We start from the raw sequence: 130,702 nt of genomic DNA on the forward strand, positions 1-130,702 counted from the left end.
AGGTCTTGGGGCTGTATTTGAAACTAATTTTTGCATGCTGATTGGCTGTTGGGAGAGAGGGGAACCCAGCTAGGGGTGGGGCCTGAGCCCTTGAAATAGGGAAGGGAGCTAGTGGGATTTGTTCAGTTCAGCTCTTCAGCAGTCTGGGGGTGTTGGTGGATGGGGTTTGGAGGGAGGTAGAGTGGCCAGAAGTGCACGATACTGGCTCAGATGCTACACCTTTGTGCCTTTGTCTGAGCTGGGCTTCTGGCCACAGCCACCGACAGAAGCTCTGCCTCACAGTCTTCCCCCATTCTTTTCCTGTAGTGGACTGAACGGTACTCTCGCAGACTCAGGAGCCTAAGACGCCCAGCTGTTGCTGTCTCTACTACCCCTTCCAGTGACCAGCCCAGGGTATGTGATTTCTTCCCTATTTCTGCTTGAACTCAGTTTCAGCTTCCACAGGTACCTGGAGTGCTTTAGTAGCAAAAGCTGACAGTTATGCCTGTGGAGACCCTGTCCACAGCGGGCAGCCTGAAGGAAGTAGCACCTGGGGCACCCTGTGCCTCTAGCATGCCCTTCCGCATCCTTACCAAGGGGCCCAGCTACTTCCGACGCCAGGGTGAAGGCAATGTCCGGAAACCGAGTGCTGTGGAGAGACTGGAGGCAGACAAGGCGAAATATGTGAAGAGCTTGCGGGTGGCCAGCACCCGCCAGGAGCCTATAAAGCCTCTACTCTTGAAGCAACCCCTCTTCAGCCCTGGGGTTCGTAGAGCAATGTTGACACCCAATCGTCGGATCCCAGGTGCGGGCAGCCGCCGGGCAGAGGCTTGTGGGGCCCGGGCCTCCCTCAACATGGATGTCCTCAGCAATCTCATTAACTTGTGTGACAGCCCTGCACCCCTGCCTGATGGCCCTCCTCCAGAACGCAAGTGGAAGGCAGGGCCCTCACCTGGCCTGGGTCGGATGTCCCTGGGAGATGGGAAGCGAATGAGCCCTGCCACTGAAGGTTCCCTTTCTACTCCTCTTCGACCCCCCAGCATAGCAGCAGTGCGCAGGGTGGATGTCCGGCCCACCAGGGAGCCCCAAATCAGGGCCATGCCCAGCTCACCTGCCAGCCCTTGCTCTAACCTGGGCACCTCACCAGGTCCCAGTCCCCAAGAGGGTCCTCGACGTCTTACCCACCTGCACCGCTCCAAGTCAGACCTGAGTGACCGCTTCTCCAGGGCCACAGCTGACCTCGAACGCTTCTTTAACTACTGTGGCCTGGACCCAGAGGAAGCCCGTGGCCTGGGTGTGGAGCACTTTGCCAGGGCCAGCTCGGACATAGTCTCGGTTAAATTCCACAGTGTCAGCACCAGCAGCTCAGAGGGCACTCGCTCCCAGCGCAGTGAGGCCACTGCCGAGGACAGGGCCAGAGAGCGAACCCCTTATGGTGTCTCTGTCATTGAGCGAAATGCCCGTGTCATTAAGTGGTTGTATGGGCTGCGGCAGGCTCGCGAGGCAGCTCAGAGAGGCTCCAACGTTTAAATGTCCTTGGCTTTGTGCTCCTGAGGAGAAGGGATGCTCTGGGCCCCCTCCTGGGAGGGACAGAAAGGCGCTGTGGGTATCACTGTGGATACCCACAGTGGGGAGAGGCACTCCCTCTCTATCACCCCCTGGCTCCAGGGTTATCATTGGACATTTTGATGGAGATCCAGTTCATCTTGGTGGACCAGGAACCTCAGAAGATATTTCTTGCATGTTGAGTTCCATGAGACCAATATCTTCAGCAGAGATGTGGCCTCCTTAGACCCTTTTCAGTAGACTTTATGGGAAGCAGACACTTTGACAAATGCAGAAAGTGGTGGTGGTGGTGGCGGTGTGGGATTTCCCTCCTTGCAGGGAGATGGAAGAGGAAGCCAGTAGTGGTTCTGGGGGCAAAGAGAGGAACCAAGCTGTGGAATCCCAGGCCAATGTGAAGTCCTGTCAAGCTTATTCTTTTTATAGATGATAGAAAGTTTGAATGAGGGAAGGGAAGAAGCCGGAGGATGTGTGTGTGTTGTGAAAGCCTCTTAAGAGGTGAGACCCCCTCCCCCTCACCCCACCCCAACTTGTCCCAGATCCTCCCAGGGTATTACAAGCATAAACTGCTGGGTTGATGCTTTGCTTGGCAACTGCTCATGAGAGGGTAGGAATTAGGGCAGCCAGCCCTCCCAGCATGGAGTGTATCTGGAGCTTGGGGCACCAGGATGTCCACCAGCTTGGCATCAGAAGGACATGGTGCTGAGGCTGGATATGACCAGTTTTCCCTGTTCTCTCCTGATAGCCTCATTTCTCATCTCCTCCACCCCTAGTTAGGGCTTAGGGAGCATAGCTAGTATGTTCTAGGGTGCCTGTTCTGGTGTCCCCAGCATCTTTCCTTGAAGCCACAGAGAGAGAAAAGGTGTGTTGTGTGTGTGTGTGTGTGTGTGTGTGTGTGTGTGTAGTGTAGTGGCAGGATGGGGTGGGGGGTGCTTTGGGAGGGAAATAATTCATAGACACTCACTACCTTGTTTCTGCTGGGCAGATTCCCCAAGAAATTGGACTCTGGAACCCTGGGGACCCAATTTCACCATGCTATTAGTTGGACTCCTGTTGTTCTTTTTTGAAGTTTGCTCTTTGTTAATAAACCTAAGTGGTTTTGCTCTGGATAAAGATATCACATTCTGAAAATGCTGTTATTGGTTTCCTGTTTTCAAGGTATGGGCCCAGGCCCTGGCTCTGGGGTATGTGTGCTAGGGGGTAGGAGGGAGGGGGGGACAGACTGAAGCTTTGAAGGCCTCAGTAATTATTAACTCATCTCTAGATAAGCTGGGATTTTGGAGGGCAGAGTCTTCCACAGGCCTAGTCCAGCCTGGCCCATTTGAAAGGGCCAGCACTGAATGGGATAGTAGAACACTGGGTTTGAAGTTACAGAGGAGATGAGTCTGAATCTTGGTCCTGCTTCTTTACTGCCTGTGTGTGACTTTGTGCATGTCATTTCCCTTCTCTGGGCCTCAGATTTCTTGATCCTAAAAAAAAAAAAAAAGTTGGACTGGATCAAAGGCTTTTACTTTTTTTTGCATCCTGGTTCCTTTTGGCAGCCCAGTGGAACTTAGGGACAGCTTCTCAGAATCAGACTCTTAAATGCATAAAAAATACAAAGAATTGCAAAGGAAACCAAAGGCTCGATGTATAAATAAATAAAGATGTATTTTTTATTCCCATTCAGGTTGACAGATGCTCTGAAATCTATCCATGTATTCCTTGGGCTTTTGTGAACCCCAGGTGAAGAACCCTCAGATCAGATGATCTCTAAGGCCACTTCTTAGTTCACCCAGTTCTTCTGGCCATAGCCAACTTTCTTCCTTAACCTCCTGTTCTAAATCTCAGAGGAGGAAGGATCTGAGGTAGAAAGGGAGAGGGGGAGAGAGACAGGAGACACAGGAAAAGAGGCAGTGGCGGAGACAGACAGATTTCACTGCATAGGAAGCTGGGAAACCTTCCTGATCCTGAGAGAGCAGTGAATTTGTAGTCAGAGCACCTGGGTTCCAATCCTACCTCTTATACTACTGGGCATGGCTTGTTCAATCACTTTTCTCTCTGGGCCTCTTTCCTCTGTAAAATGCATTGGATTCAATGACCCCCAAGATCCCTTCTAGCTTGGGATGTATGGTCCAATGGACTTAGCGTGGGAATTTGGGCAAGTCATTTCTAGTCTCCGGGCTTCACTTTCCTCTTTGGTAAAATGAGAGGGTTGAATTAGAGGGTTTCTTTTTTTTTTAAATTTTTTTATTAATTTATTTTGATTTATCAATAATCACTTATATATGCTTTTGAGTTTAAAATTTTTCTCCCCCTTCTTCCCCACCACCCTCCCCAAGATGGCACACAATCTGATATAGGCTATACATTTACATTCATATTAAACATATTTTCACATTAGTGATGTTGTAAGTAGAAATTAAAACCAATAGGAACAACCATCAGAAAAGGGAAACAAAACTCAACAGAAAAGGGAAACAAAACTCAACAGAAGAGAAAAAAAAATAACAATTTGGCTTCCATAGTTCTTTGTTTGGGTGTGGATAGCATTTTCCATCAGAAGGCCTCTGGAGATATCTTAGATCCTTGTATTGCCAGGAAGGGTTACGTTTATCAATATTAGTCATCACACAACGTGGCTGTTATTGTGTACAATGTTCTCTTGGTTCTGCTCACTTCACTCAGCATCAGACCATACAAGTCTTTCCAGGTTTTTCTGAAGTCAGCCTGTTCATCATTTCTTATAGCACAATAGTATTCCATCACATTCATATACCACAACTTGCTCAGCCATTCCCCAATTGATGGGCATCCTCTCAATTTCCAATTCTTTGCCACCACAAAAAGAGCTTCTATGAATATCTTTGTACATGTAGGTCCTTTTCCCATTTGTGTGATCTCTTTGAGATATAGCCCTAGAAGTGCTATTGCTGGGTCAAAGAGTATGCACATTTTTATAGCCCTTTGGGCATAGTTCCAAATTGCTCTTCAAAATGGTTGGATCATTTCACAACTCCACCAACAATGCATTAGTGTTCCAATTTTACCACATCCTCTTCAACATTTATCATCTTCCTGTTTTGTTATGTTGGCCATTCTGATAGGTGTGATGTGGTACCTCAGAGTTGTTTTGATTTGCATTTCTCTAATCAGTAGTGATTTAGAGCATTTTTTCATATGACTATAGATGGCTTTAATTTCTTCATCTGAGAACTGTCTGTTCATATCCTTTGACCACTTATCAATTGGGGAATGGCTTGTATTCTTATAAATTTGACTTAATTCTCTATATATTTTAGAAATGAGGCCTTTATTAGAGAGACTGGTTGTAAAAATTCTTTCCCAATTTTCTACCTTCCTTTTAATCTTCCTTTTAATCTTAGTTGCATTGGCTTTGTTTGTGCAAAAACTTTTCAATTTAATGTAATCAAAATTATCTATTTTGCTTTTTGTAATGTTCTCTATCTCCTGTTTGGTCATGAATTCTTCTGTTCTTCGTAGATCTGACAGGTAAACTATTCCTTGCTCTCTCAGTTTGCTTATAGTATCAGCCTTTATATCTAACTCCTGTACCCATTTTGACTTTATTTTGGTATATGGTGTGAGATTTTGTCTATGCCTAGTTTCTGCCACACTCTTTTCCAGTTTTCCCAGCAGTTTTTTCAAAGAGTGGGTTCTTATCCCAGAAGCTGGGGTCTTTGGGTTTATCAAATAATATATTGCTATAGTCATTGACTACTGTGTCTTGCATACTTAACCTATTCCACTGATCCACCACTCTAGAATTAGAGGGTTTCTATAGCCTCATCCAGTTTTGGAACTCGAAGATGCCTGTGCTGGCCGCGCCGTGTACTCTCCTCCTATAAGGAGCAGGCTGCCAAGGTCATACTTACCAGTCTTTGGTGCGCACCCAGATAAACACAGAGACGAGCCCGATCAGGAGGTGCAAACACTCGAGCTTTATTCAGAGGCCATCACAGCAAGGCCAAGCAGGAAGGCCAGAGCAAGGGAGCAGAAGCAAAGGAGAGCGAGCTCCAATCCCTACCCGTTCCTTAAGTACCTACTTAGCCCCTCCTCCCCAGCCCTCCTACTAGTCAATGATTGTAGGATCAGATACCGGAAGGGGATGTCTGGGTTTAGCACTGCACCAAGGGAGAGGAAGTGATGCAGGAGGCTAGGACTGGATACAGGAAAGAGACTTCTGGGGTTAGTGCATAGACAAAGGGAAAGTACGTGACCCAGGAAGTCAGGCCCAGATACCGGGAGAAGGCGTCTGGGGTCAGTGCTACACAAAGGGAAAGTACGTGACCCAGGAAGTCAGGAAGGAGACGTCTGGGGTTGACGTTGCACCTAGGGAAGAGGACTAGACAAAGGAACTCGTTCTCTGCCGTCCCACTCCCACGTGGCACAGCCCCCTGCCTCAGGAGCACGTGCTCCAGCTACTTCCTTGTATCCTGTTCCTTCTCCAGCTTATCACAGCTCCACATAGCACTGCCCACTGCCTCAGGAGCGTGAGCTCTGGTTACTTCTCCGTATCCAGTTCCCATCCCAGTTCACCACAACTCCGCCTAGCACAGCCCCTGCCTCGGGAGCGTGAGCTCCGGTTACTTCCTAATATCTTGTTCCTACCCCATCTTGTCACAACCCCCACTTGGCAGTAGCCAACATCAGACAATCCCTCACAGATGCCCTCATTTTAGACTCCTTGTTTTTTCCCTTTCCTTGCTATGGGGTGAGTGGAGGGAGGCAGCCCAAGGAAGGAGGAGCAGGAGATTACAGCTGTGGCCACTTGGTTGGAGTGCTTAGGGAAGAGGGTAGCTGGAAGCTGCTAGATCTGCCAGTCTGAGGCTGGGGAAGGAGAAATGCTTTCCTCTTTTCCCTGGGGATCTTGCTGGCCAGAGGATCAGGAAAGGAAAACACTAATCAGTTTGTTGGTTGGAGGTTTTTATGGTAGTTTTTTGTAAGAGCATTGAAAGGAGATTTCCGATTGATGCTGAAGTGGTTGTTGAAAAATATCCAAGTCACCCTAGCCAGCCGCAAATAGGCCTCCATTTGTCAGACAGCCAGGCAGCTCCTGAACTGAGCTTCGGTGGCAGTCTTGGTCTTAAGAATCAGGAGAACTAGTTTCTAGACCCAGCTCTGACTCATTTGTGTGACCTTGGGAAAGTCACATCCCATTTCTGGGCCTTAGTTTCTACCTCAGTAAAATAAGAAGGTTGGATTATGTGATCTCTAAGATCCCTTCTGGCACATTCTAGGACATTTTATGTTTTTATCTAAACTTTTATGAAACAGCATGGTATAATGGATAGAGGGCCAGCCGTGAAATCACCCAAAGTCCTGCCTCAGACATACACCAGCGGTGTAACTGGGGAAAAGTCACTTAACCTCAGAGTGCCCCAAGGTAACACTCTAAGACTAAATCACAGAGTTGCTGATCTGCATTGGTAAAGGGAGTCTCTGCACTGTGCTCATGAAATTAGTCTCAACTGCCATTGCTGGCACTCCTCTCCCCACCCCCTCCCCCATCTGACTTTTGTTTCTCCTTTGGCATAGTGCTCTGCACACAGCAGGTACCTAATATGTCTTTGTTGAATTGAATTATTGAAAATCCCTTTAACCAGAAGAAGCTATGTATGCTTTTAACATCCATCATTTCCAGCTCGAACATCCTTTGGTTCTTTGACCCAGTGACACACTTAGCATCTCTTCTGTAGACTCCCTGAGGAGCATAGAACCAGGAGAAAAGCAGCTATAACTGTTGCCATAGCAACAGTGCCTTCTGCCAAAGCTATTAGGGGCTTGAAGCTGTGTCTCAAGTATTCTCTGCGATGGGGAGGGGTCTAGGGTGGGGGTAACCAGTCCTAGCCTGCCCGTGGGGCACCTGATCTTAGCTTAGTACTGTTTAGGAGTGGATGTGATCAGATTGGCACCCCTATACCCTGGAAGAAACTCTAGAGGAAACTCCCCCTTTCTCGAATTCTTAGATGTATTTCTATTTACTCTGAATCACACTCATAGAATGTCAGCCCAGAACACAGAATGGCAGTGCCAGAAGGGATTGTAAATATAATCAAAGTCAACCCCCTTATTTTACAGATGGGGAAATGGAGGACCAGGAGACTTGTCCAAGGTCACACTGCCCTGGTGTTCTATGATTCATTCTCCCTTATCCCAGAGGATCTGGGAACAGGTGTGCACAGCTCCAAACTGGGACTAACTTTCTTGGTGTGTCTTTCCTGGGCCCCCAGAAATGACAGGTGTGAGGGCAGAGGGCCAGGGTCTAGGGAGGCCTGGGAGACAGCAGGGTGGAGAGAGACACCAGGCAGCTGGGATTCCTATTCAGGCTCGCCCAGCCTGCTGAGCCAGCACCTTCTCCACAGCCAAATCCATATTCTCTTTCCCTCCTAACCAACTTAGGGAAACTGAGTGGAATTATAGAGTGTCAGTGCTAGGGGGGGAAGTTGAGAGATCCACCTGCGTCCCCCTTCCCCTTCCCCTGATCCTTTCCTTGTAGCCAGTGAGAACTGGGTCTGTGATTTCATTGATGTACCCAACTCCTGGGGAGGAAATTCCCTCTGCCAATGTGGATTAGTACATGCTGGAACTTACAGTCTTAGAAAGTTACCTAGAGCACTAGGGGTTTTGCCTAGGGTTACATAGTACGTATCAAAGGCAGGATAGGAATTTAGGGCTTCCTGGCTTGGCTCCCTGCTCTCTTTCTACTACCCCACTATGATTCTTAGTGAAGATGAAAAAAAGAAAAGAAAAAAACTTCACCAGAACCAACCAATGCATCTACTTCCTCAGACTGTGTGCATCATTATTCTTTTTTAAAAAAATCTATATATTTTTATTTATTTTGTTAAATATTTGCCAGTTAAGGTTTAAAAAAGTGTGCTTCAATCTGCACTCAGAATTCATCAGTTCTCTCTGTGGAGGTACATACCAATTTTCATCATAGGTCCTTTGGAATTGTCAGGGGATTATTGTGTTAATCAGAGTAGCTAAGTCTTTCATAGTTGATCATCATTACAACATTGCTGTTACTGTGTACAATGTTTGCCTGGTTCTGCTCACTTTACTTTGCATCAATTCATATAAGTCTTCCTAGGTTTTTCCTGAAACCATCTTGCTCATTATTTCTTTAAAAAAGAATTATTTTAGACATTCATTTTAAAAAATTGGGTTCTGAATTCTTTCCCTCCTACCCATTGAGAAGACAAGAAATGTAATATCAATTATACATGTGAAATCACACAAAACATTTCCATATTAGCCTTGTTGCAAAAAAAAAAAAAGCAAGAAAAATAAAGTGAAAAATTGTGCTTCAATCTGCATTCAGATTCAGTCAATTCTCTCTCTGGAGATAAATAGCATTTTTCATCATAAGGCCTTGGGGATTGTCTTGGATCATCTTATTGATCAGAATAGCTAAGTCTTTCACAAGTGATTGTCATTACAATATTGCTGTCATTGTGTACAATGGTTCTGCCCACTTCACTTTGCATCAGTTCACATAGGTCTTCCCAGGTTTTTCTGAAATCCGTCTGCTTATCATTTATTATAGCACAATGGCATTCTATCACATTCATATACCACACCTTGTTCAGTCATTCTCCAGTTTATGGGCATTCCCCTCAATTTCCAATTCTTTGCCACCACAAAGAGTTGCTATAAATATTTTTGTATAAATAGGTCTTTTCCCCTTTTCTTTGATCTCTTTGGGATACAGATCTAGTAATGATATTGCTAGGTCAAAGGATTTACACAGTTTTATAGCCCTTTGGGTATAAATGTTTGGACTAGTTCACAACTCCACCAACAGTGCATCAGTGTCCCAATATTTCCACATGTGCTCCAGCATTTGTCATTTCCTTTTCTATTATGTTAGCCAATCTGGTAGGTGTGAGTTGGTATTTCACAGTTGTTTTAATTTGCATTTCTCTAATCAATAGTGATTTAGAGCATGTTGATAACTGGTTTCTTCTGAAAATGTGCATCATCATTCTACATCCCTAGTTCCCTCTTTCCTTCCAACCTCTCCTGTGGGAGATATATTTTCACAGCTCTTCTGGGGGAAAACTGAAGTCCAGAAAGGAGGTTAATGTGCCCAGTCACCCAGCTAAAAGCTTCAGTATTTAAACCAGGAGCTTTTGCATCCAGGTTAAATGCTCTTTCTACTGTACCTTGTCCCAAGACTGCTGGATACCTCTCTTGTCCTTTAGAGCAAAAGCGTTTCCTAAGGCTGAAAGGACTTTCAGGATATGGGCTCAAGCCCTGTTACATCCTCTTTTTGTATCCCCCTTTCACCCCTCTTTTTACCCGTGAAAGTGGAGTGCGGCATTTGCCCATAGCTACCCCCTAGGATCTGTCCCCATTGCTTCTGGGGACACTGTCCACGTCAAGGGAAGTAGGAGCTGATGTGGGAAGCTCATAGGCTGGGACATCCATTCCAGTACCCTCTTCTTGGCTCAGGGCCCTGAGGACTGTGGTTTTGATTTGGTTGCCAGAAGAAGTAGGACTGGATTCCTGTGGGCACCAGTCACTCTGGGTTCCGGCAGAGTCTCACGGTAGGTCCCGCCCCGCGTTCCCTTCCTTGGTTCACAGAATCTGGCCCAGAGCATGGGGGAATAGAGTGAAAGCAGTGGTTTGGCTTGGTCGAGTGGGGGGAGAGCTTGTGGGCGTTGGGGGAGGTTTAAGCAAGTAGAGACCTGTGGGGTGTATGTTTGCTATGGTTGGATGGGTGAGTGGGTGGGTGAGTGAGACTTGTGGGGTATTTGTGTGGCTTGTGGGGTGTGTAGAAATCCAGAGGATATAAGCACATACAGTTCTAGGAGTCCTCTCTACTTTCCTGGGGGTGGTGATGGAGGTGAAGGTTGTGAGGAATACACATAAGTTAAGTTGCCTGGGGTCCCTGCCCTACCAATGGGTGTGTGCCCAGAAGGAGGCCCATCTTCTTGGGGGAGAGAGCATTAGGGGTGGCCCTGGCTGGACTCTTAGCTTTGTGATCCTGGGCAAGTTGCTTATTCTCTCTCAGATGAAGTTTTCTCTTCTGTAAAATGGGGAGAATAATACCTGCAACACTTAGTTGTTGTGACACTTAATGAATGTCTGTCAATGAGTCTGTAAAGTACTTGGCAGTTCTGTTATCATCTAGTTTAACCTCCTCAGTTTACAAGATAAGGAAACTGAGGCCCAGAGAGCTGAAGAGACTTGCCTCTCTGGTCATGAAATGAGTGAGTGGAAGAGCCAGGCATTGTGGTGACTTTTAGGTTAGGGTTGCTGTGGTCATGTGGTCAATGAGTAGCAAAGCCGGGTTTTGAACCTGTGTCCTCTTGACTCCAGATCCAACACTCTTGTCCTATGCCACATCACCCCTCTATGAGATACCCTCAGTTCTCTGAGCCAAACTACCAGGAGATCTTGGAGTGAAAGTGTCAGGGTTCTGGAGGGGCCTGAGAGCTTACTTTTGAGGGGAGGTGGCAGTCCCTAGTCAGGCAGGGGAGGCTGTTTCCATGGTTATAAGGACTAACCAACCCCAGCCAGTGAAGACCTCTCAGGCTTCCTGCTGGCCTGCCTTTGTCGGCCCTGTAAACTCTCAGGGAAGGGGCCTGGAAAGAGTCAGTGGTGGTGATGGGGAACATCCCCTGAGGTAGCCCACTTTCCTAAGCATATCATTACCCCTTGATGGAACTCAGCTCTCCTCCTGCCTCCCCTCACCTGGGCTTAGGAACCTACACCATCCTCATCTTACATGTCTGTGCCTTTGGAAGGCTAGCCAGAGGCCCAGGGAGGGAGGGAGGTCATTCATGAGAGGCTCAGGTGACATAGGCCAAACTCTGCATCAGGTTTCCTTCACTGCTGTAGGAAGAAACTCATGCTGGCTGTTTGGCCCTGGGCTGGGTGGGTGGGTGGATGAGGATGAGAGCAGCCAAACCCTTTTCCTCTTAGAGCTTGGGGGTGTGGAGGAGGGCATCCTGCCTCCAGGCCTGACATGAGGCTTCATTTCCAGGCTTCCTTGGCAGCTGGGCTGCCCTTGATGAAACGTGGATTCCTCAAGGGTTAACTCACTGTGTGACCTGGGGTCAGTCATTTTTCCAGTCAATTTCCTTGTCAGTAAAATGAAGAGGTTTGGATTCGATGACTTCTAAGACCCTTTCTCTCTGGTTCTGATGTCCTGTGTTACAAGGTTCCTCCAAGTTCTGACATCCTGGGTTCTGTGGGCCTAAGATCTGAAGACTCTTTACTTACCAAGTGCCAGCTTTCCTCTGCTGCAGTAGACCTGATGATCACTGTGGCCTAGGCCTATGGACTTCAGCACAGCAATGATGTAGCCTCAGAGTGAAATATTTGAAACTGATGATGAAGCTAGAGATTGTGCAAATACCCCAACAATGACATAGCTCAGGAAGGAATGAAGGCCTTTCCCACAGTCACAGTGGCATCCCAACAAACACAAAGTGGCCCAGGGTGGTGTCATGTGTTTACAAAACAAGCTCCCAGGTGGATTGGTATGTATGTGTGTGTCTGCATTAGGTGAAGGAGGAGGAATAAATTTCAAAACAGCTTCTTGGATAAGCCAGCCCAGTTTAACAAATGTTCATTCATTTATTCAACCCACATATGATGGGTTTCCACCGTGTCACAAAAAAAATATGACAATTCTGCCCCCAAGGAGCTAGACCCATGGAATGCCAGGGCAGAGAAGGCCCTTAGAACACACACTATCCCAACTTTGGACCATAGCATGTTAAAGGTGGAAGCCATCTTCAAAAAGGCAACATAGACATTACAGGAAGAAATCTTCAAGACCTCTCATTTTAGTTTTATTTCTTAGTACTTGTTTTTTACACTGCATTCATTTCAGATCTATCCTGCCACTTCCACTGCACCCTCTCTCATAACAAAGAAAGGTAGTTAAGCTAAACTGACAAAGTAGAGACACCGTATCTAACCCAGTATGCAGTATTCTGTGCCTACGGTTCCCCTCCAACCCTGCCTCCTCCTCAGAAGAGGGCAATAGGTTTCATCATCTGATCTCTTGCACTGAAATTGGTCACTACAGATAATTTATTTTGGCTGTCTTTTAGTATCTCTTTTCTTAGCTGTATTGTGATATTGTTCTTCTGAGGCCTAGGGAGGGTAAGAGGTCAGTCAGTAAATGTTTGTTTGAATGAATTGAATTGAATGCGGCTGAGTGCAGTGAAAAGAGTGAGAGTTTGGAAGCCAGGGGACTGGGTTTGAATCTGGATTCTGTCACTATGAGAAAGTCATTTTTCTTTCTTACTTTTTTCTCATCTGTAAAAGGGGAGGCTACCGTGGACAGCTTCTAAGAGCCCTTCCAATTCTAAGGCTATGTATGATCCCTTGAATGGAGTGCCTTGCCCAAGGACATACTGTTAGTTATCAGCAGAGCAGGGCCGAGAAGGGAGGCTGCAGCAGGGTCGGACGCATCCTTAGCCAAGGGCTTCTAGGCCTTTGTTCCACTGCTGGCTCCAGGACTTCCTTATCTCTCTGGAAATAGCAGATCCTTCCTGTCTGCCAACCTCGCCCATGCTTCTCTGCCCTCCAGCAGCAGCCCACCCCACCATTTGGCATCTGGACCACCCAGCTCTTTCCCCCTCCCATAAGCCAACTCCCCAGGAAGACTGGGCAGAGATAGGCAGAGGCAGGGAGGAGGATGAGGGAAGAAGAACCCTATGGCCTCAGAGATCTCCAAAGCGGAGCAGCACCATCTGGTGGAAGCCGCAGCCTGAGGGTCCCAAAGCGCTGCTCCATGGTGTGTGATCAGAGTGTTCTGCCCCTGGGCTAGGTTCCAAGATGATGGATACCAGATACGGGAGCCTGGCTTGGGGATGGGGGAATCAGGCAGATAGCATAACAATAACATACCCTGACAACTTCTGTCTCTAGAAAGCTCACAACAGCCCAGGGAAAAGTAGTCGAAACTCAGGCCCAGAGAGGGGCTGAAGTAACACAAGCCAACCCTTGAACGTAGGTTTTCTGACTCCAAGGCCAGGGTTGCTTTTGGCAGGCTCCCTTCAGAGCCTCACCAGTCAATTGTTTAGGGCCCCAGAGGGGACCTAACACTTTCAGATTGGAAACTGGCTTCAGGAGTCTCTGTAACCTTGTCTTAAGAGCCCAGGCTCCCTAGTTTGAAAGACTGTAGTAGCCCCCAAATTTAGCTTAGTCTGGACCTTCTGCTTCAGCCCCCTGCTTATTGAAGCATTGTCTTTTCCCTCTAGATAGGTCTTTAGGGAATGTATTTGAATTCCAAGCCTTCTGTGCCTCTCTCCCAGCCCATGCCAGCCTTCTCCCAAAGACTCCCAAAGAAGTCCTTTGACTGAGTCTAATTCTACTCCTTCCTGCTGTGATAAAGCCTAAGAACATTGAGCCTAGAGGCTGGCTGCCTCTCCCACCATGCATGCAATGCATGTATGTGGTCATGCATGCAATGGAATAGATGTTGCATCGGCGTAGATAGACTCTTGTTACTCACCAGGTATTTTGTCACTGCTTCCTGTAGTCTAAGGGTCTCATTCCCAGATCTTGTCTTCACTATGGCTTGGCTCTCCCTGAAATTTGGTGAGGGAGGGGAGGTGGAGAGCCAAAGTGGAGCATCAATCCTGGCCTAGAAAGAAGTATAAACAGTGCAGCAAGAGCCCCCTGGGGGGTGGCTGCCTAATCAGGGGCAGCTGCTAGACTAAGGCTGGGGGTGAGTGACCCTGGTCCTCAGCAAGAGGCTCAGCTGAGCCCCTTTATTCCTTGCTGGGCTTGCTCTAGCTTGGGGAGGAGGGTGGAGGTGAAAGGGTAGCAGTTGCTATGACAACCCAAGGAGAAAGCATCCATTTATACATACATCTATCTGGCTAGCCCATTTATCTTGGCCCTAGATTGAGGAGTGGGGGGAAGGGGGAATGTGCCCTGGTGTCCTCTGTGTGTGTGCTTGTGCATGCATGCGTGTGCATGTGTCCCTGAAAGCCCTTTTCCTGGGGTAGAGGCATGAGCTGCCTGAAATACAAGATTTCCTCTCCTCTACCCCATCACCCAGTTTGCAGCTTGGTTGTCAGGCAGGGCCTGACCCTCTTCACCTTTCTCACTCTCCCTCCCTCCCTGAACTGAAAGAGACAATTGAGTAGTTCACAAGATGTATATGTTTGTGTAGCTTTTCTGTGTACAAAGTACTTTCCTGCCACAAATCCTGGGAGGGAGAGGGGGAGAAAAAAGGAAGGAAAGAAGAATGGAAGTTAGTTAGAAAAGGATTAGGACCCCCATCATGATTTCCACGGGTAAGGTTTAATTTAATTAGTTTAATTCAATTTCACAAACATTTATTAAGCAATTATCACAGACGGCACTTTGCTTAATACTGGGTATATACAATGATAAAAAGAAAAAACAACACAGGACAGGCAATGTAAGGGAATGACAGGAGTCCTGGGCCCAAGTGGGCTCTACTGTTTACTAGCTAGCTGTGTGACGTTGAACCTACCTTCTCTGGGCCCCAGTTGCCTCATCTATGAAGTTGTGGGATGGTGCCTTCAGACACACAGCTAAGATCACACAGCTAATTCACAGCCCCCCAAGTTCCCAGACTGAGAATCAGACATGAAGAGGCCAAGAGATGGATTTACAGAGTGTTTTAAACACACATGCTGCCATGTTTTTCTCCAGTGTAGTCACTGCCAGAATCCAGGCCAGGCTTTGAGCATAATCTGATCAGATACTGCTTGGCTCTCTATCTGATGGCATGTTAGGGCACATATGTATGCATATGTTTGCATGTCTGTGTGTGTGTGCTTGTCATGTCTGTCTAGCACCTTCTGATTCTCTTTTCAAAGAAAGAATTTCTGATACATGGTTTTAAGGCTTCTGTACATTCTCTAAGTTTTTGGCCTCTCTTGTTCTCTTTGGTCTTGTACCACTATTTCCATTTCATTTTTTGCCTTCTTACTAGTGCCCATTTTTGCACTCAAGTCACCAAACAGGATAGAAAATGCTGGTTTAATGTGTAGGTCTTATTCTGTTCTTTAAGTAGACTGTGCAGTTTGTGCCTGTGGGCCAGGATATGGTAGGCAGTTGGATGGATCACCCGTAGTCCTCTCCATCAGTGCCTGCATTCTGGACACATGCTGTAGACAGGCAGTGAACAGGGTCCAGGATTGAATGGGAGGAGGAGAGAAGGCTTGATTGCTTTTGGGAAATGATGCCATATTTTTAATGACCCCACACTTCTCTCTGAAACAAGGCCCAGTTTTCTGTTTCTTAAGATTAATATTCTTATTTTATGGAACTAGAAAAAATAATAAAATTCATCTGGAAGAGCAAAAGGTCAAGAATATCAAGGGAATTAATGGGAAAAAAAATGCAAAGGAAGGTGGCCCAGCCATACCAGATCTCAAACTGTATTATAAAGCAGCAATCATCAAAACCATCTGCTACTGGTTAAGAAATATAAGGTGGATCAGTGGAATAGATGAAGTACACAAGATACAATAGTAAATGACCATAGTAATCCAATGTTTGATAAACCCAATGACCCCAGCTTCTGGGTTAAAAACTCACTATTTGACAAAAACTGCTGGGAAAACTAGAAAATAGTATGACAGAAACTCAGTCCAGGGGTTTGGAACCTGCAGCCTCGAGGCCACATGTGGCCTTCTAGGTCCTTGGGTGCAGCCTTTTGACTGAGTCCAAGTTTATGAAGGGTGTTTGTTCTGTGAAGTTCGGATTCAGTCAAAGGGCCAACACTTGAGGACCTAGAGGGCCACGTGTGACCTCCAAGCTGAAGATTCCCTGCCCCTAGTTTAATCACAGGAGTTCCGTCTGCCACAAAAATCCTATTCTGGTGCCTTGTAGTGTGGAGGTGATGGTGTGCTCTCTGAGCACAATCTCTATCAGTTCTACAACTCCAGAAAGGTTTTGAATTACAGTACTGGGAACAGATTGCCTTTACTGCCCAGGGTGCTCACAAACATGCTGGCCACTAGCAGTTTAAACAAAGGAAAATTAAAAATGAGTCTCAGTCATTTGCAGCCTCAATTTCTAATTTCTGATGCTTGATGATGGAGCAGCAGAAAAAGGCAGAGAGACTGCCAGAGATTACACTGTTTTTTATATTGTCTATAAACAGTGATAGGTGTATGCAACAACCAGTTACTTGACCTACTACTGTAGGAACTGATAGGACTAGTGATTTCACCTGTGATTTCATTGGCATGCGGAAGTCCTGGGTGAGGAACCTTCCTATGCCAATGCAGGTCAGCACCTTCCCTGCAATATCTTGCCTTGGGGCACTGATTGAGAGGTTAAGTAACTTGCCCAGCCAGTATATGCCAAAGGCAGGACACGAACCCAGGATTTCATGGCTTCTCTGTCCCCTGTTCCATGCTGCCTCTCAGTAGGGAGAGCACAGCAACACTGACATTCTTGGTATAAATGAAACCAGAAGGTAAAAGGAAGCTGCAGCGAACTGAAAAAAGAGCTCACCGATTTTCCTTGAAGAGGCAAATGAAGGAACTGCTTTCATCCTATTTCCAAATGCAATGAGAGGTATCATTTTATGGATCATCTCACCTTTCAGTGGTCAGGATGAGCAAAAAGCAAGGAGGCTACCATGAAGAAAACATGATCAACACATGCAGTAGATGTGATCAACATCTACTGCAGAAAATCAAGAAGGTCCATGAAGACCTTGGCAAGATTCCCCCAACTAAGCCCACATAGACATGAATACGCTGTGACTTCAATGCAGAGCAGAATATAGAAGAGGAGAGCAAAACTCATGAAGAGAATGTGATTCAGGGCTAATAAACAGTTGAGGCCAAGGGCTTGGGAGAATACATAGAAGCCTCACACCTCTAGATACTTTTTTTTGGTTTTTTGTTTTTTGCAAGGCAATTGGGGTTAAGTAACTTGCCCAGGGTCACACAGCTAGTGAGTATCAGGTGTCTGAGGTCACATTTGAACTCAGGTCCTCCTGACTCCAGGGCTGGTGCTTTATCCACCGTACCATCTAGCTACCCCTCTAGATACTTTTTTAAAGAAGACAGTTGGAAGGTTTTGGTTTGGTGAGCTCTTGGACACAAACAAACCAGATTTTATCTTAGCAGAAAGGAAATCTCTCCTTAACGTGGGAGTAATATATGAATTAACCTGCTTGTAGTCAGACCACTGACTTGTTACAGCAGAGGCTTAAACTTTTTTTTGTATCATGGATGTCTTCCTCAGAAAAAATGTTTTTAAATACGTAAAGTAAAATTCATAGGATTATAAAGGAAACCAATTATGTTGAAATAGTTATACAAATTTTTTTTGGAGGCAATAGAGATTGACTTGCCCAGGGTCACGCAGCTAGTAAAGCCAGGTTTGAACTGCAGTCCTTGTGTCTATCCACTGTGCCACCAAGCTGACCCTTGTAAATATATATATATATAGATAGATAGATAGATAGATAGATAGATATATACATATATATTTTATTTATTAATTTATTTTTGGCTAGGCAATGGAGTTAAATGATTTGCCCAGGATCACACAGGTATTAAATGTTATGTGTCTGAGGCCGGATTTGAGCTCAGGTCCTCCGGAATCCAGGGCCGGTTCTCTATCCACTGTGCCACATAGCTGCCCCCCAATTAAAAAAAAATTTTGTTTCTTTAGGCAATTGGGGTTAAGTGACTTGCCTAGAGTCACACAGCTAGTAAGTATCAAGTGTTTGGTCTGAGGCCGTATTTGAACTCAGGTCCTCCTGACTTCAGGGCTGGTGGTCTATCCACTGCACCACCTAGCTGTTCCTGTAAATATATTTTTTTAAAAATTCATGGACCCCAGGTTAAGAACCCCTGTGTCAGAGCAAATTAAAAATCACCATTAATAACAAATAATTAGAAGAAAAGATGAAGATGACAAGCTACAAAGTGCAATTACAGCAAATCCAATGTGACCTATTCAAACAAGGCAAACTGTCTCCAAAATGTAACAATGAAAAGATGTTGACATGAATTATCACCATTTCCTGCCAAAGTTTAACCTATGTAGAACAGTCCTAATAAGAACAAAGCCAGAACAGGTGAGAAACTTCCTCAGCCCGCAAACATTTGATCTCCTTGCCAATCGTAGAGACATGGCAGCCAAGGGCAGCACCAATTTAGAATATGAACTCATTTGTTAAACCTTACTGAAGAGGATAGTGGAGAGCAGGGTCATCTCATAATGGAAGGGAAAACAAGCTTGCCGAAAGCTAGACCTGAGACCCAATTAAGCTAAGAATATATAAAGATGGTACTGGAAGGAGGACAATGAAGATGAAAAATGGACCTATTGGCATTTCTATAAAAAGAAACTATTTTCTGAATCAAAGATAGCCTATGTGAAGAACCAGAATTGGCACTAAAGAAGATGAAGATGGAAGAAACAGCTGGACAGGACCAATTATATACCAAGGAGGACTGTGCTAGAGGCAAGGTTTTGAGGACTTTGAAGGACTGATTTTCATGGTATTTGTAAGGGGGGAATATACTAAATGAATAGAAAAGAAATTCCTACAGAAAAGAGGCGATTGGAAGGACATCAAGGAAGAGGCAAAGCCAAGAAGGTGGGAGAGCAGGCAGAAGTGAAACCACACTGTACCCCACAACTCCTCCAAATAGAACACACCAGGGGCAGCTAGGTGACACAGTGGATAGAGCACTGGCCCTGAAGTCAGGAGGACCTGGGTTCAAGTCTGACCTCAGACCGAACACTTGACACTTATTAGCTGTGTGACCCTGGGCAAGTCATTTAACCCCAATTGCCTAAAAAAACAAAACAAAACAAAACAAAAAAAAAAAACTACACACACATGAGACTGAATCCTGATCTGGAAATCCAAGAAAAAACAATCATGGTTAGTCATTTTTCCAGCTCAGGTTGGCAGAGGGAGACAGGCAGAATGGTCTATAGACACTAGGAAGAGGGTTTAGCTAGGAACACCAGCACCAAATATTCTAGTACAGAGGGAGGCTGGCACCAGGATGAGAAGAGCATTGAAAGGCTTAAACTTGTGCAGGTTTGCAGGAATAGGTATAAACTAACAGCACCTTACCTAACAGTAAGTTTACTTACTACGCAGTTCTTGGTTATAGATCCAGGGCTAACTTAGAAGAGGACCTATGTTTAGGGCTGGTGTTCAGGGCAAAGAGCTATTGTGATCTGTAGGCTGAGTACCAAGCAGGAGCAAATTCAGAAGCAAGCAGCAGCTACGTGGCTCTGACCTCAGATGTGGAACAGGTTGTTAATTCTAGCTTCCAGCCCAGTCTGGAGCCTGCAGTGGAATATCTGGGGTATTAATCCTAGACCAAAGGAGTCTGCAGTTATGTCATTCTGAGCCAGCAGAGCTTTCCATTTGGCTGATAGGGGCTGAGTCCAGCAGCGGTGTACTGGAGTTCCAACTAGTGTTGGTCCACTAGTGTGTTGCACAGATTCAAACCTGGACTCAAAATTTCCAGGACGTGAAATTGAAGAACTTAGTCAGCTTAGGGCAGGAATCAGACTTTGCCTTGTATCAGAGTCCTTTGTAAGCACTGAAAGCTTGCAGGTTTTCAGCCTGAGCTGTCCCTGAGATCCTGGAATAGTATGATACTGAATACCCCAAGAAAACAGTAACAGAATGAATCCAGTCATTCCTTTCAGAAATTGTCAGAACCTGGCCCTAACATCAAGTCTGAAGTCAGGCAATAGGCTGGAAGAAAAAACAAACAAACAAATAAGAATTCCACCATAAAAAGATATTATAGTGAAAGGGACATTCAAATCATAAACCCAGAATACGAGAATGACTCTAAAATGTCTATCAGCAAAGAAAAACACAGCATGAGCTCAAGTTCAAATAGAATTATGGAAGAGATGTATTTTTTCTAAAAGTATTAAAATGGTTTTATAAAAGAGAGTGCTTGTGGGGTAGGGAGGATTGAGTAAGAAATGAGAACTATGAAAGAAAGAATTAGAAAAAGAATTAACAGCTTGGCACAAAAGGTACAGAACCTTGCACGAATAATAAACTCCCTAAAAATTATAATGGATCAAATAGAAGATAATGATTCAATGAGATGACACAAAGTAATGGACAAAGTCAAAAGACTAGTTTAAAAAAAAAAACCAGAAGGAAATGTAAAGTATGTCATAGTAAAAACAACTGACCTAGAAAATGGATTGAAAAGAAATAATTTAATAATCATTGTATTACCTGAATTCCATGACTAAAAAAAGAGCCTACATATCATCTTTCAAGGAATCATAAAACTATCCAGATCTCTTAGAATCTGAGGGCAGAGTTGAAATAGAATCCACCAGTTACCTCCTGAAAGAAATCCCCAAATGAAAAACCTCCAGGAACATTATAGCCCAAATTTCTAGGTTAAAAAAATATTTGCAGGTAGCCAGAAGTAAAGAATTCATGTATGAAGAAACCACAATCAGAGTAATACATGCTTTAGCAGTCATCACTCTAACATAGGTTCCCAAAGTAGGGATACTGCCCCCTTGGGGGTGCTGGACCGATTGGGGGGGCTGTAGTAGCCGCAGGTGCAATTGGGGGGTGTTGAATAAAAATAAGGGGGCAGTGGAAGCATGAGGAAAGAAGAGAAGAAAATTTTGAAAAACTGTTTATACATATTTCATCTGTAGTATAACAGAGTTAAAGTCTTAGTGATTATATTATTTTCCAAATATACACACAAAATGCAAGTTATAATGGATCAAGGTCAAGTCTGCTGACAGGTCTTATCAAGCAAGTGTTGGCAGTTGAGCATGTCCTGCATTGTCCGGAAGTCCAGCATGCATTGGCAGGAATATGTGCGTGTAATGACTTGTTTACAATACAGTACTGTATGGATTCAGTGACACAATATTGCATCATCAACATTTCAATGTAGGAAAACCCCCACAAATTTACAATAATTATTAAGTTTAAGATGCATCATTTAAAAATATTTTATATTTTTTTAAAATGATGCAAATTTTTAAAAAACCATTAAAGGGTTAAAGAAAGTAGATTTCCAAGGGGGCACTGTGTAATTTTTTTTTTTTAAAGGAGGCGGTAAGCCAAATAAGTTTGGGAACCTCTGCTCTAAAAGATTGGAGAGTTTGGAATATGATATTCCAGAAAGCAAAGCATATAGACTTACAACCAAGAAGAATAATTTGCCTAGCAGAACTGAAAAATTCATGATGAAAAAAATATTCTAAATGAAAAGACTCCACCTGAATAGATACTTTGTAGTACAAATACAACAGTCAAGAGAAACGTAAAAAGGTAAACATAAGAGAACAATCATAAGGGACTAAACAAGGATAAACTCTTTCCTTCTAATAAGGGGAGATGGTACATATGTTCCCTCAGAACTGTATCATCAGCGCTCATAGATGGAGTCTAACTAGAATGTATGGGAGTGGTTCTGTTGTGTCTTAATGATTTTAAAAGAAGAATGGAAAGGGAGAAGAGGAATACATTGGGTGGGAAATGGTGGGGGGGGCAGAGAGAAAGGATAGGGAAAATTACTTAACATGATTAGGGTAGGCAAGTAGAAGTCTATAAAAACAAAAGTTTGGAAAGGGTGGAAGAGTGAGTATTTCTTGAGCCTCACTGATCTGAAGAAGCATGGTTGAAGAAGGAAAGAATACACGTACAGAAAGTTGGGTACAGAAATACATTTCACTGAACAAGGAAATGAGAGAAAGAAATTTACCTTTTTAGTATCTTCAGATGCTGTCGTTACAGCTGTGAACTGGTCCAGCCATTCTGGAAAGCAATTAGGAATGTGCCCCAAAAGCTACTAAACCTGCACACCCCAGCTAGGTGACTCAGTGGATAGAGCACCAGGCCTGGAGTCAGGAAGACTCATCTTCCTGAGTTCAAATCTGGCCTCAGACACTCACTAGCTGTGTGACTCTGGGCAAGTCACTTAACCTTGTTTGCTTTAGTTTCCTCGTCTGTAAAATGAGCTGGAGAAGGAAATGGCCAACCACTCCATTGTCTCTGCCAAGAAAACCCCAAATGGGGTCACAAAGAGTCAAACATGCCTGAAATGACTGAAGTCTTTCTACTCCACTACGTCGTTGCTGATTATATCTTCACAGTTATAAAATTTCAACATGCAGAGAACAAGAGCCCACTATGCATATTGTTTGTTGATTATGAAAAAAAAAAAGCACTTGATTTGGTACAGTAAATGATGCTTTAAATTCTCTTCTAGGTAACTAGATAGAAATGATGTAATGAATGGAACACTGGGATTGGAGTCAGGAAGACCTGAGTTCAAATCCAGCTTTAGACATTACTAGCTGTTTGACACTGCGCAAGTCACTTAACCTCTGTTTCCTCAACTGTAAAAATGTCAATAATAATAGCACCTACCTCACAGGGCTGTTGTGAAAATCAAATGAAATAATATTTGTAAAGTGCTTAGCATCGTGCCTGGCATATAGTGATTGCTTAATAAATGCATATTTCCTTCCCTTCCCCCCTCTACTCCTTCTCTAATAAGGTGTCTCCTATGAATAAGCTTAGATCATACAAAGTTCTTTGATAGATGCAACAAGCAAACCAATTTTGTTAGGTTATACTCTGATTATGTCAATAGCAGTATAAAATGAGATATAAAATAGAGAGATAGACTGATGCTTAGCACAGGTGTTTGCCACTGTTCTGGAGGAGGTCCAATGTAGAGTCCAAATGAAAGAGAGATTACTTACAGATTGGGAAGGAAGTCTTTCTGATGTTTCTGTTGGTAGATGGCATTGTGCTGATTGTAACAAGCCCAGGTACATTGCAAAGTCTCCTAAATGAATTTCAGCACTACTCAAAAGAGTCCTGCCTAATAATCTACACATGAATTGAGTAGAAAATGCTCTTTGGCATTGAAAGCCCTTCCTCACCTAGTCGCCTCTACCCTTCCAGTCTTCTTACACCTTACTCCTCTACACTCTTAGATCCACTGACACTGGCCTCCTTTCCGTGAACAAGATCCTCCATCTCTCAACTCCAGGCATTTTCTCTGATTGTCCCCCATGCTTGGAATGCTCTCCCTCCTCTGCTCTGACTCTGACCTCCTGGCTGCCTTTAAATCCCAATTAAATCCCACTTTCTACAGGAAGTCTTCCCCAACCCTGCTTAATTCCAGTGCTTTTTTCCTCTTAATTATTTCCTATTTATCCTTTATATAGCTTGTTTTGTATATTTTTATTTGCTTGTTGACTCTCCCAATAGAGATGCTCCTTGAGGGCAGGGACTATCTTTTGCCTCTTTTCATATTGTCAGCACTTGGCACAGTGCCTGGCACATAGTAGGCACTTAATAAGTATTTATCCAATTGAATTGAATACCTGTTGTCCAGACTATGGCATGTAGTTGGATGGACAGTTCATAAAACAACCTCATCAGAACATCTATTTTATTTTAAAAAATTTTTTCTCAGTAGATAGTATTTTATTTTTTCAAATTACATGTAAAGACAATTTTTAACATTCCTTTTTTATATAAAATTTTTAGTTCCAAATTTTTCCCTCCCACCTCTCCCCCTCCCAAAGATGGTAAGCAATTTGGTACAGGTTATATATGTGCAATCACGTAAAACATATATCTGTGTTAGTCATATTGTGAAAGAAGAAACAGACCAAAAAGGGGGAAAAATATGAAAAAAAGCATATATATATATATATATACACACATATATATAATATCCATATTAGTCATGTTGTGAAAGAAGAAACAGACCAAAAGGAAGAAAAAATCATGAAAAAAAAAGAAAGTGAAAATAATATGCTTTGATCTGTGTTCAGACTCCACTAGTTTTTTCTGTGGATATGCATAGCATTTTCCACGATGAGTATCACTGAGAAGAACTAAGTCTATCAAGTCGATCATCATACTGTGTTGCTAATACTGTGTACAATGCTGTTCTGGTTCTGCACACTTCACTTTGCATTAGTTCATGTAATTCTCTCCAGGGTTTTCTGAAATCTGCCTGTTCATCATTTCTTATAGCACAACAGTATTCTATTACATTCATATACCACAACTTGTTTAGCCATTCCCTAATTGATGGGCATCCCCTCAATTCTTTGCCACCACAAAAGGAACTGCTATAAATATTTTTGTACATGTAGGTCCTTTTCCCTTTTTTATGATCTCTTTGGGATACAGACCTAGTAGTGGTATTGTTGGATCAAAGGGTTTGATTGTCCTTTGGGCATAGCAGAATATCTATTTTAGGCAGACACTGCATCTGGATAATTATCTGTGCCCAGAATTGAAAAGGAGGGAAAGAGTAGACCAGATTGATTTTGGGAAAATGTATTTTCAACGGTCCCAATTTGGCTTCCTGACATAAAGGCCAATCTTTTAAACACCAGTATTCTTCCAAGGTTGCTACATGACTTTGAATCATGAAACACCATAATCTTCCAAAATCATAATTTCCAGGGACCCAAAAAGGCAATGAAAAATTGTTCATTGAGTATAAATAGACTGTATCATATTGCCACTGATACCTTGCATGTAAATTCATCTAGGAGATAGATGATCAAAAAAGAAGGTGGGCCAATCATGAATCAAGAGCCAGGGATAAAAAGATGGATTACTGGATCCAACACAATGCAGTGGAAAAAATGCTGGATTAAAAGTCAGAGAATCTGGATTTGAATCCTGGTTCTGCCACTTAGTACTTGTGTGACCTTGGGTAAGAAACAACTTTTCTGGCTTTAGTTTTTTTCATCTCTAACATGAGGGACTTTAATAGATGACTTCTGAGGTTCCTTTCAGCTCTAAATATATGATCCAATGTACCTATGTCTCACACGGGTATCTACATAATGTTAAGAGACCTAGGAGAAGGTATTCAGCATATTGGGTGACCTTTGGGTCAAGTACTTGTGTAAGACATGGACAAAAGACCCACAAGATGAGAAAGTAAGGATGATCTGAAATCTACACCATTGGAAGGAATACCACCTTGATGAGATCACAGATCTATGGATTAATATGAATTAATCTTTATTTAGCATTTCAGTGTTTATAAAAGCACTTAAAATTTAGCACCTCATTGGATCCTCACTACAACCCTTAGAGGTAGGTGCTATTATTATGTTCCCCATTTTATATATGTGGAAACTGAGGCTGAGATGTTAAGTGACTTACATGGACAGTAAATGTCTGAGGTGAAATTTGAACTCAGGACTTCATCACATCAAGTACAATGTGCCATCCATTACATCAAAGTTAATTTGGTGGCTAGTCTGGGAAGTTTAACTACTCTGAGTTAAATGAACTTTGGTGGGCTAGAAACTGTCACATTGTGAATTAATTTGTATGTGGGTGTGGGTGGAGGTGGGTAGGTATTAGCATGGGAACTAAGCCCATATTATGACTTAAATGTGGGCTAGCCTGAAAATTTAACCTCTATGTATAACATTGTTTCTATGAGAAAATATGCTTCAAATATTTGGCTTACAAATGAACTTTTAGAGAATATTTGAGACAGGGGGAGCCTTTACTTCTTCAGTCTCCCTTATAATGCCTAAAATAGGATTGGGTATATGTATAAACTATGTTAGGTTGCCAAGATAGCAGGCAGGCAGCCAATGAATCTTGTTTTATTGTACAACTCTGGATATATAGTAAGCCTCTTTTTGTTGCTTATGTTTCCCTAACACTTGTCATCCTTTACAATCCTTTCCTTTCAAATGCTTAGTGAGTAGGAAGTAGATAAGGAACTGAGGGGCATTAATTTCCTTATGGTCACACAGGCAGTTAAGTAGCAAAATTGAAACTCAGTGGACCTTCGCATACCAAGTTCATCACAATTTCAATTAGACCACATTTTTCTCTCTCTACAACAGAATTATTTTCTTAGAAAGAATTCCTTCAGGTGAAACAAGTTATGACTTTTTTTTTCCCTCATGAAATCAATGATGCATTGGCTGCATAGGGGCTAAGAGATGCTATTACTTAGAAAGAGATGTCCATTACTTACAAAAATTATTCAAGAAATTCCCAAGTTTTTTGTTGCCACATCAGGACTGGCCTTCAGCAAAGTAGACCACAGATCATAAAATCACAGAAACAGAGCTGTGTGACCTTGGGTGGGTCAGTCCCTTCCCTGGGCCTCACTTTTCTCCTCTGTCAAATGGGACTGGCTGCTGGTCTGTAAGGTCCATTCCATCTCTGACATTCTGTGTTCTAAGGTCCCTTTCCCATGACACATTCTGTATTCTATGATAACATTCTGTGATTCTATGTCAGAGAGGCAGGGCAGGTATTGCTATCTTCATGTTATAGATGAGGAGATTAAGGACGAGAGAAATGACTTGTTCAAGGTCACACAATTAGGAGGTAGTAGAGCTAGGTTAGAATCATAAAGAGTCAGAGCTGGGAGGGATCTTAGAGATTACCTAGAAAGGGGAAACTGATTCCCAGAGAAGGATGTAAATCATGAAACGAGTCAGTGAATTATACAATGAGTTTGAATTTAAACCCAGGTGTTGGGGCAGCTAGGTGGTGCAGTGGATAGAGCACCGGCCCTAGATTCAGGAGGACCTGAGTTCAAATCCGGCCTCGGACACATAACACTTACTAGCTGTGTGACCCTGGGCAAGTCATTTAACCCCATTACCTAGCAAAACAAAACAAGACAAAACAAACAAAAAAAACCCAGGTGTCTTGATTCTTCCACACCATCTCCAGGACTGGTTCTTTCCTCTCCTAGGCTAGAAGTTTGGCAGCCACTCTGAGGAACACGTCCACTGCTGCTTGTCTAGAAGCTTTGGCCTGCTCCGTGTCCACGGGGGCTGGCTTGCCATTCTCTCACTCCTGGCTTCTTACCATATTATCATATTGGTACCAAACCTAATGTAGACCTCCTTATGTCAGCCCTTCTGCAGCTCTAGCCTCAGCTTCCCCCAGGACCAGGGGTTATAGGCCTGTGCCACCACACCTGGCTCACCCGATTCTTTTTGCACTGTTTTATCACCATTCTGTTACCCTAGTCTAGTGCATGCGTCAGTGTATATTTTTGTGTATCTCGCTGATAAGTTGGCAGCCCTATTCCTCAACCACAACCCCAGGAAGTGGGGTAGGGAGGAGGCAGATGGCTATAACTGGTGACTTTCAAGCTTTTTTCAGAAAATCCACTTAGCAATTTTTTTAGTCTCCCCATCAACACAAAGCACAGAGGGGGCCCAGACTTAGGATCCTTCAGCTGAATGAGACTTTAGAAGAGAGAATATAGAATGTCAGAGCTTAGAAGAATCTTAGGAACCATCTTCTTAGGAATTTGCAGCTGGCAGAGACCTCAGAAGCCATCTAGACCAACTCCCTCATTTTACAATAAGAAAACTAAGGCCTGGGGAGCGTCAGAGACTTACCCAAGAAGTAAACCTCAGAGGCAGGAATTGAGCACAGGTTCTCCAACCCCAGAGCTTAGTACTTTTTCTACTATATGATATCATCTATGATAATGTGGTGAGTTAGTGTCTCATCTGGAAGCTAAAGTATTCAGACTCCCAGGTTAGTATTCTCTCTTGTATGTCCCACGGTTTCAAGTTGTAAATCATCAAAATATTGGGTGTTTTTGGTGGGGGCAGAGATGCACCCCTCCCATCCCACCACATACACATATATGTCCACAGATTCACCAAAGTGCAAACTTATAAATATATGCACACAAATGTCAGACATATACACACATACGCGTAGTCACAGAAGCACATACAAAGGCTTTCTTGGGAAAGAGAACAAGCCTTCTTGAGCCAGCAGAGGGCCTCTTGGTTCAGGGTTTATTCTGAGACACCAGGCACAGATAAGAATGGGAAAAGCTAAAGGGAGTAGAAACAGCCCAACAAGAATAAAAAAAGTGTGTGTGTGTGTGTGTGTGTGTGTGTGTGTGTGTGTAGGAGAGAGAGACAGAGAGAAACAGAGACAGAGAGATAGAGACAGAGAGATGGAGAGAGACACAGAGAGAAACAGAGACAGAGAGATGGACAGAGAGACAGAGAAAGAGATAGTATTGATAGTATTATTTACCTCATTCCAGGTACCAGGCTAGGTAATGGAGATATAAATACAAAAGTCAGACAATCCCTGTCCTCTAGACACTTATACTCTAATGGGGTGATACAAGACAAATTGGGGAATGGGAGTCAGGAAAGAGAGTTTTCATCTGTAGAGTCACACACAGGAATGGAGTAGGGGGAGAGGTGAGTGGGGCCTCAGGGCAATTGATTGTCACACCTTTCTAGCAGTAATGCTGCCACTGATCAGGAGTAAGAGGTAGAAAGCACTTGAAGAGGGTATCTATGTAGCAGTGGGACAAAATGCCTGCGGTGGTTAGACCCTGGTTTCCTGGTGGTTGGCTATGATGTATTTGGTCCATACTGACTCTAAATCTGTGTTTCTATAAACATTGAATGTTAGAGCTAGGAAGTTAGGACTTTAGAAATCATTTAGTCTAATCCCCTCATTTTATAGAGGAGGAAACTGAGGCTCAGAGAGGGAAGTAACTGGACTATAGTCACATAGCAAAGTATGGCAGAGCCAAGATGGGATCTCAAGTTTCCTTCCTATCCCGTAGCTCAGAGCTCTATCCACTGTGCCACACTGCCTCTCATGTTCATAAGTCACTCTGTGTGAAGCCCTGGACATGGTAGGTTTTCAGCTAATGAGGAACAGCTAGGAACTAAGAACAGCTAGGTGGAGCAGTGGATAGAGTGGTAGGCCTGGAATCAGGAAGACTCATCTTCTGGATTTCAAATCTGGTCTCAGACACTTATTAGCTGTGTGACCTTGAGTAAGTCACTTAATCTTCTCTTCCTTCAGTGTCTCTGCCAAGAAAACCCCCAATGGGGTCACAAAGAGTCAGACATGACTGAAATGACTCAACAACAACAGAAGCAATACCTACACTCCATATGATCCCTCCCTTGTGGCTTCTCTAAAGGTTGGTTTCTTAGATAGAACATAGAATGTCAGAATTGGAAAGGGCACTCAATCATAGAACAGAGAATGTCAGAGCTGGAGGGCCTTTGGAATGTGGACTTGTGGACTTGTAAGGAGACTTAGGACATAAAATGGCTGAGCTCGGAGGGATCTTAGAACATAGAATGCAGAATGTTAAAGCTGGGAGAGAACCTGTCACCTTGCTCTGGATTGGAGGCCAGATAGTTCTAGCTCTGGGCTCTAGCTCTCATTCTACCACTAACTTGTTGTGTGAAACTGGGTAAGTACAGAGGTATAATGGGGTGAATAGAGCTTTACTCCAGGCCTCCCATTTCCAGAGTTGCATGTGTATGTGTTTATGGATATACTTCCTTCCTGCATCCACCACTATTCTTGTACTTGCCTTAGAGGTCTTCTACCACCCTACATTGTTGTGTGATACCAATGGAAACGAATTCTCTTGTTGCAGCACAGTTATTCCCAACTCCCACAGGAGAGAGGGGAGCAAATGCTCCCTCTTCCGTGTTGGAATTCAATTGGACTGCCCCACCTACTATTTAAACCAAACTGTTTCTGCCCCAGGTTGGGAAAAAAAAATCATAGCTACAACTCTGGATAAATCCTTTTCCCTCTGTAGGCCTTAGTTTCTCCATTTGTAAAATGGGGTGGTGCTAGATGGTCTCAGAATGGGCCCTTCTAGCTCTAATGTTTTGTCTTGTGTTCTAAGGTACATTTAAGCTCTGCAACCAATTGATTAAGATGGTCCCTCCTTCCTGGCAAGGATGGAGCCCAGCTAGTTGACCTCATGGGGTACAGGGCAGAAGCCTTAAGGGCTGTGTTGGGAGCCATGGAATCTGAGCAGTTGGATCTTATCTCCATCAGGGAATGGAAACCTTATCCGGTGCCCAAGGACCCTGGGACAGAGGGCACATTCAAATCAATACAAGAAACAAACACATTTTGTAGGCAGGGCTTGGCCCCAGGGGCCTGCCACAAGCCTGGACAAGGGATGGGAATCTTGGCCCACACCCTCTGGGTCCCTGCATGAGAAATTTGTTCTCTAAGCGGAAGAGTCTTAACCCCACCCCTGACAGCTCCATGTATGAGATGGACTGATCTGGCAGGGTTGGGGTGTGGGGAGGTATGTCTCTTTTCTCAGTTACATATTGGTTAAGTTACTCTGTAGGGGGCACAAGGGTAGATCAGACTTGTGCTATGTCCTTTGGGGAATTTATAGCCTATTTAGGGGGTCAGGACTCACATAATTGCATCTGTTGACTCAAGTCCTGGCTGTGGGTGCATAAATGGCCAAGTTGATTTACCACCCAATGCCTCAGTTCCTTCATTTGCCCAGCAAGGAGATGAAAGAAAGCATCTCCTGCCTCTGTAGAAGGGAGCTTTGTCTTTCCAGAAGGAAAGCCTTTGGTCCTCAAGGTCCAGAAGGCATTCTAGGTTCCCCTGCTCCATCTACCTTTGTCCAACAACTCTGACCAGCTGTTCTGGGGAGCCAGTTACCTCTTCAAGGCTGGTTGCTAATGTTTTATAAAGAATAGCAGGTCTACGCAGTGAGCTATGGTGCACCATCCTCTTTGAAGGCTCCCCATGGCCTCCCATTTGAGCACAATGTTCGGGATATTCCCAACTCTGGTCCCAAGCCTGCTTTTCCAGCCTTTTCTCATGTTGCATCCCTCCATATATCATCTGACCCAACAAAACAGAACAATCTGCTATCCCTCAAACTCCCCTTACAAACTACCATCTCTGAGCCTTTGCCTACAGTGTGCCCTTGTTCAGAATGTTGGACATCCCCTGTTCTACCATCTGTCCAAATTCTACTTCAAGGTTTAGATCTTCCTCCAGGAAGTCCTTCTCCCCCCACCCCCAGTTCATGGGGGTTCCTCTGAATTCTTCTAGCCTTGCTTGGTAATGTTAGTGATCTCTTCATGTGTTTGAGTTTTCACTCCTTTACTAGATTGTAATCTCCCTGAAGGTAGGTACAAGGCTTTAAACATCTTTGGCTTCCTTCAAGGCTCAACCTAAAGCCAGTCATCTACAGGAGATCTTTCCCGATCCCCCCAAGCCACTAATGCCTTACTGTCTCAGAGTCTCTCTTATCTACTGTATATATTGTTGTTGTTTAGTCAGGTCTGACTCTTTGTGACCCCATTTGGGCTTTACTTGGCAAAGATACTGGAATGGTTTGCCTTTTCCTTCTCCAGCTCATTTTACAGATGAGGAAACTGAGACAAACAGGGTGAAGTGGCTTGCCTAGGGTCACCGAGCTAGTAAGTGTCTGAGGCCAGATTTGAACTCAGGTCTTCTTGACTCCAGGCCTGGCACTCTATTCACTGGACCACCTCGTTGAGGATATATGCTCTGTATTTTTTATCTACCTTGTTTGTTTACATGTCGTGTCTTTCGTTAGAATATAGACTCCTTGAGGACAGGACTGTGTTTTTACCTTTCTTTTCATCCCTTCTCTTTAGCACAGTGGCTGACACATAGGAACCATTTAGTAAATGTTTTTTGACTTATTGACTGACCGTGCTCTGAAACCAAGACCCCAAGGCCCTTGACTGAGTGCCAGCTTGGTATGTGTAGAAAGAGAACTCGATTGACAGCAGAGACCTGGACTGTGGTGTCAATGGTCATAAATCGTGTGATTTTGAGCAAGTCACTTCCTCTCTCTGAGCCTCAGTTTCTACATCTAAAATATGAAGACGATGATGACTACATCCCTCAAAGGAATGCAAGACCAGGGGTGTGTTGGACCCAGCTCCAACTAGTTCCTGATTAAATTTTCACTGTCAAGATTCACACCTCGGAAACTGAAAATGCCACCAATCAGGGCTTTATTGTCTTGTGGACTGTGTCGATTTGAGAACGTGGTGGGGAAAATTTTAATGTAGATTAAACTGAAAGGTGTGTCTTCCCTACGTCTTCCCCCTCAAAGATCTGGTTGTTAGAGACATTTGCCAGCACACCCTTGTATGAGGCTCAAATGAAGTCATATATGTAAAGGGCTCTATCTCCTTCCCAATACCTGGCACATAATAGGGGATCTGTTATTTGTTGAAATTCACCCTTTTCTGCCTGTAAACAGTATCTGCTCCAGGAAGACTTGGGTTTGGGCTCACCTTGGTTTTTCCCTTTGTCCTGAGGACCCTGGATGGTATTGGAGGGGAGGAGAGTGGGATTTGGTGGTTGGAGAAGGGGGAAGTAGATCTTGCAGCTTGGAGGAGGCTCGGAGCTTGTGCCTCTAGGCCCTTCAATTCAAGTCCTGCCTGTAAATTGTATTGTTTCCCTAACACTGGATGTCTTTTGGAGGATGGGGAGGGGGGGTAGCAGCAGCAGCAGCAGACAGAGGCCTTGGAGATGCCTGGATACTTGGATTGTCTGTTCCTAAGAGTGTAGCTATCAGTGTTGGGGGCTAGGGGTTCAGGAACAATTTTTTATTTGGAATTAGTAGACAGAATGGACTATTGAAAGCCAACATCAGAATTACACCTGATATGGAAGGATCCTTAAAACATGGAATCTTAGGGCTGGGAAGAGACTTTAGGATGGGAATGTTAGAAGGAAAAGGACCATGGTACAAACTGAACACAGACCTTCAGAACTAGAAGGGTCCCAGAGACCATTTAGGTTAGCTTTCTCCTTTTTCCAATAGATTGAGGCCCTGAGAGAGGAAGTTACTTGCTCAATAGTTTTGCCTGTTCATTTAGTGTCAGAGCTGGGGCTTTTCCTTCTTCTTCTTTTTATTCTTTTAAGAAATATTCCATTTTATTTTTTTTTAATTTTTTTTAACATGTGTTTTTAAAACTTTGGGTTACAAATTTTGTCACTTCTTCCCTCCCCACCCACCCTCATCAAAAAGGCAAGCAACTCGATACAGGTTATACATGTGCAGTCATGCAAAACACTTCCATAGTAGTCCTGTTGTGAAAAACTAAGTATATTTCGCTTCATCCTATCCCACGCCTCATTTATTCTGTTCTCTCTTTTGACTCTTGCTTCGGATTATACCCTCCCCCCAATCTGCCCTCCCCTCTATCATCCCCCTGCTTTTCCTTCTATACTTTGCTGCTTCTGAGTGGCTGGGTGGTGAAGTGGATGGGGTGCCAGCCTTGGAGTCAGGAAGACTTATCTTCCTGAGTTCAAATCTGGCCTCAGACACTTACTAGCTGGGTGACCCTGGGCAAGTCACTTCAGCCTGTTTGACTCAGTTTCCTCATCTGTAAAATGAGCCGGAAAAGGAAATGGCAAACCACTCTAGTGTCTCTTCCAAGAAAACCCCAAATGGGGTCATGAAGAGTTGGACAAGACTGAAAACAGCTAAACAACATGCTGCTTCTCCTTTTGCTCTTCATGGTAAAACTTTCTTCCCAGGGCTGGGGAGGGAAGGATTCTCAGTGTTTTTCCCAGCCTCTGAGTTTGTAAGGGATCTGAGGCCGTGGATGCTGCTTGTGGACTAGCTCCCTCTTGAGGTGCTGGGCATGGGTGGGGAGCCAAATAGAAGGAAGCAGCCCCCTCCTCCTTAAGCAGGGTTGGGAAGCTGAGATCTGGATTTTATCCACCTCCCATGGATGTTTGCCCAGCCCCCTTGGCTGGTCTCAGCTCCATTCTCTGGCCCCAGGCTGTTTTGAAGGAGAGCCAAGAGTGAGGAAAATGGATGGCTATCTCTACTTGATGTCCTTCCTTAGGAAGGAAGGGGACAAACAGAACCTCCTTCAGGCAAAGGCTGTAGGTTTAGGGGATGGGGTAAGATGTCCACGAAACGGAATATCCCCCAGCCTTCTGCTGCTCTTTCTATTTCTTCAGTAATGCTTTCACTCTTCCCCAGCCCCTGTCTGATCCTTCCTTCTCATCCTTCTAAGCATAACTGAAATCCTATCTTCCCCAAGAAGCCTTCCTTGACCATTTGAGATCTTTTCTCCAATTCTTGTAGGCCTTATTCCAGTAACAGAATGTCAGAGCTGGAAGGGACCTCAGGAATAATTGAGTCCAACCCTCTTACTTTATGGATGCAGATCCCAAAGCCTAGATAGGGGAAAAAGTAACACTCAAGTTCATACTGTGAATTAGTGACAAAGCTGGGATTTGAACCCAGGTCTCATGACTCCTAGAAAGAGTTTTTTCCCCACTACATGGCTGCCTGCACCCCTCATTTGGCCTGGCATTTGGATCTTTGTATGTGTCAGTCCTATCTGCTCTAGGGGATCAGGCGCTCCCTGAGGGTTGGGCCTGGGCCTGATACATTTTTCTATCCCTGTAGGTGCTAAGCTCTGGGGCCTGGTCTGTAGAACGCTGTCTGTTGCAGGAGAACAAGCTCTTTTCTGGAGGCCAGGAGGGCCAGATTCAAGTGCTGGCTGGGCTGGTTACTAGCACTATGACCTTGGGTAACTCCCTCCTGATCTTTGAGCCCCAGGTCAAGGATTATAGGGAGGGCGGTGCCTTGCAAACTTGAAAGCCTTACAGAAATGTGAGTTATTCTCAAAGATGAGTTATTACAAGATATGCCCCAAAGAGTTCTGTACTAGGGGTCCAGAACTGGGTTTTTGACCTGGATGCACTAATGAGTGGTTGCATGGCCTTGAGAAAATCACTTCTCCTCTCAACTCCAGTTTTGACATCTATAAAATGGGAATACTCTTAGCCTCATGGATATTAGAGGGATCAGTGAAATACAGCACTATAGAAATTTAGCTATCATTATTATTATTGTTGTTGTTGTTGTCATTGCCCAGCAGCTCAGGAGTTGGTCTTCAGCTTTCTCCCAATTGTGTACTCAAAGACCCCATTTCCTGGTAGGCAGGCAGCAGAAAAGGGAAAGGGTGGACCTAGCTTCTCCACCTGTGCCCTGGCAAAGTACAGGCACTCAGCTTCCGTTCACTGGCACAGGTGGGTTTCCCAGAGCAGAAAGCCAACGGCCTGCTTTAACCACCCTGGAAATAATTCACCAGAAAGCAGCACGTTTACACTGTATGTGGCGTCTACCAGGGACTTATTTTGGGGAAGTGCTCAGGAAAATGTCTTCCAATGATGATGCAGATGAGGGTGAATGGCAAGGGTCCATCATTTCCCCTGAGTGACTGACTGGATCTTCTTTCCACAAGGAACTAGACTGAAAAGGGCACAATCTGGCAGTCCCTAGACTTAGGCGCTCTGGCCTCTATAGGCCTTACATTTTCCCTCACTTTTGCCATGAAGTAGTAACATCACGTCTTGGATCAGAGAGACAGGACAATGTGTCTTGGCCTTCACTTCTCAGGGAGCAGCAAGTGGCTTGTCTTGTTCCAGCAGGAGCCGGGGGTATTTCTGGGAGATGAAAATACCAGCCTAGTGTGGAAACAGTTGGTTGCCCTGCCTGGGGTAAACCTTAATGAATAAAACCCACCATAGGATGTTTCCCCCTCAGGCCTCATGCCCTAACATGGCTTAGTATGGCCAGACTTCTCTCTGTAGAATCAGCCCTTCTCTTACCAAGAACTTGGGTTGGGAGAAATGGGGTAGGTGATAAGGATACCCCTTAGAGATCCCAGATTCCAGATCTTGGAGCAGGACCTCCCTGCTTCTCACCTTAGGAGGATCTCTCCTCTCCTTCTTTCCTAAGACCAAGCCTGTGGTGAAAATCACATGCCATAGCCAAAGTGTGATGCTGTATGAGCTATTGTGGGTTTTTCTTAGGCTTTTGTTTCCTCCGAGCCCACCATCTCAGAGTAACAGTGGAGGGGCTCTCAAAACATAGAACGTTAGAACTGGAAGGGAGATTAAAATAAAATGTCAGAGCTGGAAAGGATCTCAGAACAGAAAATAACAAAGCTAGAAGGGGTCTTGAACCCTAGAACATAGAATGTCAGAGTTGGAAGGGACCTTGAGGTAATCTAGTCAGACCTGTCAGTTCACTTTTAGTTACTCACCCAAAGTCAGTGATCTAGCCTGGGCTTAAACCCTCCCGTTACAGGATTGTTACACATTCCTCGCCTTCAGGTGCTGTATAGTTCAGCCAAACTGACCTTTGACTTTCCTTACACATGATATTCCTTTTCTCTCTGGGCCTTTGCCCTGGCTGTTCCCCATAACTGGCACGCACTACCCCCCTTGCTTAGGCCTATTGGAATCTCCAGCTTCTGTCAAAGTTCAGCTCAGACACCATCTCATATGTGGGATCTTTCTGAGCATCGCAGTGGCTTCCAGCTCTCTTCCTCTAATACCTTATATTTACTTTTTGTTGTTGTTGTTGTTGTTGTTGTTGTTTTCTTTTGGCTAGGCAGTGGGGTTAAGTGACTTGCCCAGGGTCACACAGCTAGTAAGTGTTATGTGTCTGAGGCCATATTTGAACTCAGGTCCTCCTGACTCCAGGGCCGGTGCTCTATCTACTGGGCCACCTATCTGCCCCTTTACTTTCTATATGTTTTGGGTGAGAGGAAGTTTGGTATAGTGGATAGAGAGTGACCCTTTGGGTCTGGAAGACCTGAGTTCAAGTCCCTCATCCAACACTACTGTATGAATGACCCTAGGTAGATAACTAAATCATTGTGCCTCTGAGACAGGAGCTATTCTGCACTGGAAAAGGAAGTTTCCTCATCAGTACTTTTCTAAAGCAGTGAAATCACTGGTCTGGTCCAAAAGTATATATTCTGTGTATACTTATGTATGTATATTTTGTCTCCCCTAACAGAATCCTAGCTCCCTGAGGGTAGGAAGTTATTTTATTTTTCTCAGTATCCCTAGCACCCTGGTACACATCAGGTGCTTTATAAATGCTTGTTGATTGATTGATTGATTGAACCTAAATCTCTTGAGTCCCAGTGTAGGACTCTTGGCTGCACCATGCCTTTAGTGACTTAGAAATGAGCCGGCCTCAGGCCGGGCGCCGATTTGTGGAGGCTGCTCGAGGCCCTACTGGTAGGTTGGGTCTGTACCTTCTACAACTGGAGAAGGTAAGTGGTAAAGGAGGAGGGGGAACCCAGAGGGAGGGAGAAGAAGGAGAACAGAAAGTAGCCCAACTTCTGGGTGGAAGGAGGGGAAGAACAGAGGCAGAGAAAGGGAGGAGAAGAGAGGGAAGGAGACAGAGTTAAACAGCCTATTATAATGGAAAGAGAACTGGATTCAGAGTCAGAAGAGCAAAGTTCAAATCCTGATCTGGAGGCTTCCTCCTTATGTGACTTTGTGCAATCATTTCTGTTCTCTTGGCCTCAGTTTCCCTGTCTGATCTGTAGGTCTGATCTGTAGATCAAGGGTCTTAACCAGGAGTTTGTAGATAAATTTCAGGGCATCTGTGAAATTGGATGGGAAAAAAGAATTTACATCTTTATTTTCACTAACCTTTGGTTTTCTTTGTAATCCTATATATTTTATTTTATGCATTTAAAAAAATTACTCTAAGATGGAATCCATAGGCTTCCCTAGATTTCCAAAGGTCCAGGACATAAAAAGGTCAAGGACCCCTGAGCTCAAGGACCTTTAAGATCTCTTCTAGATTTTGAGAGACAAACCAGGAGGGGGCCTTGTGATCTTCCAAGGAAAAATTGGCCCCTTGATTTCTGCTTCTTTTTCCTAAACACAAACTGGGCAGGGGAGGCGGCCTGGGGTCTAAGCTTTCGTTTCTCCCCTAGGGAGTTTTTCTGTTGGGTTAGGCCAAACTTCTCCTCCCAGGCTGGGCTCCAGCCCCTAAACCCCCATCATGGTTCTCCTCCCCAGCTGTGACCCCCTCCACTGTCCCTCATGCCCTGCTTATAAAATCTGAAGTACAAAAATAAATATTTGTCGATATAAAAATAAAACAAGCGCTTTTCTTTGGCCTGCCTTGGAGGAAAGGGGGGAGGGAGGAAAGTTATGAGGGAACAGGCTCACATCTCTCCTTGCTGCTCTGAAAGTGCAAAGTTGGGGGGTTGTAGGGAGGCTGGAGCCCAGGGAGAGAAGGCTCCAGTAGGGGAGGTCTGGCCCTGACTCAAAAGCAGATAGCAGGTTCCCTGCTAGGGGTAGATTTCAAGGTCTAAGCTCAGCTTGGCCTACATGAAGTTTTCCTCATCTATGAAATGGGGTGGTTGGACTAGTCAGTCTCTTCCAGCTTTAACATTTTATGTTTCAATATCTCCTCTAGCTCTGAAAGTTTGTGTTCTATGTGCTAAGGTCCCTTCTAACTCTGATGTTCTCTGTTCCATACTTTAAGGTGCCACTGGTGTGCTCTCTCCCAAACTTCAGTAGCACAGATGCTCTCTGTTCCATGTTCTATGGCCTGATCCAGCCCTGAGTAGTCTATGGATGCATATGCTGATGCAAGTAGTTGGGTGCTTGTACCATGTCGTATGAGGGACCCTGGACAAGGCCACCTACTGTCCAACATTTCCACCCACAGACCCCTCACACAGCTTTAACTTCCATCATTCAAAAATCATCCTTTTGGTACAAAGGGCCTGGTGTGGGGAGACAGAGCTGTGCCCTGAGGAACTTTCTACCCAGCCAGCACAAACTCCAATTGAACTTACGATCAGGGGCATCTGTTCCATTGGGCAATGGTGGGGCTTGGTGCCCAGAATGGATCCCTGAGAGGAGGGGGTCCTCCTTCTGTCCCCATCCCCCTGCCTGGCTGTGGATGTTCAGTAACTCAGATGAGCCCTGGCTGTTCTCTGCCATTCAGAGGAAGGAATGAGGAGCCCATGGGCATGGTCTGCGGCCCTCCACTGCAGCTCCACTAAATGCATAAAGAGCCGCAGCTCCGTTATCCAGAGCTCCTCACCCTCTTTGAAGGGGAGACCTAGCAAGTTCTTTCCTCTTAGCAGAGAGGCTGTGAACTAACTAGAGGAATGGAAGAGGCATTTTTGTGTCAAGTTTGGCCAAAGTGTTGTTTGTTTTTCTTAATTATAGTTTTTTTTTTTTGTGGGTGGAAATGTGGTCATTGGGAAGTGATGATGTAAAAAAAAAATTGGAGTAGATCTGAGATTTTCTTGCTATAGGGAACAGTAGGTGAGAAAGCTCTATTTGCTAATGCAGGTCGGCACTTTTTCTGTAATTGGGTCTTAGAAAATTCCCGACACACAGAGGTTAAGTAACTTTGCTTCCAGTGAGACAGAGATTTGAATTCACTTCTTCCTGGCTTTGAGCCAACCCTCTACTCACTAGGCAGCTCTTAGGAACACACCAGAGGCCTGAAATCCAACCTTCTCATTCAATAGAGAAGGCAACAGGGGTCCAGAAGTGGAAGGGACTTGGTCTAGGTCTTACAACCAGTTAGTGGCAGAGCTACAGCTTGATCCCATATCTTGGTCCTCCTATTCCGAGGCTCCTTCCACTACACAAGCAGCAGCCACGGTTTAGGCCCTTTGAGGGGAAGGGTGGGGAAGGCCGTTCTAGTTCTATTGAATTCCCCAGCCCCAACAACAGAACTCTTTCCCCCGGAAATTGAAAGTACTGGACCCAACCCACAAATATTTATCACCATGGACACCAAAAAACCCTCTCCCAAATAGGAGGTTCTGCCTTGAACACTATGGGCTTTCCTTCTTTGCTCCACTGCACTCCACTCCCCCACCCCCAGGCAGGCCTAGATCACTATTCTGCTCTGGGATTGAAAGCTAGCTGACCCACAAATACTAGCCACCATGGAGACCAACCCTGGTTTTTTTGGTTCTGTTTTGTTTTGTTTTTGTTTTTTGTTTTTTAAGGTAAGAAGCTCTACCCTGTCCCCCCTCCCTTTACTCCACCCATCACTTTCTCAGGCCTAGGACAGTCATCTGACTCCTAGAATGTCTGAGCTGGGAAAGACCATAGAATATAGCCAATCAGAGCTAAAGGACCTCAGAAAGAACGCGTGGTGGAATCCCAAGAACAGTAAGCCTAGAGGGGACCTCAGCAGCCGTCTAGCCCGAGCCATACTTGAATGAGAATCTCCACCACAAAATATCTAGCAGGTGGTTAGTTGGATAACCTTTGTCTGAAGACCTCTGATGGGGGGAAGCCCATGACTTACCAAAGCAGCCCATTGGGAAGCTGGAATTGTTTGAAAGTTCTTCCTTATGTCAAGCTTCTCTGCAACTCCTATCCATTGATCCTAGTTCTAGCCTCTAGGGCCTAGCAGAATAAATCTAATCTGTTCCTCATCTCTCCTAAGTATTCTCTTCTCCAGGGTAAAACATCTTCAGTTTCTTCATTCATTCCTTCTATGGTACAATGCCAATGCCCTTCACCTTCAGGCCCTCCCTTGTAGGCTCTCCAACCAATCAATGTCTCTCCTAGAATGTAACACCTAGAATTAGTGTGATGTTTCAGATGGGTTCGGATCAGGGTAAAATATAGTAGTGGGATTATCTAACTCCTCTCTGGTTCAGACACTATTTTTCTCTTAATGGAGGTTAAGATCATGTTAGATCTTTGGCTACCATATCAGACTGTTGACTGGTATTTTTTTCAGGGATGTGCCAGAGCCAACTCATACCAGCTCCCAAGAGCCCAACTGTTAAATTTCTAGTGTGAGCCTATATACCTTGGAAATCAGCAAATGCTACAAATCAGGGCTAGATTTATTGTTTTGTTGTCTAGATTTTAAAAAGTGCTGGAAAAATGTTAATAATGCAGACTAAACTTAAAAGTGTGAGTGCCAAACATTTTTTGGAAAAGTCAATTGTTAAACATTTACCAGCACACCCTTGCTTTTAATCCACTAGCACTCTCAGATCTTTTTCAGAATGGAAGTTATTTTACCATACCTTTCCCATCTTGTACTTGTGAAGTTTATTTTTTGAACCCAAGTATAGGATTTTACATTTATCCCCATTAAATTTTATGATTATATATTTCCAGCTGGAAGGGATCTGAGATAGTTCATCTAGTTCAACCCTTTTTACTTTACCAATAAGGAAACTTAGACCCAGGGAGGTTATCCTTTGTCCAAGGTCTAGCAGCTGGTAAGGAGTAAAGCTGAGATTCACACCCAGGCCTTGATCCCAAAATACTGCCTCACATGCTGTGAGCAACTGAGATTTGGCTCAGTTTTCTTTTGGGATCCTGACTCTGGCATCCAATGCGTTAAGCCATTCTCTGAATCAAGGACAAAAGAGCTTTGACAACTTCTGGTTTTTTTTTTTTGCCCTCCCCTGCCTCTCTCTATCCACTCAAATCCCACTCGTCCTTCTGCACACAATTCTAGTCTCTTCCAATCTATTCTGTGTCCTCTCTCTTGGAAACCTTCCCTGATTATTCCAAACCCAACTGATCTCTCCTTCTTAGAATACCTACTGTCCTGTCTGTAGCTTACTAGCTCTAACAAAACATGAGTCTCACATTCTATTACCCAAATCACAGGATCATGTATTTGGAACTCGAAGAGACCTCAGATCCTTTCCTTTTTGTGGATTATCCTTTGAACCACTGCCCTTTCCAGAGCCCTATGATATATGTGTCTTCTTTTTTCCCTGCTTGCTCATGGAGTTGCTATCTCCAACTAGATTGTGAGTACTTGAAGGCCAGGACCACAGAGCTGGCCTTACCTAGACACAGAATAGGAGGCTTCCTACACCTTTGGACCTTCCCTATCTGTTTGCTAAAGCTGGGATATCCCTCTACTGGGAATAAAGCCCTTCATTCCTACCTCCCTTCCCTTTGCCATCCCCTTCCCCCAATAGTGGCCACATTAAGGACACAAGTTCCCTTAGGAGAGGGAACACAGGGCTGGGTAGTTTCAGAGAGAGATTAGTGACATCCCACCTCCTTTCCAGGAAATAGGTTTAGGAGGGATGCGGGGAGAACACAAGGTATTGGGAAAATGAAGAGGGGAATCGCCATAGACAGAGGACAACTGCATGGCGGAGGGTGGTACTCTGGACCAATTGTGTCTCTTGCACATTTTTGTTGCCCAGAAGGTGGGTAGATGCCTGATCCAAGAGAAAGCTGGCCTGGCCTGAGATGACTAGTGGTTGCCCAACAGAGTAATTGGGTCCTGAAGCAGACTCTGGTTTTAATCCTTTGAAAAAATGGGCTGGGTATCTAGGTGGTCCTCTTGTCTTTACCACCGGGCCCATTGGCAGAACATGGCAAGAATCCTCAAGGCCAGGGATCGAGCTGTTACAATTTCCCATGCCACTCCTACGTCCCCTATCAGGTTCTCTGCGTGGTTCTTTCTCCAGGTTTGACTGTTTACATCCAGGTTCATCTCTCTAGGGTCACCAGTCTCCCTCTACCCTGACCCTCCTGGCCATATCAGGCTCTCCCGTCTACTCCTGGGGATACAGATTCCCTTAAGGCCAAATAGGCTTGATAAGTGTTTCTGAGAAGGAGTCACATCATTAAGGCCAACCCAAGGTCTTCCTCAGTGAGGTCTGCTTCTGAGATGGAGAGAAGCACTTGAAAAGCCTATGCTAAGTAGAGGTTTCCAATCACCTCATAGTTAGAAAGCCAAAGTGCATCCCTTCTCCTGCCCTTGGTTTTCCTCACACTCAGCAGAGCAATCTACACTGCTGGTATTTCTAGCCAGGGAGCCCAGCAGAAACCAAGGACTTGAAAGTTTGGTCTTTTTGAATGAAGATGATTCTCTGGATCTAATTAAAATGTGTGTGGGTGGTGGTGGCAGGGAAGAGAGATGGAGCCAGTTCATCTGGCCATGTAATGAGGCCCTTGGATGGCAGCACTGAGGACAAGGAGGGGCTGCCCAGATCTCATGAGGATGGAAAGGATAATGGGCTGGATTCGGAGAGGATGGTTAAGGCCAGGAGAGGATGGGAGATGGTGGGAGAGAGAGGTCAAAACAGAAGTAGAATTAAGTGGAGATCAACATAAGGAGAAAGGAAGCCTCCCTTCCCCAAAGTGGGGCTTGTGTCCAAGGAACCCAGAAGAAACTGCTCTGTGAGACCTTTCCAGGGTGAGAGAACCACAAGAATCTGAGCCAATGCCAATGTGGCCTCTAGGAGACAGTCTGGCCATCTTGGTGAGGCTACTCCAACCCTGACTGCCAGCATCTTGGTGCTACCCAAAGCTGGTCTTGTTTTGGGGAGTACAAATGAATTTGTGGAATCCACCAGTCTGTTGAGGTCCCGCTCCTCCTCCTCCAGACAGACCTTCAAGCATCTCAGACAGTCACCCTCCTGGTGTGTTGAGCTTTAGGTAGTTCTCCTCAGGGTGGGGGAGTGTCTCTCCCCCTGATCGCCACCGATGGCCTTCCACGCCTGGGCTGTCATAGCTCTAGAAGTTTGTGGGCCTCACCATCATGCGCGTGGCCCGAAGTGAGTAGCTGGGGCCCTGGAAGTAGTGCCACCGGATACCATTGAGTTTTCGGACATTGTGCCTGGCTGGGTAATAGATGCCATTGAGGTTGGAGAGTCCACAAGCATCAAACCACCATCCTGGAAAGAGAGAACACTGTTCTGATCTGGCTAAGATGGCTCCCAGGGTATAATGGGCAGTTTTGTAATATTTTCTCCCCACTCCCCACTACCCTGGGTCCTACAGATAGTTATGAGATACCTACAAATGTAGAGAAAGCAGACCAGGCCCTCTCTCTTATACCAATATTACTGGTTAGCTGAGCTGCCAGAGAGCTAGTGTCTGGTTTTAATTGGTTGTCATCAATTGTTTGGCTAAGCCATTAGCAAGTGCCCTAGATTGAGGGTCAGCATACCTAGGGTCAAATTCTGGTTCTACTATTTAAATTGGCGTGACCCCCAGCAAATCACTTTTCTCTGTTGAACTTCAGTTTGTCTATTGATAAAATGGGGAAATAATATTTGCATCGGTTATCTCTAGGCTGTTGTGAGGAAGAGAGCTTTTAACTGTAAAGTGCTATAGAAATGTGACCTATGGTTTTTGACAGCTCAAAGAGAGTGACAGAGGAGAGTGGAAACCTGGGCCTAGTTTCCTTGTCTCCTTCCTTTCCACTGAATTCAGCACAAGAAAGAGAAACAGAATATGACGTAAGTATGCACTTTTATTCCCTAAATGAGGCAGTCAGTGCAAACATAACCACATTTTAGAATCATAAAGTGTTCAACCTGGAAGGGGCCTCAGGACATAGAATGATGGAACACAGACTTTTGGAGCTGGAAGGAACCTTAAAAATAAAAGTCAAGAAGGACCTTAGCACACACGGAGCATAGAATGGTAAAGCTAGAAGAGACCTTAGGTATAATCAAGTCTAACTCTCTCATTTTAGAGATGTGGAAACTGAAGGAATGTGATCTGTACTGTAAGAGTACATGAAAGACAGTGTTTCCTTTGCCACTTTGTAAGGAGCTCAAGAGGAAGGGGACTTCTATTTGGAGCCAGTCTGTTGCCAATGGGGTAGCACCTTCCCAAGCCCTAGAATGGTGATGGCTTTGCTCTGGGGAGAACTGGAGGCTCTTTGCAGACTTGTCCATGTGGACATGTTGTACCAAGGCCCAGCCACCTGTTTATAGTGCCAGTCATTCGGAGAAGTTATGAAATATTATGTGTATAGAAATTTATGTTTGTGCTTTTACCTTCACCTTACCCTATGGCAAGCTGTTGAGTATTTGGGTTGAGCACAAGATGTAAACGCAAAATGCTTAGAGATGTGAGCTGTGGTTAGCTAAGTACATTCTTTGCTGAACAGCCAGCTCTTTAAGGAGTAGGTAGGTGCATAAATGTTTGTTGAATGATTGGTGATGTTGGACAGAGGTTTAGGAGAAGAGGAGCATTAGGTTTGGTTCCCCCATTTCATTTTTCCCCTTTCCCTCCCTCTCCATCTCTCCCCTCTCTGCCCTGGTCCTCACCTCCAGACAGCATCTGGGCACACTTGCAAAGACAGTTGTCATTGTCAGAATCTCGGGTGCTAAAGTTGGTGCCCTGGAGGACCAAGCCACTCTGGTGACCAGCTGTGCCACTGTACTCCTTCAGCGTCAACCTGGAGATCCCAGCGTCCCCATAAGGGACAGGTCAGAAGGGAAGGGGAGAGAGGGGAATGGAAGGAAAGAGGAACAGAAAGAATAAGGAATGAGAATGGACTCAGCCTGTGGAAGCATTGTTATTCCTAGGAGGGGGAAGGGTGGGGAGGCCCTCCAGTAAGTTCTCATCCATTCAGATGCGGTCGAGTTTATTAAGGGACAGTCTTGAGAGGCACAAAGAGCCTGTCTCTAAGGAGATGGGCTGGATGGCTGCTGCTGGAGGAGGGCATTTCCAGGGAGACCCTGGGTTACTATGAGACTTGCACTCTGGAGGGCGGGTGTCTGGTAGCACATAGCTATTGAAACCTTGGAACTTCTTGCTTCACTATGTGTACTTTGTCCTTTGTCTCCCCGCCTTCCAGAAAGCCCCGTCCCGATCAGCCTGTCCACATTCTGTAACTCTTCAAGGCCCAGATGGTCTTCTCTAGCAAGCCTTCCTTGACCATACCAGCTCCCAGCAAGCTCTGCCTCCTTCCAGCACTCTCTGTCTTCAATCCTCACTGGGACCTGAGGGGAAAGAATCTGCCCAAAATTGCTAATGATCTCTTCAGCTGGTATGATGAGCTCTCTCAGGAAAGGATCCAAGTCTTAGGATCTTATTCTCTCTCTCCATCCCTACTTCCACATCCCAACTGGCATTTACCTAGTCTTTTAGAAAAAAGGTGTCCCAAAAGTCTTAGTGTAGTTTAAATCTTTAATCACTTAAAACCACACTAAAACTTTTGAGACATCCTGTATGTACATCATCTTATTTGATCCTTCCCACAACCATCTAAGGTACTGCAAGTCACTACAGGTATCTTAATCCCCATTTTACAGATGAGGACACTGAGGCTCAGAAGAATTAGGTGATTTGCCCATGGTCACAAAGCTAGTAGGTCTCAGAAGCAGGTCTCTCCTGATTCTAAGTCTAGGGTTCTTCCTCTATTCCACAGCCCCCATCACATAGCAGCCCCGGGAGGAGGTGCCCCTTTCACTTCTCAGTTTTTAGACAAACCGAATGACGTTCCAGGAGGCTTGCTCACAATAGGTTTGGATTTTAGACAATCAGTCTTTTCTGTGAATATGCCATGTGTGTATATACACACATGTATTATGTACGTGTATGTATATGTCTATATATACTACACACATATGTATCTACCTATATATGACATACTATGAGTCACCTCTTTTTTCATTCATGTTTGCCTCTCTGTGTGTTTATATTTGGGAGTGTGTGTGTTTATATTTTTCTGCATGTATATTTGTATCTGTGTTTATGTATGTGGATTTGTGCATGTTATGGTATGTATATTTGTGTTTACAAGTGTGTGCCTGTGAGTATTTTTGTGGGTTTGTGGGAGTAGAGGTGTGAGGGTTTTGTCTATGACTGCCTGTGTTTGGCTGTGTCTGTTTGCATGTGTCAATGGGACTTTGCATATTTGTGTCTCTCTGTGTATCTCTATGTATGTGCAGGCATAACTGCCTTCATCTATGTTTGTATGTGTCCCTCTGGCTTCAGTGTTTGTCTATATGTGTGGCTGTAATAGTGAACAGGTGTGTGTTTCTTGCACTGCCCCTAAGCAGGTTGACTCAGTACACGTGTATGTATCTGCCCCAGTCCAGAACTAGCTGGCCTTTCTCAGCTGTGGGAGGAGGTAGAGAAGCACTCTCAGGGAGCCAGGCTTCTCACATCTTCTACCTTGTTGGGAAACAGTCAAACTGTAACATCCCCCTGGTCCACTGAGGCCTAGGCAGTCTGGCGTAAGAGTCCTTGGCCCCTCTTAAGAGCCTCTGGCCTTCCCTCTTGCCTGGGGAGTGGGAGGTATCTAGAGTGACAAGGGAGTACAAGGGGAGAAATTAAATCCCAGCTACAAACCACCTATAGTTCCCCATTGCCTGTAGGACTAAGTGTGAACTGATGTTCAATGACTTCTACCATATGCCCCCAAACCATCTGTCCTGATTCCCCTTCCATTATAGGAAGCCTAACAAACACAAAGACTTCACTGTCTCTAGCTGACTTCTCTGTACCTTTAGCCACTCACTGGACAGCTTCCTACAATGTGTGAGCGTATCTGGACACACCAGACCAAATCCCATCTTCTGCAGTAGAGCTTGGCAGGCTGCTTCCCTCCCATTCCCACTCCTCTTTCCCAGGTGCCTTTTCTTCTGAAAGCACTTTCCATTGACCCTGGAGATACCTAGTATGTACGTCATCATTTACATAGTGTCTCCCCCATCAGTGAGCTCCTTAAGGGCAGGGACCACCTTTTTGCCTCTTTGTGTATCCCCAGCTCTTAGGACAGGCCTGAAACATGGTAAGCACTTAATGCTTATTGAGAAACAGATAAAGTCAGTCGTACTGCACAGTCAGAGTCTTTGCCTTATGATGATAAGATATAGTCCCTAGGAATGTAGTGCCTTGGACCAGTCATTTGTACTTTCCCATGCAGACTCCCCCACTGCCGCCAGGCTGCAACATTCTGGGAATAGGGTGGGCTTCTTCTTTGGTTCACATGGTTCTCCTGGCCTGAAGGGCCCTCCTTGTTTCTTTCTACTTCTCTGTAATCCATCTGTTTTTCTAGCCCCACTCAAGTGTCTGCTCCCCTGGGAAGCCCTCCCAGACCATCTCAGCCCACTCCTTCCACCCTCTGAGCTCTCAGAGGCTGGACTTTGGTGTCTGCGCTGGGCTATTATCACAGTGGAAGAAGAAGCACAAGGAAGGGATATGACTTGTTCACAGCCAGGTGGTCACACCCCTGGCAGGGTAGGGAGGCTCAGGTTTTTGAGGCTGTTCCCTCTCTCTCTCTCCACATCCCACCCCTCCCCAACCCCAAGGTTGCTCCCGGGTCTCCCAAACAAAAGGAGAACCCCTCCCTCCTCCACTATACGGTGAACCAGGAGCGTAAGCTTTGTTGGGCCTTGCACCTTGTACAGGCAAACAAGTCTAACCATGACACTCCCCATCGTATCACTCCCCTGCTCACAAAACTTTGTAGTTCTCTATTGTCTATAGGATAAAACCAAAATTCCTCTGTCTGTCATTGAAGGCCCTCCACAATCTGGTTTAAGCCTACTGTCCTAACCTTATTTCACATAGTGCCTGGCAAAGAGTAAGAGCTTAAAAGAATGATCAACAAACAGCCCTCCTCTCGTTCATGTCCTAGGTTACAGTCGGCCTGAAGTACCGGGTGTCCTGACACCTCATTCTTCCCTGCCTCTTCTCTCACAGGCTGTCTCCCCTGCTGTGGAGGTCCTCCTTTCTCATCTCTGCCCTTTGGGAGCTATTTCCTCCATGAAGCATTCCCTGACCATCTTCTACTACCCCCCACCCCCACCCCATTCCATGCCCCCACTGAAAATTCTAGCTTGTTCTCAGATTTTTCTAGAGCATTTGTCTGGATTTTTCCTCTGTCCCTATTGCATTCTACCTTTTGTTTTATTTGTGCACAAGTGGTACCCACCCTATCATTATAATAAGAACTAATTATCATCTCTATGCAGATAGCTCCCCAATTTATATATCCAGCCCAACCAGGGGTGTGTTAATAAATGTTTAGAAACCAATTCTGAATGTACCCAGGACACACTTAAGTTTAATCTGCAATATTAACATTTTTTCCATCACTTTTCAAAGCCCAGACAATCAACAAAACAATAAATCAAGCCTTGATTTATAGTGTATAAATGCTCACACTGAAAATTTAACAACCAGCTCTCATAAGCAGGGATGAACTGGTTTTAGAATGCCCCTGAGCCCAGCTCTTTATATTGAACCCACTGAAAATGTCAAACTGGATGTCCAAACTGGATGGGACAGTCAAACTCAACGCCTCCAAAACCAAATTCATTATCTTCTCCCCCCAACCCCACCCATTCCTCTTTTGAATTTTCTTATTACTGTCAAGGGAACCACCATCTTTCCAGTCACCCAGGTTTGGTGTCATCCTCATTCTCACTTACCTACCCCATGTAAACAATAATTTTCCAAATCTTATTTTTACTTCCACAACATCTCTCCCATTTTTCCTCTTCTCTCCACCCACAAGGCCGTCATCACCTCTTGCCTGGGTCATTTGCAATAATCTTTTAATTGGTTTTCCAGACTCGAGTCTCTCCTTCCTCCAACCCATCCTCCACAAAGTTGACAAAGCAATTTCCTTAAATCACAAGACTGACCATGCTACTCAACAAACTGTAGCTCCCTATTACCTGGGATCAAATATAAATTCCTCTGGTTAGGATTGAAAATGATTTACCTCCTGACCCTATCCTACCTTTGCAGCCTCATGACACACTATTCCTGCCCCCCATCTCTACAGTCTAGTCATATTGGCCTTCTTGCTGTTCTTTACATGTTCCTCTTCATTTCCCATCTCCATATCTTTGTACCATCCCCCAGGCCTACAAGGCCTAGTTTGTGTCTTGAAATTCCTGGTTTCCTTCAAGATTCAGCTCATGTCACCTTCTTCAGAGGGCTTTTCCTATTTCTCCTGGTTGTTGGTACCTTCCTTCCCAGCAACACCCCCCCACCCCAAGTTACCTTGTGTGTATTTTGTATTTATCTATATAGGTACATGTTGGCACCCTCATTATTAGATCCAGACAAATTCTCTAGGAAAATCTGAGAACAAGATATGATTTTCAGCTGGGGACAAGTAATGGAGGAGAGTGGGTAGTGGGAGATGGTCAAGGATGTTCTTTGGAGGCAGGGACTATTTGGATTTTGTCTTTGTATCCTCAGCACCCAGTACTATGCCTGATACATAGTAGGTATTTAATAAATGCTTGCTAAGTGATAAACTATAACAATAATTCCCATTCCTAGTCATGTGAGGCTTAAAAAACTTTTCTCCTGACGGCTGTAAGGGCCTAAGGTGTAGAGCGACAACATGGTAGAGTGGATAGAATGATGGACCTAGAGTCAAAAAGACCTTGGTTCAAATCCTACCTCCTACACTTACTAGCTATGTGACCCTGAGCAGATCTCTTGACTTCTGTTTTCCTTGGTCAAATCTGCAAGATAAGTGCTTAATAAATAGTAAAAGTTTGCTGAATTGATCAAGAAAAGATGTGTTTTGGGGATAGTTTTCCTTCCCCTTCAAATCCAGCCTTTCTGCTTGATTTTGTTAGGCTTCTATTTGCCAAAACTTAGAACCAGCATCCCTGCTTGGCTGAAAGGTTCTAGAGACCTGGGTGCTAATCCTGACTCTGCAACTAAACTCAGAGTGTGACCCTGGACCACTTTGTTACATCCCTTCTCTGGACCTCAGTTTTCTCTGTCAAATGAGGAGGCTGGACTTAATGAGTTCCCATGTCTTTTTAAGCTCTGTTGTTGTTAGTCATCCCTTTCCTGCCCCCTCTCTTGTGGACAGGAGGGAGCTGGGTGCTAACACGCCTTCTCCTCTGCATGACCCCACTGGGCAGAGAGCCTTTGAACTGCTGCCTCAGGAGGACAGGTCCCCACTCTCTTGGGTTCCTAGTGATGTGAATCTGAATGGGGGACATATGGCCGTGGTTGGTTCCACCCAAGGCCTGACCCCCTATCCATCATCTCTGACCTGGCCAGCCCAACCATCTAGAGCCTAGTGACCTGGGACTGTAGGGAACTCCCAGAGAGATCAGCAACCCCTTCCCAAGCCCTAATTCCCCCTTGGCTTCCCACCTGTAGAACTGTTGCTCACTCCCCAGCTGGATTCGCTCATACTGGGCGTAAGCCTGGTTCCCTTCCCAGTCCAGCAGCTCCACCCTCAGGGCATAGGATGCCTGGCTGGTGAGCTGGTGCAGCGCCTCATTGCCCAGCCAGTACTCCCCAGCAGCATCGCCGAAGCCCTGTGAGGGGAAGAAGGCAAAGGGGAACGGATGGGGTGAGGTGAGCTCTGGACAGGGCAGGGCTGGGGCACAGAGCCAGAGAGGTGCAGTTGGAGTCTGAGCCAGCACAAGGCAAATCTGTCCAATCAGCATTCGGCCACGTCCTTCTCGGCTATTTTCCCCATTCTTGTTGTCTCCTTTGACTTCTCTTTCAGGACCACTCCCACCCTCCACCCTCCACCATGCTTCTGCTTGCTTCCCCCTCTCACTGGGCCTGCTCTCAGGAAAGGCTCTCACACCATGTAGTGACCCTCTGAGGGCCGGTCAGCATCAGCCTCTGGCTCCCCCCATCAGCCTCCTCTCTCACTGGGGGATAATAATAATAATAATAATATTAACTCACATTCCTCCAGCTTAGAGATTCTTAACGTTTTTGGGTGTCATAGACCCCTCTGGCAGACTAGTAAAGCCTGTGGACCCCTTTACAGAACCATGCTTTTAAATGCTAAAAATAAAATACATAGCATGACAAAGGAAATCAGTTATGGTGAAATATAGTCATTGAAAACAATTTTAAAGCAAATTCACAGATCCCACATTAGGAAGCCTGCTTTAGTTCTTTAAGGTTGACAAAATGCATTCTTTGCAGCAGGCTTAGGAGAGGCCCCAGGCCCATTTTAGAGAATCTCTCAGGGCTCTTCCATTCATACCACTTCTTGTGGTCTCCCAGCTTCATTTTAGCCTTGTTTTCTGACTATTTTCACCCACCTGGATAGTAGGACTCAATTTCTGGCTCTCTCTCCTTCTGCCCCCTCTCCCTCCTCAAATTCTGATAGGGGAGCCAGGCGCCCATATCATTGCCTGGGTCCATAGCTTTCTAGTTATTTGTTTTTAAAATGTATTCTCCCATTAGAATATAAGCTCCCCAAGGCCAGGTATTATCTTGTTTGCTGAATAATGCTTAATAAATGCCAGTTCACTCCTTCCATTTCTCTTTGTCTCTCTCTGTCTCTCTCTGTGTCTCTTTCTATGTCTCTGTCTCTATCTCTCTCTGTCTCTTTCTGTGTGTTTGCCTGTCTCTTTATCTTCCTTCAAAACCCCTCAGTGATCCTACATACTCCCTCAATCTATCACTACATCTCTGTTCTCTTTCACAGCCAAACTCCTGGAAAAAAGCTATCTACACCATCTGCATTTTCTCTCTTTTCACTCACTTCTCAATTATTGCAATCTGTCTTCTGACCTCATGACTCATCTGAAACTGTTCTTTCCAAATCTATCTTTGAATGGCCAGATGCAATGGTTTTGGTGTTTTTTTGGTTGATTTTTATCTTTCTTGACCTCTGCAGCATTTGACATCATTGAGCGGGATCAAATAGGCAGTTGGGTGACATAGTAGCTAGAACCCTAGGCCTGGAATCAGGAAGACCTGAATTCAAATCCACCCTCAGACACTTATTAGCTATCTGACCCTAGGCAAGTCATTTAACCTCTGTCTGCCTCAGTTTCCTCATCTGTAAAATGGGAAAATTAATAGTACCTAACTCCCAGGGTTGTAGTGAGGATCAAATGAGAAATTCGCAAACTGCTTAGCACATAGTTGGCACTTACTAAATGCTTATTTCTTGCCTTCCTTCCCTCTTCTCCTGTCTTTACACTCTGTCTTGGTAACCTCCTCAATTCTCACGGGTTTAATTATCATCTCTCTGCAGATGACTTCCAGATTATATTTGCAGCACTTAGTCTCTCCCCAGAGCTCGGGGACTGGAATGTTTTGTGGGCATTTCTCTCATCCAGCATCTCTCTGCTCACATGGCTCCACCCTCATTCAGGCCCCATCACCTCTCACTTGGACAACTGCAATAACCACTGAACTGGTCTCCTTGACTTAAGTTGTCCCCTCTCTGGTCTATTCTCTACATGCTGCCAGCATGGCGTCCCTAAAGTCCACATCTGACTACGTCATTCCCCTGCTCTGAAAATCACAATAGCTCCCTATTAGCTCTAGGATCAAATTCAAACTCCCATGTTTGGCATTTAGAGCCCTTCCCAACTTGGCTCCAATCTCCCTTTCCAGTCTCCCACTCCTACATTCTTCAGTCCAGCCAAGCTGTCCTACATGTTCTTCACACAAAGCATTTCATCTGTCATCTCCATGCCTTTGCTCAGGGGTCATGCCCCCATAATGCCCTCCCTCCTCTCCTCCACCTTGGAGAATCCCTAATCCCTGCTCAAGTGTTCCCTTCTCCATGAAGCTTTTCCTGATCCCTTCAGCTTGATTTGGAGTGCCTTTCCTGACAAAATTGTGGTTATTCAGTTGTTTCAGTTGTGTCTGGCTCTTCATGACCCCACTGGGGGTTTTCTTGGCAAAGATAATGGAGTTGTTTGCCATTTCCTTCTCCAGCTCATTTTACAGATGAGAAAACTGAGGGAAACAGGGTTCAGTGACTTGCCCAGGGTCATATAGCTGGTAAGTGTCTAATGTCAGATTTGAACTCAGGAAGATGAATTCTTCTTGACTTTAGACCCAGAACTCTATCCACTGCACCACCTAGCTCCCCACCCCCCAACAAAATTACTATGCATTCATTTTGTCCATACTTATATACATATATGTTGTCTCTCCCAATAGAATCTAAGCTCAAGGTCAGGCATTATTTCATTTTTGTTTTTGTATCTGAGTGCCTAATGTAGAACTTGCCTACAGGAGTTGCTCCATAAATGCGTGTTCATTTATTCAAAGGAGGAGACAGATTCAGAGAAAGAAAGTGACTTGCTCAGGGTCACATAGTTAATGCATGTTGGAGCCAGGATAAGAGCCCAGGACTCCTGATTTCAAGATAATTTCTATTTCTACTCTCTCCCATCCCCCTTTATTTTTTGGTCTGGGCCTGGGTTTTCATTGGTGTATAGAACTCCCTGGGAGGAAACTCCCTTCACCAATGCACATTGCCATCCTGTGGCCTGTACCAGATGAAAATGTAATTGGGAAATAATTTAATGAAATAAATGAAAAATGCAATAGGCCATAGATAATGTCAATATGTGGTTTTCTAAGTCAATGTGTGATAGGAAAAATCTTTATCTATGGTTTAGTGGTCCCTTTTCTATTTGAGTTTGATACCAGTGTTTTATGTTACACTTCCTCTCTCTTTCCACTAATCCATACACAGAAAGGGCCTTTTTGTTCTTACTCATTAGGGACCTGATGGGCAGTAGTCTCTGGAAGGCTAGGCAATGTACCAAGGCTGCCCTCTGGTCCCTTTGGAAGGAAACCCTATGAGGTCCCTGAAGTTGTTGAAGAGTGATGCTAATACAGAAAAGAGAAGCCATGGTCTGGAGAGAGAGGGAAGCAGACCGAAAGACAGACAGACAGGCAGATAGATGACAGATAACAGACAGACACAGACAGACTGACAGACAGGCAGACAGACACAGAGAGACAGACGATAGACAGATGACAGACAGACAGACAGACTGCTTCCTAGCCCTCAGGGAGCTCCCTGCTCCTTGAAGCCAACAAGCCTGGGGGTCTAGGTAGACATTACCTGTTTGTAATCTTTCCAGTTTCTTTGGAAGTTTACACTGCCATTCACTCGGCGCTGAATGAGGGTCCACCCCCCACCACTGGTCTCCATGTCACAGTATACCTGGTGGGAAAGAAACTTTCTGGGGTCACATTTGAATGAATAGGTGAATGAAAGAAAGGATAAAGGGATGACTGTCTCTTCTATGTGTCCTCTCTCACCACAGGAAATTCAGTCCCCGCAGGCAGACCTGGTCAAGCCCTCCTACAAGCCCTCTCTATCCTTGGAACTGCTGGGGTCAGGATTCAAGACAAGAAGTTAGAAAGAGGCTCCCCATTGCTGCCCCAACTCCCACCCACACTTCTCTCCTTAATGTAACAATGTGTATTCCAACTGCCCCAATTTTCCCATTAATATTCCTGCTCCTCTGTGGTAGCTCCTGCCAAGGAGATCCCCAAGGACCTAGCAGAGAAGGGATTTCCTGGCTATCTCTGGGAGCTGTAGGCTCCAAGATCTGTAGGTATTCAGAACAGTGAGAGCAGGGGGACTGTAAGGCAGTGTGATGTTAGAAGCAGAGCCTTTGTTCAGGAGTCAGGAAATCTGAGTTCTAGTCTCAGCTTCACCACCATCTAACTGTGTGATTGGGACCTCAGTTTCTTAGTCTATAAAATGTAGGGGTTGGATTAGGGCTCTTGGAGTTTGATGAATGATATCCTTGCTTGATGGCCCTGGGTAGAAAGCCAAGGAGGTTCCCCCTGCCCCCCAACCTTCTTGGGCTCCGTCCAGTTGGCCACGTGGATAGTGTAGACACCACTGATGTTGACCCCGGAGAGGCGGATTTCCCAACAGTCCTGGAAGGATTGCTCATCCTTCTGTAACGGAGCTGGAGTGTACAAAGGCAAAAAAGGGAAGGTGGTGAAAACTGGGGAAAGAACAAAGGATCAGGTCAGCCTGGGATGGTCACCCTGGGGGGGAGGGCCCCCTCTTATACCTGCGCCATCCTTCACGGTTTACAAATGCATCTCCTTTGAGCCTCCCAACAGTTAGGTGAGGGTGACAGGGTGAGGATTAGCACCCCCATTTTTATAGATAGGAGAACTGAGGCTTTAGAAAAGGGAAGATGAATTGTCCCAGTTCACAGCAAGTTAGTAGTGAGTCAGGGTTAGAACCAGGATCCTAGGCTGATGCTCTGTCCCCCTCCCTGGCTTGGGAGATCTCAAGATTCCAGATAGTCTCCACAAGCTCCAGCTATTTCCAACCTCCCATTCTGTCCTATGGATACACACCCATAGGCTCCCACAGGAGAGGGTTGTACCCAGGTCCTCTCCCACCGTGTTGTTTCCTCTGCTTTAGCTCTCTAGGATCCAAATGGCACCTCTGAAGGACGGGTCCTAGGATCATAGATTAAGGGCTGGAAGGGACCTCATCGATCATCTAGTCCACCCCCACCCCCACCGCCACCGCCCAACACACACACTTTTCAGAGGAAAATAATGGGGTTCAGAGAGAAGTAGCTTGTCCAAGTTTACACAGGTAGTAAAGAGTTGAGCCAGTATATGAACCAAGGCCCTCTGATTCCAAATCTTGTGTCTGGTTTTTTTCTCTCTGCATCATATCTCATTGGTGTAGTGAAAGAGCCCACATGTAGGAGCAGAAATTGTGGCCCTACCACTAACTTGCTGTGTGAACTTGGGTCAGTCTCTGTCCTTCCCTGGGCTTCAGTTCATACCTCTGTAAACTGAAGGCTTGGACTCCATGGTCTCTAAGGTTCTTTCCAGCTCCAATATTCTATGTTCTAAAGTCCCTTCCAGCTGTAATGTTCTATGTTCTGAAATCCCTTAAAGATCTCCCATTTTGGAGAGGTAGAATGGGATAAGTTATCTCATGTAAAAGAGGCAAGAAAAAGCTTTAACAGTGAAAGGGAAGAGGGGGAAGGTGAGAGGGAATGAGTGAACCTTACTTTCAATGGATTTGGCTTAAGGAGAGAATAACATGCACACTCAATTGGGTATGGAAATCTATTTTACCCTACAGGAAAGTAGAGGGAAAGGGGATAAGGGGGGTGATACAAGAGAGGGCAGATTGGGGGAGGGAGTAATCAGAAGCAAACACTTTTGAGGAGGGACAGGGTGAAAAAGAGAATAGAATAAACAAGTGGTGGGATAGGATGGAGGGAAATATAGTTAGTTTTTCATAACATGAATATTATGGAAGTGTTTTGCGTGACTACATGTCTAATCTATATCAAATTGCGTACCTTCTCAATGAGGATGGATGGGGAGGGAGGAAGGAGAGAATTTGGAGCTCAAAATTTTAAAAACTAATGTTAAAAGTTGTATTTACATGTAACTGGGAAATAAGATATATAGGCAATGGGGTATAGACATCTATCCTGCCCTATAGGAAAATAGAAGGGGAAGGGGATAAGAGAAGGAGGGGGGTGATAGAAGGGAGAACAGATTAGGGGAAGGGGTAATCAGAATGCACACTGTCTTAGGGTGGAGGGAGGGGAGAGATGGGGAGAAAATTTGGAACTCAAAATCTTGTGGAAGTGAATGTTGAAAACTAAAAATAAATAAAATTTAAAAAAAGATCTATCATTTTTCTGTTTTATGCTGAGGTATAACTAGAGTGAGGACAAAGGAGCTTTTTCCTAGGGCAATGAAATTTAGAAAGCACTTCAATAGGTAGAAACAACTGAGTTTAATACCCAATTAATAAGAACAATTAGTGAAGAGAAGAAAAATAGCAGATGATACCAGTCCTTTCCCCTGCTCTTTCCCTCTTGTCCTCTGAGGCCATAGCCTAGGTGAGCTCCAGTCCCCATGGGCCCATACCATGGTCCCAGTCTCACTTACAAGGGGCAATGGCTAGGTACGAGGTGGGAGCTACCAGAAGGTCTAGAGAACATACATAAAACCCTGGGCAAACCTTAAATTGCTATGTAAATGCTAGCTATTATTATCATCCTCCCCTCCCCTCCCAGCCCCCATCATCCCTGATTTCCCTGGGCCGTGGTTTCTGGTCCTTCATCTAGACACCAGAACGGCTAGTTCCAGACCCAAGTCCTTTCCACCTCAGATGTTCTGTGGTCTAAGGTTCTATGCCATCCTGTAGAGTCAGTCTTAACATTACCTGAATCTGTTTCTAGAAGCACTATTTACTTAGGATTAGAGAGGCAGGGTCTTCTCGAAGATTCTGGTCCCCTGCCCTCAGCTATCCTCTTATTTGCCTACCTTGTGCCTGCAATCAGCTGTTAACATCTCATTCCTTTTAGGATTGAATGCTCTTCTGTCCCAGGATTACAGGTTCATTGATCTGGACCTGGAAGAGACCTCAGAGACCAGATGGTCCATCCCTCTCATTTTACAGATGAGGAAACTGAGGCCCATGGAGGTTAAGTGACTTGTACAGGTAGTATACTACACAGGTAGAATGATGATGATGATGATGTTACAGGTAGTAAATATCCAAGATGGGATTTGAACCCAGGTCCTCTGATTCCAAAGCTATTATTTTCCCAGTGTACCTTTCTGCCTCCCTATCTTCTGTAGCCCAGCTCATGTAACTTTTTTGTTACTTAATCTTTGTTTGCCTCAGTTTCCTCAGATGTGAAATAGGGATAATAATACCACCAACCTCCCAGGGCTGCTGTGAGGATCAAATGAGATAATAATTGTGAAGCTCCTAGCACAGTGCCCGACACACAGTAGGTGCTTAATAAATTCTTGCTCCTTCCTTCCTTCTCCTCTTGCCCATCACTGGTGGCCCTTGCTCCATGGACCCCAGTGTGTACATTTCTCAGGATGGGGTGGGGTGGGCTGGAAGAGCAGAGACGGGCCCATGATGTCTCTCTCCGTCCCGGAGGACCCCAGATCGTGCTGAACTATTTTCCATGCGATGACTGAGAAACACCACAGTGGATCTGGCTCCCGGGGACCCCCACTGGGTAAATGACACAGCATTTAAAAACAAACAAGCAGGGAATGTTAACAACTTCTACCCCCCAACTATTTGTTTATTGTACTCTCAGAGGTGGCTTTGGCTGTGAGGCTTCCCAAACGCTGGCTCCTCCAAGGCTTGGGGGGATCTCAGGGCAGACGGGCGATGAACTGCAGTCTGGCCAACAAGCTGAGGAGCTGGGGCTTCTAGCTTCTGAGTGCTCCCCAGGAGGAGGGGGCTGGGGGAAAGGGTCTGAGAGTGGTAGGGAACTCAGAGCAGATACACTATCATTGTCCCTGTTTTGTTTTTTTTCTTTTTGGTGAGGCAATTGGGGTTAAGTGACTTGCCCAGAGTCACACAGCTAGTGAGTATTATGTGTCTGAAGCTGGATTTGAACTCAGGTCCTCCTGACTCCAGGGCCAGTGCTCTATCCACTGCGCCATCTACTGCCCCTGTTCCTGGTTTTCTGACAAAGCCGCTGAGGACCCACAGAGGAAACGTGACAGGATCACAGATGTGAATCTGGGGTGTCCTAAGATCTCTGATGCCTGATACCTGTGGGACTATAGACAAGTCACGTGACCACTCAGGACCTCATTTTCTTCCTCTGTAAAATGGGGCAGGGATAGGTCATCCCTAAGCTGACCCAACAGAACATAGCCCGTCCTAGACTGTCATAACTGATGGGCCCCATAGAGATCATCTAAGCCAACAAAGGGCTAGGCACACAGCTTGCCCGCTTTAATCAATACTTCTTATACTGTTTGTTGCAAATAGAGGATGTCCCCAGAGTCTTGGTGCAGTTTTAAGCTTTAAGAGTTTAAAAGTGCACTTAGACTTTTGGGACTGCCTCTCCTATCTCTCTTTCATGTATTTCCTCCCATTAGGAACATAGACTCGGAGCCAGAAGGAACTCTTGCTGCGGTTCCGTCATTTCAGTCTTGTCCGCTTGCGACCACATTTGTGTTTCCTTGGCAAAGGTACTGGAGTGGTTTGCCATTTGTATCTCCAGCTCATTTTACAGATGAGGAAACTGAGGCAAACAAGGTTAAGTGACTTGCCCAGGGTCACACAGCTAGTAAATGCCTAAGGCCAGATTTGAATTCAGGAAGAAGAGTCTTCCTGACTCCAGGCCCAGCCCTCTCTCACAGTGCTGCTAGAAGAGATGCTAGATGTTATCTGGTCCAACCCTCTGATTTCACAGATGACGTAACTGAGGAAGCCCCAAGGAGGGAAGTGAGCAGGACAAGTGGTGGGTAGATCAGATTTGAACTCAGAACTTCTGACTCCTAATCCTGAGGCCCTTCCACTGGGCCACATTGCTTCCCATTCAGTTCAATGAACATTCACAAAGCACTCATTCTATATTGGGACTGGGGTCATAAAGATAAAAATGACCCACCTTCTTGGAGGGAAGGGTGGGAGCACACACCCATGCATCGATAAATGTACTAGAGAGTGATGGGACCAAAGGTGAAATCTAGACAAAGTGCCCCAGGAAAAGTGGGTGAGGAAGAGATCCCTTTCAGCCAGGGGATCAGGGAAGGCTTCCTGGAGGAGATGGCAACTAAAGTGAGTCTTGAAATGCAAGATGGGTCCTGGGGGTAGAGGCATGCAGGGTTTGAGCAAAGAGGGAACTGTGCATTAAGACAATTATGTTGGCAGCTGGTACTTAGGGTGGGGTGGAAAGGGGAGATAGGAAGAATCATAGCTCACATTTCTTTAGCTCTTTACCCATTAGTTGTCTCATTTAATCCTCACAATATCCTTGTGCCTGTGAGGAATGCAGGGCAGGGGCTATGAGTTCCATTTTACCGAAGAGGAAATTGAGGCTCTGAGAAGGAATGACTTGCTCAAAATCACACACAGAAACGAACCTCTGAGCAGGAAGGAGATTGGGTCTTTCTTTTCTTTCCACCCACCACACTTAATAACCTGAGGTCTGTACATAATGTTTAATCGTTTAATGCATTGACTGAAAGTAGAGGCCTTCTTCAGAGAATGGGCACATCCTCTGTTTCCCTGTGGGTCAGCCTGACCTGCTGGGAACCAGGGATCCCTAGGTTCTGTTGCGCAGAGCTAGGAACAGTAGGAACAGAAGAGAGACATTCATGGTCCAGTGGGGAGGGGAGGTGTTGTGGGAGTTTCTTGGATGAGGAGTTCTGAAGAGGTAAGAAATCCCACTTCTTCTAAAGGCTTTTGCATCCTTCCCCCTAACATCAGGTCAGGTTTCCTTGCCTCGTGGAGGCCTGTCATTCAGAATGCCTGCAGCTGGAGTTTAGGCTGGGAGAGATGAGAGGCCTGGGCATGGTGCCCTGGGTAGGCTCCTGGGCATGGTGCCCTGGGTAGAAGAGACACACCTGGGACCAATTTAAAGAGCTCCAGGTCCAGCACTTCACAGAATTCCCTCATGGAATCGTGCCTGGTGGTTTGGCCAGCCCTGCTGGAAGACCCCTTCCACCCTGCTCTCCTAACTACCAGGACAAAATTCAATTCTTCCCTTTCTGGCTCCTCTGGTTGTAGGCCTCTATGCACCAAAGCTGGCCATAGGAAATGCTGGGATGGTAGGGACTGTGCTAGCAGGGTCCCCTATGCCCCATATGTCTCAGAGAACAAGGAACGTCAGAGCTGGAAGGGACTTTAGAGATCTGGTCCAATTCCTTTATTTGACGTATGGAAAAACTAAAGCCCCAGAGGGAAAGTGACTTGTCCAAGGTCACAAGGCAAGTTATTGCTTATAAAGCCAGCAATAGAACACAGGTGTCCTGATTCTCAATAGCAATTGGAGACTTTGCACCACCCTGCCCAAATTCCAACATCAGTGTTTCTCTGCTTTTTAGTTTCCCAGAGGATACTTTTTGTTGTTTCAGTTGTGTCTGACTCTTTGTGACCCCATTTTGGGTTTTCTTGGCAAAGAGACTGAAGTGGCTTGCCCTTTTCTTCTCCAGCTCATTTTACAGATGAGAAAACTGAGGCAAACAGGGTTAAGTGACTTGCCCAGGGTCACGCAGCTAGTGTCTGAGGCTGAATTTGGACTCAGGTCTTCCTGACCCCATGCTGGATGCTCTACCCACTGCTCTACCTCGCTGCCCTCCAGGGTACTATTGAGCAAAGAGCCTGGAGGGAGTGGTTGAGAGGTGGGAGAAATAAGGACTTCTAGAATAGTTCCTGGATTTTGCCAAAGGCAGCCCCAGGGCCCAGGAAGAGCTAGAAACCTAGGGCTTCAAAAGACTAGACGAATGTTTTGACCCGTTAGGGCCTCTGACCCTTTCTGTCGAGTGAGCGGCAACTTCTTTGTCTGTACCTTTCTGTGTGACCTTGGGAAAGTCACTTCTCATGTCCCTTCCCTTTGGGCCACATCTTACTCTGAAAAATGAGGGAGTTGGCTTAAGTGATCTCTAAGGGCCATTTCCAGGTCAGAAAGGTCATGCGTCTTTGATTCTAATGGTTATTCTACCCATTTGACGGATGACAAAACGGAGGCTGAGAGTAACTTACTCAGAGTCAAGGGCTTACCCAAGCAGAACTGGACTTTTAAGAATTACAGAATTTAGGTATGGAGCATCATCTGGTGTGTCTAGCTCAAACCCCTGAGGACTGGGGCCAAGGCATTGTTTTCCCCGGCTTCCCTTCCCTGCAGTCCTCAGGCAGCCTCACCTTTGCCGCTGGAGACAATGTGAACCAGGCGCTGCACGGAGTCCAGGAGCTGTCGCTGCTGCCTCTGGAGGAGACTTGTGTTGCTGTTGGCGGCATGCAGGCTCCTCTCCAGGCCCTCCAGTGTGCTGCTCTGACGGTTCACCAGGCGCCGGAGCTTCTCCCTCTCGCCCCGGATGCCCTCCAGCTCGCTCTGGTGCTTGCTTTCCATGGCCCGCACGCGTGTCTCTAACACACTGCCCAGGAGGAACACACAGGGTGGGCAGAGGGGCCCCAGGAAGCTTCTGTCAGGGAGCTGGGATCTCCCACCGACTTGTGGGGTGCCCCGGCTAGACAGTGAGGTTGGATTGGATGCTGCTCATTGAGCGTCCTTCTGGATCTGAGGTTAGGTGTTCTAGGGGCCATTGCACTCTAACATCACGTGTACTACAGACATTCTGTGTTCTATGGCCCTTTCCAGCTCTGGCATTCTATGACTGCAAATAAGGTTAGGATGTGGGCCCATGGAGAGTTGAAGAAGGTGACCTGGGATGGATCGAGCTGCCAATACCCTGGAGTTTCCTTCAGTTTCCCTTTGGAGGACTCTACCCACAACCACCACCCTACATGGGAACAGGGGGCAGGCAGCTTGGATCCAAAGATGCCTTGATGATGAGAGAGGGGGTACATGCCCTGGGGCCCACCTGGAGTCTCACAGGGAGTCAATAATAATAGCTAGCATTTATGTAGTTCTTTAAGGTTTGCAAAATGCTTTACATAGGTTAACTCATTTGATCCTCATAACAACCTTGTCAGGTAGGTGCTATTATTATCCTCATTTTACAGATGAGGAAACTGAGGCACAGAGACATTAAGTGACTTGCCCAAGGTCATACAACTAGTAAGTGTCTGAGGTAGGAGTTAAGCTTAGGTATTCCTGATTCCAAGTCTTATGCTCCATTCATTGCACCACCTAATTGCCTAGTAGGATAGTAACCAGGGTCCCCTGACTCTCAGGCCTATCTCTATTTCTCTCTCTATCTGTATCCCTATCTCTATCTCTGTCTCTATCTCTTTCCTTGTCTCTATCTCTGTGTCTATCTCTGTCTCAGTCTCTGTCTTTATCTCCTTCTGTCTTTATCTCCACCTCCATCTCTGGCTCTGTGTCCATCCCTATCTCTGTCTCTATCTCTATCTCTGTCTCAGTCTCTGTGTCTCTGTCTCTATTCCTAGCTTTATCTCTGTCTCTATCTGTCTCTCTCTCCATCCCTGACTGTCTCAGTCTCTATCTCTACCTCTATCTCTGTCTCTATCTGTCTCTCTCTCTATCCCTGTCCTTTTCTCTGTCTCAGTCTCTATCTCTACCTCCAAATCTGTCTCTCTCTCTCTATCTTTGTCCCTGTCTCTATCTCTACCTTCATCTCTGTCTCTCTGCCTCTCTCTCTCTCTATCCTTGTCTCTGTCTCAGTCTCTATCTCTACCTCCAAATCTGTCTCTATCTGTCTCTCTCTATATCCTTGTCTCTGTCTCAGTCTCTATCTCTACCTCCATCTCTGTGTCTCTCTCTCTATCCCTGTCTCTGTCTCAGTCTCTATCCTTGTCTCTGTCTCCATCTCTCCATCTGTCTCCATCTCCATCTCTCTCTCTGTTCCCTCCCTGGATCCCTTGGTCCCACAGGCTGGGCAGGCCAGCCCACAGGATATCCATCCCATTGCTCAGGTGCCCCTCCCTTTCTCTCGGGCTTTGTACCTGTTCCGATTCTGCAGTTTGTGGATTTCATTTGTCTGCAGGAGGAGCTGCTTCTCAAGCTTGTTGGTGGACAGTGAGTTCTCCAGCAGCTGGAGCTCAATCCTAGATGTCTGGTTCAGTACCTATGTAGGGGACAGAGGGGAAGCCCACTTGTAGCTTTCTTGGTGAATTCACTGCTCTTTGTCAGCAGACCTAGGGGCCTTTGCAAGGGAAGTCCTTCCTATGCCTGGCCTTAGTTCTGACAATAGGTTTGGCAGTTGGGTCAGTAAGATTATTCTACCCATTTGGCAGATGGGGAAACGGAGATCCAGAAAGGGTAATAGTAATAATTCCTTTTATTTGTATAGGGATTCACAGGTCTAATGCACTTTCCATGTGTTATTTTATTTGAATCTTACAACACCACTAAGAGGTAGAGTATGACCTGGGACCAGTCACTACCTTAGCATTAATCTAGGCCTTAATTTTCTCACCTGAGAGCTTTGGGTTATATGATCTCTAAGTTTTCTTCCAGCTCTGGAAGCCCTGAATCTATGGTATAGGTGTGGAAGGGCAGAGAGGTTAATAATAGTAATCTTTGATATGTATACTGTACTTTTGAGGCCAAGAGAAATTGCCAAAGGCCTCATTGGCTCAGCTGGGATTCAGACCTAGGTCTCCTAATTTCCTGCCCAGGACTCTTTCCATCATTACCTATTGTTCTCTCTCAGCAGGGGGAGGTGATTTGCCTAAGGACCCAGAGGGGACAAGGACTGAGTTTGGATTGGAACTCAGGCCTCCCAACTTCTGGCTCTACCACTGAGGCTGGTTCTCAGCTCTGGGCCCACAGGGTCTGTCTTGGTACCACATTCTCTCCCTGCTGCCCTATAGGTGTGCCCAGCTTAGACTCAAAAATTTCCCAAAGCCAAGGGCCAATCAAATTAGGTTGACCTGAGGACAGGCCAAGTGTGGTGGGTGGTTTATGGGGTGAGGTCCTGAAACTAGCAGCCTTTGCCTAACTCTGTTGTCCTTCCACACCAGCCCCTCCTAGTGTAACACTGAATACATCAAAAGCTCTTCCTCTTATAGGAGGATTCTTTTGAACCGCTGGTCCCTACCGGCATCAGAGATGGGTGATAGAGGCTCTCCCCCACTCTTTTGTCCTCCTTATGACCAGTGTCTATATCAGTGGGATAGCTGGCTTGGATGAAGGGGGCTGTCTGTGGAACAGGATGAAGCCAACAGGATCCCAAATGGACCAAATCCCCACATCCACCTCCTCAGCCCTAGGCTCAGCAGCCATAGGCCCTAAGTGAAGGAGGTAGGAGGAGTCACAAGAATCAGAAGACTGATTCATTAATGAACCTATAGGGGAAGGAGAAAGGTTGGTTTGGGGCAAACCTTAGGAAGACTGGGAGCCAGGAGACCTTGGTTGGAGTCTAGAATCTACCACTGACCTGCTGTGTGATCTTGAGCAAGTCTTTCCCCTATCTGCGTCTTAGTTTCGCCCATCTGTAAAATGAGGGTCTTCTATGTGATGCTTTCTAAGGTCTCTCTAAGTTTTAATGCACTATGGCTTCAAACAGTCTCTCTGACCTGCCTCATTTCCTGAAAGTTCTGGGCTGCCTACTCTTTCCTCCACAGATTTCTAGTCTCTTAAACCGGTGACCTCTAAGTCTAATAGCTGCCTTCCTCCCTTGAAGCATTGCTAGAACAAAGGGGAAGAGAAGAGGAATGGTGAAAATGGCCATGTTTCCTACTTCCTCACAGCCACACTTCTCCTGCCAATTTTCCACCGTGGTCTTGAATATACCCTGCATGGATTTAGAACTAGAAGAGACATTTGAGATCATATGCTCTAACCCCTTGCTTTTACAGTTGGAGAAGGTCCAAATTCAGCCTCTGATGCTTACTATCTCTATAATCTTGGGCAAGTCCTGGGCCTCAGTTTCTTCACCTGTAAAATGAGGGGGGTTGGGCAAGAAGGCCTCTGAGGTAGTTTCCTTTCAGTTCTAAATTAAGTGATCCCAAGTCACAAAGAGAATAGCAGGGATTAAAATTCAGGTCCTTTCATTCAATATTCAGAGGTTCCATGACCTTAGATGGGGGCTAAGAATCCTGCAGAAGAGTTTGATTCAGCTCAGGGAGAAGGCAAGTGTGGGGCTTCCATTGCATCGCTACAACACTTTAACTCTGACTTGTACTGTGCTCCTAGGTCTTTCAGACATTCCCCCTGTCTCTTCCCTTATCCCCAGTCTCTCTGGCAATCACCTGCCCCCTTCCTCCCCATCCTCATCCTCAACCTCATCTCCTACTAGACATCCCTCTGGGTATGTCCTCATGTCTCTTATCTCTGCCCCCACTCCTCTCTCAAGTCCCATACCTGGGCTTCCACATCGGTGAGCTTCCTTGTTTGTTGGGCTGTTTGGTTGAGCAGGTTGGTGCCAAGCTCAAGCATGGTAGCTGTCTGGTTCTGGACCACGTTCTGTTGGATCTGAACCATCTCCGACTTCATATTCCTCTGGATGTAGCTCTCCAGCTGAAAGGAAAAGAACATAATGACTGGGTCACAGCAGAGGGCTGGGTTCAGCTATGCTGTTAGCATACACATCCAGCGGTGATTGCCCACTGGGGAGGCAGGAAAGGATCTTGCCCTGAAGAACTGATCCAAAGCAGGAGTGAGCAGACCTTTTTGTTATTGTTGTTGTTTTGTTTTTAGGATAATGACTATTTTTTTTTTCAACATTCACTTTTATAAGATTTTGAGTTCTAAATTTTTTTCTGCCTCTCATGCAATCTGATATAGGCTATATGTGCATAATCATAATAAACATATTTCCACATTAGTCATGTTGTGAAAGAAGAATCAGAACAAAAGGGAAAAACCACAAGAAAGAAAAAAAAGAGAGAAAATACTATGCTTCAATCTGCATTCAGACTCCATAGTTCTTTCTCTGGATATGGATAGCATTTTCCATCATGAATCTTTTGGAATTGTCTTGGATCATTGTATTGCTGAGAAGAGCTAAGCCTATCAAAGTTGATCATCACACAGTGTGGCTGGTACTGTGTGCAATGTTCTCCTGGTTTTGCTCACTTTACTCCACTTCATCAGTTCATGTAAGCCATTCCGCCTGTGAGCAGGCCTTTGGACTCTCAGTTCCTGGCTTGTGTTCCTAGGGAGAGTCTAGTTTAGGAAAGAGGGTCTCACATGTTGAAGGGGTTTGAGGGTTCACTGGCAAAACAGGCACAACGGTTAGTTTTAAATGTATCTTATTTATTAAGGATATTATTTTATCTATTAAGGATTGACAGTTATAGTGGAAAAAGCAAGAACTTGGAGACAAGACAGGGTTCAAATCCTAGCTGTATCATTTCTTTAATCATGTTACTGGGGACAAGCATCTAGGTGGCTCAGTGACTAGAACGCCCGGCCTCGAGTCAGGAAGATCTGAATTCAAATCTAGCCTTAACCACTTACTAGCTGTATGACCTGGACAAGTCACTTAATCCTGTTTGTCTCAGTTTCCTCATTAGTAAAAAAAGCTGGAGAAGGAAATGGCAAACCACTCCCATGTCTTTCCCAAGGAAAACTGCAAATGGGGTCATGGAGAGTCTGAAATGACTGAACAACTTGAACAATTGTGGACAAAAACAATTTTTCTAACTCACTTTCCCCATCTATAAAATGGGGAGAATAATTTCCGTACTACTTACTTCACAGAGCCAGTGGAAAGAAAGTACTGTGTAGACTGCAAAGTGTTATAAAAATGTGAGTTATTTCTATAGAAATATGAACTGTTATTATTATTTATTTGAGTAGTGCTACCCAAAGCTTGAGAACCTGACCCACGGCTGGGCCCCTGGGGACACCAATGTTAAAATTTCTGAGAAGAGGATATAAGCTGTTGGACCTACCTGGGGCAGAACCAAGGTGTGCTGGTAAATGTTTAACAACTGTCTCTCCCCCCAAAATGGTGCTCACAACACTTTTAAATTTAATCTGCATTATTGACATTTTCTCCAACACTTTCTGAAGTCTAGAAATCAATAAAATAATAAATCAAACCCTGAATTGTAGCATTTTTTATTTCTGAAGTGTAAATGCTCTGAAATTTTAACAATTGGCTCTCTAGAATAACTTTGAGCCAGCTCTAGGACACTATTGGAGAGAGCCTTACTGGGGAACCACAGAGAGTGGGAGAAGGCATAGGGTGGTAAGTTTTGTCTTGCTTCATTGATAACTGAGTTCTAGATGTGTTGTTTATGTAGTTATCGCCTTCCTGTCCCTGAGTGCTCAACTGGACCATGAGAAAGAACCACACAGGATCCCTATTCTACTTCTTCCTAGATGCACTGTTGGGGCTTAAGCCCCTGACCTTCAGGGTGCATTCACTTTGAGTTTGCCAAAGGGCCTTTGGCAAGTCAACTCAACGTCCTTGGCCTTCAGTTAGTTTGGTGGTGTGGGTGTCTGCTGTGCAGATGAGCAGGGTTAATCACTCTGTCCCACTCTCATCCCTATGTCTGTGAGGCTAATGCCTCCAGTCACTCCCTTGGCCATATGACTCTCCAGTCTCTCCTTTAGCTCCTCTCCCAAAGTTTTCCTTTAGGACCAAGCTGAGAAGTCATTGCATATGATTATGATGGAGTACTAGTGTGCTATAAGACATGACAAGGGGTGGGGGGGTGATTTCAGAAAAAACATGGCAAGATCTATGTGAATCGATGTGAAGTGAAGTGAGAAGAATCAGGGGATTATTGTGCACAGTAACAGCAATGTTGTGATGATGATCAACTATGAAAGACTTGGCTACTTGATCAAAACAATGGTCCAAGACAGTTCCAAAGGACTCATGATGAAAAATTCTATCCGCCTCGAGAGAGAACTAATGAACTGAGTCCAAGTTTAAGTATAATTTTCTCACTTTCTTTTTCTTGCTTTAAAAAAATATAGCTAATATGGAAATGTTTTGCATGATTTCATGTGTATAATTGATATCATATTGCTTGCCTTCTTTGTGGGTTGGGGAGGGGATGAAAGGGAGCGAGATAATTTGGAACTCAAAATTTAAAAAGAAAAGATTGCTATAAAGTAAAAAAATAAACAATAAATTAAAATGTAAAAGAAAAAAAAAGAACCAAACTGGGGGGAGGGGTAGAAGACAAGCTGGCATAGACCCTGCCTCTAATTCCAACCCAGCTAGCTAGAGTACTTCCAGCCTGACTAGTAACTTTTCAGTACTAAGACAGAAGAAATGTTTTCTCTCTTATTCTTTGTTTTTAAAAAATCAATAATTTTCTTTCCTTCAGTTCTGAGCCCCCAATCACAGAACCACTTTAGCAAAATAGTGTAATTGTAAATCTCTCTCTTATGCCTGGCACTGCTCTCTCTGCAGCTTCCACTCTCTTGGTATCTAAATGTGCTCCTTGTCATGGCGGCTCCCCTCCTCTCTCCTGCTTCTGTGGGCTGCTCTGGTGCCACTACTTTGTCCCTCAGCTCTCACATGGCTTCAGCTGCTCACATTCCTTAAGGCTGGGGGAGCATGCTTATGAATCACATCATGACCCTCCCTCCATCCCAGGTTAGGGCAGATTCCTGATGGAATCAAGAAAGGGCAAAATGCTGGGAGACTCATCCCTGAAAACCAGTAGGCATCTGTCTGCAGCGTCTTGATCTCTTTGGCAACACCAAGGCAGTGCTACTTGTAAATGAAGAGGTTGAATTATATGACCTCTGAGGGACGTTCCTTCTAGAGCTAACGCCATGATCCTACTGCGCCTAAGATACGGGGCATACAAAGACAAACAAACCCTAGAGTAGCTTACTATACACACGTGCACACATACACACATGTGTATATGCACAATATACACACATGTACATGCATACACATATATGTTTATATAGTATGTTCCTTTAGGGTTCATGTATACATATAGGTATAGTCTATATACCTATATGTATAGTATATATACCTATATGTACAGCATATATGTATACATATATGTATGTGTATAGTAAGCTTCTCTAGGAGCTTACATATGCATGTGTACATGTGTAGGTGTATATATGTATGTATATGTGAACATGGACACACACGTCCATATATACACACATGTAAGGAGGAAAGTATATACATGGTAACTTGAGGAGGACTGGAGGGACCATCGCTTCTGAAGAACATCAGCCCTGCATACAGGGGCTAGTCACTAATTGAGAACATGACTTTTCATGTTCTCTCTGTCTCTGGGATAACAGGGTGCTTGCTTTTGGGCTCTGCAGTCTGGGTGTGCTGCCGGAGTGGGAGGTTTTTGGTACACAGAATCATGTTTCTGTGGTATCACCTGCAGGTCAAGGATCTAATAATGACAATAACAATGCAGCAGAGTCATCATGGATAAAGAATAAGTCTCAGCATCGGAACTCAATCAGCCAATCAACAAACACTTATTAAACACCTGCCATATGTCAGGCACTATGCTAGGAAGACCTGGGATCAAATCCTGCCTCTGACATGTACTGACTGAGTGATCCTCCCACATCACTTAATCTCTCTGTGCCCCAGGAAACTAAGGCTCTAAGTGGCAGAGCCATTGCTGGTCTGCATTGGTGGAAGAAGTCTCTTCATTGGGAGTTTCTACACCAAAGAAATCTCAGTCTCAGTCAAAAAAAAAGAAAGAAAGAAAGAAAGAAAAAACCCAACAACAACAAAACAAAAATTAACAACTATCAAAGTTTCAAATTTCTAAAATACTTTCCCTACAACTAGTTCTTGGGATAAACAGTGCAAGTATTATTACTCTCATTGTACAGGTGAGGAAACCAAAGTTTGGAGAGAGATGGATGGTAGGATCCATTCAAAGTTACACAACTCATTAGCTACAAAGTCAAGCTGAAACCTAGTCTTCCTAATTCCATTCCCAGGGCTCTTTCCACAGTGCAAACTATAGCACCAAGATGCTTGTCTAATGCATAGCTACTTGAAACCCTCCCTCTGCTTGAGAATAGAAAGGAATAGAACAGGGAGCTAGCCACTCATGACACAGTTTCCTTAGGATGGGGAGCTGGGGATAGCTTTTGTCATTCACCATAGGAGACTGCTGGCCTTGTCTCCCAGCTGCAAGTGCAGGTCACCAGCTGTCCTTGGGAACAGGATGAAAGGAGAGACTGGAAGGCTGCCTCCTCTCCTCTGTCCTCCTCACCCCACCTCCTCAAAACATGCACACAGCTGGGAGTCATCATTCCACACTCCACAGCAGCCGCCACACCCCAGGCACCAGAGGGGCAAGACTAGAGACCCATAATGCTCTGTGGATTCTTCCACCTAACCCCCACCTAACCTCAGCCCTGCTGGTGAATGGAACTCAGGCAAATAGACCTGTCAGAATGACTTCAGAGGGACCTGGGGTCACCGGTTGGAGGAGAGAGGACCTATCTCATCCTCAAGCCAATCTGGGATCCAGGCCTCCCCCCTGCCCTTCAAACCACAGCTGGGGGATCCATTGGTTTCTTCTCTCCTATCAAGTTGGGAGTAGGGGGAGGAGAATATAAGACAAGGTGAGGCAGTACCAAAAGCCCAAATTTCTCTGCCTACCATAGAATATCAGAGCTAGAAGGGCCTTTAGAACATAGAATGTAGAGTGACAGAGCAGGCCAGGACCAGCTCCCTTCAGACCTCTTTGGCAGTCTTGTGTTGAGTTCCGGGCACCACAGTTTAAGAAAGACACTGGGAAGGGAGGGAATATATAGAGGAAGGTAACCGGGGTGGTCTTGAGGGTCTTGAGTCCATGTCATATGAGGATTAGTTGGAGGAACCAGGAAGGTTTATCCTTGAGAAGACTTGGGATTCCATAGCTGGGTTTAAGTATTGGAAAGGCTGTCATGTGGGGGAGTAATGGACTTTTCTGTTCAGCCCCAGGCGATAAAACCAGGAGTAAGAGGAGGAAGTTGCAAAGAGACTTAGGCTGGACATAAGGAAAAACGTCCTAACAATTGGAGCTGTCCAAAAGTGCAACACGCTGGGGGAGGTGGGGCTTTCCGGGTCTTCGGGGCTCTTTGAGCAGAGGCTGAAAGACTACTTCCTGGGCATGTTATTGTCTGGCTTCCTTTAAGGTTGTACTAGATGGTCCACAAGCTCTCTACCACCTCTCGAATTCAGTGATTCTGTCTAAGATCATAAACTGTCAGAGCTGGAAAGGCTTTCAACAATCACCTGGTTCAAGCTTCTCATTTTACTCATAGGGAAACTGAGGCTCAGGGAAGAAAAGTATCTCTATGAATCAAATTGGATGTCATCTTGAAGAGCCTCACCTCATCATTGCTTTGAGTCTGGTTTTGACTCTTCTATTAACATGTTGGATGACCTTGGTTAAGTTACCAAATTTTAGAGCTGGGACATTGTCTGGTTCAATCTCCTATCCTATACAGGAATCCTCTCTACAGCTTCTGTGACAGCCTAATCACTATCTAATAGATCTAATCACTTTCTGAGCCTCAGTTTCCTCCTCTGTAAAATGGAGTCTCAATCCCTGCCTCCCCTGCCTAGTGGGGGTAGTCAAACTCAAATGATACAGAAGTTGGGGAAGCACTTTGTCACCTATAATGTTGTTTCCCTTGAAGTGTTATTTCCTCTGTATTTTAGAGTTCGCACCTCTGCTTTGTCAGTTAGGCAGTAAGCATCTATTAATCGCCTACTATATGCTAGACACTCTCTTAAATCTGAGAATACAAAGAAAGGTAAAAAGACTGTCCCTGCCTGACAGGAGCTTACACTCTACTGGGAGAGACAACATATAAATTATAAGGGCTTAGGACTAGAATGGAATGCCCTTTGGTGGCTACTCTGGTCTCCTCAACTCATCTTAACTCAACAAATGTTTATTAAACACTTTAGATACAAGGCACTGTACTTGGTGCTAGGGTCATAAGGAAGGATATGGAACAGTCTCTGACCTCAAAGAACTTACTTTCTCTTGGGTGTAGGGTGGGGTGAGGATGCCACATGTATACAGAAAAGGAAATATAAAGTATATATAAATTAATACAAAGTCATTTCAAAGAAGGGAAAAGTTGCTAACAATAGTGGGCAGAGAGCAGAGACGGTCTTGTCGAAGTTACAATCTGGTTTCTAAGTTCACCTTTCCACTGAAACTCTTCTCTCCAAAGTTTCCAATGAATTTTTAATTGCCAAATCCAATGGCCTTTTCTCAATCCTCATTCTCCTTGCCCTCTTGGCAGCTTTTGGCACTGTTGATCATCCTCTTTTCCTTGATACTCTTCTCTCTAGGTTTTTGGAGAACCACTGTTATGGTTCTCCTCTTACCTACCTGACTGCTCCTTGGTGTTCTTTGCTAACTCCTCATCCAAATCTTATCCTATAACTATTAAGTGTCTCACAGGATTCTGTTCTGGGTTCTTTTCTTTTCTCCCTCTGTACTATTTCACTTGGTGACATCATCAGTTTCCATGGATTTAATTACCATCTCTGTGCTGATGATTCCTTAACTTACTTATCCTATCAACATCTCTGATGACCTCCAAGCATGCATCTCCAACTGCCTTTCAGACATCTCAAACTGGATGTCAAGTAGACATCTTAAACTTATTATGTCCAAAATGAACTTGTTATCTTTCCCCGTAAATCCTGCCTTCTCCCCAATTTCCTTCTCTCTATTCCATTGTTCTCCTGGTACCTCAGGCTCAAAACCTAGGTATCAATTCTCATCTCACTATATCTCATCATCTATGTTCAATCTGTTGCCAAGGCCTGTTGATTTTACCTTTGTATCATCTCCTGAATAAGCCCTCTTCTCTTCTCTGATGCTACCACCACCCTGGTACAAGCCCTTATTTCCTCCTGCCTGGATTATTGATTGCAGTAGCCTGCTGGTGGGTCTGCCTGCCTCAAGTCTCTCCTCACTCCAATCCATCCTCCATGCAGTCACCAAGTGGTTTTACTAAAGCTCAGGGCAACCATGTTACCCACCTACTCAATAAACTCCGGTGGCTCCCTATTGCGTCTAGGATCAAATACAAAATGCTCTGTTTGGCATTCAAACTCCTTCAGAACTTAGTCCCTTCCTACCTTTTCAGTCTTCTCAACCCTCCTCCCTGACACATACTCTTCAGTCCAGTGACACTATCCTCCTGGCTGTTCTATGTGCAAGACTCTCCATCTCTTGGCTCTGTGCATTCTCTGGCTGTCCCTGCTGCCTTCTCCTTTCCCTCATCTCAGCCTCCTGGCTTCCCAGACTTCCTTCTAGTCCCAACTAAAATCCCACCTTCTACAGGAAGCCTTCCCCAACCCTTCTAAATTCTAGTGCCTTCCCTCTATTACTTACTATATAGTTTGTATATATTTGTTTGCTTGTTGTTTCTCCTCTTAGATTGTGGGTTCCTTGAGGTCAGGGACTGACTTTTGCCACTTTTTATGTCCCCAGTGCTTAACACTGGGTCTGGCACTAAATAAATAGTAGGCACTTAATACAATTTTGTTGACTGACTTATGACTTAGGGATTCTCCCAGTTGGAGATGAAGAGAGATTACATCCCAGATATGGGAGACCACTTCTGCAAAGACATAGAGTATAAGTTGAGTTTTCATGTTCAGGACATTCAGGAAGCAGGAAAATTTGACTGGAATGCCACTTTGACCCTCGTGGGTTAGTCCCTTGCACTCCATAGGGGTAGCCCTAGTTCCCTCATACCCCCTTGAGATGGCCTCAGTACTCTCCATATCCCCTAGGAACACCCTATCCTTTCACATTCCTGGGCACAGCTTGCTGAGGATTCTCCAAGGTCTGTTGGACCTCCTAAAGATAGCCCCGGGGCCCTCAAACCCCGTGGTGGTCCTCCTTCAGGGTGTTGTAGTCTGGCTAGGACCTGGCTGCAATTGAGGTGAGAGGTAGGAATGTCAGTGGATTATCTAAGACACACTTCAGAACTTGTTTGTATGAGTGAGTCATACCCTGAATTTGATGGTGGTAGGGACGGCCTGGTGATGGAGAGGTGAGAAAGGAGTCCTTCTGGGTGGCAGCGAGTTGGAGGGAGGGATCTGGGACAGGCAGTGTGACAAACAGAGCATTGGATTGGCAATCAAAGGACCCACGTTCAAATCTAGTTTCTGCTACTAACCATCTGTGGGACCTTTCTGGGCCTCAATTACCTTACCTGTAAAATTGAGAGAGCTGGACTAAATGATGTCCAAGGTGCCTTCCAAACTTAAGTTCTATGATCCTATGAGACCCTGTACCCCAGACTGGCCCTATGCCCATGCAGAGAAGGGTATCACAAAGCTTATAATAGGATGGACAACAAAGGTGGGCACACTGTCTCCAGAAGGCTGCCATTACACATATGAAAATATAGGACTTTAGGGTTTAGAGCTGTAAGGGATCTTACAGGCCATTGATTTCTCAGATGAGGAAACTGAGGCCCAGAGAAAAGAAGACAGATACCTTCCCAAGGTTACCCACTTAATTAGTGGCAGTGCAAGGACAGGACCTCCGACCTCTTTGTTACCAATTCATTGCTCTTTCCCTTGTGCCACGTTGTCTGCAGGCTCTTGAAGAGTACCTAAGAGTACCATATTTTACAGATGAGGAAATTGAGATAGACAGAACAAGCCGCTTCTGTAAGGTTAAGAGCAAATTAGAAGCAGACCTGTGACTCAGACCTAGGTTTTATCAGAGAATGGCTCACTGGATTTAGAGAATCTTGGAATAAAAGTCTTCCAGTTTTCTGAGCTGGAAAGACCTGAGAGGTTTAGTCTAACTTTTCCCGCATTCTAGGGGCCCCTTCTCCCACCTCCCTAGAGGTGGAGGGTCAGCAAACTAGCTTTGACTTCGACATTTCCTGGTCATATTTAGAATGACACAGAATCCCTACAAGACCTTCTAAATGCTCCTTAGCCTTGCTTTACCTAGGTAGAAAAGTGGACTTAGAAGGATTTTAAATGTAAAGGAATGGACACAAAAAATATTTTCCAATTATCCTCTGTTGCCCAGAAAAGGCAGTTTTGAGGAAGTCCCCCACTGAAGAAGCCCCCTACCCTCCACGCCAGGGCAGCAAGAGCTGACTATCAGATGTGAGCTGGGACCACTGCTGCCTAAGATAACAACCTTTCCCTATTCCTGTTCAAGGCCTTCTGGCCTCATACTTTCTCTGAATTTCTACTCTAAGCAGCGGGGTGTCTCCAGTCTTCCTGATCTATATCTTGCTCCTGGACCCAGATGACTCTGGAGGAGAAAGTGAGGCTGGTGACTTTACACAGCCCTTCCTCATTTAAATCCAATTCACTTGCAAGTCATGGCATTACCTCCCTGACGTCATGGCCCCGAGAACGAAGGACAAACAACAACTGCAAGCAAAGGGACAGGGAGTGTGATCCAATGGCAAGAGCCTAGGTTTGGCAGCCTGGAGAAATGTGTTCGAATCTCGACTCTGTCACTGACCCACTGTGTGACTTGCGTCAAGTCACTTTTTTCCTTGTATAGCTTCCTTTTCTTTTCTTTGCAAAACAAGGGCGTTTGGCTAGGTGGTTTCTCGGGTTCCTCCTAATGGACAATCTATGCTTGAAGGTCTCTACTCAGCCTAACATTTTATGTTTTGTGTCCTGTTTTCTGAACCAAGTTCCCTTCCAGCCTTATTTATCCCTGGAAAATGAACTGCTCTTGGTCCAAAGAAATGGTTCTTAAACTTGTCCACACTGATAGAACCCTTCAGTTTAAACAAAACTTTGATGGAACCCCGTAGTAAAATCATCTAAAATAATTATTTTTAACGCTTATTAGGAAACAGGAGAAGATTCAGTAAAAACAAACTTGGGGTATTTCAGGGTTCCTTCCAGCACAGTTTGAGAAACACTGTTCTTGAGCTCCTTCTCCCAGGGGATTCCTTGAGAGGACACCACAGCTGCCATGCAAAACACACTGAGGTTTCTTAGGGGCGCCACTAGGCTCTGAGCCTGGGCTGGGAGTAAATCATAGGATTGAGAAGCTGGAAGGGACCTTAGTCCTCTGAGCATTTCTCCCTGGATCTCCTCCAGATGTGGGGCTTGGCCTCTCTGGGGCCGTGTTTTAATTTGGGGAGTGAAGAGGCAAGCTGGGCAGCAGAAGGTCAGATTTTTCATCCTTCCTTGCCACAGGACTCACCCCCAGCTGGTTTGTGAATTCCTTTCGAAATAGTAAAGGGGTTTTGTTGAGAGAGGCTCAGGCCCAGAAACCCGTGAAGTTACCACCACCAGCAAGAGAACAAACCCTGGGTCTTTATTTGGGGAATGCAAAAAGAGATGAAGCAAGATAGGATCACTAATGGAGAAGGACAGAGCCAGCCAGTGAGAGCCTGTTAATGAATAAGATGCTCCAGAGGACCAGGGGGGAGGTTTCCCAATCATGTGTGGGGTAAGATATGGGGGAAGGGAGAATGTGAAGTGGAGATATTCAAAGCTGGAGAGACCTTAGAACATAGAATATTAGAGATGACAGTCTCCTTAGGACACACCATCAGAACTAGACAGGATCTTTGAACACAGAATATTAGGACTGGAAGGGCCCTTATAAACCCAAACATTGGCTATTACATCTGAAAGGGAGTTTAGCAAGCATCAACTTCATTTTGGTGTGTAGAAAACTGAAGCCAAAGAGGTGACAGAAATGATTATTTTTCTCTTATATTAGTAACCAATTACTACTGGGGAAATCCAGGATTTTTTCCCTTCCTATTTCCTTATTCTCTACTAGGTCAAATCAGCCCCTGAAGAATAGAGCTGATAATGAGATTGGATTTAACCTTCTCCTCAATCTTGTTCAGACCCCACCCAACTGTGGAAGCTCATGGTGTTCTACTATGACTTGGGGATGGGGACATAGACCTTTTGCCTAGATTGTCTGGGTTGAGGGTGGTCTGGGAGTACGAGTGACATAATCAAACTCATGATCCCCCAGCCCTTCATTAGAATAGGCCCAACTCTCATTATAATATCCAGTATTCTCTTTGTTAACCAATTGAGTTGAGTGCCTCTGTCAGGAACACCCACTCTTCCAAGGGCATATAAGCATCAAATGACCATCTTTTTATTAATAATTAGTAAAATGATTAATTACCTAGAAATGATGTCTCTCAAACTTTTTATACATTACAGAGGGCAAATGACTTGCCCACAGTCACACAGCAAGTTAGTCACACAGCACAGCACATGGCTTAGGACCACTGATTTTGAGGATGACACATGAAGAAACTGAAAACTAGGGAGCCAAGATTGAACTCCCAGACCGATCCCACTCCGGGAAGGATTGTGAGACAAGGGAACTGCCTTGGTCCAAAGCTGTGATGCTGTAACTGGTTACCTGGGGAACCCAGAGAGAAAGGATAGAGAACATAGAAATAGAGAATTCTGCAGAAAATAGAGACTAGAGAGAGAGAGAATAGAGAAAGGGGGGGGGAAGGGCAGGGATAAAGGGGCACCAGAAGAATTGGGGCTAGCTAGAATCAAGACCATCCAGCATCTTTAGGGACATTTCAACCTTTATTAGACTGACAGAGGAGAAGAGAACGAATGTTAGGGAAAATTAAAATGTTAAAGGATCACAGATACAGACCTGAGGTGGGAAACAACCTCAGAGGTCCCCTAATCCAACCTTTTCCTTTTCTAATGGGGGAACTGAGACACAGAGCAGTTAAGTGAGTTGTCCAAGGTCACATGGATAGTAAGGAGCAGAGCTGGGGTTTAAACTCAGGTTCTCTCATTTCAAATTCTGGGTTCTTTCCCACACTGCATCCATTATCTAATTTGATCCCACAACAACCCTGTGAACCAGATGCTGTTCCTACTCTCATTTTACAGATGCAAGCATAGCGGGCAGAGAAAATGCAGATGGTCTTATGACTTGGGGTAGGAGAAAAAGCAAAAAAACAAAACCCGAAACAAACCCAGGAGAATAGGAGACCTGGAAAGAATAGTTCACTGATTACAATTTCCCTCCTATGTAGGGGCTAGTGTTGCTACATCTTATAGTAGCTGGTCAGACAGCAGAATAAGAGCCCTTCTTTCCTAGAGGGAATTAGTCAAGAGATTAAAAAAGAATGGTAAGATCAGAGGCACCTTTTTAGAATGGCTTTCTTATCTACTTCCATCCAAAAATCCCCATTTTAAATCTAGTGGTGTGTGTGTGTGTGTGTGTGTGTGTGTGTGTGTGTGTGTACATAAGGAAGGGTCCCTTATTAATTTTCAAAGGAACTCCTTCTTTCCAATTCTTGGTCTCCCCTTGCCACAAGCTGAGGGAAACGAGAAAGGACTGAGGAGCCAAATGGTAACCAACCTGCCCGCTTCCCCCCAACAATGGGCTCTTCTTACTCTTGTAAGAAAGGAATTAGCTTATGGTCTATTTGGTTCCTAACTCCAGTGAGGCTTACATAAATGAAAAGCAGGGAGAAGTGGAAGCCAATGCTACCTTCTCAGCTTTCAGTCATTCCTACCTGCTTAGAAGGAGCCTAAGGTTAAGTACGTAGCAGTAGTACAGGGGAAAGTTCACTGGCTTTGGCATCAGATGACCTGGGTTCAAATCCTACCTCTCCTACTTCTGGCTCTTATTACCTATGTGACCTGGAGCGAGTGAGTTTCCTCACCTGTAAAATGAGGGAGAGTTGGGGTTCCCTTCTGGCTCTAGATCTATGATGCTGTACCCCTATATCTGCAGCCAGGAGCATCCAGGATTGATTTTTTTGTTTTGTTGATCATCAAGACTTAAGAAAGTGTTAATAATGCAGATTAAATTTAAAAGCATTTGTGGGTACACGCCTATCCCCTGGTTAAACATTTTTCAGCACACCCCCTTTTATTGGTCTATAAACAGTGCTTGAGCTCAGTAACTGAAGTCTTGGGGAATGAAGTCATCACCAGACTGGAGGCCTGGTGACTACAGGATAACAACATTAATAATAGCTGGCAGCTATATAGCGCTTTAAGGTTTGCAAAGTGCTTTACACACATTATCTCATTAGGGCCTCACAACACCTCTGACTTCAGGAGATTGGGACTCCCAGTCCTCCCTTATAACACCAGATGGGGTCAGAGGTAAGAGGTGATAGTAATAGGGAGAGTAGTAGATATTAGATTATGTCCCTCCCTCCTCAGGTAAAGACTGGACAATTAAGACAATTAATAGAGAAGCAAAAATGAAAGTTAAGTCTAGTATTTCCTTCTCACGAGACATGCAGATCCCCCTGCTTTGGGTGGGGAAGGGGCTGGATGCTGGAGCTCTCAATGAAAATCTCTTTCTTTAGGATTTTTCAGCTTAAGAGTTCACCAGTACTTTCCTAGACACTTATCTTTTTTTCCACAGAGGTCAGAAGGGGCCCCTTAACCAGCCATCTTCCAGGTGTGTCAATTCAGGCCAAAAGTAATTTGTCCAAGGCCACAAAGGTAATTAGTAGCAAAGCTCAAACCAGAACCTAGGGCTAGAATGAGAGAATCATCATAATTTATAGCTGGGAGGGAACTTAAGGTTCTCCTGGGCTAGGCCCCTCATATAGGGGAGGAAATAGAGGTGCAGGGATGATAAGTGAATTGCTCAAGATTGCACAGTTAATGTTTGGCAATACCAGAGCTAGGAAGCCCAGATTTTCTGACTCCTAGACTAGTATCTAGGGCAGCTAGTTGGTGCAGTGGATAGATTGCAGGGTTTGCTGTTAGGAAGACTTCAGTTCCAATCTAGCCTCAGATACTTTCCTAGCTGTGTGACCCTGGGTAAATCACCTAACCTTGTTTGCCTCAGTTTCCTCATCTGTAAAATGAGCTGGAGAATGAAATGGTAAACCACTCCAATATCTCTGCCAAGAAAACTCCAAATGGGGTCAGGAAGAATTGGACATGACAGAAACAACTCAACAATCAGGAGGCACTAATGTTCATTCTATTTCAAGAGCACTGCCTTTGTAATTTCCAGTGATTCCTAAAGCACATCCTTTCCTAGCTGCCTCTATACTGTCCAGAGCTCTTTGTGTCTGTGCTCCCTGCCACTGGTGGGCATCATTGAAAGTTTCTTGGGGGTCACTGAAACCTTCATTAGGGGAAGATCGCTGAACTTGGAGTTATGCTGGCCTGGTTGTGGCCTGCTATGACACCTCTGGTAGCTTACTTTCCCTCTCTCCGGGTTCACTCAGGAGTGATTTATTGTTGTTGCTGTTGAGCTGCATCTTTGCACGGCTACCTCCCAGGCTGGTTGTGAGAGACATGAACTACTATTTACCTGACCAAGATAGACAACTTTTGGATATAGTCCCAGTTGATTCTTTTGTTGTTGTTTAATTGTTTCAAACTCTTCGTGACCTCATTTGGGGTTTTCTTGGCAAAGATACTGGAGTGGTTTGCCATTTCCTTCTCCAGCTTATTTTACAGATGAGAAAACTGAGGCAAACAGGGTTAAGTGATTTGCCCAGGGACACACAGCTAATAAGTGTGTGAGGTCAGATTTGAACTTAAGAAGATGAGTCTTCCTGACTCCATGCCCTATTCATTGGGCCACCTAGCTGTCCCAGGAGGATTATTTCCTGATAATCTCCCTAAAGGGATGGTGGTGAAGAAGGTGTTTTGTAAACTGTAAAGCCTACAGAAACGTGATCAAAATCCTGTTCTTATGATTAATTTGTCAGATACACAGTGGAAGCTGCAAATCGAAGATTTCCACTTCCATGTAGTTACTAAGGATTGTCCTTGGTTGCCTTTTCCTCCAACGTCCGCCTGCCCTTTGCTCCCTTCCCTGTACCTCTCCTCTCTTGTCTCCTACCATAGGCCCCTTGGCTCTCTGAGGAGAAACGCAGTGTGCAGAGTGGAGAGTACTAGATTTGGATTCGGGGACCTGAGTTTAAATTCCAAGTTTTCCCTACTCTTGTGACCTTGGACAAGTCACTGAGGCTTAGGATTCAGAGGTGCAAGAGATCTTCTAGTCTAACCCTCCTCATTTTAAACAGGTGAAAACTGAGGCCCAGAGTTAATTGTCTAAAGTCACACAAGTAGCAGAGCCAGGATTCGAATCCAGGGTCTCTGATTCCAAATCCAGTGATCTTTCCGTTTCATTAGACTGCGTCTATCTGTGCCTTTCTGAGCCTCAATTTCTTCCGCTGTTAAATGATGACATTGAACTGGACAACCTCAAGGACTCTTTCCAGATTTAGGCCCTATGATATTTATTTAGAGGGGAGGCTGGGCCTGAGGAATTCCCAGACCCTCCAGGCCAAGGACTAAGACCTCAGTCCTGCCCCCCTGCCCCAATTGGAAATGTGCTGGACTTGTTTTTCTTATTTTATCTAAATTGAAGGAGCACAAGGGGCCAGGAGCACCAGGCTTTCGATCTGGCTATTTTCATCCCTGGGAGAAATTCATTCTAGTTGGACCCAAAACCCTGAGTGGAGCTTGCAACTGGAACAGAATAGAGGGAGGCACAGAGTAGAGAGAACCCTTAACCAAGTGGACTCCACTGCTGAAAGGAAACGATTCTTGCATCTGAACTAATCAATGAGTTAATCAATTGGTCAGGGCACAGACTGCACCTGTAAAATGATGTGGGGGGAGGGGGAGATTAGATCCAAATTTCTTCATTTGACAAATATTTATTAAACGGCCATTGTGTGAAGAATTCCATAATCAGTACTCTCTAGAGCAGCGGTTTTCAAAGTGGAGAATGTGGCCTCCTGGCCCGAATGGGCTTGTGATCAACCAATTAGATGGTGGGAAGATGGCTTCCCTTCCCCAAAATAGCCCCTTATGTCTCCAACACAACAATACCTATCATGTCCTCCAATATGCAAAATCCCAGCCTCCCCCATTCGGGGCTTGGCTTTGGCCTCTCAAAGCAGTTAAATAACTTACTCGATTCCCTAGACATCCATAGCAGTAATTGAATTGGTACTATGGGAAAATCTTTTCCATTTCCTTCTCCCTGCCTCCCCCCCCCAACAAAACTATCTCCTACTTCCACATAACCTCCTGGCTGTGACCAATGCCCCGTAGGAGGGCCTGTTCTGTGCTCAGGGGCACTGAGAGATGAGTAGGAGACCCATTTCACTGTTTTAATTTTGGGTGGGACACAGTGAGTCACACAGGATGAGCAGGCATTGATGGGTTGTGGTCTTCATTGCAGACTTCATTACAATATTCCCTTCCCCCTCCCCACTTCCATCCACCTCTCTTCCAAACATCCCTATTTCTCTCAAGGAAATCACCATCCTTCTAGACTGTCAGGTTCCCAACTTTGGTGTCGTCTTTGATTCTCCACTTTCAATTACCCCACATAGACAATAAGTCGCCATATCTTGTCATTTTTACTTCCAGAAATTCTCACAAATGTCCCCTCCCCCCTTTTTTTTTTGCCTTTTGATGAGGCAATTGGGGTTAAGTGACTTACCGAGGGTCACACAGCTAGGAAATATCAAGTGTCTGAGGCTGGATTTGAACTCAGGTCCTCCTGACTCCAAGGCCAGAGCTCTATCCACTGAACCACCTAGCTGTCCCCCTGCCCCCTTCTTTTTACTCACATGGCTGCCACTTGAGTTCAGGTTCCCCACCCCTGAATTCTAGACTATTGCAATAGCCTCTTAATTGTTCTCCCTGCCTCATTGCTGCTTCTCCAATCTATCCTTCACACAGCCTCAGAAATGATTTCCCTAAGACACAGGTCTGAGCATCCCACTCCTCTAATCAATAAACTCCAATGACTTCGTAGTACCTCTAGTATCAAATATTATTTTATCTTTGTCTCATCATTGACATTTTTGAATGTCAACTTTGGAGTACTTTTATAATGTACATAATTATTAGTATAGTAGTTCAATGTATATAATTAGTAAATAAGTAAATATGCAGATATTGGTAGTATGTGCTCGACATTATTTTTTAAAGAATAATTTATTTTGTTCATTTAAAAATTTTGAGTTCTGAATTCTATCCCTCCTTCCTACCCATTGAAAACACAAGAAATATGATATCAATTATACATGTGAAATCATGCAAAACGTATTTCCATATTAGCCATGCTGCAAAAGAAGCAAGAAAAATAAAGCAAAAAAACTATGCTTCAATCTGCATTCAGAATTCATCGGTTATCATAAGTCCTTCAGAATTGTCTTGGATCATTGTATTGCTGAGAATAGCCAAGTCATTCACAGTAATCAGCATATAATTGCTGCTATCTTTTCCTGGTTCTTCTTACTTCACTCTGCATCAGTTCATATAAGTCTTCTCAGGTTTTTCTGAAATTTACCTGCTTGTCATTTCTCGTATCACAAAAGTATTCCATCACAATCACACACCACAACTTGTTGAGTCATTCCCCAGTTGATGGGCATCCCCTCAATTTCCAATACTTTGCACCACCAAAAGAGCTGCCATACATATTTTGTACATGTACGGCTTTTTCCTTTTTTTTTGATCTCTTTGGGATACAGACCTGGTAGTGGTATTGTTGAGTCAAAGGATATGCGCAATTTTAGAGCCCTTTGGGCATAGTTCCAAAATGCTCTCCAGGATGGTTGAATCAGTTCACAACTCCACCAACAATGCGCATCCTCAACATTCTTTTATTGATGAAGTGTATGATCAAAAAAATTTGGAGTCCATAAACATAGATGATTGGCAAAGTCTCTTCTAGTTATGATATTCTTTGCTTTATTCTTTGCTTTCAGCAAAGATCCCTTTATTATTTTTATTTCTCTTTTATAGATTTGGAAACAGGCAGTTTTGTTGATGGAATAGCAAAGTAGGGAGGAGGGAGTTCCAGGTTTCATTTGCAAGCACGAGGGGCAGCAAGTGTAGGAATCAGGGCTAAGACAGGCTTGACTCGTCCCTGTGATATGTTATGGAGTCTGCCTTGGATGTGGCATCCACCAATGTATGACTGCCTTTGGGCCTTAGAATATAATACTAGTCATCCCAAACATTTGAATAGCGCTTTACAATTTTAAAAAAAAAACCCGTCTTTCATATATAGGGAGATATCTGGATAGAAACAGGAGCTGAGAACTAGGAAAGATATATTACTTGGGAATTCAATTCAGATCAGAGTCATTTATAACTATATGTATAACACTCTGAGAGGCTCTCTGGAAGAACTTTAAAGTTCATAATTCTGTAACTCATATTTCTTTTTTTTCCTTAATTTATATATCTAGAGTAGTTAGTTTATACACAGCCAGAGGAAGAAGGGCCTTTGGAGACCAGCTAATCTAACATCCTCATTTTATAGATGAAGAAACTGAGTCACAGATTAGTAGAAGACAATTACTTAAGGTAGTAAGTAGTAAGTCATTCAATCAGTAAGTTAGTAAACACTGATTGAAGACTTACTATGTACCACGTGCGGTGATTGAGAGAGAGCCAGAATCTGAACCCAGATCTTCTGACACCAAATCTACTGCTCCTTCTACAACACATTATTTACTTTAAAGTTTGCAAAGTACTTTTCTCACAACCTGTGAAGTCAAGAATGTAGATGGTGTTATTTCTATTTTGAAGATATGGAAAATGAGACTCAGAGGTCAAGTAACTTGCTTAGGGTCACACAGTTAGTAAGAGTTGGAGCTAGGATTTGAACCCAGGTCCCTAGCTCTTTCTACTACTGTTGCCGCATTGCCTTTATCATAATAATAACAATAATCTCTTGCCTTCTCAATGGGTGGGGGGAGGGAGGAGGGAGGGAGAGAATTTGGAACTAATAATAATAATGATAATAACAACAATAACCACTTTAATAAGTATCACCACTCAGGCCCATCACTGAAAACTTCCTCCTTGAGGGAATAATACCAAATTTTGGCCCCTTTAAAGGCCTCTCCTAAGGGCTTTTCATCTTCTTCCAGGAGGTTTGGATGAAAACTCCCTTTCCCTCATCCAGAGTCTTAAAATCACTCCTAAATAGGCTGATTCACTTCTTCCAAGTAAACTCTCAATCTCAATTTACCTCTCCATATCATTAAAAAGCAAAGCCCCAATAATTCCTCCAAACACTTTCTGGAAAGGAGCTGTTCTAACAATGGGAAGGGGTGTGTGTGTGTGTTGGGAGTGAGAGGGGGAAGGAAAATTGCCAATCAAGGGGAACATGAACCATTCCCCTCTGTGTTTCATGGATCTTTCTGAAGCGACATAAACCTCAAAGCTTGGGTGACTCAACACAGTGGATAGAATTACAGGCTAGAGAGAATTAGGGCAGCTAAATGGTGCAGTGGATAGAGCTCTGGGCCTGGAGTCAGGAAGATCTGAGTTCAAATGCAGCCTCAGATACTTACTAGCTGTGTGACCTTGGGGAATTCACTTAACACTGTTTGTCTCAGTTTCCTCATCTGTAAAATGAGCTAGGGAAGGAAATGGCAAGCCACTCCAGCATCTTTGCCAAAAAAACCCCAAATGGGGTCACAAAGAGTTTGAAACAACTAAACAACAACAAAAGAATCAACTGAGATTATATCCAAAAGTTGTCTATCCTGGTCAGGTAAGTAGTATGTAGTAAGTAGTCTGGGATGTAGCAGTGCGAAGATTATTCTCATTTTATAGGAAACCGAGCTCAGAGAGGTCAAGGGTGATTAGGATGAAACTGCAGGCTTCAGAGCTAAGATTCAATTTCCAAATCCAATTACTCCACTACACCATGCTGTTTCAGAACTACACAATGTCCCAGCTTTGCTCTGTCATACAATCTGGAGGCAGAGAAGACAATACATAGCTAGCAGTAATACACAACACTATGTGACAAGTGCATAACTGGACTATTGTAAGTGCTAGGTAAGGTTTGTTTCCAATGAGAGGGATCAAGGAAGGCTTCATGGAAGAGGCTGAATTTGAGTTGGGCTTTAAAGTGTCAGTAGGATTTCAGCTGCAGAAGGCTGGGAGGGAGGGCATTCCAGACAGAGGAAAGAGTCTAATGAAGGACATTGAGGCTTGAAAGTTGGGGTATATAGGAGGGACAGCAAGGAGGCCATTTTGGCTGGGGCATGAACAGAACCAGGTGACTGAAATTCAACCTAGACTAGTTTAGAAATAGATCTGGAAAGAAAATGACTATTTCTTGGGGAGACCTCCAGAGAAGAACTTGTATCGAGGGCAACCTGGTCATAGGACCTAGGACAGATAAATCCAGAGCTGAAGATTCCCTAAGCAAGATTCATCATTGAGGTAGTGCAATGTAGTGGACACTGAATCCTTCCTCAGACACTTATTGGCTGTATGACCCTGGATAAGTCACTCTGTGCCTCAGCTTTCTCAACTGTAAAATAATAAAGTTGGACTTGTGGGATTCTGAAGTCCTTTCTAGCTCTAAATCAATGAATCTGTGAAAGAGCCCTAGATTAGGACCCAGAACCCCCAAATCCACATCTCGGTACTGATCCAACTTGGGTGGTCATCTCTCTGTACCTCAGTTTTTTCATTAGCAAATGAGAACAATATTCATCACGCTACCTAGTTTTCAGGAATGCCAGGAAGAAGGTTTAAAAACCATAAAGCACTGTGGGAGCGTGAGGCACTTTTATTATCTCTTACGGTGGATAAGGCAGAAATCTGCAATGGCTGTCAAGTCTTCTGTGGAGATCAAATGTATCCCTGTTGGACTGGCAGGAGTGAGAGCTGCCTTCTGGCCCATGGATTCCTCCAAACAGAGGGATGGGAAACAAAAAAACTGTAGGTCTAAGGAAGAACCCCAAGACATTGGGGCAGCGAAGGCTGCTCTCAGGGGAAAGAGTCACCTGCCAAAAGCTAGTGTCCCTTCCTTGGATGATGGGGGTGGGTGGGGGGAGCTTGGCACTCCGGGAGAAAGTCCTGTTCTTGCTGAGCTAAAGGAATCTGGCAGAATTCAGGAAGAGCTGGGGGGTGCGAGGTGACCACTCCTTGGCCACCACCCCAGTTCTGAATAGGATGAAGTTACATGGGGTAGGATTGAACGCAGCCCAGGTTCCAGCTGAGAGCAATACTGCAGAAGTGAGGGTGGAAGGAAAGGAGGGTCGTTTCTCCCTAGCTTCTCCCCTTCCCAGGGACCTCTTGTCTGGCTCCAGTCCCAGCCTCCCCAGAGGGTGCTGGAAAGGGTACAGCTGCCCTATAGCTGAGCCCTTGGGCACTCTGCCTGGGGCCCAGCCTCCAGAAGATGAGGGCTAGCTGACTGCAGGAGAGACCTCTCTTACCGTCCTAGGTCAAAGTCAAGATGCTCGCAGAGAGAATGGAGTAGCATAAGAGAAGCTAAAAACATCTTTTAGGTAGATCTATAAGGTAGGTGGCCCAGGAGAGGAAGGAGGATCTGGACACATTTCAAGTTCTTTTTTACCCCCTCACCCTTGCTCAAGCTATTTCCCTGATCTGGGAGTCCCTCTTCCTTCCTTGCTTCTTCCTATCAAAATCCCACTTGTCCTTCAAAGTCCAGCTCCAGTGCATGTATCTGAGATGGGAGAGATCTTTGTAGGTGTGAGAAACAGGGAGGGCTTCCTGGAGGAGGTGCCCTTCAAGTAGAACCTCAAAACATAGAAAAGTGTAACAGGTAGATACGCAGAGGTCAGGGTGAGGCTGGGGAGGTGAATTCCAGGGCAAGGGAATGGCCAAAGAAAGGATAAGAGGTAGTTAAGTGGAGTGCAAGGGGTACTGAGTCTGGAGTCAGGGGACTTGGGTTCTAATCTAAATATTACTGCCTATAAGCTGTGTGACCTTTAGTAAGTCACCTAATTTCTTTGGAACTCAGTCTTCACATTTGTGAGATGAGAGGGTTGGAGTGCATAATCTTTGAGGGCTCTTCCATTTCTAAAATACTCTAATTAAATTTTAAGTCTAGAAGGCTACTGAGATCTAGGCCACTCAGGCTCAGGGCACCTACTTCCTGACAACCCTGCCCTCTGTGTCCTGGGGCAGCGATTATAAGGATTGTCCCAGGGCTAGGGAGCTCTGGAGTCTGGGATTCTGGGCATATTACGAGTACAGCTTGGGGGTGGGGTGTATCTTTTGGTCAGCAAGCCAAAAGATGATCACTCACTGGACATGTGTTCCACATCTGTTAGGGTGTGGAGGAGACAGGGTCTTTGCCCCCTAGTCTGGTCTGCCACTAACAGTGCCGCTGACCTCTCTGGAGGTCAATTCCAAGCTTGTAAAATGACCCCAGGTTTAGAGGTAGAGATTGTCTAGCCCAGACTTCTCACTTGATAGATGCGGTGAGGTCCAGGAGGTTGAGTTACTTGTCCGGAATAACATAGATCATACTGTAAGTGATGAGACTGGTGTTCCAACCCAGCTTCCTTAACTCCATAGGCTCTTTCCACTAGACCACGCTGTGCTCTCAGGTTTGGTCTAATTCTTACCTCCTACGTTCTCTTGTCTTTCCAGTTCTAACATTCAGGTTCATGTTCTAATCGTTCTAAGCACGTCCCTTCTAGTTACTAATGTTCTTATGACTTTACGTGAAACAACTACATAAAGCAAGGAAGGAAGAGGGAGTCCCAGATCAGGGAAATAGCTTGAGCAAGGGTGAGGGGGTAAAAAAGAACTTGAAATGTGTCCGGATCCTCCTTTTAAGTTAAGGACTAGAGAGCATGGCTCAGATTGTACATGGAAATCTAGTTCCCAGATCATTTTGGGCTGGAGGCATCAGGGAAAGATTGGGAAGAACTTTCTGGAAGAGTTGACATTTGAAGGAGACCTTGAATAATGAGAATGATTTTAATCTATATTCTATGGTTGATCTATGATAGATGAAAGTATTTGGTGGAGGTGGGAGTGATATTCCAGGACAGGGGAATGGTATGTGCAAAGGTATGGAGGTGATAAGTCAATTGATTAATTAATAAGCATTTATTAAGCACCTACTCTGTACCGAGTACTGTGCTAAGCACTGGGTATACAAAGACAAGAATGAAATAGTCCCTGACCTCAAGGAACTTATATTCTAGTATGGAAACAGCACATACAGGTATAAATAGATGCTGAATAAAGTGTGTCCCAAAAGTCTTAGTGCAGTTTTAAGCCATCAAATATTATAAAATGAATACAAGGTAATTTTGGGAGGGAGAACTGTGGGGATCAGGAAAAATTTCATGTAGAAGGGGGTATTTGTATGGAGTTTTGAAGAAAAGGAGGGATTCTAAGGGAAGGGGAATGATGTGCTTGCTGGGGAGGAGCAGTCTTGGGAAATCATACAAAATGAAGTCAAGAAAAGTAGGTTAGAGGTTAGACTGTAGAGGGCCTTGAATGTCAGGCTGAGGAGTCTGGACTTTAACCAAAGAGCCCAAGGTTCTGTCGCCTGCTACTGACTTAGCAATAGAGAATGTAGCGATGTTTGGCACAGTGAAAAGAACACTAGACTGCAGAGTCCAGAGTCCTGGGTTTTAGGTGTGGCTTTGCCACTAACTCCTGCCAATTCCCCTTGCTGGGTCTTAATTTCATCTTCCTGTAAAATGAGGGAGTTGTGCTCATGGGTCCCTAAGACTCCTTCCAGCTCTGATTCAATGAACTACACAATGGTGAGCTAGTACCTTTAAAGTCAAAATTGAGGGGACAGATCACTGCCTCCCCCAAACCATCCCTTGGTGCCTCCTCAGAGAGGGAATTCTGGGACTGACCCTGGGGCACGTTCCTGAACAATCTCTTTAAAACCAGGCCTCAGCTGAGCCGGTATCTGGCTCCTAGCCGGGAGGAGCTGAACTGCAGAAATATTCGGCCTGGCTCCCTGGGAGACTTCCTGGTTCCAGCCACTTAAGCAAATAAATCCATCATTCTGGGTGAAGCTGACTGAGCAAGCCATGGGGCTGACTGTCCGGTGCCCCCTGCCCTCTTAGAGCAACACTCTGGAATCTGCAGGCATTTGGGGGGTGGGGTGCCTCTGAAAATCAAGCTGTCTTCCCAGGGGCATCCTCCCACCTCAAATAAACAACAACCTAAGAGAAGAGCCAATTATGAAATTAAGGAAATCTTTCCTGAGACACCGTGTTTAGTCACAAGAAACCCAATTTTTGTTTGGCTAGACAAAAGAGGAGAACTGAGTTAGGGCATAAAGGAGAGACCTCTTTGGCCTTCATGAAGACTGGCAGTACCCTGGGTCAGGCCTCTGAGAGGACTCTGGAGCAGAACCCAGGTTCTTTCCCATCCACCCTATAAGGGTTTCTAGACCCAAGAACTATGGTACGTTTGCTGTTCTCATCCTGGTTAGATTTGCACATGGAGTGAAGGCTTTGGGACCCTGTCAGTCAACTGGAGATGGATGGCCACTTGCCTCGTATTCTAAGGCTGGAGAAAACTCCCCTTTCTTGGATGCTGTTTCTCTTGGCTTCTACCCCCTCCCAACACAGCTGCCTCCACTTGGCATGGTGAGAGGTAGGATGGAAGCCGGAGAGGAAATGAAGAACCATCCTGCGATGGTAGGCAAGGGAAACATAGAGACTCTGTAGGAATGGCATGAGCAAAGGTGGGGAGGTATGAAATCAATCAATTAATAACAAGCATTTAAGCACCTAGTATGTTCCAGGAACTGTGCTAAGCTCTGGGTATACAAAGACAAAAGCAAAAGAGTCCTAGGGGGAAATCAGGCAAGGAGACCTGGGTTTTAGTCCTTTTTCTGCTGACTGTGTGACCTTGGGCAGGTCATTTCCCATCTTTGGAGCCTCAGTTTTCTCCTCTGTATAATGCAGAAGGAAGGAAACAAGCATGTATTAAATGCCTACTATGTGCCAGGTATTGTGCTAAGTGCTTTATGAATATTATCTCATTTGATCATCACAACAACCCTGGGAGGTAGATGTTATTGTTATTCCCATTTTATAGTTGAGGAAACTGAGGGCAGTCAGACATAAACTGACTTGCTCAGCGTCTGAAGAAAAATTTGAACTCTTTCTAGGCCCTGTGAGTTATCTACTGCGTCCTTTCACTGACTGGGGGTTGAAGTATGTGGTTTCTACAAGTTTCCTTCTAGCTCTAACATCAAAGATGTTCTTGACAGTGAGGGTTGAATGAGAAGGGCAGTTAACCAGAGAAATGAATAGGAAGGAGGGGAAATGCTCTCACACTCAGGACAGCTGCCCTCGAATCCAGCCTCTGAATTCACACTCACTAGCTGTGTAGCTATGAGCAAATCACTTAATTTCTGCAAGCTTTAGGTTGCTCATCTGTAAAATGGGGACAACAATAGTCACGCTCACGGTGGTGTCGTGAGGATCAAATGAGATGATCTGTGTGTGGCAATGGTTTGTAAAAACGTTAAACTTCGTACGACGTCAGCTGTTATGATTGCTACCAGATCCATGGAGGACTAGAAAACCGGAGGAGTCAGTTTGAAGATAAACAGAATTCTAGCCATCTATCAAGTCAATTCCGGTCAATAAACACCTATTAAGTGCTTACTGTGTGCCCCTACTAAGTACTGTACTAAGTGCTGGGAATATAAATACAAGCAGAAAGCAAGGCAGTCCCTGCCTTCAAGAAGCTTACATCCTAAGGAAGACAACAAGTGAAGGAAAGCTGAGCGTGGCGGGGGTTGGGGTGTGGAGCAGAGACAACTCAGGAAGTACGGCCTTTCCATGAAGCCTTCCCTATGCCTCCAGCATCCCTTGATCTCTGCTTATCATCTGAACCGCGGGCTTAGCACTTAATCATCACCCGTCTTCAGTTGTTTGCTAGGTGTTCCACAGGAGTAAGCCTTGTCCCTCAAACTGGGCTATGAGTTTCTTGAGGACATTTACCGAGTCTTCCAGAATCCTAGAATGTCAGAGGAAGTAACCTCGGCGATTGTCTAGTCCAAATGCATCACTTCATAGGAGTTCAAACTCAGCCCAGAGGACAGTGACTTACCCACAGTCACTCAACTTGTATCCTTTAGCAAAGGGCTGAGAAATAATAATAGCTAGCATTTACATGGCATTTTGCAAATATTATCTCATTCTATTCTTACAACCCTGAGAGGTAGATGCTATGATTATCCCCAATTCACAGAGGAGGAAACTAAGGCAGACAAAAGTCAAGTGACTTGTCCAAGGTCACACAGCTAGTAAGTATCTAGGGGCAGATGTGACCTCTAGGCCTGATGGTTTATCCATTATACCGCTTAACTGCCTAGTAAGTGATCAATATATACAATAAGGAATTAATTGATCATATATATAACATGTATATATACATATGTATGTGTGTGCAGTTCACATACATAAATGTCTTTGCATATAACAGCAGCAATACCTTGAATTTCTATTGTAATTTAGACTTTTCAAAGTACTTTCTCATCTATTATAATACAATTTCCATGAGGGAGATAGGGCCAGGAATATTATTTCCATTTGACAGAAGAGTCAACACAAACCCAGAACATAGAAGTGACTTTCCCAAGGTCACAAAGGTGAGTATGTGATGAAAAGTTTTGAACTGGCAAGAATGGGATGGGTTTGTGTGTCTAGCGGGTGGCTCAGCATTTGGGCGTTGGGTAGGTAGGGCACAGTTTTGCAGAGATGGTGGAAACGGCATTTGATGGCTTGGGTATCTGCGAGGACCAAGATGCCTGTGGAAGCTGGTGCCTGCAGGAAGGGACCCATTCTCTCAGTAGGGAGAGAAGGAGGCAATAAATATTTATGAAGCTCCTATTATGTGCCGGGCACTGTGCTCATTCATCTATGCTCACTTATGTACCACTGTACCACCATGCTCTATGCTCACTGTGCTCATTTATGTATCATATTATCTCATTTATCTGAGTGATGAGAATGCTGAGTTGAATCAAGCTGGAGGTCAAACTGCCCTGGCTGGCCTGACTGGTTCCTGGACTGCTGCAGCGTCTTACCCAATGGCAAGACATACCAAAGGCTGATACATAGCACCGAGACCTGGGAGCCAGACATGAGTCACTGAGCCAAGAGGCAACATCCTTGGGCTATGGAGACGGATGAGGGGGAGGAAGCAGAGGAGGAGAAGGGGGAGGTGAAAGAGGAAGAGGAAGAGAAGGGAAAAACTAAGAGGCAGTTAAGGTAGAGGAAAAAGAAGAAGGAAAAGAATAGAGGGAAGAGAAGGTAGAAAGTACAGCAAGTGGAAGAAGACAGGGAGGAACAAGAAGGAACGGAAGAAAGAGAGGAGAATGAGGAGATAAAGGAACAGAAGTGAAGAGGAGGCAGGTGGAGCAGAGACTATAGCTTGGCTTAGCTACTGAGTAAACTACGCCAGGTTTTGTTAGCTATTCGGTGACTCTTTCTTTTGAGGGAGGAGAAAAAGGGTTTGTTTAGGTTTTGGTCTGTAAAGTCCCTAAATGAGCATTCTCAATATTCAAATCCTGTCCTTTCCAGAGTGATTTCCCTGCACACCTTAATCCACAGGGATCTCTTTCTCTTCTGAGCTCTAACAACTTTTTGTATCTAGGCCACAAACTGGGCCCTAAACATTCAAGTCTTAGAGTTTTCTGTTTTTTTCTCCTGTGTATAAATGTCTTGTCTCTGATTCTATGCCTTTTCACTGGCTGTCCCCCATGCGTGTCCTCCATGCTCTCCCTGTTCCATGTGGCCTGTTGGCTTTCATGACTTCCTTTGAGACTCAGTTCAATCCTACCTTCTACAACAAGCCTTTCCCATTCTCCCTCCCCACTCCCTACGCAAGTGTCTTCTGCTTAAGATTACCTACAATTTACCTGTATATGACATATATGTGTAGTTGTTAGCATGTTATCTCCCTGATTATACTGTAGGCTTCTTGAGGCCTGGGACTGTTTTTGCCTTTCTTTGCATCCAGAGCTTAGTACAGTGCCTGGCACATGGTAAGTGCTTAATAATTGCTTGTTAAATTGTTTGATGGTCAACTATGATTGACTTAGCTCTTCTTAGCAATACAAAGCTTCAAGACGATTCCAAAAGACTCGTGATGGAAAATGCTATCTACCTTCAGAAAAAGAACTGATAGAGTTTGAATAAAATCAAAGCATACTATTTTCCCGCTTTTTTTTTTGGTGTTTTTTTCTTTTGTCCTGTTTCTTCTTTCACAACATGACTAATTTGGAAATATGTTTTACATGATTGCACATACATAACCTATATCAAATTGCTTACCATTTTAGGTAGGGAAGAGGGGAAAGAGGGAGGGAGAAAATTTGGAACTCAAATTTTTATAAAAATTAATGTTAAAAATTGTCCTTACATAGAATTAGAAAAAATAAAATACTATTTAAAAATGATAATTGCTTGTTGACTTGTCTCAACTAGATTACAAACTCCCTGAAGGCAGGGGATTATTCTCTGTCTGTAAGAAAGCAGCAAATTTCTTTTGCCAGCCTCAAGTCCAACACAAGTCCTTCTTCCACCATTCATTGATTGAATCGGTGGGCCAGAGGGAGAGATAAGATCACTCTGTGTCAAGGACTAGAGCAAATAGGAAAGAGTTGACTGTTGATGGCTAAAACTGGGTTCTTACTTTCTGCCACTACAAACAGCTGTTACAAACATTTTTGTACACATGGGCTCTTTTTCCTCTTTAATCTCTTTTGGGGAATAAAACTAATGCAGAGTGAAGTAAGTAGGATCTGGAGAACAATTACACACACTAACAACAACATTATAAAGACAAGGAAGCTTGGAAAGACTTAAGAAATCTGAGCAATGCAATGATCATCATCAGTCCTCTGGAATCTCAACTGGTCATTGCATTGGTCAGAATGATGGACTCAAGATGCAGAATGAGACACACATTTTTGGACATGACCAATGTAGGAATTTGTTTTGCTTGACTCTGCATATTTGTTACATGACTTTTTTTTTTTTTAATTTCAATGGGAAGAGATGGGAGGAAAAGAAAATAAATTTTTGTTAATGAAAAAATTCAAAAATAAAACTGGGTTCCATTCTACCGCTAACTTTCTGTGACCTTGGGTAAATGCTTTCCCTTCTCTAGGGCTCAGTTTCCTTATCTGTAAAATAAGGGGGTTGGATTAGAATCTCTAAGGTTACTTCTGGCTTGGACATCCCACGATCCCACAGGAGGAATATTTCTGGCGGTGCCTTTGGGAGGAAAAGAAAAGGCTCTACTTCTCAGTCATTAACAGATCAATGTGGGGGGGACTACCCAGGTATCTGAATAGAACTGGGAGTAGAAGACAGAGTTAAAGAAAAGTGAATTAGTCCCATGGAGGCGGGGATCCCTCCCGCTTGTAGACTAAGAAAGCAAGAGCAGTCAGGACCAAGAACCAAAACAGATAGGCCTCAAAAGGAGAAAGCAGATTTGGAAACAATGGGAGAAAAGAAGATTCAGGTGCTCGGGCCTCAGTAGGTCTCAGTTCCCAGCTGGATTCTGCATCTATCCTGGGCAGCTATAATTCTCAACTAGAGTACTGTGTACACTTTTATCAAGCCGAGTCTGGAATGAAGGATTTTCTTTTCTTTTTCTTTTTTCTTTTTGGCTATAAGACGAAGGACAAGAAGTAAAGGGCTATATTTCTGGGGGAAAGAGGGATTAATGGTAAAGACAAAAAGCCTAACTCTACTGCAGAAGACTTGGAGACTTTGTATTTGGCCAGGACTATGGCCAATCTGGGCTCCATCTGCAAGGATTAAATTGGGATCTCAGGTCACACTCTCTACATGGTGGGCCAGAAGGCGGCCAGATAGGGGTTCATAGATCTCAGAATGCTATTGCTTCAGCTGGAAGGGATCTGAGAAATTAGAATGTCCGGGAAACAACACTTTAGAGCTGGGTCATCTAATCCATCTCATTTTATTGATGGGGAAACCAATGTCCAGATATGGAAATTACCTTGCCCAAGCTCATACAGCAATTTGCTAGCAGTGCTGGAACTAGAATATTAGCTACTTGGCTCCCAGTTCTATGTCTCCATCCTCTTTTTTCTGGTGGTCTTGGTTATTTAATTTTCCTTTCCACTCCCTGCCTTCTTTTATTGGACTTTTTTACCTTAGATGATCCCAGGGTAACTGGGGCTATAAGGAGGAGGAGGGGTAAAAGATAAAAGACACCAAAAAGCCCAATTTTTGGAGAAGTGACTGACCACTTAAGAAAGAACTTTATGATTTACAGAGATTTATGCAATGACATACAAGCTCTGATTACCTAATATTCTTAGCAGGATTCTGGTGGTCTGTTTGGTCAATATCTGCCTTCTGATACTAATAAGCTGTGTCACCTTAGGCAAGTCACTCACCCTCTCTGGGCCTCAGTTTGGCAACTAGCAAAATGAGGCAGTTGGACTCTATAATCTGATTATATGATCCTATGATGTTGTGGTGCACCATAACAACTATAGGCCAGGTTGCCATTTTGTATTCCATGGTCCATGGAACGTAAGGCCCCTCTCAGCTCTACCATTCTCCATAATTCCATGAAATCTTCCATTCCTACTCAAACTTAAGCACCCCCACCCCTACTCCAATCCTCTCAGAAAATTAGGGAAATTTTATTAAAGGGAAAATAGAGTCATTCTCCAGCCGGGGTGAGGTATTCCCTGTGGGAGTAGCTCCATTCTAGGCTCTGTAGGGGCAGATAAAAGTAATGAAGACTGGGCTCCTGCCCTCAGGGAGCTTTCAGTGTCATAGGGAAAACAGAAAAAAGGTAGAGGAACGTCTACAAATCAACCCAGAAAGTCAGTGGTTGCTCTAGGATTCTGTCCCAGGCTTCATGACTCTTGACTTATACCTTGGGGTAGCAGGTTGGATTTGGAGTTAGGAAGGTCTGAATTCATCTCTTGCCCTAGACACTTAATAGTCATATGATCCTAGGCAAGTCACTTAACATCTCTCAGCTTCAGTTTCCTCATCTGTAAAATGGGAATAATGATGATGATGATGATGATGGCACATGCCTCTCAGGGTTGTTGTGAGGATCAAAGGAGATAACATATTAAAAGCATTTTGCAAACCTTAAAACCTATATAAATATTAGCTATTATTTGCCCAGGCTAGAGCAGTAACTAGGAATTTTTTTTTGCCTACGGCAAGTGGCATAAGATGTACCTGCAGCTGAAGGAAAGGGTGCTAGTTGGGATGCTGTTCTGAAATGGGGAGACCGAGACCTCAGGACATTGTCTCAAGGCAACTGCTGAGGAAACTTTGGAGTGGGGTCAGGATGGTGGGATGCAGAGCAGAGGAGGAACTCATTCTGGCTTCTTCTTTTACCTAATTATCCTGGCTAACTAGATACCAAGTTCTATTGTTTCTGTGTGATTGAAATCCTAAAAGTTCTGTTAGTACCATTTAAATTCAGCACTGTAAGGCAAAGCCCTAAGTGCCTTGTCCTAGTTACACTCATGCTCAGGTTCATGGGATCCTTTTGGATGAGATCTCTTGCCACTGACACTTGCATTCAAAAGAATAGCAATTGGGGTGGTCTCATATTTTCAGAATATAGGAGCTTGGAGAGACAGGCCTTAGGTACCATCTGGTTTAACCCCTTCATTTTGCAGATGAGGAAACTGAGGCCCAGACAGAGCAGTGATTTGGTAAAGGTCACACAGCAGGTCCGTTGCAAAGCCAGGACCAGAATGGAGGCATTCTGACTTTGAGCCCTTGTTTCTCTCCACCTTTCCACACTGTCTCCTGATGTAGGAGCACCCTGGCCCAGGCACAGGGAAGAACTAAAATTCAAGTTGGGAGCTGCCTGCAATTAAGGCCTCTCGAAAAGAGGGTCTCATGTCCCAGAGGGAGGAAGGGTGATCTTCAGGGAGTTGTGATTTCACTCTTGTTCTTGAAGGAGGCTAGTTCCAGCACTGGAACTGGGCCAGTTCTTGGCCTCCAGCTCTGTACAGAAAGCTCTGATTTCCCAAGGGGATCTCCCAAAATTTTAGGAGAATGAGAATGGGGCCATTAAAATGTCATCCCCAAATTTGGCTGTCCTTGCTGAAGCATTCAAGGCTGCAAACAGAGTAAGGGGCTGGGGAGGCGGAGGAGGTGAGTAGGGGCTAAAGGATAAAATGTCCAACAGAATCTGCTGTGAATTATACTAAAAATAAAGTGGCTCCTACGCCATGCCCTGAAGCTTTTCATTTTCCAAATGCAATGTAGGAAGGATGCTGCCATGCAGCTGGGGACTGGCTGAGAACTTCTGCTAACTCACAAAGTCTTGGGTGACCCGAGGCCTGAGAGGAACCAACCCAAAATGGCCTGTCCCTGCCCCCATCTCCCTCATCTTTCCTCCAAACTCCCTGATAGCAAAGGATCTGGTAGAGCCAGTGTAGAAACAACGGTGTCCACAAAGGTGGTGGGGCTTGAGGGGCCTTGGGAAGGTCTTCTGTCACAGTGCTGGGGAAAACATTCTGAAGTTAGAGGAACAAGGCTTAAATCTTACTCCTGTCCCTTTCTACCAGTGTGACCCTGGGCAAGCCCCTCCTTCCTGTCCTATCCCTCAGTTTCTTCATCTGTAATATTAGGTAGAGGGAGCTGGATAATCTCTAAGGTCCTTTAAAACTCTAATGTCATGATGAATGAGTATTCTTAAGTATACTTTTTTTTTTTTTAGTGAAGAAATCAGGGTTAAGTGACTTGCCCATGGTCACACAGCTAGTGAGTATCACTGTATCTGAAGCCAGATTTGAACTCACGTCCTCTTGACTCCAGGGTTGGTGCTCTATCCACTATGCCACCTAGCTGCTGCTTTAAATAGACTTCTTAAGGCATCTCTCACCTTTCTCTGCAGAGGTAGGATACTATGGAATACATGTGTCAGATTTTTTTCATGGAATGGTCGGTTTTGCTGGACTATTTCTCCCCCTGGCTTCCTTGAAGTCTGAATTACAAATCTCACCTTCTGCAAGATCTCTTTCCAAGTCACCCTAAATGTTCATGTCTTCCCTCTAAGAACACCCCCATTCATCCCCTACATGTTTTATTGGACATAGGCACTTGTATGTTGTCTCCCCATTAGACTGTGAGCACCTTGACAGCAGGGACTGCTTTTCGCTTTTCTTTGTATCCACAGCACTGAGTACATTGCCTGGCACATAGTAGGTGCTTAATAAATACTTGTTGACTTTACTTATCTCTTTTTTACTCTTTGTTATATGGGATGAATTTCTGGAAGGGGAGATGGAGGGGCTATGTTGAGATATATAGGTGATACAAAGCCAAAAGCTTTCAATACAATTTAAAAAAATAAATATACTTCTCAATGAAGGAAAAAATAATTGAATGATCTTTACTAGCTTGTTGCTGATGACTCAAATTACACCATTGTTAAGTCCAGGGTCTCTGAGCCAGGACACATATCCCTCTCAGGGGAAATGCATTCAATCTTATCAACTATATACATTTTGGCAGGCATACATTTTCAGACTTGTTCTGGTCTAAGGTTTGGATAGAAAGAGAAGGATTTGAGGGACAAACCTGGAGCAAAGGGCGCTCTCCGAAAGATGCTCCTGAGCAGCTGGGAGCAGTTTGGTCATTGGAAAGAACCCCAGGTTCAAGAGGTCAAAACCCAGACCCTCAAGAAGTCAAGAAATCTGGGTCTGACTCCGATTTCTGCTTTGGGGCTCCTCATTGGGAGGCTGGTTGAAGAAGCAAGAAGCTGGTGATGTTTAGCCCAGGGGAAAATGGAGTAGAAAGCACATGCAATGGAATGGAATGGAAAGTGCTCTGACTTTCAAATCTCCAAGGGGTTAGCCTATGGAAGAGGCAACCAGTGGAGTAGGAGACCCTGGATTTGGAAGCAGAGCACTTGGTTTCTAATCCAAGCTCTTCTGTTTGTTAGCTCTGTGGTCCTGGGCAAGAGGTCAGAACTGGGGAATAGATTTGGACTCAATACAAGGAAGAACTTCCCATCAATTGTTGTCCTATAAATGAAAGAGTTGTGTGGTGAGCTAGTGAGCTTCCTATTGGATTTTTTTTTCCTTTTTGAGACTGGGTTTTACTATCTTGCCCAGGCTGGAAGAGCAGGGACCATACATGGGATTGATTCTAATACTATCAATATGGAAGCCTCAATTTGTTCTGTTTCCAACCTAGGCCGTCCTTAGGTAGCTTGGTGGCCTCCTATTCCCAGGGGCTCAACATTTTAGTCTTAGACTCAGCATGGATGGCTATAGACCATATAGTCTAACAGGGAGGCTGTGTGTAGATTGTAGGAGAAGGACATGGAGCTAGAAAGGTCCTGAAGGTCACTACAATCTGCGTAGCCCTAAGTCTCAGCAAGTACGGGATATTTGGCAGCAACACCCTCACTCTGTCTCCATTGTCTGCTCAGGACACCACCTGGAGCATGGAAGGCATAGAATGCAATGGGTTTAGGCTCAGCATGCCCTAGAGGTGGTCCCACCTATGAGGTATTTGCCCCAGGATTTCCCTCTATCTTATCCCCTAGCTTCAAAATGAATGAACGCATATTTGGAGAGGGATTTGGGTAGGGGGTGGTCAACAGAGCTGTTAGGAAGTGGGACCAGGGCACAAGGGAGACTTGGAGCCCACAGCATCCTATGATGTCAGAATTGGAAGGGAGCATAGAGGTCATCTAGTCCTGTGGGGTCAAAACTCAAATAGAAACAGATCCCTGCATGCTTCATATGGACTTAGAAAACCACAAATTAACTTTATCTATGTTGTGCTGTATTTTTGTTTAACATTTCCCAATTATGTTTTAGTGTGGTTCTGTCTGTATTAGGGTATTTTGCAGCAACTTGGGCCATGAATTTGACATCTCGGATCTGGTCTAATCTTCCACCCAGGGAAAGAATTCTCTATGTTGTTGTTGTTCAGTAATTTCCGTCACTTCCAACTCTTCATGACCCCAGTTGAGGTTTTCTTTGAAAAGATACTGGAGTGGTTTGCCATTTCCATCTCCAGCTCATTTTTATAGATGAGGAAACTGAGGCAAACAGGGTTAAGTGACTTGCACAGGGTCAGGCAGCTAATAAGTGTCTGAGGCTGGATTTGAACTCAGGTCTTCCTGACTCTAGGCCTGGTACTCTATCCACTGTGCCACCTAGCTGCTCCTAGCCTCCCTAGTCACCCTCATTTGTAGGATCTTAGCAAGCAGGAACTCTGGACTCAGATCACCCTGCCTGAAGCGCCTGGGGGAAAATGCCAAGGAATATGATATAAAGATATTTCATTGCCCAGCGCAGACAGACCCGTCCAGAGCGGATGTTCCAAAGCCAGTCTCCTGGGGCTTCCCTGCCCTATGCTTCATAACCCATACATGTATCCCATTCTGGAGAGCTAGTCTCTGAAGATGTCTAAGGGCTCACTCAGCAGATCTGGGCTGACTTGATCAGGGCTCAGCCTCAGGGCCGTCGCTTCCCCAAGCCCACTGCACCAAGGTGGGACAAAGAGGGGCTCTTTGACTAGCATTAGCAGTCTTCCAATGCCTGGAATGCTCTGCTCCCTTAAACTCAAATTAAACCTTTTGGTTTCCTTGACAGCCTTATGAGACTCTGCTCAAGGCCACCTACTCCTAATCCCTCCAGCTGCTGATGCCTTCTCCTCTTGCCCCTTCAAAATCCCTTTAATCTCTCCTGGATATATCTTGTATGTACCTTGTTGTGTATATGTTCTCCCCCCCCCCCCCCCATTAGACTATAAGGTCCTCAAAGGCAGGGATTGGCTTTTTTTTTTTTTCGCCTTTCTTTGTATCCCCAGTGCCTGGAACATACATAGTAAGTACTTTAAAAATATTTGTTGACTGACTGACTTTCAGGTCCTTCCCTGTTCTAAATTAGAAAAGGGTAGAATCCTGGCTTCTGTTTCTGAGTGTTTCCTCCCCTTTCAGTAACGTTGGATGGATGTGATGATAAGAGACTGGGCAGAAAGTCTTATGAAGGACAAGGCATTAGATAAGAATGGGAGTTAGTCAGAGAGAGTCAGGAGGAGAACAATAGCTACGTTAGCTGTAAGCCCAAGAACGTCTATAGCCACCATGCTGAGAAGGCAGAGGGCTCAAGGCCTGTGTTGGGTTTCACTGATTGTCTGGCTTCCAGGCAGAGAAGCCAATAGTTCCATATGGAGCTGTGTGGAGTGTCCCTAGCAGCTTTCTGGGAGTGACTGATGCATTTTCCTCCCACTGCGTTTAGGAGACAGCATGGTATCTGGAAGCTGAGATTAGCACTCCCTGGCATGGTATGCCTATGACTACAGCAGTTATCCAGTAATGGATTTAAGGCTCATACCAGCTCATTCAGTTGCCTGTTTTTATCTAGTTATTGTTCCATTAAATGTATTTGCTTTGAACTTGTGGTTATCTGGTTGGATCTGAGAAAGGATTCATTGATGTTGGTTCGTGAGTTATGGATTTGAATAGATGGTTCCTTGAATAGTAGCAAGGGCCTTGGTAGAGCAGAAAAGGGAGCTATATCAAAAAGTCTTGGATACCACATTAGAATATGAAGCTAGGTAGGCAAGGCAGAGAGCTGGTCTATCAGTGCACATATTTTGGACAGACAAAGCAGATGGATAACAAATTGGGCCCAGAACTAAATAAGATTTAATAAATAGAATTATGAGTCAGAGTAGATGGCTGCGAAAGTCCCTTCCAACTCTCAAGTTCTGGGATTCTGGAAGGAGGGCAGGCTCAATTGCTTTTGGGAAATTGTGCAGTGCTTATAATGACCCCAAGCTTCTCCCTGAAACAAAGGGCCATCTTTTTAACATCAACATTCTTCTAGAGCTGCTGAGAGGCTGTAAGTCATAGAGTACCATGGTCTCCAAAGGATTCGAGCTATAGGTCATCCAAAGGGCAGAGTGGATGGTGGGTGACAGAAGGCACTACAAAATGGTACCAGGGCACAGTTGTACATGAGAAGGGGAAGAAAGTACATTATCAGAGAGATTTATGACCAGAAAAAGAGGTAGGTTCGTCAAGGCATCTGGGTGGCACAATGGATATAGTGCTGGACCTGGAGATATGAAGACCTGAGCTGAAATCTAGCCTACCTAGCTGTGTGACCCTGGTCAAGTTACTTAATCTCTTTCTATTTCAGTTTCCTCATATACAAAAATGAGGATAATAATAGTGCTTACAATCCCAAGGTTGTTGTGGGAATAAAAGGAGCAGTTGGAAACCTGAAAGTGCTATCTAAATGTTAGCTCTCCAGAGCAAGAAATAAAAAATGATGGAAAGCCTGCATACTCTAGTGGTGGCTGAATGAGAATCCTACCTTCTATTTCTGAGCATTTCCGCCCTTTGTGTAGCTCAATGAAATTATGAGCTATGCCGTGAAGGATTACCCCAGACAGACAAGTCATAGTGGAGAGTTCTGACAAAAGGTGATTGATCCACCAGAGAAGGAAATGGCAAATCACTCCTGTATCGTTGCCAAGAAGATCCCCATGGACAGTATTATCGGAAGATGAGCCCCTTGGGTTGGAAGGTGTCTAACACGTAACTGGGGAAGAGCGGAGAACTACAAATTGCTCGACAAACGTGAGCTTGGACAGACTTTGGGAGATAGTGGAAGACAGAAAGGCCTGGCATGCTGCGGATCCATGGGGTCACAAAGAGTTGAACGTGACTGAATGACAACAATACTATATGATACATACAAAGTAGATTCAAGGTAACCCTAGAGGAAAGGGTGCCAGCAGCTCGGGGGAATTAGACTTCTGTAAAAGGTGGTACTTGAAGTGAGTTTTGAGGAAAACCAAGGATTCTGTCTAAGAAAAGAGGGAAAAGTTTCTAGGCCAGTGCAAAGTCACAGAGAGATGGAGCATTGTATGTGTGAGAAATAGCAGATAGGCCAGTGTGGCTATATTGTAGAGGGTGTGGAGGGGAATAATATGCAAACGGAGTGGAAAGATAGGAGGAGCCAAGTGGTAAAGAGCTCTGAATGTCAAACACAGGGATTTATATTTGATGCTGGATGTAATAGGAAGCCACTGGAGTTTAATGAGAGAGAGAGAGAGAGAGAGAGAGAGAGAGAGAGAAAATGAGAATATGAGAGTATGTATGTGTATGTGTGTAAGGGGGTGTTGGAGGGGGCGGGGACAGACATGGTTAAACCTATGTTTTAGATAAATCACTTTAGCAGCTATGTGGAAAATAGACCAGATTGTGCTGCAACTTGGGATGTGACATTAAACAACAGAGAATCTATTTTGAAATGTCCAATACGCAGTTTGTGACTGGGGACTGGAATTCAGGAAAGAGGCTAGGGCTGTGTGTATAGGTCTGGGAATCATCTGCATAGGGGATGATAGCTGAACCCAGGACAGATGAGAAGATCACCAAGTGAGACAATATAGGGGAAAAAGAGATGATGGCCCAGGATAGAGCCTTGAAGGACACCCAGGTAAGAAAATTCAGAGGATACTGAGAAGGAATGGTCAGACAGGTAAAGGAGAATATACTACTGTTTTTCTCATTTGCCCCTTGTTCTCTATTCCCATTGCCATCAACCCCATGTAGATCTTCTTATTGTCCACCAGGACTATTGGAATAACATTGTAGGCTCCCTCCCACTTCCACTCGGCATACTTTCCAAACCAGACTTCACACTAGTGCCAGAATCATTGTCCTTATGCATACATACATACATATATCTGGCCGGGTCCCTCTTGCTTTAAAAAAAAAAATCAGTGACTCCCTCTTGCCTTCTGAGTAAAATTCAAGTTTAAACACCAGCCGTTTGGAGCCTTAATAATCTGGTGTCTTACTACCGGACATTAACAATTAATGGCTCATGGTATCACCTGATTCCTCACTATTGGCAGCAGGACAAATGATATTGTTAGAAGGAATTCAGAAAGCATAGCTAAGGATTATACAGTTGTTAGCAAGGAACTGAAGACCTAAGGTAGCATTTTTCATCACTTCAGCTGATTGGAGGCAAAAGTTTTAGAAGATAAAGGCAGATTTAGAACATAAACATCTGGTTAAGAAGACGTCGGAGAAGATTGGATTTCTGTGCTGTTGTTGTTTGGTCGTTTCTGTAGTGTCTGACTCTTTGTTGACCCTATTTGGGGTTTTCTTGGCAAAGATATTGGAGTGGTTTGCCATTTCCTTCTCCAGCCCATTTTACAGATGAGGAAACTGAGGCAAACAGGGTAAGTGCCTTGTTCAGCTAGTAAGTGTCTGAGGCCAGATTTGAACTTGGGAAGATAAATCTTTCTGACTCCAGGCCTGGCATTCTATCCACTATGCCACCTGGCTGCCCCTTGAATTTCTATACCAACGAGTAAAATTCTGAAGTAATAGATTCTTGGCCTGGGATGAGATAGACCTAATATACTCAAAATACCTAATGATCTCATCAATGCAGATATTTCCCTTAATCATTTTGTCAACAAGAACTTATTAAATGCCTACTATATTCTGGGGACAGCTAGGTGGTACTGTGGATAGAATACCAACCCTAAAGTCAGGAAGACTCATCTTTCTGAGTTCAGATCTAGCCTCAGACACTTACTAGCAATGTGACCCTGGGCAAGTCACTTAACCCTGTTTGCTTCAGTTTCCTTATCTGCAAAATGAATTGTAGAAGGAAATGGCAAACCACTCCAATATTTTTGCCAAGAAAACCCCAAATAGGATCACAAAGAGTTAGACACGACTGAAACAACCGAACCTATGTTCCAGGTACTATGCTAAGCACAGGTGACACAAAGAAAAAACAAACTATGTCCCTGTTTTCAACGGCGTCACAGATCACACCCTGTTCATGTCAGTCCATCCTCAGCAACTTTTATCCACTTCCTTTCATCAGTTCACCCCCACAGTCCACCCTGCATTTTAGGCATCTTCCTCACTTTCTCATGACATAACTAATGTGCCAATGGAGCAGGTGAATTGTGGGACACTGAGCTGGGAATAGGAGTGCCCCCTGGAGCCCACCTCCTATATTTCCCTGATGGCACTCTCTAGATGGCTTCTCTTTCATAATTCCTCATTTGTAACGTGTCAGTGGCCTACTCACAGCCCTCATTTGCTTCTCCATTGCCCTGTGGGTCAATCACAGCTTTAATTGTTTGGAGATAGCACTGCTCCCTGAGTTGTAGCCATAGAACAACACTAAAAGAATAATGTTATTCTAAAGATGGACCTTTGTTTTAGGGAGAAGCTTAGGGGCAATTAAAAGAACTCTGCAATTTCCCAGAGGCAGTCTGGCCTGGTTTCTACTCATGTTCAACTCTAGGTCCAACTAATTTTTCATTTTTACTGTGTCTCTCTGTGATATAGATATATGTATGTGTGTATAATATATGTATACATACATAATATTATACAGGGTGTCCCAAAAGTCTTAGTTCAGTTTTAAGTTTTTTAATAACAGAAAACTGCATTGTATTTTAGGACATTCTATATAAGTTTAATATAGGATATGTATATCTGTATACATATTATATATGCACATGTAATATCCATGGATAAGCTCTACAGGTTACTTACTTAACTGCTATCATAACTTTGACAATGGGCATCTTCATCCACTTTGTTTTTCCTGTGCCGATATTTAGTCCAAATTCTTTTGAATGATTGTGTGTCACATTTAGGAGGCTCTGCAATGTACTAATGATATTTCTGTTGAAATCAAAACATTATCCATGAACAGAAACATCTGGAGGACCCCACAATCTACAGTGAAGCCTTCTTTGATTTGGTTTTATTCTGTATCATCTCTACAGAAAGGGCAAACATTTTTGGCTAACATATCTCTCTGTTTTATGCCTCACTTGAAACGAATGATTAAAAGGTCAACGAATAAAGTTCTCTCTTATTTCTTTCAAGTTCTAAGAGGGTCTCTATGGGGTGAAGATTAGACTTACTGGGAATAATAAGGTGTTGCTGGCCAGAAAATAAATTGGGGGGTACTCCACTGAGAAGGGGAGAAAGGGTAGTATCAGCGTTTTGAGGAGAGAAGAGAAAGTTTGGAACAGACACTGTGGGGAATGTGGTAGAGTCAACCCCATAAGCACAAGATGGGAAAAGCTTGGTGAGGTAGAAGTTCATTTGAAAAAGATCTGGGTGGGGGTGGGGGTGTGTCTTAGTGGACTGCAAGCTCAGCATGAGTCAATAGTGCATATGGCAAACAAAAATGCTAATGAGATCTTGGGATGCATTAAGAAATGAATACTGTCGAGAATAAGGGAAGTGATAGGTCCATTTCTGTTTAATTCTGAGTGTTACGGTTTGAGAATGAGAATGATAAATGTCCACAGCAGGGTATATTCATAGGAGGGCAACCAGAGTGGTGAAGTATCTTGGGATCTTATCATATGAAGAATGGCTAAAGTAACCTGGGGAAGAGAACACTTGCTGGTGGTGGTGGGCACATGATAGGGGTCTTCGAGGATGTAAAGACTATCATGTGAAATGAGAGCTATCTGAAAGTGGAACAGGTTGTCAAACAAGGTAGTGAGCTCCCCATCATTGGAGGACTTCAAGAAAAAGGCCACTTTGGGGATGTTGTAGGTGTCAGTTGGACTACAAGGTTTCTGAGGGACCTTCTAACACTGACATGCTATTGGGATTCTGAGATCCCTTTCCTACTCTCCACCACGGACCACTCAACGTCTCACTTATACACTCTCACTTTCCCACCTCTTCTCCTTTGCTCAATCAGTTTCTTATGCCTAAAATGCCTTTCTACCTCTTCTTTCCTTCCCACCTCCATCTCTGTTTTTGGAAATCTCATCTCATTCCCTCCTTAATCCATAAGAAATGATCTTTCCATCCTAAAGGCTTCTTTGGATCTCTCTTACTATACTCTATGTCATAGTCACTGTACAATCTTGTATATTGGTGTTTGTGCCTGTGCCCCCTGGTTCTATTGGAAGCTCTGTGGGGGTATGGGCCACTTCTCCGATTATCTTTTTTAACTTCTCTGCTCCTAAGCGCAGTGTCCTGAATATGTTCAGTACTTAATAACCGGTCTTTGCATAAGTGAATGGTGGCATCGATGTAGTAGCTATAAAGTCTTCTGGGCATTTCATGTAAGTGATCTTATCTGAGCCTCACGACAATTTGTGAAGCAGGCCCTAAAAGTGTTAACCTCATTTTACAATGAGGAGATTGAGGTGCAGAGAGGAGAGGCGACTTATCAATGGTCACATAGCCATAAGTAGAAGAAGCGGGATACCGTGCTGTCTCCGCAACGAATATGGTAGGAAGAATCCTGGACTGCCATTGGAAGACTAGGGTTCTCGTCCCAGCCATGCCACTGCCCCTCCCTGGGCCTCATTTTAGAGATAAGTGATTATAACCTCATGTTTCCCTTTACTTTTTTTTTTGAAACCTAACTCAAGCAGGACTTCCTCTGTGAAGTCTTTCTTCCTATTCCTCTTCCTACCTTACTCTTTCCTGTCTCAAATTCCACAGAGCAGATTCCTTGGCTCTCTTCTCTGAACTTATCTCTCTCTCCTTGTATTCTTTATTTGTGTACTTAATCTTCCCCTAATTGGATTATAGGAATCATAGAATATAGGATTATAGGAATATAGGAGCTAGAAGGGACCTTAGAGGCAATCTAATCTAAACACTTTTAACTGATGAAGAAATTAAGGCTCCAAGAAGCTAAGAGACTTGTCCAGGGCCAGAAGTAACATTGGAACCCAGGTCTTCCTGGCTCCAAAACCTGATATTCTATTGGCTGCAGCAGGGCCTGTATCTGATCTACCTTTGTATTCCCAACACTGAAAACAAGACCTACTACACAGCAGGTGCTTAATAAATGTTTATTTAATTAAATTGAATGACAAAAATCCCATTGCCATAAATCTGTAAAATGGGGGTAATAATCCTAGAACTACTGTATCTCACAGGGTTATTGTGAAGAAAGTGCTTTTCAAATAAACAGTTGGGACTATATTAAAGAAAACAAACATTTAAAAGATCCTATTTGATCAGGATGCAGTAGAAGGTGCCCTGAGCTGGGAGACAGGAGACGTGGTTTCTACATTCAGATGTGACTCCCTATGTGACCTTAGACAAGTCATTTCCCCTCTGGGCCTGAGTAGCCTCATCTGTAAATGAGGGTTTGGGCAAGATGCTGAGGAACCCTGCCTGCTGAGATGGCATATGCCATAAGGTCTCTGACAGTGCTGATGTTCTATGTTAATAGCAGAAATGGCAACAATAGTTCACATTTCCACAGCTTTCACCTTTACAAAGCACTCTCCTCACCACCAAGGGAAGTTGGTACAATATGAATCATTAGTCAATTTAAGAATCACAGAAACTGAATCCCTGGATCACAGAATCTCAAAGTTGGACGGAACCTCAGATACCGTCTAGTTCACCCCATACCTGAGCAAGAATTCCAGGACACGTGGCCCTGGATCCCCTGCCAGAAGACCTCCAATGATTGGAAACTCTCCACTCCCCCCCCCCCCACCCCACCCCAGCCTGTTCCACTTTTGGACAATTCTAATGGTTAGGAGGTATTTCCTTATATTGAACCATAATTTGCCTCTGTGGCCCTTCTGACCACTGCTCCCATAGCTCCTTTCTATTACTTAGCAGATTAAGATTCTACATGACAGACCTTCACATCCTCGCTAGGAACTGTCACGTCTCCCCCCTTCCTTTCAAATTCTGATTTTTGCAAATGGCACCTGAGGCTCCAAGATGGGAAAGGACTTGCCCATAGAGACAACGTTAAGATGCAGCAATGTAGGAACTTGAACCCGGGTCTCCTGGTTCTTTCCACTGCACCAAACTGACTCTCCTAAAGACTGCCATTCGATGACTAAGGATTATTCTTTCCCCTTTGCTCTTGTCTGATTTCTTATTCATTATTGACTGTAGAAGGAGCCTCCAGATTTCCAAGGGCCCTAAAATTGCCCAGTCCAGCCCCATGGCCTTGAAGGGCCACATTGCCTCCTCCTCCTTCAAGCAGGCTCCCCCCACCCCATGCCCTTCCCCCAACTCACCTTCAGCAGCCACTGAGTATTGTTCTCCAGGACTCGCTCTAACTGTTGCACCCTCTGGACTGACCAGTCATTCCCCTGAAGTGCTTCTGCCGGGGAGTCCCGCTGCAGGGTGTTGGCACTGCTGCCAAAGGCCTCTTGCCCTGGGGGGCACGGCTCGGGTTCCGGCAGGACAAACGTATAGCTGCACTGACCGTGCTGGACGCGGTGAGACCGGCGATGGGCACTGCCCTCGGCCCTCCTCCGCTGGGTGCTCACCGTGGCCACAGTGGTCAGGACTAGGATGAAAGTGCCGGTCTGCATGGTTTGGCTCGGGGCTTCCCAGGTTGTGGAATGTGTGTGGGGATATACGTTATGTATCTGTGTGGAATGTGTGCGTGTGTGTATTGATATATGTGTTTGTGTGTATGTATAAGTGTGAATAGGTGTGTATTTATGTTATGTAGAGGTATGTCTGTGTTGGGGGGGTGGCACAGTTAAAAACCTTTCATGGGTCTCCCCTGCCCTTGGCCAGGCTGCTCTCCTCTGTCCCGGGTCAGGCTGGGGAGACAGACAGATAGACAGACAGACAGACAGCCGAGGAACCCTGCCTGCTGAGATGTTCAGGGAGGCTGTGGTTGGGAACCACACAGCTAGGCTATTTATATTCGCTCTAAATACCGAAGCTGCTTCCTCTCCCCCCACACTCCCCCTCTCCCCCCCCTTCACCTCTATTCTTTCCTCGTCTTCCCCTTCCTTCCTCCCTCACTCCCTTGCTCTGCAGTCTCTCTTCTTCTCTCTTCAGCTCCTGTAAGTCCTCTTAACTATCCAGCAGCCTCCCCCCACCCACCCCACCCCCCTTTTACCCCGCCGCGCATCCCAGTAAGGGAAAAAAAAACCACAAACACTCCAACCCAAATCTCTCTTTTCTTCCCCCCAACTCCACTCCCAGAGCTCAGGGCTCAAATTTCAACCTCCCTCCCCTGCTCACAACCTCCCACCCCCTCTCCTCCCACCTTCCCCCCCAACCTCACTCCCCCCTACTCACACAACCTCTCCCTCTCCTCCACCACTACTCTGGGGCTTTCTCACCCCACCACAAACTTCACCCTGCTCTTGCTTAGCATTAATCTGGCTGGCCACCTATTGGCCCAGAACTGGAATGACCCCAAGAGAAAGTATTTGGGGAGGGGAGGGAAGGAGGCTTTTTTTTTTTTTTTTTAAAACAGTGCCTATGTAGGGAGAAAACAGTTTGGAGAGAAGAGGCTTGAACCCCAGGTCAGATCCCCAGCTCTTCCTCCCCTCTTCTCCTCACACCATGGACATAGCCCAGGAAATCATCGTGTGATCAGGACCAGCTGGACCTGGGCAGGGTTAGGGAAAGAGACATTAAGGAGAAGATGATTCCTTGGCTAATCCAAGCTGGTCATACATAACGCAGTCTTTTGTGAAGAGCCTTTGTGCTCCCAGCTGTGGGGATGGGAGACTGAAATGAGGGAGCCAGAGAGGTTCAGTAGAAACAGAAGTGGGAGTCTGACTTGCTGTGTGACCTTCTGAAAATCACTGCTCCACTCTGGGCATCAGTTTCTTCATCCCCCATCAAGGCCTCAGTTTCTTTCCCTGTTAAATGAGGACACTTTTGATCACTGCCCTGCCTCCTTCACAGGTGCATTGGATGAGGGACAAATACAGTTATGTTTGCAAAAGTGTGTCTTGGAAAAAAATGTAGAATGCTGTATATTGAGGAAGTGACATTTGGTAGATAGAGGACTGGGCTTGTCGTCATAAGTTCTGGGTTTGGTAGTTGGCTCTTTTGTTTACTATTTGTATGATTTTGAGCAAGTCAATTTACGTCTCTCTGATGGTCAGTTTTCTCATCTGTCAAATGAGACAGTTGGATTAGACGATCTCCAAGGTCCTTTATGGGAAAGAAGGAAGGAAATGAGCATTTATTAAGTACCTACTACACACCAGTAGATGTAAGCTAAGCACTTTACAAATATCACATTTGATCTTAATGATAATAATAATAGCTAACATTTATATGGAGGCAGTTAGGTGGTTCAGTAGCTAGAGTGCTGGGACCTGGAGTCAGGAAGACCTGAATTGAAATTTGGCCTCAGACACTTACAAACTGTATGGCCCTGGGCAAGTCACTTAACCTTCATTTGCTTTAATCCACTGGATAAGGAAATGGCAAAACATTCCAGTATCTTTGTCAAGAAAATTCCATGGACAGTATTGGCGGGTTATGATCCATGGAGTCCTAAAGAATCAGACATGAATGAATGACTCAGCAATAGCAACAACAATATTTATATAGCACTTACTATGTGCCAGGCACTGTGCTAAATGCTTTATAATTATCATCTTATTTGACCCTCACAAAACTCCTGGGAAATAGGGGTTATTAATTAATTCCATTTTACAGATGAGGGAACTGAGGCAGCTGGAGGTTAAGTGACTTGCCTAGGGTCACACAGCTTGTAGTGCCTGAGGGCAGATTTGAACACAGGTCTTCCTTATTCCAGGCCTAGCACTCTATGCACTATACCACCTTCTAACTATCTCTCTGAAATTCTATCATTCTTTGATTCTGTGAGGGATGGCCAACCAACCAGATGGCCAACCAACCAATTAATCAATTATTCAATCAGCAAACATTTATTAATCTATTCCTACATGGCAAGCACTTCACTAGGTCTTGAGGATACAAAGTGAGACAGTTGTTGTCCCCATGGAACTTGAGTTCTAATTGGAGGAATGCTACACGTTCAGAGATGAGTAAATATGAGATGTGTATGAAATAAACACAGTTAAGGGGGATTGGGGGAGTGGAGGGAGCTAAAAACCAGGAGAATCAAGGAAGGTCTCTTGAAGGAGGTGACCCTGGTGTGATCCTTGAAGGGGGGTAGAGGGGAGCGAGGAGAGCCTTCTAGGCATGGGGGGAGGGAGCGGCAGCCACTTCAGAGGTCAGACCAGATGGCCTCTGAGGTCTCTTCAAACCAGGCCATTTTTTAATTGTTTAACTCCAGGCTGAAGGCATGAAGGTGGGAGATGGGGTGTTGTATATGAGGAGCTGCTGGTCAGCCAGTTTGGCTGGAGCTTAGAGTGAGAGAAAGTCATATGCAAACATCCTGGAAAAATGGACTGAGGCCAGACTGTGAAGGACTTTAATTGTCAAAGAGAAGAATTTGTATGTTATCTGGAAGGGAAAGAACCACTCAGGATTCTCGACCACAAGAATGACATGGCCAGAATATCAATACGACAGCTTGTGGAAGATGGGAGAAAGTCTCCCTTGGAGAAGGGTGAGGGAAGAAGGGGCTAGAGATGTCTACTCTGCCTCCCTTCAAGACATACACAAGGACCACATTCTTACGTTAGCTTTTTTTTTTTTTTGTGAGGCAATTAGGGTTAAGTGACTTGCCTAGCGTCACACAGCTATAAGTGTCAAGTGTCTGGTCTGAGGTTGGATTTGAACTCAGGTCTTCCTGACTCTAAGGCTGGAGCTCTATCCACTGAGCTGCCTAGCTGCCCAACAAGGGCCACGTTCTTACTACACATTGAGCCTCACTACACAGGGAGGCCTTCACCTCTGCTCTCCATAATTTCTCCCTTTTACCTACTTTGGACAGAAACCTTTGTAAATGAACCACATTGGTGTACCCTTCTCTTGCCTTTTTTAAACAGTCGGTTCTGCAATCAATCACTTTTAGTCTCAGTTTCCTCATTTACAAAATGAGGAGATTGGATTAGAGAGCCTCTGAGATCATTCCATTAAGATGGTGAGGGGGAGACAGGATGCAGGGGAAGGAAAGAAGAAAACAAGCAATTATTAAGCACCTACTATGTGCCAGACACTGTACTAAGCCCTTTTCAACATTATCACGTTTGATCCTCACAACAATCCCCATTTTTTACAGTTGCGGAAACTGAGGCAAACAGATTAAGTGACTTGCCCTGAGTCACTCAGCTAGTAAGTGTCAGAGGCTGGATTTAAACTCAGTTCTTCCTGACTTCAGTCCCAGTTTTCTATCCATGTGCCATCTAGCTGCCTCCCTTCCTTGCAGAGAGAACAATTTTGAAGGTATTACGATAGTCTAGGTGAGAGGTGATGAGGGCCTGGACCAGGGTGGTGGTAGTGTGAGTCAAGAAGAGGGGACAAATAGGAGAGATATTGATGAGGCAGAATTGACAAGACTTGGCATCTGATTGGATATGGGGGTGGGAGAGATGAATGAGAGTAGAGTGAAGGACAGCTCTCGGTCATGAGAAGAATGATGGTGCCCTCAACAGAAACAGGGAAGTTAGCAGGTGGGGTGGGTTTGGAGGGAAAGATAATGAGTTCTTGGCAAGGCCTAGACATTGAACAGATGAAGGATTAGAGGGATAGGGGCTGGACCAATGATTTTATTAGTTCCAGATGAGGACACTTAGCTCTACCTCTACTTATAGGCTCCTTCTCTGTACCTTAGAGTATCAGAGCAGTGCTTGGGGACCTGTTAAGTCACTTGTCCAAGGTCATACCAGAAGATCAGAGGAAGGACTGGAATCCAGGTCTCCTAGCTCCAAAGCAAGGTCTTTAGAGCTAGGAGGGACCAATGAGGTCTGCAACAAAAAGCAATGGCAGACTTTTCACAGGAGAACAGATTTAGGTCTGGAAGGACTCTCAGAGGTCATTCCTTCATTTTACAGATAAGGAAACTGAGGCCTGGAATGGCTAAGTGACTAAGTTGTGCCCAAGGTCACACAATGTTACTAGCGGGATTTGAACCCAGGTCCTCTCACTCCAGGATTCTTTCCATTGAGCCATACTGTCTATAGTTTAGTCTTGCCTAGACTACTCTAATCTAGTCAGGCATTAGTATCTTCAGTTATGTAAGTAATGACAAACTATATAGCATTTACACTTAAGTGACTTGTCCAGGGTCACACAGCTAGTAAGTGTCAAGTGTCTGAAGCTGGATTTGAACTCAGGTCCTCCTGACTCCAAGGCCAGAGCTCTATCCACTGTGTGACCTAGCTGCCCCAGGTGTTATATTTTTCAAACCAGTTTCACATGTTTTGCCTCACTTGAGTTTCATGATATCCCTGTGAATTCAAAGAAGGATATTAGTATTTCTAGCATCTAGATGGAGAAATCAGGACCCAATTCAGCTTAATGATTTGCCCAAGGTTCCACAATGATTTAGCAGCAGAGACTAACAGCCTAGGCATGTGTGTGTGGTGTGTGTGTGTGTGTGTGGGTGTGTGTGTTTTATCATACTATGCAAGAAAGGGGATCCCTACAACAATGGGTGACATCCCACCTTCCTGGCCCCATTGACTGTGCAAGCCCAGGAAGGCTGCAAACTTGTTGACTTCAACGCTGTGCTTGGTCAGGTCACTACCTAAGGAGGGAATAAGCATAATAAATACCTACTGTGTGCCAGGCACTGTGCTAAGTACTTTACAAGTATTATTTTATTTGATCCTCACACCAACCCTGTGTGGTAGATGTTATTATTGTCTCCATTTTTGCAGCTGAGGAAATTAAGGCAGACAGAGGGTAAGTGACTTGCCTAGGGTCAGGTCAGTATCTTGGGGAGGGAGGGAGAGAATAAGCATTTACTAAGCACCTCCTATGTGCCAGGCACTGTGCTCAATGCTTTGCCAGCTTTTCTCATTTGGTTCTCACGACGATCCTGTGAACTAGGAAGTATCTGAGGCTGGATTTGAACTCGTGTCTTCCTGCCTCTGGCACCGTGCTGTATTTCCTGCACCGTCTAGCTGCCTCCTCAGGGAGGTGATGAGGAGGTTAATGGCAACGCCTGGATTCTCTTCTGGGTGGCCGGCTGCCTCTTGCTCCCTGCCAGCTGGGCTGCAGCGGAAATTTCTCTCTGCTTGTTTTCACGGAGAGGGAACTGATCCTGGTGTTTGGTATTGTTTCTTTCCTCTTGTTTCCCAAACTTCGATGGTGTTTTGACCTGGGCAGGATGCTTGGGGGTTGGCTGTGGTCTTTGCTTGGCCAGCAACAAGGGGAGAGAAAAGAGAAGCCACTTCTGGCTTAAAGGCTGTAACCCTATGGGAAAAGATTAAAAAAACGAACAAACAAAAAAAACCCAACCACCTCATAGAATCCGAGCTAGAAGGGATGTTAGAAGGCACCAGTTCATCAGCTTCCCTGAGGAAAGATCCCTTTGCAACATCCTTGACAAGTGATCACCCAGCGTCTGATTAGAGACCTTCGATGGTGGGGAACACGGCTCTCTCCCCTCCCCCCACTCCAGCACATTCCTCTTTCTACCAGCTCTTAGTGTTAAGTCATTTTTTTTTTTCTCTTCTGGAGCCAAAACCTGATCTTCTGCAACTTTTGCCCACTGCTTCTAATTCTGCAGTCTGGGGAGAAGCAGAACAGGTCTAATTCCCCTTTTCCAGGTTGTTGTTGTTCAGTTGTTTCAGTGATATACAACTCTATGACCTCATTTTCGGGAGGTTTTCTTGGCAAAGATACTAGAGTGGTTCACCATTTCCTTCTCCAGTCCATTTTACAGATGAGGAAATTGAGGCAAACAAGGTTAAGTGACTTTCCAGAGTCACACAGCTAGTTAAATATCTGAGTCTAGATTTGAACTCAGGATCTGCCTGACTCCAGGCCCAGCTCCCTATCCACTATACCACCTAGCTGACCTTTTCCAGGTCAGACCTTCAGATGTTTGAAGACTTTGAGCATAGTATTTAGAGCTGGGAGACAGATTAGACAGAATGTAGGCCAACTCCTTCATTTTCCATTAGAGGAAACAGACCCAGAAGTGACGTGACTTGCTCAAAGTTACGTAGGTAGTAGTAAGCATAAAAAAAATTGAAAACTGGTCTTCTGACCCAAAATCTAATGCCCTTTCCACCATCCAATGCTTCTTTCTCTTCTCCAGGCTGACCAGCCCCAGCTCCTTCAAAGAATCTTTGTATGCCATGATTTCCAGGCCCATCACCATCTTGATAACTATTCCCTAGATGCTTGTAAGTTCATCAATGCCGCCTAAAGTGTGGTGCTCAGAAAACAATACTTTATGCAGAATATGACCAGGGCAGAGAAGAGAGGGACTATTACATCCCTTATTCTGGATGGTCTACTCATTATTGCACTTGAAGATGGGACAGGAGTTACCTATGGTTATGTGAAAATTCCCTTGTGTGGAAACTGCTAGTGCTGGATACATGCAATGTAGCACAGTGGACAGAGGGCTGGGATTTGTGGCGGGAGGATCTGGGTTAAAATCCTGTTTCAGACCCACATTGTGTGATTCTCTCTTTCCTCATCTGTGTAATGGGGATAACAATATCTTGGTTCTTAAGTCACAGATTTATTGGGAGCACCAAATTAGTAAAGTATATATACACAAACATATATATACTATATGTGTATATATAAAGTGTGTATATACATATATACAAACATATATGTGCTATATGTGTATATATAAAAATATATATAAAGTATGTATATATTGCAAACTTTAAGGCACTTGATCAATGTCAATTTAATAACCACAGTAAGACGGGGCTCTTGTTGGGGGAGGGTGCCAAGGGGCCTCTTTCAGGTCTGGACTTGTTTATGTCAACTTGAATGAGCCTGACTACCTAAAAGAAGGGTCAGGCTCTGTTTTCTTCCATTCTTTGACTCTTTACGTATCCACCTTGGAATCCTAGGAAAAATTTGCGTAACATTTAGATTCAGCTCATGTCTAAGATCAACAAGCATTTATTAAGTGCTTACTATATGCACTGGCACTGTGCTAAGGTCTTTCCAAACATATGCTTTGAATAGTTTGAGGGGAGTAGAAAGATAATTAGTAACAATACAGATCATTAATAGGACAGCTATTTATTTCCCCTACACAAAAGAATGTTAAACGCACCCAACACTCACAAGCATACATCGAAAGAAAAATAGAAAATAATTTAAAAAATTTTCCCCCAATTATATGTTTAAAACAAATTTTAACATTCCTTTAAAAAATTTTGGGTTCCAGATTCTCTCCTCCATCCTTCACCTTCTTCCCCTCATTGAGAAGGCAAGCAATTTGACATAGGTTATACATGTGCAGTCATGCAAAACATATTTCCATGTTATTCATGTTGTGAAAGAAAACACAGATAAAAAAACCCTAAGAAAAATAAAGAAAGTAGAGTAAAGTATGCTTTGATTTGCATTCAGACTCCATCAGTTCTTTCTTCGGAGATGGATAGCGTTTTTCACCGTAAGTCCTTCAGAATTTTCTTAGATCATTACATTGCTGAGAATAGACAAGTCATTCACAGTTGATTATTAGACAATATTACTGTTGCTATATACAGTGTTCTCCTGGTTCTGCTCATTTCACTTTGCATCAATTCATGTAAGTCTTTCCAGGTTAGAAAAACATAAAATAAGCATTAGCAATAACATAGTTACTGCTATACAGGTCTGGGTGGGTGATGCTTGAAACATGAAGTCATGATGCTGTTTGAAGGAGCCCTGAGTGGTAATTTTACATTTCACCTCCACTCCATACTCTCCAAACAATTCCCTCCAGGACTACATCTTTTGGCAAACCAGGTCATGGATTGAACTCCGCACCCCACCCCCAACATTAGTAATCACCCTCTCTGATCCAGAAACTCCCCCCTGCCACCAGTTAGCTCTCACTGAGGGACCTCAAACCTCTGGACATCTTGAACTCATGAGAATGCTTCCAATGTTGGAAACATCCATTTTGGGACTGCTGTTTGATCACCAATGCCTCAGCAGAAAAGATAGTGGAGGTCCCAATGCCTAGACATAAGCTCACCTAACTCCATGCATATGCATGTACTTTAGCTGCTACATTCTGGCGGGATGACATTTCTGCACTGCCTGTTCCCCTCCAATGAAAGGTTCAGAGATTCTTGACATGATCAGCAGATGGGAAGAGAAGAGAGAGATGAAGATCAATTAAGTCAGTGGTTCTTCTGAGTCGGTGACCAGGAAAGGGATTGCATTGTTATGTCAAAGCATAGACCTTCCAGCACTAAGCCTTGCCTGTCCCCAGAAAGTCGGAAAGGTTCCAGGTCATAATCTCTAACCTCATATGTGTTTCATTCAAGCCCTATTACACTAACTATTATTAATTAATTGATTAATTCAAATTCTCTGCTGCTCTCTGACTCCTCCTTGTCAGTCTCCTTTGCTGGATCTTCATCCAGTTCATGTCACTAAACTCTTGGTGTTCCACAGGGCTCTGTCCTAGGTCCACTTCTCTTCTCCCTCTTTACTATTTCACTTGGTGATCTCATCAATTTACATAGATTTAATTATTATCTTTGTGTTGATGATTCTCAGTTATACAGATTTACTTATACAGCCCTAACCTCTCTCCTGACCACCAGGTTCTCAACTCCAACTTGTCTATTGGACATCTCAAACTGCATGTCTCATAGATACCTTAAAATATCTCATTATCCAAACTCATCTTTTCCCCAAAATCTTTCCCTCTTTTTAACTTCCTTAATACTGTAGATGGTACCACCATCCTCCCAGTCACCCGAGTTCAAAACCTGTGTATCATCCTCTAGTCCTCACTTTCACCCTCCCAAACTGTGGCCAAGGCACCTGCCAATTTACCTTTGTTGTATCTCTTGAATGCACCCCCCTTCTCTCCTCTGGCACTGTCATGCCTTGGTACAAGCTCTTTTTACCTCATGCCTGGACTATTGCAATAGCTGTTGGTTGGATCCCTGCCACAAGTCTCTCCCCACTTCAATCTATCCTCCACTCAGCTGTCAAAAGTTATCTTCCTAAAGTGCAGGTCTGACTTTGTCACTCCTCTACACAAACTCCAGTGGCTACCTATCACCTCCCCGATCAAATATAAAATGCTGTTTAGGGTCCAGAGGCCTTCCTAACTTGGTGTCCTCCTACCTTGCCTGGCTTCTTGTACCTTACTGCCCCACACATACTCTTCAATCCAGTGAGAACGGCATCCTTGCTATTCCTCCAACAAGACACTTCATCTCCTGACTCCAGACATTTTCCTGGGCTATCCCCCATTTCTAGAATGCTTTCCCTCCTCATGTCCATCTCCTGGTTTCTCTGGTTTCCTTCAAGTCCCAGCTAAAATTCCACCTTTTACAGGAGGCCTTTCCTAATCTCCTTTTAATTCTAGTGCCTTCACTATGTTGTTATTTCAAATTGATCCTTGTATATATCTTCTCTGAATATTTTCCTGTGTGTCATCTCCTCCATTAGATGGTGAGCTCCTTGGGGCAGGGATTGTATTTTGTCTTTCTTTGTATCCCCAGTGCTTAACACAATGCCTGACACGTAGCAGGTACCTAAGGCTGAATGATTGATTGATTCAGTTTCTCCAGCAGCATATCAAGTCTTTTTGGTCATTGGATTAGGACCTGACATTTAGAGGACCAACAGTTAAGTTAATGTTTATAAATGGTTAGAAAGCTGTGATTCTTAGAGCTCTCCCATCTTCACAGACCCACATGCAGAACTGAGGGCTTCTCTGTGTTTACCCTTGTTTCCTGGGCTGCCATGTCCAGAGCATTCATCACCAAGTGGCCAACCTACTGGTGATGAGCCCCTCTGGATTTAGCTACATTGGTTTTCAGAAGAAGTGGCTATATTTATTGTTGGGACCCTACTGAGACTGAGCTTATGTTCTACTGACAGCATTCAAAAACCCAGGGCCATCTCCACACATAAAGAAGCCCTAGAGCAGGACTTTTGCAGAGGGTTTCATTGCAAACACTGAAAAAGAAACTTTCCCTTTTAAATTAGACCGCTCCGATTCAGGGAAGCAAGGGAAAACTTGTATGGATGCAGAATGAAGCAAAAAATACAGGAAAAAGAGTGTATGCAGGCACAACAATGCAAATGAAAAGAACAAAACAAAGCCAAATGTCAAATGACTGTAAGGACCAATGTTGGTCCTGGAAAGGAGGAGAGGAAATGGACCTCCCTTCTTTTGACAGAGAGGTGGTGGACTCTAGGTGAAGAATGGTGCATATACTGTCAGACTGAATCACTGTGTTGGTTGGTTTTGCCTATTTACAAGGGAAGTCTTATTGGCTGAGTAGGTGGGTGGTATACCTAGAATTTACCGTGGTGGATAATCAAAGGCATCAATAAAGCTTTTATATTAAAAAAAGCAACTAAATGAAATGAATGAATGAATTAGACTGTTCCCCGAAGAAAGCCTGATCCCTTGAGCACAGAGGCAGAGGGACCCCTTTGAGTTTTGCAATAGTCCTGTGAGAAAGATACAAGGAAAAGGTTGGCCCATTTCAAAGATCTAAAAATACCCAAGGCCCAGAAAGCAAAAGTTATTTACTAGAGAGAGGAACTTATTTATCCAAGGTAGTAACAGAGGGTGACCCACTGTTCTCCAAAAACAAGGGTTGGGAGAGGGAGAGAAGGTGTCCTCTCCCCAGAAGAAACCCAAGGCTCACTCTTGGGACTCTGGAGGTATTGGGTGATTGTCCTCATTTTGACCTGAAGGAATTGGGTTAAATCAGCAATTCTCTTCTCCCCACCACCCTAATCCAATTTTCCTTCACCATCCCCTTTTCAACTCCTTAAATAAACACCAAGTGATAATTAAGGGATGAAAATCAAGGCGGCTTGAAACAGACCCACATTCCTCTCCTCCAGTCCTGTTTACATTTCTGCTAAGAAAATTACCCGGGGCACCTCTGGCATTATCTGATTGGCAAGCAGGGCGGCTCTGGCAATCACTCTTCAGAACCATTAGTAACCTTGGAGAGAGACCAGCACCGTCAGTGCCCCTCCTGAGGGCACGGGAGAGCTGAGAAGGGGTGCTCCCTAGACCCCCACTAGCAACAATCTTGATGTCACAGGCAGAGAGTAATTTATAGCCTCAAAACCTTTTCCCTTAGCCACTCCAACTCCCATCCTCCCAGGTTGGCCCTGGATGGGTCACTTATAAAGCAGGGGGCAAGTAGCTTAGTCAGAGGCAAGGAGACATTATCATAAACCTTGAAACCTATTTAAATGTGCCAAAGATCTGAATTCTGGGCTTTCCACGCAGGAAGCTGGAAACCAATCAATCAGCAAGTGTTTAGTAAGTGTTTTCTATGTGCCAAGTATGTGCTGAAAACCCACCCTTAGACATAGGAGTTAGGACACTTGGGCCCTAGATTTTATTTAGCTATTATCATCTGCTACATTCCATAGCGTCCCAATGTGGAATTGTCCCCAGGGTTGCTGTATATAAATGTATTATGTGAATTTGAGGTGAAGAGGAGTGGAAAGCCCTGGACTTTGGGAGTTGGAAGACCCAGAATGATGTCTCATCTGCCACCAACACAGTGTGAATCCTTGGATTAGAGGCAGCGTGGAGCAATAGGAAAGATGATGCGCACAGAGTCAAACAGACCTAGATTCAAATCTTGGCCCTGCTCCTTGTGACCTTCAGCAAGACACGACCTCTTTGGATGTCACTTTCCTCATCTGTAAAATGTATGAGTTGGACTAGCTGAACTCCAGACTCCTTTACAGATTTAAACGTAGAGGGCTAGGTCATCTCACCTCTCTGTGTCAAGCCCAGTGCTAGGCTCAGAGGAGACAAAGATGAAGAATGAAACAATCCCTGCCCTCAGGGCAATTGCATTCTAATGCAGTGGTGTCAAACTCAAATAGACATGGACCATGAAACTGGCCATAAGAATCCCTTCAGGCCTCGTGTTGACTTAGAAAACCACATATTTACATTATGTTTTATTGCATTTTTATTTATTTTGTTAAATTTTCCCAATTACATTTTAATCTGGTTCAGGCCACACTTGGGAGTGTTGTGGGAGGCATGGGGCTCAGAGTTATGTGTTTGACACCTCTGTAAAGGAAATTTAAGCAGAGCTTGTGAGCTCTAAAGTGTAATACAATGTAAAATATATTTTTTTATGTATCATCATTTTTGCAAAATTATTTTTCATCAATTTTGCAAATTAGCAAAAGTTTGTCTCTGGGCTTTCTCACCTCTGGCTCTTCCCAGTTCTTTCTCTGGGGCTGACTCTTGCTACTCTTAACCCTCCTAGACCTCCCATCTAACTGATGTTACTAAGGCAAGGGTTCTTAACCTGGGATCCATTAACTTGGTTTTTCAACATTTTGATAACTCTATTTCCACATAATTAGTTTCATTTGTAATTCTATGTATTTTATTTTATGCATTTAAAAACATGATTCTGAGAAGGGGTCTGTAGGCTTCACCAAAGGGGTCCAGGACATACAAAAAGAGGCTGTAAACTTTGTGCTAAGAGGACAATGTAATTTTTTCTTTCCCTCACCTGGGGAGTTTACATTCTCAAGGAGGATCCTGGGGAGTGTAAGACATGATCAAAGGAAAGGAAATGTTAATTATGGAAGCTACCTAAGGCACCACAGGACTGCTCTAAAGGGAGAGAAACTTTTGGGAAAAGAAGTGACTTTTTTTTTTTTTTAGTTTTCCATAACACATAGAAAGTTAATCAACTATTGTGTTTAATAGGAAGACCAAGCCTACTCTCTCTCCCTGGGAAGGCTCACTAGTTAATTGGATCTAAGGAAAATGAGGCATCCCTTCCTCCAGTCCCAATTTTTTTCCTTAGTCTTAAGACTGAAGATGTGAGAGTCCAAGTTCAATGGGATGCTTGCCATTTACTATTTGGGAGTCCCATATATCATGACAAATGTAGGTCTGCATATGTTACAGAGGCACTACTTGGCTGAGGTAGAAGGGGCTGGCAACCTGCTCCACCCCAATCTGTATCCAGACAGGTGGTCCTGTACCATGTTCAATGCTAGGGAAAGCCTAAACTCTCCTTAGTTCAGGGTTCATTAACTTGTTGTTTTTTTTTTAAAGTATTTTGATAACTGTATTTCAGTATACTTGGTTTCCTTTGTAATTCTACGCATTTTATTTTATGCATGTAAAGTTATTCTTAGAAGGGGTCCATGACACATAAAAAGGCCAAGAATCACTGCATTAGTGGATTAGGTTGCTTATTCTCACATGAATTGGCCCATCACCCCTACCTGGGCTTCCCCAGGGAAAGTTGCTAGTTACAGTAATAGTTCTGTCTCAAAGTTCAAAAGATTCCCCAGGAAGAAGAGAAAGGGGAAAAAAGAGAGATCTAATGCACAGTATGAATCAAGCATGGTAACAGATAGTTTATCCTTACTCAGAAATAGTTTCTAATCTAGAAGAGTCACTCTGTGAATTAACAGAATGATTTAAACAGGACTCAGTAACTTAGCTTATATTTACTGATACAGTTGACTAGGAGGCTGATACTTGGCCCTCATCAGAACATAAATCGATTTTTGCCGTAAGGCTGCTAATTAGATAGTTTACATTTCACCTCTGCACTGAGCATCATCTCCAAATAGCCAAGCTTGATCTTCTTCACCAGGGCTTCCCAGACACTTGCTTTGGTTCCAACCTGCTGCAAATGCCACCATTCCGGTAGATGAAGCTGAAAATATTTGCAGACTGACCCCCCCCCAAAGCTTTAAAGATCACAAGGTTATCTACAAGAGAGAAAAAATGCAAATGTGGTTGGGTAGCCAGGTGCTGACTGGTTAGGTCTTCCTGGCAATAGCCATCCTGTGGGTTTGATTGCCATGGTATTAGGATAGAGAAAGGACCTTATCTCTTCCCCACTGCAATTTGTGTCATGTCTTTTTTTTTTTTTTCCAGTGGGGCGGGGAACAGGTTATAGCCAAGAAGTTAAGCTGGATATTGTCTCCTCTTTTAAAAAGGTACCCCAAACTGTCAGCTCTTCTGGCTCAGTAGTCAATCATGGGACTCCCAGGAATGAGCCACATATGACCAGAAGCTGGTTCCCACATGGTCACCCTGGAGCAAGCAGAGAATATCCAAGGAATGGGCACTGAGCACACTAGGGAAGCAAGGAAGCATCCAATTACATAGGTATTAGAGATGACTTCAGTAAGCCAGGTGTTAGTCTGTAAAGTGAATAAATATCCATACCCTTTAACACAAGATCCCCTTGCTAGTCACATACTCCAAGGAGATGAAAGACAGAAAGGGAGCTCCATGAACCAACAAAGTATTTACAGTGAAGAGGCGGGGTTTTGGGGTGCTCCTAGATGCACAGAGGCACCCCAAGATCATGGGGAAAAGCCCAGATCGCAGCACGGATCTGCTTGAAAGAATTCAAACCAGATCTTCTTCCAGCCAGAGAAAAAGTTTATTAAAGATAAAGCAGATAGGCCAGACTCCAAAGGAACCCAAACATCAGTGATCTAAATGGGGGTTAAGGTGGTCAGGTGATGTTCCTAAGGATGAGCGGCATGAGGCAGTCTCAGCCTCTTGGGCGTGAGGAAAGCTCAGCATCTGAGTAGGGGCTGGGGGCTAAGGTGGTCAGGCCAGGTGACACCCATGAGGACGAGCGGGCATGGGGGTCTCATCCTCTAGGGGCATGAGAAATTCCCAGCATCAGAATGGGCGAAAGATGAGTCTTAAGTACAGAAAGACCCTGTGGGAGGAATCTGGGAGTGGCCAAGCAGTTTGCAGTGATGGGAGGCAGGGCCTAGGGAGATCTGGATGGGAGTGGCTAGTAAACTGGGGTGAACAGAACTCCTGGGTCCTGGACCGCTTGGCGCCTAGCTAGGATTAAGGGTGGCCAGAGGAAAGGGGGTTGGTTGGGTCCATTTGGAAAGTAATAAACAATGAGAATAGATAATGAAGGGAACTGAAAGGGGGGGAAGTTTGCTTTTAAATGGGAGATAAGGAGAGCTTTCAGAGGGAAATAAGGCAGTTTCTAAAACTTTAAGGGTTTCCTGGGACCAGTAAACAAACTGAAGGAGGTTCTTTTTAGGGGCCAGGGAGGAAAGGTGCATTTGAATAAGCTTAAAAGGTAAGGCTAAGGCTTTCAAAGAGAGAAAAAGAGACAAACAAGAGCCAGGTTCTTTTCAGGGCCAGGGAGGAAAGATGTCAAAGCGAGATAAGTGAGTCTACAAGGAATCTAAAAGTTTTAAGGTTTTTCTGGGAATTGTAGGTAAACTTCTTCAATAGCATGCTCTTATAGTAGCTAAGAACTGCCAACAAGGTGGATATTGTAACACAATGTGAAACATAAATGTATTGGAATATTTCTGGGGTAAGAAACAATGAGTATGGAGAATTCAGAGAAACATGGGAAGATATATATGAACTGAAGCAGAACAAAGTAAGTATAACTAGAAATACAATATGCATAATGACAACAGTACTATAAATGGAAAGAACAACCCTCCCCCAACTGAAGACTATATAATGGCCAAATTAAGCCCTGAAGAAGAGATGAGAACATGCATCTCCCTCCTTTCTTTGCCAAGAGGGAGGGGACTTCGGGTGTATGACATTGCGTATACTGTCAAACACAGTTGATTTTCTGGCTAATTTTGATGACTTTTTTCCCCTCTCTTTTTTATTCTTTATTACCAGGGATGACTTTGCAGAGGAAAATATCTGAAAATAAAGGTGATTTAAAATAAAAGAGATCAATAAAAGCAGTAAGAAACTTTAGGGTATCATCAAAGACACATATGACCTAAGAGGATGTGACCCCTTGTGTAATGAGAATGAGGGCTGACAAATTGACTGCCCCAAGTGATGTGCTCAGATCTACAGTGTGTTAAAAGGTGTAGAAGAAGGTCTCCAGTGTGTTGAGTGGCTCTTTTATGGGAAAAATCGTAGGATCATGAATCTAAAAGGTACCTCAGAGACTACCCTCTGATTTTATGGATGATAAAACTGGAGCAACAATCCCACAGGATGTGTAGGCATGAAGGGGTTATAACCTGCACCGATGGGAGGTGGGGTGGGGATGTAGCCACATGAAGAGAGAAATCTTGATACAGTGCACAGAGTACTAGCTTGGAAGTCAGATGAAGTGAGCAAATTGTAACCTGCCTGGGCCCCCATTTTTTCAGCTTTAAATTAGATGACCTCTAAGGTCCCTTCCAACTCTAGAGTTTCGATCCTATGAATGAGTACTTTAGCATTACAAGTATTAGGCTCTGGGGAAAAAAAACCAACGGCTTTGACAAGAAGGAAACCAGCATTATTAAGTGCCTACTACATACCAGGCACTTTGCTAAGCTTTTACCCATTTTTCATTTGATCCTCACAACAGCCCTAGGAAGTAGGTGCTATTACTATCTCCATTTTACAGTTGAAGAAACTAAGGCCTGTAGAGGTTAAGTGACTTGCTCAGGGTCATGCAGCTAGTAAATGCCTAAGGCTGGATTTGAACTCAGGTCTTCCTGATTTCAGACCATCACTCTAACCACTGTACCACCTAATTGCTTTGGTGTTTAATTATGAGTGTTACTGTCAGTTAACAAGCATTTATTAAGTTGTTACTACTTTCTTGGCATGGTGTTAAGTTCAAGGAATACAAAGAAAGGCTAAACCAGTCCCTGCCCTCAAGGAGCTTACATTCTAATGGGGGGGAACAACATGCAAACAAGAATGTGTATACAAGATATATTAGAGAGTAGATGGAAGGCAATCTCAGAAGGAAGGTGCTAACATTAAGAATAGGGAAAGGCTCCAGGATTCCTACGCTCCTGGTGAATGATAGGGATGGAGAGAAGTAATGCTTTAATACTTGGTATCACCATTTCATGGAAGTTGCACAACTGTACAATTACATTCATATGAAGTAGGAAACAATTTCAGATGATTTCCTCCATATGAGAGGCAATATGGCATAAGGAAAAATGCCCTGGCTTAGAATGAGAAGACCTGCATTTGAACTCTTGCTTTTTGTTGTTCAGTCAATTTTCAATTGTATCTGACTCTTCATAACCCCATTTGGGAATTTTTTGGCAAAGATCCTGGAGTAGTTTGCCATTTCCTTCTCCAGCTCATTTTAAAGATGAGGAAACTGAGGCAAACTAGGTGAAGTGACTTGCCCAGGGTCATACAGCTAGTAAGAATCTGAGGTCATATTTGAACTCAGGTCTTCCTGATTCCCCAGCACTCTATCCACTGTACTGCCTAGCTGTGTAAGCTGGCTTTATCACTTGCTAATTATGAATCACTTCTTCTAACTCCTCTGGTTTAGGGAGAGGGGGGATGGGAAATCTCATTTGGCATCTAACTCAATCCCTATCTGACCTTGAATCCTCTCCATAACTTCTCTGAAGTGCTCATTCAGTCTCCATTTGATGACCTTCAGTGATGGGGAGCTCACCACCTCGTGAAGAAAGAACCTGACCTATAAAATAAGAATACTACCAATCACACTTCCAACCTCATTCAATGCACATCTATTAAGTGTCTACTGTGTGCAGACCATTGTGCTAGCATAAATAAGACATACTTCATGCCCATAGGAGCACATAGTCTGTTAGGGCTGTTGTAAGGAAAGGTGCTTTGTAAGGTGTTATATAAATGTGGTCTATCATTATTCAAATAATGCAGAACAGGGGCCCAAAGAGGCATCTGGCAATACCCTTCATTTTGCAGGGTGAGGGAGCTGGCCGGCAGATCTCCCTGGATCAGCCTCATCATTGCTGGGTCTGAGCTTGGCAGTAGCTGCTGGGAGTTGATTAATGAGCCTGGTTGGGTCAAAGGGCAGTTCTATTTTGGGAAGTGAGGCCCTGAGGAGGGCAGGCAGACCCCATGACGACAGTGAACTGACAAACCCAAAACAAAGAACCAGGCTCTGAGACGTCCCTGGTGGACAGAGAGATTGATCATCTCTACTCCCAAGGGACAAGACAAGTAACCCCACCTCTCCTTGACAGCCTAGTGCTGGGATCTTTGTGGTGGGTTCATCTGGGAAGGAGAGAGAGCTGAGGGTGGGGCGTGAGCAGACCAATATAATCCGTTTCTGAAATAACCTGGCTTCCCACCAGCCTCTGAATTTGCTATCCACCTCGTAACATCAGAGTTGTAATGGCTGAGAAAAGAGGGTAGGAAAACAGGAGAGGATATCTGATGACAAAGCATTGTTTTTTGATCCTTAACCCCTCAGTTATGGCCTCAGTTTCTTTATCTAAATCCCACGAGAGGGAGGATGGTATGGTATTAAAAGGACTGAATTTGGAGTCAGGAAAGACCGGGCATTTTCATCCTGACTCAGAATTCTCACCACCTCTGTGGCTCTGGACAAATCACTTAACTGCCCTGAGTCTCAATTTTCTCATTTGTAAAACAAATATAACATTTGCCTTGTCTATCTCATAGTGTTGTTGTGAGAAAATCACTTTGTAAATTTTAACTTGCTACAAAATGCTGTCAGACTCAGTTGGTTTTTCTGACCTGCCCTTTCTATCTTTCTTTCTGCTCTAGGCCAGAGGCATCAAACGTGGTGGGTAGCTTATGACCCACAACACTCCTGAGTATAGCCCAAACTAGATTGGAATATACCTGGGAAATATTTAACAAAATTAATAAAAATACAATAAATCATAGGTTATATCACATTTTCAATATGCAGCCCGCAGGGATCCTTACATATGGATTACTGGCCCCATTCTAGTTGGAGTCTGACACCCTTGCTCTTGAGTATGGCAGGTCAAGAAGGAACTTGAGATGTCTCAGTGGCTACACCCCCTCATTAGCACCAGAGAGACACTCACACTGATCATGGCAGAACTCACTTGATATCCTGTTTCTTCCTCGTGAGGCAATATGGCACAGTGGAAAGAATACTGAATCTGCAGTTAGATGATGTGGGTTCAGATCTTGCCTCCACTGCTTACTGTGTGTGTGGCCCTGAACAAGTCATTCGGTGCCTCTTGGATCTCCATTTCTTCATCTTGAAAGTGAAGGAGCTGGACTAGATGGCCTGTGAGGTCCCTTCTAGGTCTGAATCTAACTAAGGTCCTAAGTCATGGCCCAATCTCAGTCACCCCAGGGGAGAAATGATGCCCAGTTCTTCAGCTCTGAAAAAGAAAGAAAGGAGAGAGAGA

The 130,702-nt window shown here is 44.6% G+C and overlaps 2 protein-coding genes across 7 annotated transcripts in view; one reads left to right on the forward strand and one right to left on the reverse strand.

Annotated features, from left to right (window-relative positions):
* The window catches only part of LOC114047334 (protein FAM110A-like), a 67,221-nt gene extending 64,534 nt beyond the window's left edge, over nucleotides 1-2,687 (forward strand). For all 6 annotated transcript variants that reach the window (XM_027868125.1, XM_027868128.1, XM_027868124.1 and 3 more), the window contains exon 2: nucleotides 307-2,687. In XM_027868125.1, coding sequence (XP_027723926.1) covers nucleotides 481-1,509 — 1,029 coding nt within the window. In that variant the 5' untranslated portion in view covers nucleotides 307-480 and the 3' untranslated portion in view covers nucleotides 1,510-2,687. The remainder of the gene's footprint in view (nucleotides 1-306) is intronic.
* A 38,625-nt stretch (nucleotides 2,688-41,312) lies between these two features.
* On the reverse strand, nucleotides 41,313-111,165 carry LOC114046898 (angiopoietin-4-like). Its single transcript, XM_027867513.1, has 9 exons — nucleotides 110,782-111,165; nucleotides 66,400-66,555; nucleotides 64,038-64,159; nucleotides 62,313-62,545; nucleotides 55,481-55,596; nucleotides 54,735-54,836; nucleotides 51,041-51,207; nucleotides 45,220-45,350; nucleotides 41,313-43,833 (listed from the first exon to the last, which is right to left on the reverse strand). The coding sequence occupies exons 1-9, from the start codon at nucleotides 111,079-111,081 to the stop codon at nucleotides 43,673-43,675; spliced, it is 1,488 nt and encodes a 495-aa protein (XP_027723314.1). The 5' UTR covers nucleotides 111,082-111,165; the 3' UTR covers nucleotides 41,313-43,672.
* Nucleotides 111,166-130,702: the final 19,537 nt, after the last annotated feature.

Source organism: Vombatus ursinus, unplaced genomic scaffold, assembly GCF_900497805.2.
Source record: "Vombatus ursinus unplaced genomic scaffold, bare-nosed wombat genome assembly UNPS02014786.1, whole genome shotgun sequence".
Lineage (NCBI taxonomy): Eukaryota > Metazoa > Chordata > Mammalia > Diprotodontia > Vombatidae > Vombatus > Vombatus ursinus.

Bases quoted from the DNA above. Each gene is read 5' to 3' on its own strand.
- LOC114046898 (XM_027867513.1), bottom strand. From the start codon at position 111,081: ATGCAGACCGGCACTTTCATCCTAGTCCTGACCACTGTGGCCACGGTG. The intron at 64,160-66,399 runs GTATGGGACTTG...TCCCCTACATAG, and splicing joins TCACCGATGTGGAAGCCCAG to GTACTGAACCAGACATCTAG. The intron at 51,208-54,734 runs GTAATGTCTACC...TTCCCCTCACAG, and splicing joins ACTGGAAAGATTACAAACAG to GGCTTCGGCGATGCTGCTGG.